General features: G+C 49.2%; 4 protein-coding genes across 6 annotated transcripts in view; 3 read left to right on the top strand and 1 right to left on the bottom strand.

Moving 5' to 3' along the window:
* ncor2 (nuclear receptor corepressor 2) overlaps window positions 1-4603 on the top strand; it is a 77240-nt gene extending 72637 nt beyond the window's left edge. The window contains 8 exon segments of the mRNA XM_084690875.1: window positions 1233-1372; window positions 1522-1709; window positions 1825-1950; window positions 2181-2314; window positions 3265-3318; window positions 3614-3808; window positions 3990-4166; window positions 4261-4603. Of these exon segments, the coding sequence (XP_084547001.1) occupies window positions 1233-1372; window positions 1522-1709; window positions 1825-1950; window positions 2181-2314; window positions 3265-3318; window positions 3614-3808; window positions 3990-4166; window positions 4261-4445 (1199 nt within the window). The 3' untranslated portion in view covers window positions 4446-4603.
* Window positions 4604-14362: 9759 nt separating this feature from the next.
* On the bottom strand, window positions 14363-20150 carry rflna (refilin A). The gene is made up of 4 exons (XM_084690872.1): window positions 19855-20150; window positions 19407-19767; window positions 15442-15551; window positions 14363-15295 (listed from the first exon to the last, which is right to left on the bottom strand). Exons 2-4 carry the CDS (start codon window positions 19620-19622, stop codon window positions 14962-14964), a joined length of 660 nt encoding a protein of 219 aa, XP_084546998.1. The 5' UTR covers window positions 19623-19767; window positions 19855-20150; the 3' UTR covers window positions 14363-14961.
* Window positions 20151-63483: 43333 nt separating this feature from the next.
* ccdc92 (coiled-coil domain containing 92) lies at window positions 63484-71457 on the top strand. Of its 3 annotated transcripts, XM_084690457.1 has the most exons (5): window positions 63484-63582; window positions 64276-64415; window positions 66765-66939; window positions 67387-67428; window positions 69739-71457. In XM_084690457.1, the coding sequence occupies exons 3-5, from the start codon at window positions 66804-66806 to the stop codon at window positions 70539-70541; spliced, it is 981 nt and encodes a 326-aa protein (XP_084546583.1). In that variant the 5' UTR covers window positions 63484-63582; window positions 64276-64415; window positions 66765-66803; the 3' UTR covers window positions 70542-71457. The 3 variants fall into 3 exon arrangements, with proteins under 3 accessions (XP_084546583.1, XP_084546584.1, XP_084546585.1); XM_084690458.1 differs by lacking the exon at window positions 64276-64415 and having other exon boundaries at window positions 63509-63582; XM_084690459.1 differs by lacking the exons at window positions 63484-63582; window positions 64276-64415 and adding an exon at window positions 64892-65724.
* Window positions 71458-73719: 2262 nt separating this feature from the next.
* dtx1 (deltex 1, E3 ubiquitin ligase) lies at window positions 73720-108757 on the top strand. Its single transcript, XM_084690460.1, has 10 exons — window positions 73720-74222; window positions 74911-75550; window positions 90262-91006; window positions 98324-98385; window positions 98668-98829; window positions 102315-102376; window positions 102828-102986; window positions 103366-103527; window positions 104330-104419; window positions 104730-108757. Exons 2-10 carry the CDS (start codon window positions 75292-75294, stop codon window positions 104952-104954), a joined length of 1926 nt encoding a protein of 641 aa, XP_084546586.1. The 5' UTR covers window positions 73720-74222; window positions 74911-75291; the 3' UTR covers window positions 104955-108757.
* Window positions 108758-109422: the final 665 nt, after the last annotated feature.

The raw sequence follows: 109422 nt of genomic DNA, 5'->3' as shown, positions 1-109422 counted from the left end.
TTGGGGGGGCGGGGGGGGGGGGGGGTCAGGGCCGGTGACAATCCAGGGGGAGGGGGGTGCTGCAGCTTCTGGGCCCCAAATTTCTGCATGTCGTTATCACGCCTCTCTGTCATTTATGCTGCTTCTTCCTGTGCCAAAAACACTCGACACACCCTACTCTCGCTCTCTTTCTCTCTCTGTCCCCTCCCTCTCTCTCTCTCTCTCTCTGTCCCCTCTCTCTCTCTCTCTCTCTCTCTCTCTCTCTCTCTCTCAACAAACCTTCTAAGAATATTTCCCATCATGAGGAATGTGATCCATGTCTTCCTGTGTTCTGCTTGAGAAGCAGCCTTGCCACATCAGTTCTGGCTGTGATGTGACTGGAGCAAAAGCCCAAACGCCTCTCGCATGCTCAACTTTCCAAAAGATTTGTTTTTGAAAAGCAAAAACCATCCCCCTTTTCACCTGAACGACCACACAGGAGGCTAACCCTCAGCAAACAAACCCAAAACTCTCAAATCTAGATCTGGAAGGGAGGGTAGACAGGGGGCGCTGACAGGCCGGCCGAGCAGGGAGCAAACACTGCCCTCTAGGGGAGGCCCTCTTCTGCCCGCCTTAAGAGTTTGGCCAAGAAGCGAGTCCACACACGCACGTACAGACGGGAATAGCTTCAGAAGGTTTCCTGAAATGACCCCTTACGCCACCAGAGTGCACTGCCAGGACACCATGTCTCCCGGTCGCAGTCTTACTGCTTTGAAACCCTGGATGCTGTCAGAGTGGTTCAGCAGACAGCACTATGTCTGAAACAACAGTGCAGGCCGACTTAGCGTCTGTCCACAAACGGACCTGGCGTTTCCCCGACAACGCCAGAGTTTGTCCTGAAGGTTTCTGATCCAGTCTGTAGCTGGCCTTTAGGAAGATAGCTTTCCAAAGTCTGAGGGGGATTTTTGTCGTTGTTGTCAGTGTCAGGGGAGAGCAGGCTTGACAGTGCAGGGAACCTGCCTCGGATCTCTCAGGAGCATGGCTGTTGCCTTGACACCCTGTGTGTTCACCCCCCATACTCGACAAGCCTCCATCTGCATCTTTACATGACCAACAGGAAGTGCTTGAATGGTTGTTGTGTCACTCTTGACTGCGTCCCCGTCGATTTAATGCGCCTTTTCTGTCCTGTCCCCCTGGTCCGGATGCTGCTCTCAATATCCCTGCGTGTGTGTGTCTGTGTGTGTGTGTGTGTGTGTCCGGATGTCTCCTCCCAGCCCAACCGAAGATGGTCTCCATGGAGCACGCTCTGTACCGCCCCCCCTCTGAGGAGAGACTGTCCCCAGGCCAGCAGCAGCCTCAGTCCCCCTGTGTCAAAAACTGCCAGAGGGTGGTCACCCTGGCCCAGCACATCAGCGTGAGTCCCCCTCACACACACACACACACAGTCATCACCGACCGCACAGCATGCAGTTCAACCCAGCCAGCCCGGCTTGTAACGACTGAAAGGGAGATGAAGGTCTGTGCTGCTACTGCTGTGCCCCCCCCCCCCCCCCCCCCCCACAGGAGGTGATCACCAAGGACTACAAGCAGAACCTACAGCAGGCGCCCATGCAGCAGACCTACCACAGCTCCCCAGTCCTGGACCTGACCCGGCCCCCCAGCGCCCCCCAGCCCCCATCCTCCTCCCAGGAGCCCGGCCAGGGGCCCCGCTATCCCCCGGACGGGGGCGGAGGCGAGCGATCCAGGGACAGGTAGGAGCGTGGAGTCGACCCCGTTGGTGGGGTGGAAGGTGGAGGGGGGGGGGGGGGGGGTAGCAATCGGGAGTGGGGCCTCAGCGTCTGACGCAGGGTGTGTTTGGGTCCCCAGGTCCCCCACCCAGCCCAAGATGTCCCCAGTCAGCATGTTGGCTGACGGCATCGAGCCGGTGTCCCCCGCTGGGGCGGAGCCAGAGACACAGGGCTCCTCCTACCCCACTGAGCAGGGGGAGCAGGGGTGAGCACCGCCCCCCACACAGACCCCCACACAGCCCCCCACACAGACCCCCACACAGACCCCCACACAGCCCCCCACACCGCCCCCCCACACAGCCCCCCCACACAGCCCCCCCACACCGCCCCCCACACAGCCCCCCACACCGCCCCCCACACAGACCCCTTTGTCTCGTTGATGGTGATGTCATTCTCTCTCCAACCCATCTCGTTCGTCCCTCTCTCTCCCTGCAGCATGGGCTCTCGCTCGCCCCCCAACACCTCCCAGCCCCCGGCCTTCTTCAGCAAGCTCACAGAGAACACCTCGGCCATCGTCAAGTCCAAGAAGCAGGAGATGATCAAGAAGATAGGAGGGGACAGTGACTTCAGTAAGTCTGACCTCAGCAGCAGACAGCACACCTCTCTCTCTCTCTCTCACTAGCTCTCTCTCTCACTAGCTCTCTCTCTATCACTAGCTCTCTCACTAGCTCTCTCATCTCTCTCTCTCTCACTAGCTCTCTCACTAGCTCTCTCTCTCCCTCTCTCTCCCTCTCTCTTCTCTGTCCCTCCCTCTCTCTCTCTCTCTCTCTCTCTCTCACTACCTCTCTCTCTCACTACCTCTCTCTCTCTCACTAGCGCTCTCTCTCACTAGCTCTCTCACTAGCTCTCTCTCTCTCACTAGCTCTCTCACTAGTTCTCTCTCTCTCACTAGCGCTCTCTCTCACTAGCTCTCTCACTAGCTCTCTCACTAGCTCTCTCACTAGCTCTCTCACTAGCTCTCTCTCTCTCACTAGCTCTCTCTCTCTCACTAGCTCTCTCACTAGCTCTCTCTCTCTCACTAGCTCTCTCTCTCTCACTAGCTCTCTCTCTCTCACTAGCTCTCTCTCACTAGCTCTCTCACTAGCTCTCTCTCTCTCACTAGCTCTCTCTCTCACTAGCTCTCTCTCACTAGCTCTCTCACTAGCGCTCTCTCTCTCACTAGCTCTCTCTCTCTCACTAGCTCTCTCACTAGCTCTCTCTCTCTCACTAGCTCTCTCACTAGCTCTCTCTCTCTCACTAGCTCTCTCTCTCACTAGCTCTCTCTCTATCACTAGCTCTCTCACTAGCTCTCTCACTAGCTCTCTCTCTCTATCACTAGCTCTCTCACTAAGTCTCTCTCTATCACTAGGTCTCTCTATCACTAGCTCTCTCTCTCACTTGCCCTCTCTCTATCACTAGCCCTCTCTCTATCACTAGCTCTCTTTCTCACTAGCTCTCTCTCACTCTCATCTATAAAACATATCTTGGGTCATTTACGCAGATAGAGCTCGTGTGAGGCAATCCCTTTTCTCGCTTTCAGACGCTGGCCAGCCAGGAACAGAGATCTTCAACATGCCTGCCTCCACCACTGCAGGTACGCAATCTCCCTCTGTGCTTCTCTCTCCTCCCTCCTGGCTGTTCTCCAGAGACTCCTAACCTACATAATGCCCACTTAGTTGATAGACTGAAGCCTGCGTCAGCACTAAATCTACCAGTGAGTCTTGTGCTGACTCTCTCTCCTGTCTTATCTCCTCCATGCCCTCCCTCCTTTTCTCTCCTCTTTGCTCTCTGTCATCCTCCCTCCTCCTTCCCCCCCTCCCCTTTTCCTCCCTCCACTCTCTATCTGTCATCCCCTCCACCTCCTCCTCCTCCCTCCCTCACTCCCCCAGGTCCAGTGAGTATCCGCAGCCACCCGCCCCCCGAGGCATCCAGTAACACCATCGGCCTGGAGGCCATCATCCGGAAGGCCCTGATGGGCAACTACGACGAGCAGGCCGAGGAGCGCCCCGCCCCCAATGCCATGCCGGCCGCCCCCATGCCCGCCGCGGACGGACGCCCCCCCGACGACTCGTATCCTCAACCAGGTGGGACAACCCGTCAAACAGGCGCATCCATCTCCAGAGCTTAACCCCTCCCCCCGGGCGTGACCCGGTGCTGGAGGAGAAAGTCGTTCCTTCTTGACCTGGTGTGTCTGTGATGAGGACGTCGGTGTTTCGGTGTGGGTGAGAGGGTACTCCAACTGTGTGTGTGTGTGTGTGTGGGCAGGTGGGGGGAAGCCCAAGGGCAGCGGGCGCTCTAACGGGCGTAAGGCCAAGTCCCCCGGTCCCGGCCTGTCCGGGGGGGAGAGACCCTCCTCTGTGTCCTCAGTCCACTCTGAGGGAGACTGCAACCGCCGCACGCCCCTCACCAACCGCGTGTGGGAAGACCGGCCCTCATCCACCGGTACCTAACACACACACACACACACACTTGCTCTCTCTCACACACACACACACTAATATTTGAAAGTGTGACTCTGTTGCTGTGTGTCTTCCAGGCTCCACACCGTTCCCCTGCAACCCCCTGACCATGCGCTTCCCCGGGGGCATGGTCTCCGCCTCCTCGCCCTCCTCGGGGCAGATGGGGGCCCAGGGGGCGGGGCCGGGACAGGGCCGCACCTGGGAGGAGGAGCCCAAGCCCCTGCTGTGCTCTCAGTACGAGACCCTGTCTGACAGCGAGTGAGAGAGACTGGAGCCACGGCAACAGCAGCCCCCACGCTGCTACACACACACACACACACACACACGTACATACTTGCACACGTCATTCCTCTCGACGGTTCTACCTTCATCATGCATGGAGTGTGACAAGATCTCTGCCCCCCCGCCCCCCCCACCCGCCCTGCCCCCCCCCCCTCTTTCCCTCCACGCATCTGCACACCTGAGGATCCAAGTACTGAGGTGCTGAAACACTGCTGCTCAGTGTGTGTGTGTGTGTGTGTGTGTGTGTGTGTGCACTCACTCCAGGACTACTCTAAAGGACAAATCACTTCCTTTTTTCTTTTTCGTTCTTCTCCTTCCTGTTTGCTGGCCTTATGAACACGGACCCATCACCCCCCACACACTTCTAGCTCTAGTTTCTTCCGCGGTTCGTGGAAGGGGCTCAGTACGGCCCCGCTGTGCGGCGATGCTGAAGGAGTGGGTGATACAGGGGCCCCCTGCCCCCCATGGGGCCCCCTGGGGACCCCAGGGCTGAGTCTGCATGCTGGGAGGAGGCTCTCCTCCCCCAGGCCGGCCCCCCTCTGCTGTACGGGTCGGCCTCCCGGGGCCTCTACCACTACGAGCCATCAAGCCATGAACAGGAGGACACCTTGTTTGGTCCTTGTTGTTTGTGGTCTCTCTCCCCCCGCTTCCCTCCCCCGCCCCCCTCCTCTTCTTTAAATCAAGTCAGTCCAGTCCCGTGTTTGAAAGTGACGAGAGACCTTTAGTACTTTTTGATGGTGAACTTTTTAGATGCTGTCAGCTGTCGTCTCTTATCTGCAATGATCTATCTGGGGGGGGGGGGGGTATGTACGGGGGAGGGGTCATATCATTGGTTTACAGGGTAAACATGCTGTCCATCGTTGATGTCATCCTTCATGAGAAATGTTATTGGAGGTCAGTTTGAAGGCGCATCCGCGAGACGCCCGTGATTGGTCGGATGAGATGTCACTCGAGACTAGCGACTCTCTCACTGTTTTTATATTAACCATGTCTACGTGTTTGTTGAGACTGTTTTTCTGGATGTTAAGCACTTAGTTGTTAATCTGTTCACAATGGCATTTGAAAGAATCTGTGTTTGGGGGGCGGGTGGAAACAGATTCTAGGAGAGGGAGGGTCCTACTGTGGAGGAGGGTCCTCTTTGTAACACCCTATACGTTGAGTTCAGGTCTCGCCACCCTCATCCTCCACCGCTCCCTCACTCACAGCAGTAGCTAAAGGCCAGCTGGCCGCTCGGAGCCGGGTGGACACCCAACCTTCTAGCTGCTCCGGGGGCCAGCCTCCGAGGCCAGCCTCCCCCGTCGGAATAAGAGTTCTAAGAGGCGACACGTTAAAAAAGCCATCTCTCTGTGAGCCATGGTGCCAGCCCACCAGAAGCCTGTCTGCCGGCTGTGGTGGTCAGCCTGACCTGGGATCTGTCTGCAGGAGGGGAGGGTCAGCCTGACCTGGGATCTGTCTGCAGGAGGGGAGGGTCAGCCTGACCTGGGATCTGTCTGCAGGAGGGGAGGGTCAGCCTGACCTGGGATCTGTCTGCAGGAGGGGAGGGTCAGCCTGACCTGGGATCTGTCTGCAGGAGGGGAGGGTCAGCCTGACCTGGGATCTGTCTGTAGGAGGGGAGGGTCTGGGCCTTTCACCTGGCCAGGCTCCTTCCTAAACCCAGACCCTATTTTGTACAGTTATGAGATATTTCTAGTGTTAAGTGCCATTTATTTTACATATACAGTACTGAAGTTACCAAGTGACGCACAAATGTTTTTGTTTTTTGTTTTCTGCTTTTTCTAATACTTTTGTTTTTCATGCCAGTGTTTATACGTGTCCATGCAGGGAAGTTTTGAAACCAACAAATGAAACGTCCTTTTGATTTCTACAATTTAAGCACTTCCTGTTTGTCTATTTTTTTTCTCCACAGTTCATTATTCCAATCTGTCACAGCCTTAGCCCTTTACTCTGTCACTTACTCACGGTTCCAAACTTGATTCAACACATTGGCAATATTTTGCAAGATACAAGTTGACACAGGCTGCTTAGTGTAATCCACAAATACTACTACATTGGGTTGTGGTTTTCTGTAGTACTGAATTCTCCACTAGTCTGAGCAGTCCCAATAATAACAGGGCACAGTTCGCCACCTTCCACGTGCTTCTGAGAGGGCGAGGTGAGAAACAGGTGACCTGTAACATCTCCCTATTCAGATGGTAACCTGTAACATCTCCCTATTCAGATGGTAACCTGTAACATCTCCCTATTCAGATGGTAACCTGTAACATCTCCCTATTCAGATGGTAACCTGTAACATCTCCCTATTCAGATGGTAACCTGTAACATCTCCCTATTCAGATGGTAACCTGTAACATCTACCTACTCAGATGACGTTGTGGTTGAAACTTGTTTGAAAGGCCAAGGTCTGCTCAGCAGTTTCCTGTCTGACGGTGACAGAGGTGGAGACTGCAGTGGACAGTCCTGTGTGCTGGCTGGGGGGACCTTGGAGACTTGTTACCCTTTCCCTCCCTCCTCCCTCCCTCCTCTCCCTCCTCTCTCTCCTCCCTCTCTCTTCTCCTCCCTCTTTCCTCTCCCTCCTCTCTCTCCTCCCTCTCTCTTCTCTCTTCTCCTCCCTCCCTCCTCTCTCTTCTCCTCCCTCCCTCCTCTCTCTTCTCCTCCCTCCCTCCTCTCTCTTCTCCTCCCTCCCTCCTCCCTCCCTCCTCTCTCTTCTCCTCCCTCCCTCCTCTCTCTTCTCCTCCCTCCCTCCTCTCTCCTCCCTCTCTCTTCTCCTCCCTCCCTCCTCTCTCTTCTCCTCCCTCCTCCCTCTCTCTTCTCCTCCCTCCCTCTTCTCCTCCCTCTCTCTTCTCCTCCCTCCCTCCTCTCTCCTCCCTCTCTCTTCTCCTCCCTCCCTCCTCTCTCTTCTCCTCCCTCCCTCCTCTCTCTTCTCCTCCCTCCCTCCTCTCTCTTCTCCTCCCTCCCTCTTCCCTCTTCTCCCCCCGTCTCCCCTCCTCTGAAACCCTATCGAGATGTTTCACCTCGTCACACAGCAGAGTGGTTTGTAAAGTGTACTGAACTGCGTTTTAATCCTAACATGCCGTTTTGTGTTTTCACATTTGCTCGTTTTGATCTAAGCCCCCTCGTGTTCCTCTCCTAGCCCGTCGTTAGAGTTTCATTTGTAATTGAAAACAAAACGGATTCATGGCTGATGGGTTTCCTGAGTTCTCCATGAGTGGACAGTGGGATATCACAGACAGTACATTGTTTAACCATATTGTGCATAAGGATTTTTCTTTTCTTTTTTATTATAACCCACTGTATAATAGCAAGGATTGTATATAGAACTCAAGAGATGTAAATATTTATGTGGCTTGCTTCAAGGTTGGTATTTACAGAAAAACTATTCACACTGTTCAAATTCTACATGCCCACCAGCAAGCTTTGTGGATAGCAGTGTAAAAATGAAAAACACAACAAAAAAACACTGCCTTAATGTTTAAATAAAAAGCTTATTGCCATTGACAATGCTGTCTGTGTTGTTAATATAAGGAATAGCTAGCTACACCTTCAAAGTGAAAATGGATCAATGGATAAATAAAAGTGAACAATTACATGCAAGACGCGATCAGAAAACATGGCAATGACTGTTGGTGTCCACAAGGGGACGCTAGATTCCAGTTCTTGTATTACTGTTCCTGTTCAAAACTGACTGGTTGTTTTAGATATGTTAGTGCTTTAAATGAATGAGCTTGAAGATAATTTAATATAGAGGTGTATCTGTAATATATCGTTCTATTAACATTTTGTGAACTATTACCTCGCAGACCTCTAGGTAGTCTCTCATTGGAGACTGAACCTGGCAAATCTAATTTTGCCACCTGCATAAGTAACGCATAACGAGCTGCATAATCTGACACAATGGCAGGAATCATAACTGGCTACATCCAGCTAGGCTAGCTTAATGTTAAGGTCTGAATGGAACCCATTTGCCCATATTAACAAACAAAACACTTGTAATACATGTTTTGTTTGTCTTAATGTAAGTAATCAACGCACTCTGATATCTGAAGGTTAAAAATGTTACCCTATTCACGTGAGAAAAAAATTAATAGGCGTATGAATAGGCTATATTTGGGATCTGAAGATCAAAGAGCCCGTGAAAGGCATAGGGAACTCGAAAGCTGCCCTTTTTCTGCATGACATGCAGGCTTAGAATTGCGAAACATTATTGGATCATTCCTATAATTGACATTTCTCTGGGCCAATTGGAATCTTAGCAGTTTTTCTCTTGGCCAACGGAACCTTAGCACTTGTGTCAGAATCTTTGAGCACACGGCGTCAACTGTACTAGTAGCTTAAGTAGCTACTATCTATCGTGCCGTGGTCTACTGGCAACATCATAGATTTAAGCGATCCAAGACTTGCATGTGCAGTAAGTAATGTCACATTCGTCGCTGTCTTCAATGCCACAGGCTAAACTTTGTCAAAAGAAACGTTTTTTATTTCCGGCACAATGCACATTCAGTGAAGTTTGGCTAGCAACATAAGCTAGGCTAGCTGGCTCGTAGCTTCTTCATGCAACATCTCCATGCAGGGCTCTAGACTGAGACCAAAGGGTCGGCTTTTTTAACTGACAATGATCGCTTCCAGCAAACTTCTTTTTCAGTTAGCAGATGGTACTGTTTGAATCGCGATTCCGTCAAAAAAATACTGATGGTGACAACATTGTTAGAATAGCTAGTTTCAAAGGGGGTTCGGCTTGTTTCATAATAAACTGACAATTAATAAACAGAAATTGTACCATCTCGAGTTCCTCTTTCATGTAATAAGCCACTGTGTTCAAGTGTTGAGCATTAAATCAGCTGCATGGTCTGTAGAGATCTTGGGAAGAAGCTGCAATAGCGTACAAAACAAAGTGTTTCATTCTGTAGAAATTGTGTAAATGTTTAATAGTTAGATGGTTCGAGGAGAATAAGTGGAGTTGGTGAAGCGTCCTGGTGAGTTGCAGTCATTCGTCATAGTTCTAGTACTAATCTAAGGCTGTTTTCCATAGATATCTATATTATATCTATGGATATCTATGCCTCCTCCACGTCTCCCCAAATTGCGCTAATATGCTAATGCATATTAAACAAAAACGTTTTAATGATATACATATCTTGAGTGCTTCATGTACCCATTTATCAACAGTGATTTTTAACCTGCAATATGGCCTTTAAGTCATGCTCAAAAATGAATGAAAAAATTGAATATTAACATCATTAAAAAATTTAGCCAGGGGGAGGCCCACCCCCCGTGACACTGACACCTTTTTTACTCTGAGGAGTTTGTAGGTCTGCTATCCACCCTCTATGACTGACCCAACTAAATGTCTAAACTCTTTCTCTCCCCTCCCCTGAGTACAACGGTACCAAGGAATGATTTGCTGGATCTGATGTTAGTTTCGTCCTGGCTAGACACACACAATTAAAATCTATGGATTTTTTTGTAAAAAGGCCCTGTTGTTGGCTTCCTGGACAGGATAACCATAAATAAAGTCAAAACTCAACTGATTCACTTCTTGGCTACCTGGGTTGCAGGGAGTTTGTTGGACAACTAGGAACTAGAATGAAGCTTCACCTGCCTCATACTTCGACCTGTGAAGCTTCATCTGATAGCTCCTCCCCCAGCCCCTCCCTCCTCCCCTGTATCCCCTCCTCCTTTCCCTGTAGCCCCTCCTCCTTTCCCTGTGGCCCCTCCCCTGGCTCCTCCCTCCTCACCAAAATTCAGCAAAATTTCGGCTGCCTCGCCGGCCGGCTACCACAGCACACAAAAATCAAATCCACGGAATATTTTGTAAAAAGGCCTTATTGTTGGCTTCCAGGACTGGATAACCTCTTGGATTATTGTTGGGAACGACCGGGGGGGGAGATTGTGCCCCCCCCCCTGCCTCGTGTAGCCGGGGCCGCTCCAGACAACCGTGGGTGACAACTCAACCCGACCATTGGGAGAGGATTCGAACCAGCGATGTGTGAACTGAAGTACCCAGCGACTTGTCTTTGTTCACGCCCTTTAACCGCCACACCACGGAAGTCCTTCGCAGAGAAGTACTTTCTCCGGGCGTTCTTGACATGCATTTCAATGCCAATCTATGCTTTAAAATTTGACGGCGGCAGCAGCAGGCACCTGGGTTCAAACCATGAACCTCATGTTTTAAGGCTGCGTCCCTCTCCTATCAGCCATTGGGACTGGTAGGATCACCACACTGTTCTCGGGTAATTGCCTCTGCAAATCTGATCGATTTAAAACACTGACAGGAGCCTGGAATCAAACCTTCAACCTCTTGATTCCAAGGCAGCCTCTCTCCTCACTGAGCCATTGGGACTGTTATATTGTTACTATTCTTGGGTACTTCATTGGAATGAAGACATGCACGTTGAGTAACTATATTAAAAATCACACATGGGTGGGGATCAAACTGATCATATTACAACTCAGAGCCAACAACTTTCCATTATTCGCAACAACTTAGCCCACCACACCAGGCCGTCCTGTTACTGAAGATTTTTTTCCGGGCGTTTTTCAAGTGCATCTTCCAATCTGTGGTTTAAAATTTGCCCACAGCATGCCTGGGAATCAAACCTTCAACCTCTTGGTTACAAAGCAGCCTCCCTCCTCTCTGAGCCATTGGGACTGGTAGGATATCCACACTGTTCTTGGGTACTTGACTCTGTGAATCTGTTCTGGATTTGAAAAGACTGACAGCCTGGATTCAAACCATCAACCTCATATTTGCACGACAGCGTCCCTCATCTATGAGCCATTGGGATTGGTAGGATATGCACACTGTTCTTGGGTAATTGGCTCTACGAATCTGTTTCTAGATTTTAAAACGTGATTGTTGTGGCAGCTTATTTCTGCTTTATTTGGAACAGATCAGTGAAGATAGACAAGGAAAGTGAGGCAAGGACATGCATGTCAATGGCTCAAGTGAGATTCAAACCCAAGACCCTGAAGTAAGGTCTTACTGAAAGCAAGCATTCTAATAATAATAAATCAACACAAAAACAATAAGGTTTCAGCACCTACGGGGCTAGAACCCCTAAATCGCCTGACAAAGTCATCTGGCATCTTGTAGGTGTGTGTTACAGTGTGTGTCTTTCACCTCTGGGGATTTCCCCCCAGAATAGCAGCATGAGAGCCAGGACCGCTCTGAGGAAATGCATGTGGTGGGCACCATTCCTGGGTACTTCATTGGAATGAAGATGTACACATTGACCATCTAGATTACGACAATATGTATTTCGGGAGTGGATACCAAATATATTTCACATTAGATGAGTTAACAGGAAGCACAAGTAGGCAGGGATTGAACCCAGTTAGTAGTCCTTCAGTTTACATGGTACACAAACACTTAACAACTGAGCTACCAGGGCCCAAAGAACATACAAACATTTGTGGACATGAAAATATCTCAAAGTCTGTTTATAAATTTAACAGGCAGTATCTGCTTCCTTTGGGGCTGATTCATAAGACAAACCCAAGCCAATTCAGTTATGCCTCACCTTAAATGGTACCAGACTTAACTCGGGAGCCACCAGGGCCCCAGGGAAATGATTTTCACACTACAAATTCTCCCAGGAGACAGCAGATATTTTTACCATGAGAACTTATGCCACAGACTAAACTACAGACTAAATGTAGACAGCTTATTGTAACCTTGATCTTTCATCTCATGCTCTATGCACTGAGATAAACTGGGAGCAGTTGCTGCTCACAATCGCCCACTCATTTGTGAAACACACCTGGCAACCGTTTGCATTGATTGGCAATAAAATCACATGACCCATGCCACCTATCCAGATAGATGAGATCCAATGCAACAAGCCCCAGGGTAGAAACAGTTAGAAGATCTAGCTCTAACGTTGAGTAAATGGGGAGCCAAGTACTCAGAACTGACAGCTCGTTTTAGATATGTCAGGGCTGTCTCGACTGGGTGGGCTTAATGCTGTGACCCATCCAGTTGGGAAAGGACATCTAAACAGTCTATGATCGCAGATCGCACACGGGGACCTTCCACTGTAAACAGTATTGGTCTCACTAAACACGTATGTGTTCTTTGTGAAGCGCTGCGGAAGCCTTCCGGAGCGCCCAGCTCGATGGCAGCCCCTGGCTGATGTCTTGATCCTGCCTGGTGTCATTGCTCGAGAGGGGGAGAGAGAGGGACGAGGTGGTGATGGATTTGAGCTACTGAGGAGAGCAGAAAGCTTCGAGGCACCGGCCCAATGCTTTAATATGCCCTCTGCCAACACTCAGAGAGCCTGGGTGCTGTTATTTTAGGAGCACACATATTAATAGGCTGCACCAAAGTCATCGGATACTAGTTACAGTAGATGCTAAATATTCAAGCATTGAAACCATCATGTATTTGTAATAATTGTATAATATACTTTGTGCTGTATTTTATACCTGTGGGCAGTCCTCAAATGCTGGAACATTCTGCCACATAAAATGTGGTCCTTTCCCCTCAGGCTCTCTGTCTAGGGGGGGTTCTTTTCCTGTGCTGTGGAAATCATATTTTGTGTTGATTGAGAAAAGTCTGTCTTGGAAGTATGGTATGTGTTGTATGCTGAGTCATTAGGATCAAACCCCTATGGAGCTCTGCTCAACTCCAGGGACCACAAACAAAGAACATTCAACTGTTTGGGTTTGATTATCTTTTTTTATTCAGTTAGGATACGCAATTGCCTTTTTAAATAATTTGTTCTCATCTAAAAACCAAGAAAGATGATTGACACGGGAAATATACAAAAATATAAAGAGAATTATGAAGTGCTTCAATGCCACATATACAACAGGAAAGTATATTACAGTAACATCAAAAATCAAGTGTTAGGAAACAAGAAAATTGTTTTTAAGTATCTACATGAAATGACCCATGATCAATTGGAGCCTCTGCTTATTTCATCGCAACATTACTATTCCTTCTGCACATAACTTGACCCTGCAACAATCTTTCCAGTAAACAGTCTCTTTGTCCAAGCCTTTACAGTATTATTGGTCGACTGTATTCTTGTAACAGTGACACTACTGTTCCATCGATACATGTTCTCTCATAAAAATCACTGTTAAGATCCACTCACTCATCGTCCCTCATCGCTTTCCCTTCTCTCTCTGTTCTCATCGCTGCAAAAAAAAAAAAAAAAAAAGCTTTTCCTTTTTAATGTGTTTAGCTCAGCATCTTTCATCAAAAAGTAGCTCAAAATACCAATTGATTGTTGTGAACACACAGCTCCATGAAATAAAAGTAGATACGTGATTTAAAAAAACTGAGGTAAGATCTGAATTCATAATACAAGTTTCAATATTTACCAGGTTCGAAAATAATTATCCAAATATAAGACAGACGAAGACATGAGCGATATCAGGCGTTGCCAAAAATCTCATCATAAAAACCTGACATTGCTGCAAATCAATTTAAACCACCCATTTCACCATCTAATATCATAGAAATTGTGCTGAAGAGGGAAAGGAGTTGAACTGTCAATGATCTTGTATATCAGACTCCCAGGCCTGTACCACAGAGAGACAAGCTGTTAGATACGGTACAGTACTGGTTCCTTGTTATGGCTTGGTGGTTCTATGACTCTGGGGGGGAAAAACTTTTTTTGTCAAAGTAGCAGAGTGGAAATAAAGCCTGTTAGAAAAACCAAATACAAACTTGTTGTATTCAGTGTTCCTCCTTAGATTTTGTTGCGTTGTGGAAACCATGGCGAAGAAGAGGATTCTCGATGAAAACCTCAGTAACCATGTGTATGCTGGAGGATCCGAGAGATGTGATGACATCTCCTGTGGTACAGCTTTGGTCCAACTTATTAAATGTTTCATAATCTTCCTCCCCACACCCTGCCCCTCCCCACACCCTGCCCCTCCCCATCACCCCCCCCAAACCTGACTCAATTTAGACACAAGTGCAATCAGGCCCTGATACTGGTTTGCTGTATGCAAGTTAGTTTCTGCAAGTGATGTGGGGCATTCACCTTTAGTGATCTCACGGCTGGACAGACATAAACAGTCAAAAGAAGTGTTTCAGATTGTCCAAAATGTTTCAGATTGGGGCCTTGGGTTCCAATCTCATCCTCCAGTAAGTTCTGAATAACCATCAGGAACGTATGCTAGGTTCTGCAGGGGTAGAGGGCCTAGACTCATGGCAGCTAGAGATAGATAAGACTAATGAACCATGAAGCACAGTTCAATCAACCCGACGAAGACCAGTTCCCTACTCAATGACAGTCAGTATATCTATATCTATACACCCAGTAAATAGGTCTATCCTTGCCTCTATCTCGGTCTCATCTGCCCATTTCGTCCCAACACAGTCCAACGATCTCGAGCTGAGAAACGCCAGCCATTTTCCTTTTCAGAGGGATTCCCAAGTGTCTCATAGTCCTAGTATCAAAGTTGTCCATCCTGGTCTGGGTCCATCCCCCAGCCTCCCCCCCCCCCCTCCCCCTCAGTCTCTGTCCCGGGTGGGCCTGGCCTCTCTACAGATCCTCCGTGTAGATGATACAAGGACTGGCATCTTCGCTGGACTCCAGCTGCACCGTGGACACGAACCAGCGACGGGACCCCGTGGCGTTGTAGTTGAGTGTGGTGCGGTACGTGTTCTTGGCGTGCTTGGGGTAGATGATGGTGGTGCTCTGGTAGTGCAGGGGCCTCTGACGAGGCTCCAGGTACACCTGCGACTTAAAGCTACGCCAGGTGCAGTTCTGCACCGCCACCACCGTCTCGCTGTAGGAGGTCACCGTGGGTACGGGAGCGCAGTACACCTGGTCCCGGTAGTGTTTGTCCGAGTCGTACTTCACCTGAGAGTTGCACCTGGGGAAGGGATAAGGAGGATAGAGGTCTCAGTCTACAACAATAGACGAAGCAGCACATGCTAGCCGGTAAACGTTTATTGTGTCATGCGTAGTAGCTCATCACTAGATGGCAGTGTGCGTGCTTGTCTTTGCTGAGACACTCACTTGATTTTCTGCTCAGGTTTGGGGTTGACTTCGATGCTCTCGCCGAAAAACACGGGGTACATGCGCGCCCTGGGGTCCGTCCCCGTGGAGTTCAGGAGGAGGTACGGCAGCTGAAGAGGGACACAAGAGGCTTGGGGTCAGTCAGAAGGCGGCACGCCATCGATGGAGAACACCGAACCAGGTTCATAGGTCTCGACCACAGCCAGGCACTTTGACATGAGAACACTGACCAGACCTTAGAAATGTGTTGTTTTCCAGGGACTGAGACTGAGGTCAAACCCACAGTCTGCAGGAGGAAACCACATCAACAGCAGAGTGAACCCAACAGACAACAGCAGATGGAGCCTGCAGGCAAAAAGGCGCTAGACGCTCCAAAAACAGGAAATTGTTCCCCCACAAGTGCAATCTCCATCAGTGCTCACCCACGGCTTCTCTGTCAGTAACACCTTAATACGACCAGTTACACCAGGAATACCACACAGAAACACCACTTCCTTTTTCATTTGGATAATTATACAGTAGGAGCGAGAAGATACAAAGTGTGAGCTGTAAATCTCTACCCTTTCAGTGGTATGCCTCAGTAAAAGTGTGTGTGAGAGAGAGAGAGAGAGAGAGAGAGAGAGAGAGAGAGAGAGAGAGAGAGAAAGCAGCCCTCTGCCTCGGCCTCTTGAACCTGGGCACTGTCACTGCTCCACCTGCTGAAGCCATCAGAACCCCTCGGGTCCCTCACCGTAAATCACCCCCACGGAGAGAGAGAGAGGGTGAGAGAGAGAGATAAAGAGAGAGAGAGAGAGAGAGACAGAGGGGGAGAGGTATAAAGAGAGAGTGAGAGAGAGAGAGAGACAGAGGGGGAGAGAGAGGGAGAAAGAGAGAGTGATAGAGACAGGGAGAGAGAATGGAGGGAGGGGTTCCTCTCAGTTCCACCAGCAGACTTAGAACGGCCTGCAGAAGTTCTGGTCGGTAAACATTTATCAAGAAAAGTTCCGGGTTCCTCCGGGCTCCTCAGAGTTTCAACGGGCTCAAAATACATGAAATGTGTTAAGATTAAAAGGGGGATTACAGTAGGCGTCGATTCCAGTGACTGCCCACTAACAGGCAGTGACGTTCAGCACAGCATGACCCTGTACAGAAGCACGGAGGAGCCAAACCGACGGCCTTCCCGCCCCTAGAATCAAATATATCACCAGCTACTGTGTGTTTGTAGGGGGTTCTAAGTGGGCTAAGTGGAGGCAGTTGGGGCTGCTTAACCTCTCAATACGTAGATCCCCCTGATCCAGCTCCATCATCTGCTGTCACCCGTTCTCCATCTCGCGTTTCACCCGGGGGAGCCCACCTGTCACATGCCTGGGGGTCGGCCGTGGAGGGAACACATGCTGGCCTGGCTTGGGGACAGGACGCGACAGGACAAGGGCACAACAGATCACAGAGTGCCACACAGCCCCTGCTCTCATCTTACCGTCCACCCCCCCACCCCCCCCCCCCCCCCCCCCCCCCAGTCAGACGACTCCCAGCTCGAGACAGCATGCTACCTTTATTGACGTTAATCCCTGTAAATGGAGTTCCGCAAAGTCAGTCGTTTTCCACTGCATTCTGGCATGTTGCAGCGTGATATTAAAAGAGTGTGATCTGTGTCTTGGGGGCGCTCTGGCAGGGTCTGCATCCTGGCTGTTTATCCAATGGGGAATGTGTTGGCAGCCACTGGAAGAGTAAGCACAGTTGCGGACGGTGCCCTAGCTCGGTGGGCCTCTCCACTCCCTGTTCCACGCAGTCGACCAGCAGCCAAGCGCAGGACTCTGACCACAGCCGTTCCACACAGAGACAGAAACACTCATGTTTGAAAGGATTGTCGGGAGACGTTTCATTGAAGAGCGTCTCTTCTGACGCATCAGTATCATGATCAATAACAGAGCTTCCTCCATTCTGCAGTACAGCTAATCTGGGGACAATAATAGCCTTGTGAGCTGCCTGGGCTGAACTTAGTTCTTCCAGAACCATCCGCAGGTCTGCAAGTCCCCTTCCTACAGTACTCGGGTACTGTCGGGAGATGGCACAGTAAAGAGGTCATGCAAAAAGCAGGACTCAAGATCAAGTTCATGTCCACTTCTTTCACTAGTTTTGTAAACGCGTGTTTGTGTGCGCGCATGCGCTTCACTGCTTTAACACTGTACTTTCTACAAACCATGCTGGACAAGGGGGTGTTTTGATTGCGTCCATGTTTAGATTTGAATACAGAGGTCACCACACTCTTATGCAACAGTTTGTAGCTGCTAACCCAATACCATGTGTCCTTCAAATAGAACTTTGGGATTGTTATTAGGTGGCAAACAAAACCTATCCCAGAACAGACTGGAGTAGGCGGGGGGGAAAAACAGGGATTTATTTGCAAGTGCTTGCATGTCTCCTGACTGTCAGACAAGCACACGCAAAACACTGTGCCAACAGTCAAACTTCACCCCCCCCCCCCCCCCCAAAAAAGTGCTTTGTAAGCCCTTTTTCTAATGGAGGGGCCTTGATTCTTTCCATACACCACTCCATGAAAGGTATTAGAGAACGGCACATAGTGCCCCCATATCAAAGCTTCTCCTGGGAGAGGAAACCACAGAGCTGGAGCGCCCCACCAGCTCCACCAGCCCCACCAGCCAGTGGATTAGAGCCCATATCAACCCTCGACTCTCCAACGGCACGCAACTCCCATCTGCCATGTGCTGGAGTGGCGGACGGCTTTTGTCTCCAGGTACACAAGCCGCCGTCAAACGCGCCCAGACCCGTCCTGGTAACACTAACAGGGGAGTCAACCCATTTACTGTGCGTTTTACTCGTGGTTTTAATGGCCGTACGTAGTCATATATTGAGTTACTACAGAGCAGAAAACAAGGACCAGAACATTCAGACAGTTTTCTATACTCTAAGCTGTTCTAAGACTGTGTCACTTGCTTGATCAGTTTTCTATACTCTATGCTGTTCTAAGACTGTGTCACTTGCTTGATCAGTTTTCTATACTCTATGCTGTTCTAAGACTGTGTCACTTGCTTGATCAGTTTTCTATACTCTATGCTGTTCTAAGACTGCGTCACTTGCTTGATCTCCTCAAAGAATCTTCCAGTCCTGTTACACACCATCGGCAGGGCTGTCTGGGGGTTTTCACCTTGACTAGCAGGTGTCATATGGTTTCCAAGGCAACGTGAGTGAGAAGAGGTTCAGTCCAATCATAGATCTCAGAGAGAGGACGTGATAGACATCAGGAATTTGGCAGACACGGGATAGGTACTAACTGCACCGACTACAGTCACACACAGCTAATACGATGGTATGTCTGCCTTCTTCCCTTTCCAATATCAATAATACCCACAAAAGGTCAACATGTTAACTGCCAGGAACTAGGATCTTGACTTGGTGGTCATCTCTGCTGCCGCCAGGTTGTGATACAATCTTTTTTCTTTATTTCTTGTCCTTTAAATATACTTCTAAGCACTGAAAACATTCCGTCAAGACTACAAGACTACATAAAAACTGAGATTTGTCGAAGGGACTGTCTCTTGCTGAGGTCACAGGTCAGTGTTAGAAGACCATGAAACATTAACATTGAGTGGTCTGTTGCCCACTGTCCCAGTGTTTCTGCACTCCGGGGTTAATCATTACAATGCACAGAAAGCTTTTATTTGAACTGTGTCAGCTTCAACCAACGACATTTTTACTTAAAGATTGGAAATCAGCCCTATGGGACGATGTAGTTGATGTATAGCTTTTAAGATGTCTAACAAGACACTGTCTCCATCATCATCTGTTTCCGTAATAGATTATCCAGAGATTTGTGTGTAATAACTACGATACTACTTAATATATTACCATGTTTGTTAGTTGTTAAACTGCGTTGTTTTACAACATTTTCTTTTATCTCAATTACTATCCGATTGTCTAACATTGATAGTGTTTGCATGCACGCACATTTTCCAACTGTTGCTTACCAGTTTGCCTTCCTTGCTCTCCTTTTTGTAGTATCCATGATTTTCAACAGGAGTCGTACAACTCCCCGAGCGGGATTCGAGCAGACCAGGAGACAGTGAATAGAAGGGCGGACTTGGACTTGGGGGTAATCCCGAATCCGGACTGTCAAGCAGTCCTTCCCGATTCTTTCCTTTCAAACTATCATCCATAGCTTGTAAATGTAGGTGCCCCACCATTTCTGGGAGAACTCCAAACAAAAAGGAGGCTTAGTCACTCGAGGCAGAGTCAAACAATATTCTTGAAGGACTTCAAAGCCAAATGCGCAAAAATCCTGACATCCGAAACGAATAACACTGGGTCAACGGTTCAAAGCAGATCTCACTGAAAGAAAAATAATCATAGTACAAGTTTAACAATCAAGGAATTCCATTATATAGAAACAAATTTGGCAGTTAACTATTCACAAACCTCAGACTTGGTATCCGTGGTTTATGGAATTGCACTTGCAGGGTCGTAGTCCCCAAATAAAACCGTTTAGATTAAGACGCACTCCCCACACGAATCTAGAAATAATGTTACGTAGTCCTGTCCTTCGTTCAGGTTAAGAAAATACCAAAATATCGTGGAAAGTCATCTAAAACAACACCGACTGTAAACGCAGCAGTCTATCTGGCAATAATCTGTCGTACAATGTTCCACACCAACTCAGTCTGAGCTCAAATGAACAGCCGGATCTCGGAGAGGTCGCTCTTTAATGATCCTGCCAGCTTTTTTGCACCTGGAGTCAGTCCAACCCTGATGATTTGGAAAAGTTCCAGATACAGCCGACAGGGGGAGCACGTCCTCTCCGTACACAGTTAAATGCAGTTTACTGTATGTCAAGGGCTGATAGAAACAGTAGCCACATGATCAGTTTAATCCCTTTTATCAATAACTCACCTTTTTCTCAACGAGTCCTTTTCAACCGATGAGGATAGATAGATGTGGCTAATTGACTTTCATGGCTCAAGATATGATGAGATTTCAATACAATTTCCTGTCATCTTTCTGAAAATATGACACATGATGGTAATAGGCTACAGTACATCTCGACGGCAATTATAGATTTGCAAAGTAGAGATATTTAGAGAGACTGTTTCTTTGACCGACTCCAACATAAGTTATAAACTAGCACCTCGTGAAGAAATTGGAAGTCAATGTGTGTTTGTCGAGCGTGTGGATGTGTCGGTGTCTCTCCGTGTTTATAAATGTCCTGCCCAGAGTATTTCAGGAATGGGTGGGGATGAGCGGTTACAGTGTGTGTCTACAACACCGGTTACTACAAGACTGGATTGTACGTGGACGACAGCAGAGTCAGAGGCTCCAACCGCCAGCAGAGTCTTCACACTGAAGCAGGATGAAGAATGGGAGCCTTGTTGAAGGTTTCCCCACCATAAAATCCTGTGCCCCCATAGGCATACGGTTACTCTTACCAACATCAACGCTGCCAAAAGCGAAATCGGAGCATAAATACACAATGCAGTGTGGCGGACGACTGCGTGTCTAGAAGCTGATTGTGCCTCTGATGGTTCTGCACGTCCATAAAGTGATTACTGCAGCACTGCCTGGAATCCATGCATGATGTTTGTGTGGTTACTCTAAAAGATAACTCTGTCTTTTGGCTTTGTTGTTTATTACGTACACTTGATTGGAGTCATGTTAGGCTGGGGAAGCATGTCGCTTTCACCTTGTACTCTGTTGTTTTGGGGCCTTGACAGGAAGTGGGGCTCTGTTTTCCCACATCACTCTGTCAGTATATACATGGTTAAAAAAAACTACAAAAGATTATAATAATCATCGGGTTTCCTCGAAAACAGTGCACAAGCTGTGTCTGACAGATTACCCATAATCCATGATCCGGCGTGCTGGTATGTGAGATACTGTGCAGACTTTTGTTGTGTTTGGAGTGGAGAATATCTTCGGTCGCTGCCTAGATTCTGGTCTCGTCTGAAACTCTCCTCCAACGAGCCCTCTGCGGTCTCCACAGGTAGCCCAGGTAGTGTCCGCAGGTCTGTCCACGGGTAGCAGTCTGCAGATGGAATCAGAGACCAGGCGAGACCCTCCTCTCTCCTGGGCCCCAGACGGGGGTGGGCGGGGAGAACACGCTCTTCCTGGGTGTGTCTGCGGGAGTTGCCAGAAGGAGCTCTGGAGTGAAGAGCAGGGGCTGGCGATCCAGGGTGTAACCTGAGACAGAGGGGGATAACCTGGGGGGGGGGGGGGGGGGGGGGGGGGGTCAGACATGGGGGTGGGGTGGGGGTAGACTCATCCATCCCCGAGTGTTCCATCACCCCCCTCCTCCTGTACTCTCAGGGCAATCACTCACATCCTGCTCCGCCCCCTCTCAGAGCCCCTGGCACACACACACACTACACACACACACACACACACACACACACAGTACACACACAGACACAAACTCCTGCTCCGTAGAGCTTTCACTGAGTTGGCCCACTCTTCCTGCTCTCCTGACTCCGTGCCAAGCCAGCTGTGCGGAGGTTGGGTGCACTGCAGGTGTGCCTGTACGATTGAGACGGAGAGAAGGAAAGCCAGGCTAGTTTCGGATCTGATTTGAAATCTTTATCAGCTGCTGTGCTTTTGCATATTTCTCGGTGTGCATGTGGATGCCCCAGGATGCTCAGGCAGCATGTGAGAGTGTGCTGTCTGGAAGAGTTCTCCATGTAAACAAACCACAGAGAGGCTGGTCTGGCAGCAAGGAGCTTGTTTTCAACCAGCAGACACGTCACTGTGGTTTCCAAACAGCACTCCTCTTCAGACCCCTCCCGGCACCCCAGCACCGGGCCCCCCTCCCCAGACCGCCAGCCCCCCCCCCTGCCCCGGGCCCCCCTGCCCAGCCCATGTAGCACCCAGGTGATCCTTCTACAGTTTGCTTTTCGCACAATGCAGATATAAACACGAGTTCATTGTACAAACAGTTTGACTGTCCGAGACACTGTGTGCGTCCACACTGAGGTAACAGATATAGTAGAGTTCATGTTATCGTGAACCCAGTTTAAGGTTTGAGGGGCAGCATTCAGGGGCTAATCTCTTCTTATCTCGGTGATGGACGATACTGGCAGCTTCTATATATATACCATCCAGACCACAACCAGTTTGCAGTGCACCTCACTTTGCTTTCCTGCATCTGGTTTTAATGTTTGGAGACCCCCTTTGCAGAGCATGAGGTTTAGGCAAGGGATGTTTTTTTTCCTGCATTCTCCGAATCATCAACCCCCCTTCTTTTTCTCTGCTGAGATAGTCCTGCCCAGACTATACCAAGATAGAACCTTCTAGGGTTATGCATGTGGATCCTTCTGGTTATTCAGGAACACTTAAGGAGTGTCCGTCGAAGCGCAGCACACATAACACAGTATCAAAGTAACTGATAATAGGACACAGCAATGCTCATAGAGACAAAACAACTTCTTTTTTTTTTTTTTTACTTTATTGTGCCTGAAACCTATTTCCTTTCAAGTCATGTTTGCAGAACAAAGCAAAGTGATGGCATGTTTTAGTGTTTAGTGCAGCCGGCCCAGTCCGGCTCTCTTCAGCAGGACTGAGCTCACTCCCGCCCCAGGGCCGCACAGCTGTTAGCCTCGCATGCTAGTAGCTCATCCACACCGATCTGTAATCAGTGATTCACCTGCTGGCCACTTCCTGTGTCATTCTCACTTCCTCCCCTGTCTGTTTAAACAGTCAATAGGTAAATAAAAGGACAGACCTGGTTTTACTGCCCCTACAATCACACACTGTACAATATCTACCCCGTCATGGATACAGATTGAGGGAAATGGGATTGTAAAACCCACAGCATGAATCAATACGCATGGCAGTTGATAGGTCAGAAGTAAACAAATAACACTTTGTGTCGATATCTACCAATCATTAACAGGTTCAGATAAGACACGTTCACACACGTCAGTGTGCGGTCCCACAAAGGCCTCGGGGTTGGAGGGTCAACAGATTTCATCCGCTGAAAAATGAGTAAGGACAGAGACACAAACTGTCTTTTGTGTCAGCGCGTCAATGGCTTTTGTCAACCATTCAGAAATGATGAGTCAGTGGTCAAAGGGGACCAGAGCAAACAGGAGCCCGGAGCGTCGGAAGATGGAGGAGGTGTGTGTCACCGAGGGGCCAGGAGACAAGAGGACAAGACCAGTTGCACTACTCCATCCATCACCAAAAACATATTCATTTCCACATCTATAAAAAGCACCCAGAGCTTTCAGCCGGCTCTCTGCTCTCGTGAACTGTAAACAAAGCTCAGCTGGGCTCGCTGAGAGTGGCCTGGCCTGTTTGCCTGCAGTGTTTGAACAGGTTGGTTGTCTGAATAAGACTGTGAGCTACCCTAGGGTGGGAAACCACGACTGTCTCTCGGCTTGCAGATGGAGGACGCATCATTCCAACAAACGGAACATATTACATTTATATCTCTGCAAAGATAATATTTACCAGACTTCCAATGGACAGGACTGATTTCTCACATGGTTCAAACACAGCAAACTGCTGTGATCTGACGTCCCATATTTCCATCAGGGATAGTGAGACGTATGGCTTACGAAAAGCTATAAAAACTCTGTTTCAATGTTGACGTTGCCTTGAATTACTGCTTGTTTATTGCTATCTCTGCCTCGCTTTGTGATATGTGAGGTTTTGGTAGCCAGGGAGGTTTGTGTTGCGTGGAGGGGGTAAGACGCTGTCTTTCTTCAGAGTGACAGCCACCAGTCGTTATGCTGCGTTCGGACGGCTCGGTTTCCCAGGGTGTTTTGTGTTTGCGTTTTCGCCTGCAGGGATAAAATGACCAGCGTGGACCACCCATGTCTGCTGTGGGCCCATGTTTTGGGAGGGAATCCCCCCCCAGATTCAGGGAGTGTGTGTGTGTGTGTCTTTGTGCATGTATCTGTGCAATCTGGCAAGCACATCTGTGGAAGTTCAGAGGATCTTCATTTTTGACTTAGAATGAGGGGAAATCAGGGGACACAATCAGTAACAGCATAGTAACTATAGCCCTCCTTCCCATGAAAGTCCATACAGCACAGCACGGTATAGTATACTTTCCTGAGACCAAAACAGCTCCGACCACAGCGGCCTCCTCAGCGAGCTGGCTGCGGAGCTGCGGGCCAGGCTGTGGGTGGTGGTGCCGTCGCTGCAGAGGGAAACACCCCTGATTTGGAGTGGAGTAACTGGAGCAGCATGGCCTGAGCTGAGGGAGCCCTCTGTCAGAACCCTTCCACACAGTCAGAACCGCTGGTGACTCCATAATCACTCTCAGTCCCCCCCTGTCAGAAACACTCAGCGTCACCTCTCTCTCTCTCTCTCTCTCTCTCTCTCTCTCTCTCTCTCTCTCTCTCTCTCTCTCTCTCTCTCTCTCTCTCTCTCTCTCTCTCTCTCTCTCTCTCTCTCTCTCTCTCTCTATCTCTCTCTCTCTCTCTCTCTCTCTCTCTCTCTCTCTCATGTCAACAGCCTCAGTATGGGGTTACCTTTCAAATGCAGTGTTGACCTTTGAACCTTCGGAGATGGACTGCTTGTCCACTGATTGATGCTTCCTTCCAGGTCTGTGCGGTGGGGAAGGCCTATTAGCAGGAAGGACTGTATGTTTATCTGCCTGCTCGTCATTCTGTCTATCTGTGGGTTGCTCTGTGTGTCGGCCCTGGTTCCTCGTGAGAATGTTTGTTTTTTGGCCTGTTTAAGCTGTGGTGGAAATAAGAGATGGTCTCAAGTCTTCCTTTTCAGTGGCATGTTTGACTGGAAGTGTCTAAGATAAAGCCTTGCCAAGTAACAACATGAAAGTAAAGCAAATTCCTCACATTTTTCCCTCCATCACATTTTGGCAGCAGCGAGCCAACAGGCACTGAGCTCCTAACACGGGACCTGAGCCCTCTGAGAGCCCCTCTCTGGAGCCTGTTCAGACCCAGCACTCCCCCAACAGGGAGAGAGATCCTAACACAGCCCTCTGAGAGCCCCTCTCTGGAGCCTGTTCAGACCCAGCACTCCCCCAACAGGGAGAGAGCCCTGCTGCTGCTGATCAGGCTGGCGGTGTGGTGTGTTGCGTATGGTGTGTGTGGTGTGTTGTGGTGTGTGTGGTGTGTGTAGTGTGGTGTGTAGTATTGTGGTGTGCTATGGTGTGTTCTGTTGTTATGTGCTATGGTGTGTTGTGTAGTGTGGTGTGTAGTGTTGAGGTGTGTTATGTAGTGTGGTGTGTAGTGTTGAGGTGTGTTATGGTGTGTTGTGTAGTGTTGTGTAGTGAGGAGGGCCCAGGGGCCTGTGGTTAGACGTGTGAGTCAGAGTCGGAGCTGTGTGTCTCGTGACGCTCTCGTCCCCTCGTCTGTGTATCAGGGCCTCGGGGCAGGATGTGATGCGTAAGAGGCCCATCTGTAGCCATCTCAGGGCTGTTGCTCAATACAGCTGGGGCTAAACAACCTGTGTTTAGATGTCCTTGTCCCAACCTGTACACACGTACACACACCACATGTCTGCTTATGCACACACACACACACACACAAAGTGTGGGAGTATTTACTGTGCCATGCAAATCTTGACACAACCTGCTAAACCTGGACATGAGCTCAAACACACACATACACACACACATACACACACACATACACACACACATACACACACACATACAACCAGCTACACATCTGGGAACAGTATGAGGAGGAATAGACAAAAGAACAGCATTTAAACACAGTATTCACATTTTTTTATTTTTTGGCAGATCATACCAGGGCATCCTATGGCAGCACCTTGACTGTTAGAAGGACCTGTTTCATGAATGAACTTCACCCAACCAGTTTCCATATGTGAGAGTAAAGTGTGGGAGCTTGGAGACATCGCCATAAACATTCAGCTGCTGCTAAAAGATTGCTTGCTTCATTTCAGTTGAAACTGCAGCACGGGCCCTTCCATGTTTTGATAGAGGGGTTGAGTCACAGTGTGAGTTTTGAACTCTCGCAGAGTTAACCATCTCTTCCCTCACTGCTCCTGGATTCGTGTTTGGCTGGAGACTGACTTTCCGTTTATCCACGCATGCGGAAAAACAGCGAAATGCTAACCAAATCTGTGACACAAGACAATGTTATGATTGCCGCAGCTTCTAAATACTTTGAGGAGCTGGACATGACATTATGGAGGAGAAGGAGCCATGGTTGTGGTGAGGTTTAGTAGTAGTAGTAGTTGATTTATTGAAAAAAAATCAAAAAGAATACAAAGAACACTTCGGCCTTGCAGTAAAAACTGAATTGCCCCGAAATTTACAATCTTCACCGTATACAATACAATATAAATAGTATGTTAAAAACACATTGAATATTATCGACATGGGGAGCATTCTACGATTAACAAAATAATATTTGACACAGTTAAAAAACAATATTATTGTCAATAATATTGACAGTTTTCCCTGGAGAGGGAGTGTGATCTGGTGTAATGTAGTTAGACAGAGGAGTTGCCACATTCCAGGACGTGTTTCTCTTTAAACAGGTCAGACTGTTTGAAGACTACCTGCTCCTCGTTGGGGCACTGACCTTCAAACAGGCCGATGGGACTTGACTCCAAACCACGGAGGGATCGTGTGTGGCTGCCGTGGCCTGGGGGGGGGGGGGGGGGGGTGTTGGGTTTTCAGTGAACAGGATATGAGGGGTTACTGTGAGCCGTGAGGTTCGTCTCAGCGGATGGTTTTGGCAGGGAGTCTGTTCAGCTGTGTGGGGCTGGAGTGAGGTCAGGGACTGACCACTGTCCCACCACTCCACGCTGACCCTGACTGACCCCCAGGCCTGCGCTGAAGGACTGCCAACAGCAACACAGACACTCTTCCTGTCTGGCTCTCTGTCTGTCTGCCTGAGTCTCTGTCTGTCTGACTCTTTGTCTGACTCTTTGTCTGACTCTCTGTCTGACTGTCTGTCTGACTGACTGACTGACTGTCTGTCTGTCTGTCTGTCTGTCTGTCTGTCTGTCTGTCTGTCTGTCTGTCTGTCTGTCTGTCTGCCTGAGTCTCTGTCTGTCTGTCTGTCTGCCTGCTTGCCTGAGTCTTTCTGTCTGTCTGTCTGACTCGCTGTCTGACTCGCTGTCTGACTCGCTGTCTGACTCGCTGTCTGACTCGCTGTCTGACTCTCTGTCTGTCTGTAAGGACCAAGCAGGAACACAGGCAGACCATTACAGGAAGTCAGCAATCAGAAGGCAGGAAGTCCTTTCATAGTTTCTCCCTCTCAGGTCCCGTCTTTGTACTGTGATGATATGTTCACACCACGGTGTGTGTTAGCCTCTAGGTAGCCATGGAGGAAATCCATAATAGGATTGGTACTGTACATATGCTAGCAATAAAGAACCCCGAATATTGTGGCAAGTGCACTCACCCTCCCCCGCTCCTCTGAACCGGGGCCCTATTTGATTTGGAGAGGAGACCAGCGTTTGAAACTTATGTTCTTATTATGCGTGTTCTGTGCCAGCCAATCCACTTCCTTGATCCATTTTCATGGGTCTTTATTATCCCTTACAAAGCCAAAATACCACCGAGAGAAATGGGAACGGAGAGGAGTTCAAACAAGCTCTCAAGTTTTATGTTCAACAGAATCACAAACGACTTTTTAAATGCCACTTTCACTGCACTGCTCTACTGTAAGGGTTTGGCTAATTAATTTAATATGACGGGTTTGGCCAGGGTCATTCATTTTTCTTTTTGACTGATTAAAAAAACGAGACATGTTTAATGGTCTTTTTGCTGCCGTGCCTTCGCAGTGGGAGTTTATGTTATTTGTCAATGAGTCTTGTGATGGATCTGAGTTCTTGTCTGCGTCATCACTGTATTAAACAGTATTTACTACTTTGTTGTTCTGCAGTAATAACAGTGAGTTATTACACTTCAGTTATGACTTACAGACCCTGGGCTTCGCTCACAGCCATCTCTGCCATGCGTGATGATTGAGAGGTAGTGGTTCTCACTGCAAGTTTAAGACGACAGATTTACACAGTTGGTAGATCCAGACACATGATTCAGACGTATTTTGCCCAGTCAGCGTTTTGCTGATAAAGGACTTGTTCCAGCCTGTTTCAACAGTTCAACTGGATCAATCAGTTAAACCTCTATTGAGTGTTTAGTTGAGTGCCCCACGGCCAAGTTTATAAAGTCAGATGGCTGAGCAGTGAGGGAGTCGGGCAAGTAATCAAAAAGTTACCGGATCGATTCCTCGCCGTGCCAATTGACGTTGTGTCCTTGGGCAAGCCACTTCACCCTACTTGCCTCGAGGGGAATGTCCCTGTACTTACTGTAAGTCACTCTGGATAAGAGCGTCTGCTAAATGACTAAATGTAAATGTAAAAGATGGTGTGCTGTTTTCACTTCGCAAGAGACCTTCCCACTGCTTCTGCGACTGCCTCTCTTTCTGGGTTTGCCTCAGTCCTTGCCTCAACCCCTGCCTCAGCACCTGCCTCAGCCTCCTCCAATACTTCAGCCTCTACTCGGCCTCGCCCCACTGTGTAATTTGGAGTTCATATGAACATTTTTGTGGACGGCGGCAAAGGGATGTGGTGTCTGCTCTCTTCAGAGGTGGTCCTCTATCTACAGCAGAGCCTCTGCATGTTTTAAACGTTTAAGACTTTAACATTAGAGTGTTACAGTGTGCGTCCTACTAATTAACAAAGGCATACCCAAGCTCAGCTGACATCCACGGCAGTAAACGCCTCACTGCAGAACCATCTTAGCTACGCGTAGTCTTCGGCGCTCCCTGTAGTAGTGTTACAATACGTACGTCGTCTTGTTGTCTGTTTGCGATAGAGGCGTGAAATCGCTTCATCCACTGTAGAAAGTCCATTTAGAATCTGTCAGCCAGGGTCAATACTGTGAGGTTGTTTCTCCCCTGTGTGTCTTTGGGAGTGACCGAGTTATGGTTCCTGAGAGATTCAATTGCTTCCATACTCCCCTAGACATGGAAGACCATGCTGGGTTTAATTGTTCCAAATTGTGAATTGGTGGGAAGTAAATGTTTCCCAGTCATCCCTCAACCTAAACGGAACGGTTAACAGTTTCTTTTTTTGTGGTTTCGAGAGATGGAGAGATGGTCGTTTTGGCTTTTTTTTTCCTCTCTTCTGTTTCTATTTCCAATGGCTTCCTCAGACAGATGCAGAAGTAACCGGAGGAGACATTTACATTACATTTTGTCATTTAGCAGACGCTCTTATCCAGAGCGACTTACAGTAAGTACAGGGACATTCCCCCCGAGGCAAGTAGGGTGAAGTGCCTTGCCCAAGGACACAACATCATTTGGCACAGCCGGGAATCAATCTGGCAACCTTCAGATTACTAGCCCGATTCCCTAACCGCTCAGCCACCTGACTCCACCTGAGACCCAGCGAGAGGAGGGGTATCTGAAGGACACATTCTTCTCTCTCCCATTTCTCAGCGCTGTCAGCCCATAAACCTGATGAAGACTTACTGCTGATGCTGCTGATGGACATATTTAAGAGTTATTGAAATCTCCTCCAGGGGATACGGTCGGTCGGGCTGATTGCTGGAAGACGCGTCCTGTGATTTACGTGGTGCCCGTCTGACAGAGTGTTAACGGAGCAGAGGTGTAAAGACATTTGCTCTTTACACGACACATTATGTCCCCTTCTGTTCCCCCTGCGGAGAACTTGTTTTTATCATGCTGCATCTCAGGACAGGAATAACGCGCGGGCTATTTTGGCGGGAGTGACAAACAAGTGACGGAGAAAGGACTGGACGGGTTGAAAGGACGTTCAGGCGAGACTGGAAGCTGGAAGCTTGCCTTGACACCGCTGACAGCAACGCCCTTTTCTGGGTCATTCAGACGGGCACAAAAGAGGATTTTAGTGAGCCGTTGGCCTGTCACTTAGTGTACCGCCACCATAAATTACACCTCTTGAGTTGTGGCGCACGTTGATGGAGGTGACAGGCTCATTGTATTTCATATAATAGTTGTCAACTCAGCTCCAACGAGTTGCACTGTTGTTCCTCTCCACCCACCCACACACACACACACACACACACACACACCGGTGTGTGCAAGACACGTTAGCACAGGCGGTTTGGGTGTGTGTTGGCAGGTCCCGTCATGCTAACGATTTAGATAGGTGCCAAGCCTACACCCATGAACTGGGTGGTTGAGCTGCACAGATAGGAGGCAGACAGTGACTCACACCTGCTCAGTCCAGCCCATCGCAGGTCCCTGGTACCACACCCCTGGTACCACACCCTGCTTACCCAGAGGCTGGGGCCGTGACACACGGAAAGCATAACATTTACATTTTACATTTAGCAGATGCGACACAGAGTAAGTTCAGGGACATTCTCCCAGAGGCAAGTAGGGTGAAGTGCCTTGACCAAAGACACAACGTCATTTCGCGCGGCCGGGAATCGAACCGGCAACCTTCTGACCCCTCCACCTGACCCAACTTAACCATGTCTGTCCCCGTCCAAAGTGTATTTCGTCACCGAGATGAACGCACAATCTCCCGTCATAGTCCTAACGTGTTTTATGGATCCACAGGAAGAACAGCCTGGATTTTCATCGATTTCCTTCATTGTTTTCTTAAATCATGCATTACACCGAGAACTGGAAGGCATTAGAGTAAACATTTCCTGGACATGTGTGAGAGGGCATTGATAGCATGTGGCACCATTTAATGCAGACTCATAAAACAACACGGAGGAAGTGTTCAAACCCCTGAGAGGTGGGCGTGGCCCCGTGGGGAGCCCAGTCACCCTACTTGCTCTCAAACACGTGAGACGCAACACAACTTTTTACTTTCTTAGTGTACTTCAGTGTCGTTCTTACACACACACACAGACAGAAATACACAACACACACAGACATACATACAAAACTGACACACACACACAGACACATACATAACACACACACAGACATACACAACACACACACACACACACACACAGGTGTACACACACTCAGGCACCACTGAAGAAACACACTGGACCCGTAGAAGCAATAAGTCGCGCCTGTTCCCTCAACTGTGATGATAAACACAGAAATACATGAACTGTACAGTCACACACACGCTGTAACCCAAACACACGCACACACACCTGCAGGAGCCTTATTAGAGTAAAAGGAGAGTGCTGTACAATGTTAGGGGAGCGTGCTAGGCCCGGTGAGGGTTGAACACGCTTTACTTGTGACACCCAATAGTTCTGAGACCCTGAGTGTGACTCCCACCACTGGTAAACAGTCATAAAGAACCCTGGATTCAGTTGCACAAACACAAATAGCTGCCTATTCATAGCGGTAACGAGAGCTGCCAGGGTGCCCAGGGACACCAACAGGCCCTCAAATACACTGTCGCCACTCACAGAGTTATGACATGGCCGTGGACATAAACCATGGTTGCTGTTAGACGTTGGAAGCTCTGAGTGTGTGTGTATGCTTCTCTCTCTCTCTCTCTCTCTCTCTCTCTCTCTCTCTCTCTCTCTCTCTCTCTCTCCATCCCTCTCTCTCACTCCCTCTCCCTTTCCCCCCCTCTCTCTTCCCTCTCTCTCTCTGTGTCTCTCTCTTACACACCTTGTTCTATACCACTGCAGGCCCACCGTACAGTAGAATCCCACTTTCCTCCCTCCCTCCTCTCTCTCTCCTCCTATCAGCTTTCCTCCACTTGCCCCTCCTCGCTTCAAAGCATCCAATCACTCATGACGATAAAAACCTCGATTGGAATGTGGATTTGGATATCTGTTTTCACGGTACGGATTCTAGCCATGTCAGAGGTAAGACAGACCTGCTGGTGATTGGATTAGGGAAGTGGAAGGCCTCTCCACAACCAGTTTTAGTTAGACAAGACATTAAGTTACCATTACCCCCCACAAACCACAATGAAGGAAAGTGTACATTAGCGGTGTGTACCGATTGATTGGGCTGTTTGTTTTTTTTCATTGGGCTTGAGTGAAATTCCAATCTTCAGCTTTTTCAAATTCCTTACAGATGGCCCAGTCTCTTTGAAGGTCCACTGTAATTAACCTCTGGGAGAGAATAACAAACGGGTCTGTGAGGGCACGTGGGTCGGGCAGGGCCGTTTGATGTGGTCTCTGAGTTCGCTCGACCACAAGGTGAACTCCTGCTGACATATCCTCAACTGATGGAGGCCACGCCCCCCTGGGCTCTGCCCAGGCCTGTCTCACCTCCGGTCAGGCCCGCCCAGGCCTGTCTCACCTCCAGTCAGGCCCGCCCAGGCCACGCACCGAGGCATCATGGGACCCGGCATCAGGTTAGTCACTTCTCTGTCTGTGAGCGACAGCAGGTGTGTTGACATAGATTGTGGAAAAAAAGGGCCATACAAATGATACATGATTTTGGCAGTTTGAACGACGTGCAAAATCTGACTCATGTTTCTGATTGATAGATTTCTTACCCCTTTTCTTTTCACACCTGTTTAATGAGGATATGTTTGCTTGGTGCTGTACTGGAATGTCAACAAAACAACTCAGGGAAGCAAGCCAGTTGGCCAGCAGGTATATGAGGTGGCACAATAAGGAGGCTCAGGTGGTTGAAGTGGAGAGCTGGTGCTGATAATGAGTCCCTCAGGAGAGAGACGCTCTGTGTCTCTGTAGGAGTCTCTTTCTCCCTCGATGTCTCTGCTTCTGTCTGTCTCTCTCAAAATGATGATTACTTCTGACCATATTGTCCCATCCCTTCACATTGTTTGATAATGACCGAACAGAGACATTCAGTTCAAGGCTCCACACAGGAGAAACCACTAAAACCCCTCTCTACATTCGACGGGCTCTACCCTGGGCTCTGAGAAAGCTTAGCGCCGTGTAAGAGTTGGCCCTCTGCTTGCTGCCAGTGTCCTCCTCCTTGGCACTGGCCCTCAGAATCCTCACCCACAGTCCTCTGGGTTTTCCTTCAGCAACATCTCCATAGGCATTTTTACAGAGCTGAAAAACAATGATAGCTTTGTGGGGATTTTCCATTCTTTCTCCCTCCATTAAAGACGTGGCATTTCTGACAGACGGATTCTTCCACCGGTCTAACAATAGACGTCAACATGAGAGGTGACATCAAGGGCACTGGGGGTTCGGAATCGATGCAAAACAACACTTCGGAACACTTAGAACTCTCCTGACGTCTTGCCGCTTCGTGTGGAGAATAACAAAAGTTAATATGTTGTTTTGTTTTTCTTTTTTAGCACCAGTACGGGCTGATCTAAGCTATTTCATCCTGTTGGACGTTATGCTACGGCAGGGGAGAAGGGAATGTTTGGACTGACCCTGGAGAGTGTGTGTGTTGGTGGGAGAGCTGGTTGGGAGTTATGCAGTATGCTGTGGACAGATCGGTCCGATCTTCTCTGTATAGCTGGCATTCTGGCTCAATGGGCCATTTCAACACCTCCACCCTCTACTCACGCCAGACTTCAGACAGACCTCCCTCTCTCCCTCTCTCCCTCTCTCCCTCTCTCCCTCTCTCCCTCTCTCCCTCCCTCCCTCCCTCCCTCCCTCCCTCCCTCCCTCCCTCCCTCCCTCCCTCCCTCCCTCCCTCCCTCCCTCCCTCCCTCCCTCCTTCTCTCGCTCTTTTCTTTCTATTTTTCCAGCTATGGCTCCTCTCACCAGACTAACAAATGTGTGTTTTCATGTCTTTATTCTTTGAGCGTGTTTTTGAAAGAATAGCTGGTGTCCGTTTGGCCCTACATGGTGATAAAGACAGCTAAGGAAAGCAGTGCTTATGCTGTCAAGAGTATGCTGTCAAGGACAACACCAGCAGGATGCTTGTCTGAGTTTACCATGGCTACTATGGTACCTGCTTTGAGCGTGGGAGAGGTCCTGTCTTCCTGTTTAGAACTGGTCGAATATGAATCCAAGCTGTATGGACATGTGCTCTGACTTATGAGGTTGACAACCCGAGAGAAGGGGGGGGGGGACACCGAGATAGACGGAAACAGAGGAACAGAAGTCAACCGGAGTGAGATACAGAAAAAGAGAGAGGGAGAGACAGAGAGGAGAGTGAGAGACAGAGAGGAGAGTGAGAGACAGAGAGGAGAGTAAGAGACAGAGAGGAGAGTGAGAGACAGAGAGGAGAGTGAGAGACAGAGAGGAGAGTAAGAGACAGAGAGGAGAGTGAGAGACAGAGAGGAGAGTGAGAGACAGAGAGGAGAGTGAAAGCGAGAGAAAGAGAGACAGAGAGACAGAGACAGAGAGAGGTAGTGCCCTTTCACTTGCTCTCTGCTCTTTTTATAGGTCTCCCTCTGGGTTGACCATGGCTGGCTTCGACACTGACGCCGGGCCCTAGACACTCAGTTACCACAGGGAATTCAATGTGTGCGAGCTTACATCAGCGAGCATTGGCGGTGAATACACGACTGACTGACTACCGAACACCGAACGTGTGACAGCGCATCACCTTTAACTGCATCTGAGCCACAAGAACGGCAAGTGGAACACACACACCATATAAAGAAACTAACAAGTCATACCTTGTCATTTCTCAACTTGATTATTATTTGTTGACTTGTTTACGTGTATTCACAAGCGTGTCTCCAGGGAGTGTATTTTGACAGTATGGGTGGGTGGGGGGCGTGACCTGTAAGCATACGGCCTGTATTGTGTTGCAGCATGCCAGCCATACGAGCGCTGAGAGTGTTCCTGGCTGTCCTGGGTGGTACGTTGCTATAGGGGTCGAGAAACAATATGTCAACTTCCAGGATGTCAGGTGTGTGTGGAGGGTGGAGGGAGTGTGGACACTACAGGCCGTGTGTCGGCAGTGTGTGTCGTACTCGGGGGGGATGCAGAGCGGGTGGTCTGAGCGAGGCTCAGGTTCAGGATGCACAGTCAGCATCAGGTCATCTCCCTCGACCACCCCCCCCCCCTTCCCAGCTCGACCCCCCCCCCCCCCTTCCCAGCTCAACCCCCCCCATGTCCTCACCCCCAACACTCCTACCACACGGGATCACAAAAGTAAACAATTTACTCTTACTTTCCCCATCAGCGTTTTGTATTTATTTATCTCTCAGTAACTCTCTCTTGCTCGCTCACTCTCTCTCTCTTTCTGCTTGGCTCCTAGCTAAACTCTGTGTTCCTCACTTCCTCCCCGGGGCCTGAAGGTCAGCAGGTTTAACAGGTCACAGAGGTGCCTGCTGTGTGACCTTACGACCCCAGGCCCTTCTAAACCACAGCGAAAATGTCCTTTGATCATGTGTCCCTTACTGTGCCCTGGAGCAAGGGTCCATGAGGGGCCTCCAGCCTGCGTTCAGCTAGGGGGGCTGGTCCCCCCCGCCCTAAGACGTGTGAGCGTTGCCTTCTGCCCTGACCCCATGTCCCACCCGGGTCTTGTGACTGTGGGGCACGGGGATGGGGCGGGGCTGAGGGGACGCGTCACGCCTGGAAGGTGACTCCTGGTGCCAGGGTTAGGTTTCACATCCGACACACCGAGTAGAAGAGCAGGGGCCACGCAGCACTGCGTGAGCAAGGGGAGAGAGAGAGAGAGAGAGAGTGTGAGAGAGAGAGAGAGAGAGAGAGAGAGAGAGAGAGAGAGAGAGAGAGAGAGAGAGAGAGAGAGAGAGAGAGAGAGAGAGAGAGAGAGAGAGAGAGAGAGAGAGAGAGAGAGAGAAAGAAAGAAAGAAAGAAAGATTGAAAGAAAGAAAGAAAGAAAGGAGAAAGAGACCGAGAGCCAGCAAGACAAACAAAGCTAAACAGATGGACAGAAACAGGGAGAAGGAAAAAGAGAGAGAAAGAAATAAAGGAATCCAAGGCCATAAACACCCGCACCAGCCCCTCTGCAAGGCCTGCCAGGGCCTCGTCCTGCGGGTCCCAGTGTATAGCTGTGTCCCAGGGAGGCTAAGACCCCCTCTACTACTGACAGCCCACAAGCCCAGCTCTGATGCCAGGCCTCCACTCTGAATTCATGAGGCTCTCAGACGTTAAATCTTCAGCTTTCACTGGAGCGCAGAGCTTATAATTACATACTGGCTCCCAATGAGGATTCTTTGTCACACAGGACTCAGACCACAAGACCCTGTTTTTTATCATCAAGAGCCAGACTTAACGATTTGCACTCTGTTGTGAAATTAACGCCTTTATCAAGAGTCAAGGACTGTAGTCACTCTATGCACTGCGGCTAATTACAGTATCTAGCACTCTAGGATCATCCCTGTTCATTATTATTATCACACCGAATCAGCTCATCTTATGCTAGTATTTGGATGTTTCAGTTGTTTCAGCAGTCAGACACAAGATTGGTAGAACCAGACAGGGTCATTCACATGAAAAGTGAGTTTGAGAACCAAAGGGAGACTATGCGACTTAACAGGAATAGTTGGAACACACACACACATGCTGACACGCATACACACACACACACAAAGTGCAGGGAGAGGAAGGAATGAGAGGAATGAGTTCTTCAGCCGTGTGTTCCATCATCATTCCAGGGAGTGTCTTAGGAGGATCTCTGGGACAACCCTGCTCCCCTCTCTCTCCCCGAGGGCTCCACTCGCTCGCCCGGCGGCCAGCCCTGCCCCGGGTGTGTCCGCCGTCTAGACGGTACCCCGTAGTGGATCAGAACACGTGCCACTTATAGCTGTGAGAGGCCCATGGCGTGATACTGCATTGTCAGTCACGGATTGGGTGACAAAGCTGTGTCTCTGTCTCATACTGTATATGGGGACATTCTCCGCCTCCCCCACCCCTCCCTTGGTCAGTCGCTGCCCCTCTCTCTGCCTCTCTGCCTCTCTCTGCCTCTCTCTACCTCTCTCTACCTCTCTCTGCATTTCTCTGCCTCTCTCTGCATCTCTCTGCCTCTCTCTGCCTCTCTCTGTCTCTTTCTGCCTCTCTCTGCCTTTCTTTACCTCTCTCTGCCTCTCTCTGCCTCTCTCTGCCTCTCTCTGCCTCTCTCTGCCTCTCTCTCTCTCACCGTCTGGTCCTCCCCAGTAGTTGCCAGCTCATGCGAGCTAAACTTAACTCCCAGCCCAGTATGAATGTTGGACATTTGTTACCACACCCTTCCTTGTCAGTGCCACCGCCTGCTTCTCAAACACACTCTGCTGTGGCAGCCAACCAACACAGCCAAGCAGCCTGCTAACACAGAACACCAGAGGAGGGAGAGGGAGGGAGGGAGGGAGATAGGAAACAGGAGAGAGAGAGAGAGAGAGAGAGAGAGAGAGAGAGAGAGAGAGAGAGAGAGTGGGGGGAGGGGGGAGGAAGACAGAAAGAAAGAGAGAGAGAGAGAGAGAGAGAGAGAGAGAGAGAGAGAGAGAGAGAGAGTGAGGGGAGGGGGGAGAGAGAGAGAGAGAGAGAGAGAGAGAGAGAGAGAGAGCGAGGGAGGGGGAGAGAGAGGGAGGGCATACAGTAACATAAGCAAGGAACGCCTCAATCAAATATACAGTACATAAACACAATGTTAATATAAGGGGGTTGTTATAAATTATCTAAAAATATCTTATGCTGAAAAGAGCTTAGGTTCTCTGGCACCAGCTAAGAATATGAACGTTATGGAAGGTTACCAACATACAGTAGTGGGCTCTGCTCCAGAGAGGGTGGGAGAAAGTATTTCTGCAGCAACCCCAAAAAATTAGAAATAAAGAAAACAGTTGTTGATGGCATTTCAACTCGAGGAGGAAAGTCAAAGACGTGTGTGTGTGTGTGCTACTTGTGCATGTGGGAGTGAGACAGAGTTTCTGTTTACATATCCCAGAGTTCTTATCACCAGTCTGGGCTGGGCTGAGAGAGGAAGCTTATCTTACCTTGACCTTGTGTGTGTGTGGGAAGAACCCGTTTAGAAAAAGCCATCTCCTACTATCACAGAAACACCCCCCCATCTCAAAACAAACTACCTTTCAGAGAGAGCTGGCACTGTTGCAAATTGTATTATTTATGTTTTCAGGAAGCACTCGAAAAATAGTTAAGTATTGCTGTCCTACTGTAAACACCTTTGTCAGTGACTCCTTGTCTTGATTTCATAAATCATTGAATTTTTAAAGGTATCATGGTTCCTTATCTGCTTGTTTATCCCTCTATAGCCATCTTGTCTTCTCTCAGGGACTATATCTGCCACTGTTTCTTTACTCACCACCCACCGGACAAACACGACCTGACGATAGACTTCAACACTCAAGTGGGTGTTTTATCAGATGCTGGGCTGTTTAGACACAGTTTCCTTGAAAGAGTTGGTGTGTTGCATCAGATTCCAATCAAGTCAAAGGCATGTTGACTTTATCCTGATCTTAAACTTGAGGCCCAGCCCAAGCTTTACAGAAACGTTTACAAAAAAAAATTGCCAGCCACCCAAGACACCATTCTTAAAAGTCAGCCTCGCTAACTTTCCCACAGCGCTGTGTGGACAGGACAGACACCAGAGGAAATAAAAGAACGCTGTCATTAAACAAAATAAGCTGAAACATGTTGGTGCGAAAGGAGCAGGGCCAGGGACGACTGAGCTGGTGTTCAAACCTGGCTTGCTTTCTGACTGATGTGGTTGGGCTGGGAGTGCATTAACTCTGCGAGGCTAACCCCTGGCTAATGGGATACCATTAACATCTCTTTGTCTTGGAGTTGGTAAGAGAAATGGTTCAGGCTGTCAGTCAGCCAGCAGGGCGGCTCCCACAGTGACGCCCTGCTCTGACTTCCAAAGGGCCGGCTGAACTGGGGCTGGGGATTATTATCCCAACTCTCTCACGATCGTGGGGACTATCCTGTGGCTGGAACGCAGCTGTCTCCTTCTAAAACAGCAACCGGCATGAAGACTAATTCTCGTGTTTTGATGTGGGGCAGGACCCAATGAGCGAGTTCACTCCGCCCTGCCGCTGCAGGTCCGAGTGTTGCAGGCCGAGGGATCCTGTGTTTGATGACATGGAGAAGCCCGACAGAGGGGTTGAGCTGCGTCTTGGAAGTACGAAAAAACCTCCGTCCTCATGTTCCTCTGTCAACACCAGCCTCCCCGTTCGGAGCGTGAGAGCGGATGTCCGTCCACCGGTCAACCTGTGGTCACCGCAGAGCACCGCGGCCTCCCTCCTCCAGAGAAGGAGCTCGGGAACCCGAGGGCCTCCGATGTGTTATTCTGCTGCGGCCGAGCACAGAACGATCTAGAACACGGAGGGCGACTGAGGAACACGGCAGCTGTGCAAACACGGGTTCCGGTGCGTCTTCAGCAGCTGGGGAGTGAGGGTGTCTGAGGGTGAGGAGGTGAGGATGAGGGTGTCTGAGGGTGGGGGGAGAGGGTGTCTCAGGGTGAGGATGAGGGTGTCTGAGGGTGGGGGGAGAGGGTGTCTCAGGGTGAGGATGAGGGTGTCTGAGGGTGGGGGGAGAGGGTGTCTCAGGGTGAGGATGAGGGTGTCTGAGGGTGGGGGGAGAGGGTGTCTCAGGGTGAGGATGAGGGTGTCTGAGGGTGGGGGGAGAGGGTGTCTCAGGGTGAGGATGAGGGTGTCTGAGGGTGAGGATGAGGGTGTCTGAGGGTGGGGGGAGAGGGTGTCTGAGGGTGGGGGGAGAGGGTGTCTCAGGGTGAGGATGAGGGTGTCTGAGGGTGAGGAGGTGAGGATGAGGGTAAGGATGAGGCTGTCTGGTGGGGGTTGGGGGGGGGGGGTCCGAGGGTGGGCGGGGCCGGGAGAGTGCAGGGTGTCCAGAGAGTGAGAGAGAGGCAGTGTGGGGGACAAGGTTGGGAGGCTGACCAGACCGTCTGTTATTTCAGATCTAATCTAGTGATGCATCCCTCTTGGCTGGCGATGCCTCGACACAGTCTGCAGTCAGAGACGGCACTCGGCCTCCCCCAGTTCATCACGGCTGCCTGGCCCTGGGGGCTGGCTCAGAGACTGGGTGCTGGCTCAGAGACTGGGGCAGGGAGGAGAGGAGTGCAGGTGGGAGTCTGCAGGAGGGATGGCAGTGATCTGACATCGTTTGCTGAGCCTGGGATGGTTGCCTGCCATCTTTTCCTTCCTCTTGTGTTGATTGCCAGAACAACTGTGATCACCGCAGTGCACATTTTTCCTATAATCATTTCCATGCATTTCAGAGCCGCGGAGAACAATCCCTGCAGTAAGTGGCACATGCTGCTCAACGCTGAAGTAAATAAATACACAGGACCTATTTCTTCAGTTTAGTCCTGCTTTTCCAATCAGCAAACAAATACAGCAATTTACAAAATCTAAACATTATGGATGCCTAAATGATTTTTGAAAAGAGAAAATGATTTCCTAGTGTGGTCTGAGCAGACTTTGTGCAGCCTAAGCAGTAGGCTGGATTTGAAACATGTGACAGTAATGTGGAGCATCGCTGCTTTAATATCCCACAACCCTCCACCTCCAGCTCCTCGTTCACTTGAAACTTCATTCACCTACTTCCCCCCCCTCATCACCCAACACTCTCATCACCCAACACTCTCATCACCCAACACTCTCATCACCCAACACTCTCATCACCCAACACTCTCATCACCCAACACTCTCTCTCTCTCTCTCTCTCTCTCTCTCTCTCTCTCTCTCTCTCTCTCTCTCTCTCTCTCTCTCTCTCTCTCTCTCTCTCTCTCTCTCTCTCTCTCTCTCTCTCTCTCTCTCTCTGTCTCCCTCTCTTTTCTCTCTCTCTTTTCTCTCTCTTGTTCTCTGTCCCTGTCTCTCTCTTTTTCTGTCGCTCCATCCCTCTCTCTTTTTCTTTCAGTCTTTCTCTCTGTGCCCCCCCGCTCCCCCTCGTCTAACCCATTGCTCTCCATTACTCCACTTGATCCACACAGTCGTTAATGCCTTCATTGCCTTGGCCATTAATTAGCTTTCCTCTTATGGGTAACAGATGACTACTAATAAATTAGGGGGGCATGTTGTGTATTCCTCCAACGCTGCCCTTCCAGTGCCAAGGCAGGAACATGAAAGCATTCCTCTGCCACTGGCCCCAATTCACAGAGACATCTGCGGGTGGCAGGACAGCTGGATTACACACACACACACACACACACACACACACACACACACACACATAAACACACACACAAGCAAACACACACACAAGCAAACACACACTTATCCCCACACACAGGAACACATTCTGTGCACACACACACACACACATAAACACACACACAAGCAAACACACACTTATCCCCACACACAGGAACACATTCTGTGCACACACACACACACACACACACACACAAGCAAACACACACACAAGCAAACACACACTTATCCCCACACACAGGAACACATTCTGTGCACACACACACACACACATAAACACACACACAAGCAAACACACACTTATCCCCACACACAGGAACACATTCTGTGCACACACACACACACACACACACACACATAAACACACACACAAGCAAACACACACATGTTCTAATACTGGTATCTTTTCTTCCTGCAGTTTATCATCTGCTACACATATCTGTATTCAGGCCTGTGCTCCACAGCCAGTTCAGCCAATACATATCCATCTCTGTCAGACAGAGAACACTGCCTACCTTACCCAGGCTTGCTTTTGACTCAAGCTCTTCCAGACGTTCTGCGGTTTCATCATTAGTTCTATGGGAGTTTTTTTCCCTGACTCTACGTCTAAGTCTATGAAATGACAGAGATTTCCCCCTAGTTGACAGTGCCAGCTCTAGCCCCTATAAACCCAAACCCTTCTGGTCTCTGCCACTTAGCCTACATGTATAGGGCCTGTCATGCATGGCCAAACCTCCCCGAGAGCAGAGCAGCAGGAAAACAACTCCAAGTCTAATCCTCTTTAATCAAGTCTCCACCAATGTCACGGCGTGTGTTGACTCACTCTCTCGGAGTTTCATTAAACTTGAGCAGTGCAACGTTTTTTTTAAGTTTTTTTTCCTCTGTCTCTCTCTTTCTCTCTCTCTCTATATCTCTATCTATCTCTCTTTCCTTTCTCTCTCCATCCATCTCTCTGTTTCTCTCTGTCTGTCTCTCTCCATCCCTCTCGCTACCTCTCTCTCTCTGTCCCTCTCTAACCATCTCTCTTCCATCTCTCCATCTATCCCTCTCTCCCTCTCCCTCTCTCTCTCTCAGCGAATTCAGAGGCCCAAGCGTGAAACTTTGTGTAGCGTCTGGGCTGGCCCCCGGCCCGACCTGCCCTGAAGGATTTATGTGTGTAGGTGTTCACTTCTGCTCTGAAAACCAGAAGCAAACTAACGCAAACCAACACCCGAAGAAACCTCAGACCTCTTTGCAACATCCTCTCAGCAACGTCCGTGTACTGAAACACACCTCAAAAATGTCACGTGATCAATTATCCTTCTCTGTCCTATATTTTCCTTAAACCAACGTGACAAATCTATTACAGAAACAACCAAGTCATTACTCCATTTATTTTATTAGTAATCCCCTTCGTTTTTGGCGGGTGAAATTGCCTTATTAATGCCCCTTTTCTGGTAGTTCGCAGCGTAACTAATCTCTGTGGCGTTTTGGCTCTGCTGCTTCTCTTTGCCAGGAGCAAAATGGAGGCCATTCATTCCCCGCTCTTCAGAGCAGAGAGGGAGTCCCAGAGCAGCCTCCAAAACTCTCAGCGCCTGCCGAATGTTACAGCACCGACCGTGAGGCTTTTTCGTACTCCTAATGACACAAATGATTTTCTGGCTTTCACTCAATATGGTTATTCTTTATAACCAAGCCACCTTGGTTTCCTGCTTTAACATTTAATGATACTGTGAACCATGGGAATCAGTTTTCACTGTGGAGCCCCCTTTGAGAGTGGGCACCATGAGTTGAGCAGCTTAGTCTCCCTTTTTGATTGGTTTCCTGTCGCATATGGATATGTCTCACAGTGCTCTACTGTATACAGTACGGTATATACCTGAGTACAGTACATTAAAAAAATGTTTTGCATCAGAAAACTCACTCACACACATTTTCCTTAAAACCACAGAGCGCTGAGGTGTAGCCTGTGTGCTTGTCAGAGGGGCATGTGACTGTGTGTTCCTCAGTGCTGACAGCGGAAACGTTCATCTCCCCAGTTGCCGTCATGAAAGCTTCCTCGGTGTCTGTGCAGAGGAACACAGGCTGCTTTCAGCTGCTCTTTCCCTCTCTCATACCTGTTTCTCTGTCTCTTGCCCTCTTCTCTCCCGTTCTCTCTCCCTCTCGTTTGTCTCTCTCCCTGTCTTTCCTTCTCCTCTCTCCGTATATATTTTATCTCTCCATTTCTGTATGCCTCTTTCTCCCTCTTTCTCTCTTTCAGTCTTTTTTGTCTGTCTCTCTCTGCAGTGGAGCAGAAGGGCAGTGGGATTTTACAGAGGAGGAACACACAGTTTCGGTCGTTAAACTCCCCTTTAACTGCCCCGAAGTAGCCAAACGAGAAGAGCGCCATACGACGGCCTTTACCTTGGCAGTGTGCACAGACAATTACACACACACATGCCAGTGAGGACTTGAACATTCACAGATGCCCATGCTCTGCAATAACGACCTTACACAGGACACAAGTACAATAGGCGTACGGGATTCTCTTCCCCGAAAGGTTGAAGCGTCGGAGGAGTTAGAGAGCGGATCGGCCTGCGGAGGTGCCCAGGGCACAACTGGAGGACTTGGCGTGTGGCTGCCCCCCTCCTCTGACCCCCACACACCCCTGCTGTTAGATCTCCCCCCTGGCCACACACACACGCACACACGGCACAAGACAAATATACAGCAGAGTCTGGGCCTGTTTTTCCTTCCTCTCTCCCCCCTGTGCCTCCACCAGCCTTGATGCCCTTGACTTTTCCGCTTGATGTCTCAGATGCTAATTTGCAGAGGTTAGCATAATAAACATGCCGCCGATGGGCTGGAGACCCGGAGGAGGCCGCACTTCCTGTCCGCCCCGGACGTCCCCTGAGGGATCCGCGGACGCAGAGCAGGGCCGGGAGACAGCGAGGCCGCGGGAACGTGACGCATGGCTCACCTGCCAAGGTCTCTGTCTGGGGGTCTCCGCCTGACTGATCACCCCCGCTGGCTCTGCTCTGCCTCCTCCATCGCAACGACGACTCGACCGTGAATTCATCTCAAACAAAGGCGAGGCTTTCAATCTCCTGAGGGGTCTTTGTGTACATTTAGACGAGCCGACGGTTTTCCTCCCCGATGCATTCAAGAAAAGGCTTTGACTCCACTGGAACGTGCGGTCGACAGATTTGTTTTGTTTTTTGTTGAAAAAATATTTTGGCGGCTCAAGCAGGGCAATTATAGTTTGAGCTGTAGTCGATGTCTAGGTGAGCGCATCCATAATATGGAAGGGCTGTAGTGTTCTGTACCTCAAAACACACCCGGAATGGGACTTGTTAAACTGTTCTGGGGACTATTTCACATGGTGCACATGCTGACATCTGCGTTTCCTCCCGATGTTGTGAAAGAGGTCGATCCCTGTCTGTTGTTGTTTTGCCAGATGGAAGGAAGAGGATGTTGTCGATGATGAAGGGGAGCACCAGTGTTTGTGCTGACTAAGCACAATGAGGTTTGCAAGGATGTGTGTGCGGCGGTGCGGTAAACCAGCCTCCCGTCTGTGTGTTGTCCTGGCAACGCTGTGTTGGCCCTCCCGGACGTTTTGGAGGAACGCCTCACGGCCGTCGGGAACACAGAGGATCATTAGGATTCCTGATACCCCGGGAGAGGAGAGGGAGGAAAGCACACATCTGAAAAGAGCAAGATCAGCATGTGTAGGCCTCAGCTCCGACTCACATCAGGATGTGTAGGCCTCAGCTCCGACTCACATCAGGATGTGTAGGCCTCAGCTCCGACTCACATCAGGATGTGTAGGCCTCAGCTCCGACTCACATCAGGATGTGTAGGCCTCAGCTCCGACTCACATCAGGATGTGTAGGCCTCAGCTCCGACTCACATCAGGATGTGTAGGCCTCAGCTCCGACTCACATCAGGATGTGTAGGCCTCAGCTCCGACTCACATCAGGATGTGTAGGCCTCAGCTCCGACTCACATCAGGATGTGTAGGCCTCAGCTCCGACTCACATCAGGATGTGTAGGCCTCAGCTCCGACTCACATCAGGATGTGTAGGCCTCAGCTCCGACTCACATCAGGATGTGTAGGCCTCAGCTCCGACTCACATCAGGATGTGTAGGCCTCAGCCCTGACTCACATCAGGATGTGTAGGCCTCAGCCCAACTCACATCAGCCTTGCTGCGGCTTCACTACGCCTCTCCAGGTTTTGAAAGCCGATTTCTTTCTTCTTCTTTTTTTTTTTTTTTTTTTTTTTTTTTTTACAACAACCAGATCGAAGCCTGCCAAAAGTTTTGAGTTTCTCCAGTGTGTGTTGAGGGGAGGGGAGCAGAAAGGCAGCCAGTTCTGCCCCAATTCCAGAGAAAGGGGGTCAGCAGTGTTAGGGAGGGGGGCGCTGTGGGGCGGGGGCGAAGGCCCTGGGGGAGGGAGGCTCCAGCTGTTGGGCTTCATCTGGGGCAATTAGCTGTAATCAGCTCTCTCAGCTCTTTGGGTGTTCCGAGACACCACTTTCACACGCTGGCATCTCCCCGGACATCCCCCCTCACCATACACACACACACACATGCACACACACGCACGCACACACACATACAGAAATGCACAGCTATATTACATCTTGAGGAAATACTGAGAAAACCTTTTTTGGTGTCAGGACCTTGTACAGTATGTCACTGACTGTGGTATTTAGAGGTGTCTCCCAACATAGCACTGTGTGTGTGCTCCCCCCCCCCCCTCTCTCTCTCTCTCTGTATGTCTCTCTCTCTCTCTCTGTCTCTCTCTCTCTGTCTCTGTCTCTCTCTCTCTCTCTAGCTCTTCTGTGGTCTTCTCCTAGAGGGTTGCCATGTGTTGCACACATGTTCCTGCAGCCTTGTGAATCGCCCTTTGTAAAGAGCGGCATCTTTCACGCCGGTTACTGTATTTCCCCTAGTTACAAACCCCCCCCTGACCCTGTCCCCTTGTAGCTCTGATTGAAATCACCCTCAAGGAGACAGGAGACAATGTGCTGTAGGTACTCAAGTGGGACGCTCACACACACACACACACACACACACACAGAGGCTCACACACAAACATACACACAGTTCCCTCCTCTTCAGAACTACTGTGACTGAGCCCCTGGACTCGGAGGGATTACCAGACCACGGGCCTGGCCCCTGCATCTGTCCCCAGTGAGAGGTAGGGGCTGGCTGGGGCGCGGGCACCTCGTGGGCAGGAAGGGAGCCCTGCTGCTGAGACAGGCAGCTGCAGCCTTGTAAATCTGGGGATCACAGCAGCCTATTTCCCCCGGGGATCCAGAAAACCACAAGCCATGATTGTTCTAGAAACTAATATGTCTGCTCATTGAGGATTAGTTTTGAACTTGTCCAGTGTTCGAGAAGTTTTGGGCCTGGTTTCTGTACTAGCTAATTTTGGTAGCTAAAATGTAGCTTGCCCGCCAAGGATGCATACACGCACGTACGCATACACAAACTTACCACACACACACACACACACACACACTCATACACAAACTTACGGCTGCGTGGAGAGCAGAACGTCCCCTGGGTCTGTTGACAACCTGACAAGATTAATGAGCAGGTTTTGGTATCAGGAGCATTCCATGTGTGTGTGTGTGTGGGTGAGTGTGCGTGTGTGTTTGTGTGTGGGTGAGTGTGCGTGTGTGTGCGTGCATGCCCGAGTATGATAGGCTACGAAAGGGGCAAAAACGGCTTCTGTACGACTAATCTTCCATAATCCAACCAAGAACAATTACAACTAATCTCAGAAACTCGTAATCCCACCAGCACCTGCTGCCACTCCCTCAGCAACACCAGTTGTTCACGCATTCCCAGAAACACAATTGCCGTGAGGTGTCTTTGGGGTCCAATATGTGCAGTATCTGCAATCCTTCCATGTCTTTATTGGTTACAGTTATGCGTACAGTATATAAGAGCCAGGCCAACAGACAGAGGTCGTAAACGCTGAGTCTCCTGTCCTCTCACTGCCAGGGAAAGAGTCCGGTCCAGGGACAGCATCTTGCCTGCGACACACTATAAGAATATCTAGCTCCAGAATCAAGAACAAGGTTCATGTTTTTTTTATTTTTATGACCAAAACATCAAAGGAGATCCACGATAAAGACAAGATGTTATTATTTATACTTACATGTTTATACCCAATCTTAGAAACCCATTATAATTTGAATTGTAATCAAAGTACTGCCATCTATTGACATTTCACGGAACATTCTAGCGGTGTGGCCAGAGAGAACACAGCTCTCTCTGGTGTTTTCTTCTTGCTTGTGTGGGTATGAGCCCTGCTCCACGGTTAACCTGTCTTATTAGCAGCAGCTTGTAGTGTTACTAGGACCTAAAAATAGTGGTTCCTGTGCCCAGGGTTGTTGAAAGCCGAGTCCGCCTCCTGATCCAGCCAGGCTGTGCACCGTGCCGGCTTGCACAGTGTGGGGTCATGGGTGAAATAATGGCTAACACATGTGGAGGCATGAGGTTTTACAGTGAAGGAGAGCCAAGATGTTTCATCTCCCAAGTGCTAATTACCCTATCCGAACTCTGCTTTTCTCACTGCCGCGCTTTGATCTACTGTATGTCAGTTCACAAGACAAGCATTGTAATGCATTTGTCAGACCCTTATTTCTGTGGAAGGGCTTATTAAGGACTCTTTCTATGTCCTTCTCTCTTTCTTTTTTCTCCCTGCACTCACATGTATTTGTGTGGGTGTGTGTGTGTGTGTTTGTGTGTGTGTTTGTGTGTGTGCAGTATGTTAGGCATCTATTGAATGACTCAGATGCCAGGGGAATAGAGAACTTCTGTCTGTGCCAACTGCACATATTTCTGAAGTCAGAATATGTCAAACTCCTTAGATGTCCTCACCAACATCACGGAGCAGTAGAGAAACTCTGGCCTTTTTATTGAAGTACTTACAGTAAGTCTCTCAGTGGGAGTGATATTCATCCCATATTAATATTCCATTCATAAACTTGAAGGGTTTCTACAGTGTATCCATCATGAGTGCTTTGAGCAGAAACAGGGTGACCTCTGTCCTCCTCCAATGAGCTGGAACAACAGAATAACATCCTTGTCTGAAAATAAAGTGCTTCGCTTTCTGTCTACCTGTCCTCGTGAAGAGAGTCCTGTGCTGGGATTCAGGGCAGACTGAGGAATCCATTGTGTGTGCTGTAGCCCTCCTCTTCCCCCTGCCCACCGCTCCCCATCCCCTGCCCACTTCCTCCCTCCTTTGAAGCTGGCCGTCCTCCTCTCCCGCAGCCAGACAGGATACCCCACATCCTGTCGGAGACAGGAAGGAGCCCCGCTCTAAGCCCCCATCACAACGCGTGCTTCTGCCTCGGCACCAGCCTCAGGTCTCCTCCACCACTTTACCCTCCAGCTCTCCAGCCCTGCATCCCTCTGTCCCTCTCTGCTACCACAGACACTCCGTGCTGCTGCGTCTTCAGCACACATTACACCCCCCGCCACAAACCGCAGACTACAGGGCCCCTTATCGCTCCCCAGCAAATCCAAACAACTTCATCTGATTGTGTCAGCCAAGCTGTGGCTCCTCCCAGCCGCCGAGAGATCTCCACATCTCCAGCCTCCTCAGATGGGCTCCTCCGGTCCAGGGAGATCTCACTTCACACAGCTGACACCAATTTGACTGAGCAGGCTCTTGGATCGCGCCTCTCTCATGCTCCAGCAAACTCTGAACGCCAGACCTTCATCTGATGCAGGGCCAGTCGAGGGGTTTTGGTCGCCGCGCTGATAACCACATGCAGATCAGGAATTCGGTTTGCAGTCTTTGCAGCTTTCGCTCTGGTGTGTGCTGGTGCCGTATGAAGGGGCAGGGAAGAGGAGAGGTCTGTGGAAGGGGGTCAGCGGTGATGCAGCACCTTGCTTCAGATCGACACCAGATGGTTTGTGTTGAGTTGTGTGTGAAGGGACGGCAGTTCTTTAAAAAACACAACATCTCCAGAGAAGCTTGCTCTCAACTGCACACTGTGTTTACCAGCGAGGACAGGGAGGGAGGGGCCAGTCTAGTCTGTCTCACGTCCATATTTTCTTGTTTTCTTCCATTAGTCTTTAGCATTTGGCTCCCCACCACAGTGTCACAGTCACTTTGAAAAGTTGTCGTCAACTCCCAGATTCGTATGTCTTCCCATCATGCTCCAGTTTGAGGTCAGGGGGAGGCAAGCTCCAGACTAGTCACCAAACCTCCCTAAGGTCACAGACTCACTTGTTTTGGAAAGAGCTGTCAGGATGCAGTTTTCCGCACGCACATATGCTCGACCATTCACCAAGAGGCGGTCTGGATTTTGAACATCACTGGAAGGCCAGAGTGCTGGTTCCCTGTTCCAACAGCAGCAGCAGCAGCAGTGCTATAATCAGGCTGGCTCCGCTGAGCTGCTCTCAGGTGTGGGAAGGCGTCAGTGCCAAGCAGCCATCAAACACACAGCACTGTAATTTAGAGCCCGGAGACGCAGAGCAGAGGTCTGGCAGTTCCTGTGCAGGGAGCTAGCATGGAGACAGGTTCACTCATGCAGGACCCGCTAGTAGCCAGCTCCTGGACTGCGGAGGGCTTCCCGGACTTTGGGTCGGTAAGACCCACCGGCTAGCCAATACTCATCCGCTCTCCCACTGGGCCAGTTCTGTAAAAGCAACAAGGCATCGATGACGTTTGGCCTTCTGTGTACGTTCCAGCGCTGTGTGCAGTATGTGGGCACTGGCAAGCTAGTACAAGGGCCTCTGGGGCAGCCAGGAGTGACTCTGTCTGACTGGCTTTGTAGCCTAAGGTTCATAAAATCTGCTCCACGGGCCCTAAAACAGGCCCTCCTCAGCCCAGACCCTGCACCACCCGCCCTCTCTGAGATTGGCAGCTGGTGCCTTTCCGTGACTAGTTCAATCTCACACAGAGCAACCGAACAGAATAATCCATCTGAAAAGTTCTGGTAAAAAAAAAAATACCCACCTCCGGGAAGGAGTAGTGGGATGTGGCTGGATTTCCAATGTGTAGGGCTGTAGTGTAGGGTGCCGTTTGCAGTGCATGCATAGCTAGTGGTCTGTTTGCAGCTGTAGGTAGGTGTGATGTGGGGCTGGGGCCTGGGACAGAGGCTGTGTGCTGTTGTGTGGAGGCATTGAGAAAGCAGTGGGAGGAGACATCTAGTGGCCTGCTTGAACACGGTGTGATCCTGACACTGCTCTGCTATATCCCTGACTTTGGTGTCAAGTATAACATATGTAGGGAGATTTTTTAGTCTCTAAATGATTTCCTTTCCCTTCTCTCCACCTCTCTCCCTCTCCCCCTTCTCCCCTTCTCTCCCCGTCTCTCCACCTCTCTCCCTCTCCCCCTTCTCTCTCCTTCTCTCTGCAGGTCTGGTTAAGAGAGAAGTGTCCAAGCGGGACAGGGTGTTTACCGTACCCTCCAGGCAGGGGGTCTGCGTGCAGTTTACCGACACTGACAGGCTGCCATGACGACCAGCTGTGGACCCATACCCAACCCCCACCCCGACGCGCCAACTGTTTCTGGGCTTGTTGCTGTGTTGACATCCCAGAATGTGAACGATAATGTTATTGTTTCGACCTTATGATGTGTGTCAATGTCGTAGGCCAGTGAGTGTTGGACGCGGGTGCCCCAGTCCTGCGGAGTGCGGGGGAGGCAGGCCCTGGTCTGTGCGAGGCAGCGCCTCGAAAAATGACATAAGTATGTGGAGACGTGGAGACCTGCTGACACGCAGGCTTTTAATATGTTTAAATTGGCACATGAATGACATTTAGGTAAGCCTATGGTTCGGAATTAATTTACATTTCTGACAGGTTATGCGCCCCCCCCCCCCGTCTCCCCCGTCTCCCTCCATTCATACCTTAAAACTCTCTCCACAACTGTTGCCATGCCGATTGTTTCTGCCACCTATGACTTGGGCCGTGTTTGGCCATCTTATAAGCGGTTCCATGCTTGGTTAGAGGTGGTGCTAGGTCAGGGCAGAGCCCGGGCATGACGTGTGACAGCGGCAGCGACAGCAGCGGCACATGCCAGCCGTTCCCTACAGGACTCTCGTAGACAATGTGCTCGACGGGAGGAATTTATTGCGCACTCCCGTGCATGCTTTTCCCGTAGATCACATGGGCGCTGTGTGTGTGTGTGTGTATGTCTAGGTACGTGTGCAGCACGGGTGCACGCACATTAGGGGAAACACACACTCCATGTGCGGGGGGGGGGGGGGGGGGGGTTGTCGTGGTGAATTGAGACGTCTCTCCAGACCCGTTTGTCTAAACCCCCAAAACGTTCAGCTGGAGATAATTGATTTTCAGTTACACCGAGGGTCCGACGTGAGTCCAGCAGGGCCTGGTCTGGCCTGTGACAGAGGACTGGTTGTTACCGTGGCCCACGGCCTCTCCGCAGAGGGCAGAGGTTCAGCAGGGCTGAGGGCGCTGGTGCCAAACCCCTGGAAAGAGGGCCAGTGCTCAGTCACACAGTGGCTGTAACACATGCATCACACGCGCACCTGTACAAACACACACACACACACAGACACACACACACTCACACACAGGGAGGGAGCAAAGTAGAGCTGGCATGCCGTCACCCTTCAAACCTGGACAGCAATTCAAACAGCGGGCCACTTTTCACCCACCTAAAAAACACGCTCTCTCTATGGTCAGGCTTTTGTTCCTGCTCCATAGAAGGATCTGTCTCCAGTGTACGCATCACAACAGAGGTGGACTGACCAGACAGGTGGTTACTGCTGCCTCAAGAGGAGACAGCTTTATCATGTTTACATCAAGATCCGTAAAATACCTTGATAGGTTTGGATCAGTCGACCAATTCAGGCACTGAATTTACTGGTGACCACTGGCAGTTACTGGTGACCATACTAGACATCCAGTTCTCTAGTCTAGGATGCAGACATAAACTTATGCTCTGGGCTATGTGTTGTAAATATGTGTCTGTTGTAGCTTGTCTGAAATTGTTGGCTGTTGTAACAAGCAGTTGTTTTAGAGAATTCATATTAACTGTGAACTGAACGATTCTTGGATGGTGCGATATCCGTTCAGCACTGAGTGTAATAAACGAGACGGCACAAAACACAGTTGTGAATAAGATAATCTTCGTTGACTTGGCTTGTTGTTTATGTAATGACAAATGTCGTGTTGTGATAGAGATGTTGGGGTCGGACGGGGGCTACAGATGGATATATTTTGCCGGGCATGGTGACAGGAACAATAACAAACGCTGGTGGCCACCGGTTAGTTGCTTGACAGGCTGACCAGGCCTGGACAGCATCAGACACATGGAGAGGTCTCCCTCTAAGCAGGGGTTCAGATCATCTCACGTCCCTTCCTCAGCTCCTGGGGGGTATGGGCACCACTCGCAGGGTGACTGGCCCCAATCATTCAAACTCGCTATTTACATTACCGTTATAGAGGTCAATGCATTTAACTTCTATTATAGGATAGCATGCTGTAACAAAAATCGCACGGTCCTACAGTCCTGTGTAAAGTGGCGAACAAGTGTATTATTGTGTGCCAGCAGCTTGATTGACGTTGGTTTGTTGAGGATTTAACAACTTTACCTCAGTGTGTAATTTTTTTTACAAGTTTACTCACATTGTCTGAACATGTCTGACAAACAGAACGAAGGATGGAATGCCAGAAGGGGCGGGGGGGGGGGGGGGGGGGGGGGGGTGTGTCCCCGTGTGTTGGGATTCCTGCCTCCATGCCCTCCGACCACAGCCTGTCATGTATGACCTCAAGTAAACAACATCTATGAAGTTTTACTCGTTTCATGTATGAATAAATTGCTGCAGCCTTGTAAAGTTTAACAGCTGCTTCGTTGCTCATTTGCGCTTTCCTCCTCGGCTGAAGTTTACAGTGGAAAATGTCCCTGACAGCTTGCCCTGTTATGAATCTGCTTGTTCTCATTAAACTTTTTTATTTTATTTTATTTTTTCGGTGGGATTTTTCCCAATGCTGTGGAGTACAGGGCCGTTCTCAACATTTTCTTCTCATCACGGGAAGCTTGTAAAGAGAAATCCTAGTAAAGTGGTTCATTAAAGCGTTTCACGACCAGGGCTTGATTAAGGAGCTTTCATTGCAAAAATAGGGATGATTATCCTACACCAACACTGCATCACTTTACAGCTTAGATGCTTTTGGTTTTGTCATTACATGTCTGCCAGGACAAGCATGATTTAAAATGATCAATATTATTGAATATTCACAAACTATATTCGAGATTTTGTTGTAGGATCCGGTATAAGCTCAAATGTAGAGTAACGCAATATTTCTACTACAACATTTCGAGAGCCCCATTTTCCTTTCAATGCCTATTTTTGGTGGTTGGAGTTGTTAAGTCAAAAGCGTGAGTTTTAAAGGTCTGACAGTTCTATAATGTTACCTGTAATACTCTGAGTAAGCAGAAGCAGGCCTGACTGAGGAGGGGTTCACCTGTCTAAACAGCTGCTGAACAAACAGGCTGCTGTTAGTTCTAGCTCCGTTCTGGCTGCAGGTCTCTCCTGATTCCAGAGCTCCTCTGGCTGGCGTTGGAACCACAGTGAAAGGTAAACATCCCATTCTGAAGATCGTTGGCTGCAATTTAGAGAGATCCCAGAGCCCACAATTGGGCACACAATCCTTGATCTGTTCACCGGCAGCAACGAGAAATCTGTCACATGGATTTTTATTTAAATAACTTCAATAAATATGTATATTTGTGTACCAACTACGCACACAATGACATCACCCTTCAAACAGAGCCACAGGATAGCACACCTTGACACTTACAGGCAAAATATGAGCAAAAGTGTATTTGTATCCTCTTGAATGTCTGTAGCTACAGTCGAGTTAGCGGATTTTTTATTTTATTTCTTTCTTCCGTGTCAAAGGTGTTGAAACCTGGCGTGCATTAAGGTGAAATACGGCTGTCCTCGTTGGCGGCCTTGCCCCCTCATTTTCAAACGGGTTAATAAGCTAGTTTACCTGCTATGATCATCAGCTGTGAGTCTCCAGCAGTGCAACAGATGTGCCCTCCCCACCTACAGCCCTGCAGAGAAGACCGGCAAAGTGTGGGAACGGACAGGGCCTCGGAAGAAGAAGTTATATTTACTGTACATGGTTGAAAGAAATGACCCTTTTTTTTTGAACCCATGTGATTCTCCTCTCCCCCATTGTTGTTTGTCCCCGGCAACGCAAGTCGCAACGGCGAGTTCTATCCGCGTTCCATTCTGTCAAGCGTGGCGCGGTGACTAACTGGTGAGATTTGCTGAGCGTGTGCAGTGGAGCAGCTCTGTTAGCCATTAAGCCCCTTTCTTGAAAGGGCTCTAATGTCCCTACTGTGCCTCAGCCCAAGGGGCACATTTCACACAGTCACACAGTGTTACTGTTCACTGCGGCCTGGCCCGTCCTTGGCAGTCACAACACACACACACACACACACACACACACAGACAGTGCCAGGACTGGGCCCAAGGAGAGCCAGATGTGCCAAGCATGGCTGTATTCACTATGCCTCACTGTCCGTTTAAACAAACACAGGCCCGAGCGAACGACTGTTCTGGACCGGTTCTGGTCTCTCTACCTTATCATTAGTTACCATGGACACTTCACTTTATCACTGGACCCGGAGACCTCCGGGGAAGTCTCTGGGTGTCACAGCGACGCCGAGGTGTGTTAAACGCTCGTTGGGCGGCTACAGTTGAACTCTACTGGGGGACCAGGGTGACAACAGCAGGAATGATCACCTTAGCAGACAGCAGGATTGAGGTTACACAGTCAACAACACCGAGTCAGGGTCAGACTTTACTGAGAGGCTTCCTGTCTCTGCAGCCAGAGCCGAGTGATGTGCCAGAGCCCTGTGTGGCACGGACCCTGTCCTGCGGTTTCATAGTTTACACCTTGGCGGTGGCCAGGCTGTGGGCTCTTTGTTTATTGATGTATAAATCCTGAGGAAGATCTATGGTCTGCAGCAGAGCAGCTCTGTCGGAGCCCACCTGCAGGGCTGCAGCCTGGCCCCACCACCCTGATCCACCAGCCTGGTCCACCAGCCTGGCCCACCACCCTGGTCCACCAGCCTGGCCCACCACCCTGGTCCACCAGCCTGACCCACCAGCCTGGCCCACCAGCCTGACCCACCACCCTGACCCACCAGCCTGGCCCACCAGCCTGACCCACCACCCTGACCCACCAGCCTGGCCCCACCAGCCTGGCCCCACCAGCCTGGCCCACCAGCCTGGCCTACCACCCTGACCCACCAGCCTGGCCCACCAGCCTGACCCACCAGCCTGACCCACCACCCTGACCCACCAGCCTGGCCCCACCAGCCTGGCCCACCACCCTGGTCCACCAGCCTGACCCACCAGCCTGGCCCACCAGCCTGACCCACCAGCCTGGTCCACCACCCTGACCCACCAGCCTGGCCCCACCAGCCTGGCCCACCACCCTGGTCCACCAGCCTGACCCACCAGCCTGGCCCACCAGCCTGACCCACCAGCCTGGCCCACCAGCCTGACCCACCAGCCTGACCCACCAGCCTGGTCCACCAGCCTGGCCCCACCACCCTGACCCACCAGCCTGGCCCCACCAGCCTGGTCCACCAGCCTGACCCACCAGCCTGGCCCAAACTGACTGATAGAGAGCCTACTGTGAAAGGGATACTTAATCAGGGAACTATCATTGCGACAGTACAGTCGTCCTCTCCGCGAGGCTTGCGTGATTACTGATTAGTACAGTAGGTTTCGGTATTCATAGCTCTCTGGTGAATCTTCATCGAGCAGGTTGTTGTCAGTGATCTGAGGAGAGGAGGAAGGGCTCAGAAGTATTTGCTGAGCACAGCCCCCTTCACAGTCCTTCTCAGTATCAGGTGAAAGAATAACAGCAGTGCTATACTCATTGGATGTGGCTGCTCCACTACTTAAACAACATTAGAACATTCTTCAGTGGCATTAGAAAATATTGAGAGAGGGTGGGAGCGAAAGGTAAACCGAAGAGCTAAACACATGGACCTGGGAGGCCTAACGGGTCTGGTGGACAACCTGCCAACTGGAGCCGCGGCTTGCTGGAACGCACGACGCATTGCCCTCTGTGTCATCTGCACTCTGCTGGTACAGTAGCTGTCTCTCTCTTGCTGTCTCCTCTCTCTCTCTCTCTCTCTCTCTCTCTCTCTCTCTCTCTCTCTCTCTCTCTCTCTCTCTCTCTCTCTCTCTCTCTCTCTCTCTCTCTCTCTCTCTCTCTCTCTCTCTCTCTCTCTCTCTCTCTCTCTCTCTCTCTCTCTCTCTCTCTCTCTCTCTCTCTCTCTCTCTCTCTCTCTCTCTCTCTCTCTCTCTCTCTCTCTCTCTCTCTCTCTCTCTCTCTCTCTCCCTTCTCTCTCCCCTTCTCTCTCTCTCTCTCTCTCTCTCTCTTCTCTCTCTTCTCTCTCTTCTCTCTCTGTCTCTCTCTCCCCTCTCCATCTCTCTTCTCTTTCCGTCTCGCTCTCCTTTCTGTCCTTCTCTCTCTCTCCCTCCCTCCCTTCCTCGAGCTCTCCCTGTTCTTGCTAAATAAGCTTTCTGTGCTGCTGGAACTGAAACACTAATGGCAGCGTGTTGTGGTTCCTGCCCTGCTCACTTACCATGGATGTCTCATAAGCTGTCCCTCCGCCCTGCTCTCTCAGTGGCCAGGCAGACAGGACGGCCCTTACACCACCAAAGCACACAGGGAATTGGTCTATTAATCATAAGGTTGCCGGTTCGATTCCCGGTCATGCAAAAATGACGTAGTGTCCTTGGGCAAGGGCACTTCACCCTACTTGCCTCGGGGGGAATGTCCCTGTACTTACTGTAAGTCTCTCTGGGTCTGCTCAATGACTAAATGTAAATGTAGCACATAGGCACCAACCACTATGCTTGGCTTGCCTTCCATTCTGTCAGACTGTCAAGTTCATTTAGAGATCAGCGCCTTTGTAAATGATCTACAGAAGTGATGGCTCTGCACGGGCCTGTGTGGTGGCCCGCCCCAAAGCTGATTCTTTCCCGCTGCACGCCGTCAAAGGTGCAAGTCAGAACGTTGTAACTGTCACCTGATGCTGCAGTTATAGGGTTGTTAAAGCGAGGGGTTTGTTTTCTCTGCCAAAGACTTGATTCAGCAAAAGATCTTTGCCGCAGGGGTGAAATGCAGCCAGAGCTGGTGATTTATGCCACTGTTTGTGCTTCTTGCTGGATTATCCAAGGGCACCAAACAGGGTTATAAAATCTTTATGTCAATGGTAGCACGTGACATAAACAAAACTATTTCTTATCACAAAGGCTTTAATTGTTTCCCCGACCAAAATCCTTTTGAGTAATAGAAAAGCTCCTTGGGAAAGTTTAGACTTTATTTTTGGTTTGTGTATACTGGACATGCCATGTGTTCTGTCAAACCAGCAGCTCCACACTCATTTCAATTGCAGATCGTTAACGGGGGCCTTTTTGATGAATGTAAAGTGTAAGTGTTTCTGGCAAGGTGTTGTTCGGGGTAATGAGAGTGAATGGCAGATAAAGCCTCTTTTCATGGAGCGTTCGGAGTTGGCTGTGCGGCCCGGCCCAGCCGCAAGGCACAAGCCTCCTCTGACTGAAAGAAAATACAACATGGGAAGAATTTCCTGAATTGAAACTCGATCTGATTTGCCTATAAACAGCGTATAGAGTAATACTCAAACAGAGTAACACTGAGACTGTCCATGAAGACATATTTGACAGAAATGATCTGTTGTTAATTAATGTGGTTTTCCTTTTCGGTGTTGTTCCTTTGGTGACCCGTCAATCAGACACAGCCAAAGCTAATACCGCTGTTACACTGCCTGGTTGAAAAAAAAAAAAGTTTTATCAACTAAAATATAACAATGTTGTCCTCTCAGACAATTGGTTCAAGATTCCTTCCCCGTGGCAAGTCAAATGAAGTCCACGTAAAGAGTTGTGTCAGGCGCGGGGTCATCTGTCGCAGTTCTGCAGAGGAGCGGAGACTGAGGCGGTGGCTGCCAAGGACGACAGGGGGCGTCACCGAAGATGGGGTAGAAAAAGGTGGCTGTAATCCATGGCTTTCCTGTACCGGCTGGTTTCACACAGAGGCCCAGCTGGGTGTTGGGTTCCCCTCGTGGCAGCTGGGCTCCGGGGGGGAGGAAGGGGATTGGGGGGTATGGGGTGGGAGGGGAGTGGCTGTGGTCCCCTCTTGTCCCCTTTGAAAGAGGATCGTGGAGCCGGGTCCCTCCGCAAGGCCCCTTGGACCCAAGAGCTGAGAGAGCTCTCCCACCCTGGTCGCTGCTGGTCGCCAAGCCTGCAGAGAGCAGCTGTGCAGCCCTGGGCTGGGGGGGGGGCAGGGGCAGGGGGGGGGGCCTTGAAGCCTTCAACAGGAGACGGAGGATGAGGAGGTGTTCCCATTAGACTCTGGAATGTGTGGAACTTCAAATTGGATTTGCCAAGGGATCTAGAATCAGCCTACTGTGACGGAAGTACAGGGGAATAACCTGGGCTGGTGGATAGAAAGGTATTAGTCTGGGAGGGTGGCATAGTGACAGAGAGGGGGAGTGTGTAGCTTCAAACACTGCTCACGCTGGGAGAGTCGGTAGACTCTGTTTTCCCCTCACCCTGCAGAGCAAAACGTAAGTTCAGGAAAAGCTTTGACAGTGCGTCGACTTGGCCTTTTCGTCAATCTCGCTGATCTACAGTTTTCTCAATCGGGAGAAGGTTTCAGAGGTTCAAATGGTTTCCTTGTATTTTGCCTGGCCACACAGACGGTGGAAAATAGCTCTGAAGCTCGTTGTGCTTGGCTGGACAGCCCTGTTTTATTTGGAGGCCTCTGTTAAAGGATGAGTAGCCCTGCTCTTCTGGAGCCGGCCCAAGGCCTTTGGAGATCACACAGGCCCTAAAATCCATATGTGAGATGTATAAACAGCAGCTCGTGTTTATTTACGGCTTATGATCCCTTAGCATGTAGCTCATGCTCGCTAGTTCCACACCGGAAAGAGAGAGGAGCACAGGCTCAACATTCCTGCACTGGGTACTGGTGTGCAGCGCTGTGCGAGAACGAGTTCTGCGTCTGCAATCTCATGTTGTGTTCTCTGACGGCCCGTTTCACATCTTTAAACCTAAACATCTGAAGAAAAAAAAAAGTGGTTTAAAACAAAGTTTTGTATTTTGACTTGAATCTATACGTGAAGTATGTACATGCATGTCTGCACAGTCAAAAATAATCTGTAGGGTTCATGTGATCTCAGTCCCCCGTTTACAATCCTGACGTTAGGTTCTACCAATACCCATAAATAAACGTGACGTACCGGGGCCGTGCCGGGGCCTTTACCGGGGCCTGCGGCCCAGCCTCAGAGCCCGGAGTGGGCCCCTGGCCTCTCCTCACCCTGGGCTGGGCCAGTGGGAGTGTTTAATGACGTGTGCTCTAAGGGCTTCCATCACTCTGAGGGTTCAATTGGGCCTGCGAGGACCAGCAAGCAAATATGTCAGATTCCTGTAGTCTCAGAGCAGCGCTAAAGACAGGGAGGTCTGCAGCCCAGTCACAACAGGGGGCCTGCCAGACACGGTCCTGCTCTGGCCCGGCCCGGCCCGCGGCAGTGTGGACGGCCTCAACCTAGTAACGCTGGAAAGTACTGAACATCCACTCTGCATTTCAACACCTTCCATTCATAGTTCACTGCTGCAGCACACCAAAATATAAATGTCTTCTTTACAAAAAAAAATGCACATACTTGTAAAGTACAATATAAAAGTATAAACAAAGCCAATAAATTCACCACCTTCAACTTTCAATGTAATTCAAAACCCATTTAGTTGCAGTTACAGAACCATTCTATCCCGAGGGCGACTGCTAAGTTTGAATAGACTGCTCCTTCCTCCGGTGTGGAACAGCCATTGGGGTGGTGCACAGAGGAAAACTAACAGCTAAAATACTAAGAGTCAGCAGAATCTTCTTTACTGTTATGACTAGACACCGGGATCAAATATTTCTATTGGAAACAGTGAAGAAAAACAGCATTTGGGGCTGCTTCTTGGGTGGAAAAACAAAGAATCTCTGAGCTCTATCTGCGAGCTGTGATTATGGTGTCGAGGCAGAGGTGGTTGGGGTGGTTGTAATGAGAGCCTGGAGGGTTTGGGCTGTACTCTGCTCTAAAGCCAAGAAAGGCAGGTCTGTTTCTGCTGCACCACTGGGGAACATCCAGTGGCACATCGTGCCCATGGCAACAGGCATGTGGAAGGTCATCTTAAGATCTTATTACCAAATTAGGTGGAGCGCCTTCAGGGGTGAGATCATTGTGATTTCCTTCCTAGATTTGAATGTTTTCCTAAAGGTTTATTGCTTGTTAATCTTTAGCTACTGCCAACTATGTTTATTTGTGGAGGAGACAATGCTATTCTCAGACACAGCTCTCAGTTCCCTTCCCCTCTCTGCTTTGATATTTCTTTGGAATCCTAATGTTTTTCTATCTTCTGTCATTTCACTTGGGCACCATATCTTATCACAGCGTCTCCTTTGCGTGTTGAAGGATTCATTATACAGTAACCATGCGGTGCATTTTCCCCATCCAGGCTGTTTGTGTGGTCACCTAGAGTTACAACCACTTCTGAGCCTGGTGGTAGTGCTCCATTAACCACTGGTAATTAAAGTGTCGCTTTGAATTGCATAGGCTCCATTACTTTCCCTGGACTGTGAAAATGAGTTGTTCTGAAAGTATGCTCTCTGCTAGTCCACCCTCATTACAAAAATATAAGTCACACAGTAGAGCAAGAGTCCATAGTAAACCTTTACACAGACCCTCTGTGACAGACTGACAGTTGTTTCTGTTGCAAATCCTGTGTACTAGAGTCAAAGGTAAGCTATTTTCAGAGTAGTTTCAGAGTTTGTGTGAGCAGAGATCAACCAAATGTGACTGTAAATAGCATTCCGTAATGAAATTAATTAATTGAAATAAATCAATTCATTCAGTTACTGTAAATGAACTGCCAGACTTGGTTTCTTTGATCTGATCAAATAAATGACACATTGAATTCAGTATTGGAGTGATTATGTCTGCCTGCACACGTAAAAACTCTTGGAAAATGTAATTCAGTTTACAGAGTTTCAGGGCATTTAGCCTTGCCAACCTCAATATAATAACTGTAAAACTATTACAACCTGAAAAGTGTTGGTATTGGCAGTTGGTCAGAGTGGAGGCAATAAAAACTTTGCCGCATTGAATTCTGGTCTGCAAGAGCCATGTGATTGGGTTTCAGTGGCATTTCATGGCATTTGACACATGGTGTTCTTAGTATCTTCTCACCCAAGAGTTGCTGAGCTTAGTGCCCAATGCTCCCGATTCAGGTCAGTTTAACCATTTCCCTTGCTGGCTGTCCAAAGTGTCCTTGATTGACTGTCTGCCATTTCAAACGCTAATTAGTTTGTTCTAATTGCTTTGCCGGCAGTATGGCCTTGGCCCCCTGTGGTCATTTGGGCCCAAGTCCAACTGCCTTCCAACCGTCTGTTAGGCATCACTTGGAACATTTCTGAACACAAATGTCAAATTAAGTGCCGTTTGAAAGAATGTATTTCCTAGAGTTCCTAATAAAAAAGAATTTCAATCTACAAGCCTAGAGGGCAGTAAATCACCCGCACATTTATGGGGCCTGCCAGCTTGTTAAAAGAAATCACAGACAGTCAACGGCTCAGGTATGGAGGTAAGCTTGTGACTGGGGGGGGGGGGGTAACACCAATAGACACCATTCTTCAACTTCGACATAATAGTCCATAAGTACAGAATTAAGGGGGCTAGAAAAATGTGTGTGCCAAGAGGAAAAGTAAGAGACAAAATTCCACACATTGTGTTTATGGTTATGCGACCTGTACACCAGAATGACTGTGACAGAAAGAATGAATGATAGAAATACGGTTGTTTTTTTACTTCCATAGGAATACAATGTTATAGAAAATCCAGAATCTCCAGAAGACTGCTAGGTTTCTACAGTTTGGTGTGTGAGTCTATCCAAGTGACACACAACATGACACTTTCCCCACCTCACATGATTTAATGCTTCAATAGGAGTTTATGATGGCAGCACTTCCTGTTTAATTTGGTTACCCTCCCTTCATTTAGTCCTTTTACTACCTGTCATGATAACGGATGATGAACACTAACAGCCTATAAGTATAACTAACTACTAGAAGGGTACTGTAAGTCTTGAGAATTGAGGAATATACTGTACCTGTATTTCTATTTCAGATTTTATTTTTATTTTTTTAAGGCTTTGGAAAGGAGGCCGGGGGAGGATATGTTACCACTACAGTACTGGTTGGTCTATAAGGTTCTGGGCTCTGTGCCAGAATCAGTAAAACTAAAGATATGAGAAGAATTTAATCCTTGTCAAAAAAATACCAAAGCCAAAGAGAGAGATTAAAGGCTCCTTCCGTAAAATAACATTTCAGGAAGGAGACAATAATCCCATTTATTCCGTGATAATTTTTTCTTCTTTTTTTTTTATTACATTTGAGACACTTGCTTAGGTTGGTTGTGAAATAGATGTTTTTGTTATTGGTTCATATCATTTTACGCGGTAGCAGTGCTGCTGTTCATCTTGCCAGAGATAATTTAAGGTAGTTAAGTTAGACCGTGGTGGAGAGCAAAGGATGACATTCTGGCCCAGATAAAAAGTCCGCTGTTTTCACAATATACCTCAACAGAGAAAAGTAAAAAGCAACACGACTGTAATGCTACGAAATCTGCAGAGAGAAACACATAAGAAAACACACAAAAGTACTCAATATGCGGGCTGGATTTACCAGTTTGAGTTTACTGTATGCCTACTAAACAAGCATGAAAATGTCTACCCAGAACAAAAATAAAGAATTCCTTTGTGAGTCAAGAAATATATTAAAGGACTAGGATTGACAAAAAAAGGAACGACCAGTATAACGTCAAAACCATAAATGATAGACCTAAGCCAAGATAGTAAAACAAATTGAGATTTTCCAGTGTGTCTCCTGTCTCAGAAGCTTACTGAATACAAATGAACAGGATTCGAACAACACGTGTGCATTTAGATATTACAGTTCATATTTCCTTAATGCACTTAATAATCTTTCATCTTTTAAAGGGTATGCTCTCTGAGAGAAGCCTAAAAAAGTGGAGCGTGGGCCGTTACTGATGTTTGCAAGTTCTTCTTCCGACCACGAGATGGCTCAAGTGCATCGGATCTGAAAACAGGTAAGGCTCAGGAATCTGTTGCTATAGAGATGACGCTCGGAGTTAACTTTCTAACTGGACATGGCGACATCGTTGGTGAACAACCAATTTAAATAACAATCAAGGTAGACTAACTAGATTTTTTTTATGGAGGAGCTAAGAAGCTGCTGTACAGTAGTCGATGTAGCTAATAGAGCTACATTGTTCGAGGGATTTACGTGAATTACGATTAAAAATTATCAGTCTGGTTCTTAAAAGAAGATTGAAAGACTGATAGCTCTAGAGCTAGCTATAAGTATCACTGTACGGTGTAAAATAAGTAACTAAGCATGTCCAAAAGTGCAAAAATGTAAAATATACTAATTATTACTTTAAAAGAAAGTCACTGTACCTTGTATCAATGAGAATTAATCGTATTCTGGTGGGTGAGAGGAATCAGAATCAGAAATATTTTAGATTCCTTTATCGTCTGTGCTGGTGTGGGAGGCAGGTGTGATCATATTCTCTGGGATTATCACTGTATAAAAATGGTGTCACTGGATCCTACTACTACATTTAGTGAGGCTGAGAAAAACTAGCCCTCTTCTCCGCCCCTCAAAAAAAGGACATAGGAAACTATTTACATGTTATTTATTTATCAATGCTTTTAAACTATTTATCTAAGAATTAATTATTAATTTAATTGGGACTACTTTTGTCCTGTAAATGGGTCTGGTAAATCTAGTGATTTTTTTTTCTGACTTCCCATGATGCATCGCTGTATTTTGTTGTAGCTCAGGGAGATGAGAGAAATCTGACACAGCTTTCTCTGTCTCTAGCTGCCGACCGACAGAGACGATCACTTGACATCATCAACACAATGCAGAACATGGCATAACCGGCTTAGCCAGAAAGGCTAGCTTCTGCTGAAACAATTCTACTTATAGAGGGCATCCAACTATTTTGTCACGTTTAGCCGGTAGGTACCATTACAGTACTGGTTGTCTGTTTACGTTAGGGTAGCTAGCTGATTTTATTGCCAGCCAGTATCGTTTGCCCCGTAATTACACCTGCTGCTGGATGCTATAGTATTATCAAGTTCATTGGCTTAATTAGCTTCATTGGCAAGTAAGATTAACACTTTTGCTAGCTCTAACACAAATAGTTCTGTGGTATAACGTTAATGACGTGCTAAATTAGCAAATGGGGCATGTTGTGTGTTCAGCGACACAATCAGAATGAATGTACCCTACAAGCCACCTTATCTTATCCATGCATTTATCACTGATGGATGTGTGGTCTTTGGTTAGTTATTAGTATGCTAATGACCTTAGCTGTTTGTTGTCAAATGTGGTCATCATTAAAGTCCTTCAGATGCAGTGTATGAAAGTCGTATCGGGTGCTGTCCGCAATGCAGGTGCTGAAAAAGAAAGTGCTTGGGAAATGTGGAATTAGCTGGCTAGATAGCTTGGCTGTATAAACGTTAGCCCCAGTTAGCTAACGTTTGCTAAATATTTTATACTAAATTTCATTTTCTGTAACTGCCTGCTAGTTTTTTGTTGTTTTTTTAATCAACAAATAAAGTGCTTCACGTTATTCAAAGGAAGGCAGTCCACAAACCAAAGTCCATAGAGAATGAAGAGAGAGTGAAAAGGAATGAGCTCCATATCACATGTCGTGTATGTACAATACGTTATAGAGGATGGGAACCAGTTGTGTTTAGTGCTGCAGTTAATTGATTATTTATGTCTGTGTATTCAGTGTGGGGAAATGATGGTTAGTGTGTTGGAGAAAAGGAAAGCATTCAGAGATACTAGTTGGTGGCACATTGTTGTCATGGTTTCATTGTTGTTATTTGATTTGTATCGATTAGAAGGAGGACAGTTGACTGTGACTGTAACAGGGATGTCATTTAATGTGATGTCATTTGTAAAGGTTTGTGATCGCTTTTCCTGTAGCTAGTATGGTTTTCATACGGTGACCTCAGCCATGGTCATAGGAATGTATTCAGTTTTTAAATGGAGGATCAAGACCCCAATGATCAAACTGAAGCTATCAGCATCCGGTCTGTTCCAGGAAAAGGGGGTGTGATGCACGAGAGTGTGCTTGCGATGCGTACAGAAAGCACTCGGGATTACGCATCTATTATAGATTAACTCTGTGGCGCGTATGACATCATCGTTTGTGTGTATGACTCAACTGTACTGGAGGTCATATATGACTGATACACAGAAGGATTTTCACCTGAGTCTGACTAGCAAGCAGCATGTGCTGGGATTCCATATGAGGTGATAGTGAATGTTTTATTCATGTTGGTGAGCAGATGATGTAAGAGGAAGAAGCTGAAAGATGTTTTATTGAAGCTCTCTAATGTATGCAAGTGGAAAGCTTTTTCTGTGTTTCGGCACTCAGGGAGGGTGAATCAAAGTGGCCCCCCCCCCCCCCCCCCCACCCCCCTCTGAGCCCAGTGGTGTTGTCGGGGAGAGGTTGGAGACAATGGGGCTGCTGTGACTGAAGGATGGCCCTCTCTCTCTCTCTCTCTCTCTCTCTCTCTCTCTCTCTCTCTCTGGAAGCAAGGGCGTCCAAGGAGGGAGAGGGAGGGGGGGGGTGACTGCCTTATGCCGCACCCTGTGTCCCTGTGACGTCTTCCGTGTTCTGAGGATTTGTGAAAACGTGGGCTACTTCTCTCTCAACGTCCACGTGTTATCTGGGCTATATTCTTTTTTTGGGGAGAGCTGCCTAGAAATTACTTTTTTGAATACCTGTTGATAAAGACTTCTTTCAAATACAAAAGATTGTGGGAAATGAAAATGGCTTAACATCAGGTAGGACACTGTAGCTCTGTTTTTGGGGAGTATATATGCAGAGACAAACAGCAAGCTTTTGTTTAGGTTCAGTGCTAGTAAAGCGATAAGATACTGTATGTGTCCAGAGATATGGATGCCCAGACTGCCCACTCTTATTATAAAATCAATAGGTCAACATCAGCATTTTTTGCCTATTAGAGTAAACAAACAAAGCAAGGGAAGTTGTATCTTAAAAGCTCCATTATAGCTTTCAGATTTATCCTTTTTCTACGCTAACTTGTTTTCACTGTTGTAGCTACTCTTTCCTTCCTAGATTCTTCGACTGTATGACAAATAGTCAATGCTGTTAATGGATTTGATGGTGTTGCCAGTAGAGCTTGTTCAGAGTATCATCCAAAAGGGATTAGAATTGGTTGGCCAGTGAGACCGTTCAGCCAGAGCCCATCCCAAATATCTGAGTAGGGGAAGCAATCCAGTACGGGACCACAGAGATAATGTTGTCTTTCTGCCGCCTGTGTCAGGTGTCAAGGGCTGCTGCCGTGTCTAAGTAGTGTCGACTAATGGCTTCTGCCAACGTTACAATGGAGAATCAACTGCACAGCGCCCAGAAAAACCTGCTGTTCCTGCAGCAGGACCACAGCAACACTCTGAAGGGCCTCCACTCCGAGATCAAACGGCTCCAGCAGCACTGCACAGGTAAACAGCCCCCCGACCCTCAACATGCCCACACCACATTCCTCCAGAGAAGCTCTGGACATGCATCTGCTTCCTTAGCAGCTGCATCCACAGTCCGAGCAGTAGACCAAAGTCACGCTGGAAAGCTGATTATTATTATACATGGTTCACTATGCTTTAGCCCCGACTGTCCCATAACCCTGTCTGACCTGCTGGTGCTAAGCTGGCCCTGGAACTCTCACTAATCCTGGGGTCGGTGAGACGCTAGCCTCCATCTGGATGAGCTATCTGCTGCTGTTGTTGTTGTTGTTGTGCTTCTGATCAAATGCTGCTTGCTGCCCCGTCCGTGTGTCCTGATCCGGCCTGCTCCTTGATGGGGCCGCCCACCCTCCCAGGCCCGTCACACCCTGATCTCATGGTGTCATGTGACCTCTCATGGTGTCATGTGAAACTCTGCTCTGTTCACAGACCTGACATATGAGCTGACATTGAGGAGCTCTGATCCATCAGGTGAGACCTACCCCTGCCTCCGCCACACACACACACACACACACACACACACACACACACACACACACACACACACACACACACCAACACACGCCACACACACACCCAGCGCACCTATCAGGTTCACCTGTTGTGTCCAGAGTGGCAGTCCCTGGCGTTGCTTGGATTAGGGGCCTCTCTGGGCCTTCATTGCAGTGTGAGCTTTAGTGAGAGTGGGCACTGAATGCTAAGTTAATGGTCATTCTTTCGATTCTCCTTTTGTATGGCTAGTCTAAGATATACCAGTGTCTGCATTCCAGCCAATGTACTTACTACACCCAGCCAACAGTGTTTGCTCACCTTTTGTTTCTGATTTATAATACTGTAGCCCTCCTCACCATCCACAAACCCTCTTTTGTATATGTGTTCAAATGGTTCGTTTGGAATAGGATCGGCATTTGCTCAAAAATATAACACACATTTGTCTGACATGCTTTGAATCAGTTGTAGCATGCTTTCTCCTCAGCGGTTAGAAATAGTAAAAGTGCCACAAGGACCAGGCCCTTCAAAAGCAGCCAGGCTATAAATAAGGCAGCAGCAGAACATAGCTCCCCTCTCTCTGTGGAGCCCAGGCCCAGGGAGACAGCAGAAAACACCGGCTGTATCCTGGTAACACTCTCCCACCCAGGAAGCGCTGCAGGACCCCTGCCGTTTCAGGGGCCCCTCCCCCCACCCCTGACTGCTCCCCGCCAGGCTCGCCACCCCTCCCCCCCGTTCCCCAGAACATGCCAGAGTCACAACAGAGGCCTGATTCAGAGCCGAAGCAGAAACCATCCGTGGTCAACCAGCGGGACGGTCGATGGTCACTCGGCAGAACGGTCCGCGGTCACGTCGTGGAACCATCCGCAGAACCCTGTACACTGTGCCCTGACTGTAAAGCAGAATCACACAAGGGTCCAGTTGTATTCCACGTCACATTCCATGTAATTATAGAATGGGAGACATGACAAGGATTATATTTGACATCCCCTACCTATAGGATATAAGATCTATATTCTACCAACACATTCAATATCCTAACCCAAGGAAGCCAAATAGAATGGCTTGACAAGCAGTTGCTGATCTCTGACCTCAGGGTGAACATAAGTCATCTTAGCTTAATCTTTGATTTTCTGTCTCTAAGCCTGCTGAAACTCTGAAGGGGTCACCAGCATCCCAAATGTCCCAGTGTGGCCGTACGACCATCCCTTCACTGACAGTGGAGTGTGTCAGACCCTATTCTGACTAGTGCTGTGGAAACGGGTGACAGATCGTATTAGGTTTGTGTGAGACAACACGCAGATTGCAGTGCAGGAAATTAGATTAGGTCTGCCAGTGCTAATGCACGGTCGGCAACCTACTTAGTGCAGCAGGGCTGCTCCAGCTGGGGCCCCAGTACAGAGACAACAACCCCCTTTTACTGGGATAGATGCACCAGTAACACCCCCCCCCCCCCCCACGCACACACACACAGACACATACACACACACACACACACACAGACTGCAGCTCAGTAAGGGATTCTGTCTATCAGAGATAATGGAACCAGGAAAGCTTCCTATGCCTGGGATAGCCAGGGCTCAGTCCTGCTGTATAAAGACTGCATGGTAGTTGTCGTTTCCCCCCCCCCCCGGCATGCAGGGGTGGGGTGGCTGAGATTTAATTCAATTTCTCTATATGATCAATGGCAATGTGATCCAGGCTTATAATGTAGCATTACCTGGATGAGACAGATAGGCCTGCATCTTAGCTCAGTGAGCGAGCTGGGATGGGTGCAAGAGGGTGGGGTGATTTTGGGGAGGGGTGGGGGGAGCAGTATTAGTACAAACTAAAGGTAGTAGGGAAGATGAAGGTCAGAAAAGAGCCGTGCCCTTGCTATCGACCAGAGCTGCAATATGAGACAGGAGCTCTCTGCTCCACTGCAAATAGGTCTCCGCAGCCCAGACTCTCCCCCACCCCACCGACTGATCTCAGCTGACTGGCTCAATCCATGATTAGTGCTGGCACTCAACAGACTATTGAGAAATAAATGTGTGCGCGTGTTCGCTTAATTGCCTTTGTCTTTGATGCCTTTGTGTACCTGTGTTTGTGTGAAACCTACTGTACCTAGTATCAGAATCAGAAAGGGATTTAATCGCCATGAAAGTTTGCACAGACAAGGCATTTACTTTGGCAGGAAGGTGCATACATTCAACATATAGGAATACATCTTCAATAAGTGGTGTCAGTTTAAACCAGTTGAACTCTACTAAACCTTAGTATGTGTGACCTTGTGTGTTACTGTGTGTGCAGACACGAGCGAAGCTCGATGCAGAGAACTGCACCAGAAGTGTGAGGAGCTGGAGGCTCAGCTGAAGCTGAAGGAGGAGGAGAACTCGGAGCTGCTGAGGGACCTGGAGCAGAAGAACGCCATGATCTCCGTCCTGGAGAACACCATCAAGGAGCGGGAGAAGAAGTACCTGGAGGAGCTGCGGATGAAGAGCCAAAAGCTGGCCGTGCTGTCGGGCGAGCTGGAGCAGAGAGCCAGCACCATCGCGTATCTCACCTCTCAGCTCCACGCCACCAAGAAGAAGCTGCTGGCGGGGAGCTCCTCGGAGGGCAGCCCCAACGTGAGCCCTGTGAGCTCCTACAAGCCCACCCCTCCCCCCGCCAAGGACCGCCAGCCGGAGACCCCCCGTCGCCGCATGAAGAAGAGCCTGTCGCAGCCGCTGCACTCGGAGCTGACGGAGCTGTACCGCCTGGGGGCCGACGGGCGGCGCGTGGCCCTCCGCGACGCCGTGGACGCCATGCCCGACCCCACCCCCTTCCTGCAGGCCGCCAGAGACACGCCGGAGCCGCACGTGCCGCGGGAGCGCCCCGCCGTCATCCCGCCCATCGCCTCCGAGCGCTCCTCCGCGGGTGCCGCCTCGTCCAGCCCCCGCCACAGCCCGGCCCGGGACCGCCAGCATCGGGCCCATGTGGGCGTGGCCCACCGCATCCCTCACAACACCCCTCCCCTGGCCCCGCCCCAGGCGGAGCTGGAGACGCTGGCTGTGGACCAGGTCAACGGGGGCAAGGTGTTGAGGAAGCGCTCCGGGACGGACAGAACAGTTTAACCACTCACATCCCGGAGGGCGGAAGACGAGCTTCACCTACTGTGTAACCGGCTGCTTTTTATGCAACACCGCAACAAAGAAAGTAAAATGGAAAATGGACAAAAAAAAAGAGAAATCCACTTTGTTTGAGTGCTTTTTTTCATATGTAGAAATGGGGCTACTATGAGCATGCCAAACGTTTTGTTTTAAACCCTCATGTGACTTACATATCCTGTCTTTTCTCTCTCTCTCTCCTCACTCTGTCTAACATGGTGCACTACTTCCTCTGCCAAACATCTGCTTTATTGCCTGCTAATCTGGTGATTCATATACATCAAGTCATGGTTACTACTGGAAATTACCTTCATATTTCATCTGGTCAGCAATACTGCCCAGTCATATCAACAAGTAATATAATCCAATCTTCTTGTAATGTAAATACATGAATAACACACTAGGAAAGAATATTAATGTGCTATTGTAATTGTAACTGGTGGTACTTTGCCGGTTATTTATGCATTGGGCTTTGGGGGCAAGTTTCAAGGAGAAAGGAGCTCTAATTGTTGCTGCCTGGCAACTGATTTGCAGTTATCAAGTGGTTCAAATGCAGTAAGAGAAAGGTGTGTGTGTGTGTGTGTGTGTTTGAGTGAGTGAGAAAGTGTGATTGTGTGAGATTGCATGAAGTTTGTGAGACCGAAAGCTTTATGAGGTTACAATGCTGTGACATGGGCATTTACAAAAACATCACGGTCACAATCACTTATGATATGATCCGTTCTTAATTGTATATTTCAAATGGTAAAGGATTTTAATTTATTGTTTGTTTTGATATAGAAATTTTACGTCAAATTAGTTGCATTATAACCACATTGTTATGCTTTTCACCTCACATACTGGTCCTTAAAGACTATGTTACAATAAAGCAAGCAATTTCTTACTCCTGTATAATGTGTTGAGAAACTCAACTCTTCAATGTTTGAATGTTGGAAATTGAATTAGTACAGGTAAGTACGGTGCTCTGGTTGCATGCCTGTCCCCTGATAGCACGCAGGTGTCTCAATGGAACAATCAGAGGCGGAGCTAGACCCCAACAAAGGGCGGAGCAATCTCAAGGGGCCCTTCTGATAAAATAATATCTAAAATTCAGAACTGCAAACTGCAGACAGCCATGGAGACAATTCAGTGCATCTTTTCTGAAAATAAAGTATCTACTTTATATTGTCAAGACAGCTAACCTGCAAGTTAGCTATCCAGCATGCCATTCATTCACCCGTTGAAACAAGCTGATTCAATCAACTGTGGCAGCGTTGTTACTCAGCACTGTTCATCTGTCCGAAAATTAGCTTATGCTAAGTGAAAGCAATGCCCCCAAATGTTCTACAATACTTCAATGCCTCTTCAAATATAGACACAGTGGTCTGCAACACTACAAGGCTAATTCAAAAACAAAATAGACACGGCGGTCTACACAACACTACAAGGCCTATAAAAGTAGAGAGTGGTCTACACTATAAAATCAAACAGGTTAATCAAACATTCTCATCTGATTTCTTCATAACCAAAATGTAGTTAATAAAGAGGACTGCTTATGGATGCTTCACTCACCAATTATTTTCCCTGTTCAGCATGGGGTAGTTGAGTGTCGTCCATTTGTTTATTTCACCATCCTCCATAGAACAAAATAAATTGAACAAACTTTGTACACGTCACAGTCGCTTTTCAAAACTTCATCCTCTGTTTCATCCAATTTGTCAGCCAATGTTTTGTATTTGAAGTTCGCTTGTAAAGCCACTAGGTGTCCATCTTGGACAACAGAACCGGATTTTCTCAAGTGCCTACTGCCGCCGATAATAGACAGATGTGAAGACCACAAGTAGGCCTGTAGCCTATTCCTTTGGTTCGTTTTGTTATTAAAACTTGTAAAACAATTGACTACCATGTGCCCTGAATGTTCGCATTTAGCAATTCTGTTTTCACAATACTGCTCAGGACGGTTTTTTTTTAAGTAGTTTGAGGCTGTTGATTAATGGATGCGTGCTGCCCTCTTCTGGTAGCATTTCCAACATCATGACATCATAAGCTATCGCGTGCCCTCTCGCAATTAAGGGGTTCGCGGGGCTCTAAAGCATATATAGGCTATGATAGACTCACAGTAAGACAGCCTATAATGCTATCTGTTAGCACAAGTTGTGGTCAACGTCTGTCTTTATTAAATGATCCAACTTGGACATAGTATCCAATAGAGTGAGCATGTTTGTGATCTTCAAATATGTGTGTTTTACATTGGCAGTCCCGTTACTACCAATATGTTTACTGTTCCTAAAATGTGGTAAATGTGCATAATTTTACCATGAACAGGTGTTGTGCCCACAGATGCACCCCCACCTTGAAAAGTACCCCCTCACATTTCGTGGTAAGGCCCAACACAGTCTTGCCCTGAAATGCACCCCTCTCTGTTCTGTAGCCTATATCCCAGCATCAATTGATTCTTACTGTACACTGAGGGGACTAGTATGAATAACCAGAGTACGTTTCAGGCAGGTAACACGTTCCTAGTCAGAGTTAGCAGGGGATGAAGTACATTTACATCAAATGAAAAACAAGGCCTGTCCTGAAATGCAAGAACAATAAATCTAATAACAATAATATGGGTTCACCTTCACTATATGATTTGAATGACGAGTTTTAAGGATTTTGTGTTAAGAACACCAGAAGAACACAAATAACCAACGTTATTCTCTTTTATTCTCTTAACACAAAATTACAATGCGAGACAGCTGTTTATTTGCGATATCGAGACGAAATATTTCACTTTTTGATTCGAGTGTGTGTGCGCGCTGCCGCGAGGAGGTGCTTTTCAGGGTGGGGGTGCATCTGGGGGCACAACACCGGCATATAAACCTACTCCCTTAAAAAGCACTCTGACAGCTTAAGACGCCATGGGCACCTTGGACCCATATGGCCGTATACATGTATTTAATTAACTTTGCTTCACAGTGCAGCATTAGTTCTAATCAAGTGGCTGATTTGAACATTGCCACAGTAGGCTATCGTCCATCTTCTGTGGTCTATTTGGAATGGGTCCCCGACCCGGTTTAAGGTAGTCTACTCTACTCACTATTCTCATTTTCTGTCGCGACGTTCTAGTTGCCTGCGTCTGTAGCCAAGGGAACGGTTAAGATTTTCACGTTCAGCGAGACAGGTGTCCATGAACCTTTGTGCGTAATTTTGGAACAGTTTTGCGGTTACATCTGTTATTTATAATATGAGCGCATGAAAGTAAGACATATTCTAAAGGGGAAATAATAAAACCTAGCCTACCTCAAGGTGGCCCTGCAGTTCACACGTTCGGGAAATTGTAATTAGGGCATGCAATTGACTGTTTATACATAGCAGTTCGGATAAACCGAGGCACGGAAGTAGCCATAACAACCTTTTTCTTGGACTAAGAGCGGAGGATTGTCTTGATTGTTCAGGATACCATCTCCATATCATTTATTCTTCATGCAAGGAGCTGTAGAGTCGAAGAAGATTTCTGTCACGAAGATTTGCAGATATAAGATATCATTTCATCTGTTTCTCCCACTGCAGTGAGTGAACATTTGGACGAACGCTTGCATTATTTGTGCCTTGTTTTTATTGCACGGCAAGTTCGGGGACATGCTACCTTTACCTGACAGCTCTTGACATCGCAACCCACAGGTCTGTATGACGAACAACACCAAGGAATCAATGCAAGCTTGGCTGGTCTAGAACAATAACCTCCGTGTCCATATCGCGCCGCAGATCGTAAAATCTATCTGGAAATACATTTTATATGCTGTTTGCACCATTTTATGGGTTCGTATATGCGAATAAATTATAGGCTAGCATAAAAAGTATTTAACAGGAAAAAATGGATATCGCAGAATGTATCTGTTTTGATGTGTAACGTACTGTATAGTAGCCTATATGCGTCTTCATCCTTTAGAATCATGGTCAACGCAATTAACGCATTTGTTGGATAACCATATGATAACAAATGTGTTATTTTTGTTGTTCGATGAACTAAAACCCTAGATTATGGTCAAGAATAACCCGTCATGAGTTTTTAACGGGGGGTTTTTTAAGCCTAGGCTATCTTAGATCTGAAGATGTCGTAGTAAATGTTCATATTTTGTGCAGATAATTCTTCAGAAAGGTTTTTGGCCTTGGCCGTTGAAACTATTTGCTGGTCTCATCTCTTAACACTTGGACCTTTACGCACATATACAATAGACTGGTTTCTTAGACGTATCCATTAGATTAAAGCATTGTTTTTATTGATGGCTCCTCTCACTTGTGTTTAATGGTCGTAATGTATTTTTTTTTCAATTTCAAACTCAAATGACTGTACTTTTGTCTTACTCAGAGTATCTCGTATTTGGTGAGCATTCTACAGAAGTCGGAGCCTGGCTCCCACAGAAGCTTTCCACTGCAAAGCTCATCATCTGCCACTTCAAACACCACAAGCCACAAGAGGAACGATCCTGCCTTTGGCATTTCAGAAGACGCTGATCAAAGACAGAGAAACCGTGCTCCAGGAAGGACGTGGGGGAGGACCAAGTCGGACGACCCAGATGACTCCCGTCTCCCCAAAGTCCACATGACCGACGAGTACATAAGCGACTGCTGACACGTCGTTTCTTCTCTCTCGACGATGTTTCGGCCACTTTGTTGACCTTTTGCGTCGTCGTGGTCCTCTGGCACAGCACTTGCGACCGCTAAGACCAGCAGGCACCACTGAGGGCAGATGGCTCGTCCAGGTTCTGGGGTGCTGGTGTCGGTCAACGGGCTGGGGTACCCCCCTCAGAACCTGGCCAGAGTGGTGGTCTGGGAGTGGCTGAATGAACATGGACGCTGGAGGCCATACAGCGCCGCCGTGTGCCATCACATTGAGAACGTGCTTAAGGGGGACGCCAGGGGGACGGTGGTCCTGGGACAGGTGGACGCCCAACTCGCCCCGTACGTCATCGACCTGCAGTCCATGCACCAGTTCAGACAGGACACAGGTAAGAAGGCCTGCATGTCAACAGTGGTTTTAGAGGGAACTGGAAAAGTAGGTATAGCCTACTGTCGTACTTTTTTTTTTTTTTGTTAGAGGGGAGTGAGAGGTGAGTATACTATGACAAAAGAAGAGGATAGATTCCCTTCACCTCTGTGCACTCTGAACTGAAATGTACAAAATGTGCAACTTTACAGTGTGTGGCTTATTTTCAATTATACATTTTGATGGATCTGTTAGGGAATGGCAATTCATTCAGGTTGAATTGTGCTTGTATCTTACCTGTTCTTTGCCAGCTGCTGTGCAAGACTGAGGTAGCTGTACTGGGATGAAGTGAGGTTGGGAACCCTGACGAGCCACAGGTTGAAGTGGGCGTCACTCCCCTAACAAAAGACAAAGCACTCAAGGGAATATCAGTGGTTGCGGATGAAAAATATGTGTTAGTGCCATCTAAATCATTCAGTAGTCTTTAACGCCGCAGCTGTGATGTCATGACCTTGCCAAAGGTCGCAGGCACTGAAGCAGCTGTGCATTTATCAAGTCAGCACGCCCTGTACTCATCAATTCATACTGTACTCGCCCCAGGTTTATTCAATTACATGAATAAAATAGTACTGTAACGATCGTTGCGATTGGAAGCGCAATTTTTGTTTTCTTATTGTACCTCTCCACGACACTGCCATAAGCAGCTTCGTGGAGAGGACTCAATCAATCTTTCATGTGGAGTGAAATGGCAGCAGAATGACATTCCCTGGCCCAGTTGATAGAGACGATGCAAAGCACTGGATGTGTGGATGCCTGGTTGATATTCTGTGTGTTAAAGATGAAAGGTCACAATCAATAAGACATACAGCTTTTGTTTTCCCAGTTGGTCTTTCAGCTTGAGAAAATCCATCACGGTCATCTGCTTGCTTGTTTAGAGTTGCGTTGCACTGCTGAGAGAGGCATGTTTCGGAGAAGAAGGACATATTGTCGTGTCACCAGCTAATCCAGACTCTTTTCCATGACTTTAAACTCCTCTTATCTACTACCCCTGTCACAGTCACAAAAGATGTGAGTTGCTGGAGTTTCATTTATTCCAAATATAATTGCGTCATATTCAACTATCTTCCATCTTGGCAGGGATCAGCTGCAGTATTTTCATGTTATTGTTTTAATTTTCCAAGCTGCATATTTATTGACATTTCTGCCAGATGTCCCTGACCTACCCTAAGGGTTGTGTCCAGCCACATCAGATAGACCAGTCACCAGTGGTGTCCTGCTAATGCTGATGCTGCTGGGAATCTCACGACTCAAGCGGATCACCATGTTTGGAGAGAGACAGCTTATCTTACTGAGCTGTTTTTGCCAGCATGTGTGTTTGCTTTAATCAAATCAACTCTCATTCACTATTAGACGCGCATTCCCCTGGCCGAAAGTAATTGTTTTGAACTGAATTGATGGGCTTTTGGCAATTCGCTCTGTATAGCCAGCTCTTTACGGCGACAATATTCTAGCTGGTGTGAATGTGTCTGAAGCAGTTTGTCCCTGTAACCATCACTCCGTGTGACGCTTACAGAGGAGCCCAGGGTGATTTGTGCCGTCCCTGTCGCCTCTCCCTGACAGAGGAGGACAGGGAACTGCACATGTGTCTGGCTCTGCCGGCTGTGACATGAGCCAGCCAGCAGTTTGTCAGCCATTACCATGGCACCGCAGCGCGGCCCCAACGTTTATGGCTCCTCCTTGTGCCGTTCTCTGTGTTTCCTTCCCCCTCAGTTGGGATAAAACTGTCACGGCGAGGGGCTGAAGAACGGCCCCCGGACACCCACTGTCCCTGCCTCCTCTTCCTCCTCTTCCTCCTCCTACTTCACTGCCAGCCCTGTCCCCAAACACAGATAGGCCCTCAGCAACCCCACTACTATCAACCCGTTTCTGTCCTGCAACGAGGCCTAATCACAGGCATTGGGCGATGTCGTGTTGAAATACAAGGGACATCGATGCATGTGCGATTTGCACGGAAGGCATCCGCTCTGTTTGCCGTTCCTTACAATACACCCGTGTACAGCGGATGTTTGACTTCTGTAGGACAGTCAGACGGGGGGGAAAACCGCAATCAATCGACTTGGTGCTTGGCCACCGTCCGCCCCCCCCGCCCCCCCCCCCCCCCCCCCTTGGGGGAAACCCGACAGAACTACACACCAGCGGTCTCCTCGTCTGAAGCATGTGTATTGGCCGGACTCCAGGAGAAGCGGAGCTGTCGGAGTGTGATTGGTGGAGAGCTCTGCCTCTGGGGTTTGTTTTCGTCCTCTGCCTGCCGTCTCTCTGGGCCCAGTCCTAGTCTTCAGTGGCTTAGGCGGGGCACCCAGGGGTGGGATCCCGAGCCAAACAGAGCGGGCCCGCGCTGCCTAATGAGGCAGCAGCTCTATTTTAACATCCCTCTTCCCTGTAATCAGGGGATGGTGACGGCAGGACACACCACAGCCCGACTCGCGGGGCCTCTCAGATACCCCCAGATATGCGCTTGTTCACCACACATGGGTCACACAGATCTCGTCACAGCTGGTGTTGGGGGAGGCCAGATGCAGTTCAAATATGTGGTAAGGTGTTCAAAAAAGGGATTGAATTCATTGCTGTGTGTGGGTGTGTGTGTGGGTGTGTGTGGAGACTTACAGGGATGGCTAGTGTAGAAGGATATCTAGTGAAAGGCTGGGGATAGGTTGGATCCCGGCCAGAGTGGATCGATCCATTTCTCTCCCCAGAGGGGTGTTTGAACCTCTAAACACTGCTGCGGACTGATCCCCTTTCACTCCACCCACTCCCACAGCTTAAAACTACGGTTTATCGGTCATATCTATCCAATCTCAACACGCTGTGATAGGTGAGTCTGATGGCTCTCACTCTGTGATAGGCCAGTGTGATGGCTCTCACCCTGTGATAGGCCAGTCTCAGGGCTCTCACCCTGTGATAGGCCAGTCTCAGGGCTCTCACCCTATCCTTTGTTACCTTAACCCTGGATTTTCCACTGGTTTCTTCCCATGCCTGATCATGGAGATTCAGCACAGAGAATCAAAATAGCAATAAAACTGTAACATTTAAAACATGATACCAACAATATGTGGAAAACCAATCCTGGGGAAAAATTACAATTGTACGTCAATCCATCAAGCAGTTAATGACTGATGTTGATATGTTTTGCAACCACAATCTTTAATGGTGTTATTCTTTGCTGTTATGAAAACAGTGATGGCTCTCTCTCTCTCTTTATTCTGTGAGATTAACAGTCCCCTGTGGATTGTTCCATAGCCTGATAGAGATTATCTGTGTGGTCACACACAGCACTATCAGTGGGCCCTTGGCTACAGTTGCTATGGCCTGCCTCGAGTGTTGTTTTTCCTTCTCTGTTTGTTTTGGTTCTGCAGGCGTGAGAACCCCCTCTCCTCTGACCCGCTTTCCCTACGGTCACATGGCCCTCGTTGACTAATTAAGGGCCAAAGCGTTGCCGGTGGTTGGAAAAGCCTGAAAAAGAGACACGTAGTTGTGTCAGTGAAGGCAGCGTCTGTGGTGTGTGTTAACTGGAGATGCTGACGGTAGCTTGTTGAGCGTGTGTGGGGTGTGCAGGTGTCGGAGGAAGGTTGTGAGGGGGTTTCATCGCTAGCGCGTGTCTAAAGTATGTGGCTAGGGGGATATTTTTTTGCACTGTGTGGGAGGAAGAGCAGAGAAAGGATTCCCGCCATGTACGTGTTACAGGTCTGCTACACGGATGAGCTGGCCCCTGAGGTGTGAGATCTTGACTTGAATGTGGACGCTTTCAAATCCAAAAAAGAAGAGCAAAGCTATTTATATGGGTGAAAACAGAGGTCTGTATTTTACAGTGCGACCTGTGTATCCCTAGTACGAGTTGTCATAGTAACCTTTCCAAACAGCACGTCGTACGCTGAAAAAAAGAAAAAGCCCAAAAACGGATGCTTTTCAAACGCTTGTTCGTTCATTGTTGCTGTTCTCAAAGCACATTTAGCTCCTGGATCTAAAAAAGCTGCTCTTTTAGGTACGTGTTGGATTGATAGTGAATTCCACCCCATATGTGTAAGTAGACAGAGTATGTCCTTCACAACACAGGTAGGACGTTGAATTACACAATGGGGTTGTATTGAGCTGCAGCAAGGTAGCTAATTCTAGATTAGATAAGGCTGCATGAAGATCAAAGATCCACAGAGAATAAGACTAAAGCGACTGCCATCATTTAACTGTCATCACTCTTACCTCTGATGTCATTCTGTAGTTCAAAGCTAACCGCGTCGACAGCTTTAAGTTTGCTTTTTTTAGTGATTGAAACCCCTGGTTATTTCAGCTGGAGAGGAAGAGATGAGGCCGGCAGAGGAAGGAGGGACGAAAGACGGAAAGAAAATGAGAGGTTGAGTGTTTACCTGATGTATAGTGACAGTGAGATGGAGGGAAGGCATAAACACCGAAGCACAGCGAGGGAATTGAGCTGTGCACAGAGCAGGTGTAATTCTCCTGGCTTGCCCCCACCCCTCCCTCCCTCTCTCTCTCTCTCTCTCTCTCTCTCTCTCTCTCTCTCTCTCTCTCTCTCTCTCTCTCTCTCTCTCTCTCTCTCTCTCTCTCTCTCTTTCTCTCTCTGTCTTTCTCTCTCTCTCTCTCTCTTTCTCTCTCGCTCTTGCTCTTTCACTTTCTCTCTCTCTCTCTCTCTTTAAATTCCAACATGCCACAGACCTAGAAATTGCAGAATGAGTTATTTTGCAATGTCAGGATAGCATTGTTATTATTCCATTTGGACTGAAAAATATATGCATGTAAATGCACAAGCCTGCTTATCCCGGTAAGCCTGTTCCATCTTCAATAATGTGTGGACGGTTGCAGGTATGGGATCAGGTTCTGTGAAGTCTGTCTCCTTCTGCAGAGAGGGCTACCATTGCTCTTTGTCCAGTCTCTGATCTCCTCCAGTCCCCAAGAGAACTGTCCATGTTTGTAGTTCCCTCCACCAGGAAACCGACCCTGTCCATATTTGTAGTTCTCTGGGATGGATGGGGCCTTGGTGCCCACTGTGTGTGAGCCTGGACCTCTATGGAGCCAGTGTCTGAGAGCTGGACACATGTTCAGCGTGTGGTGGGCAGGGAGGGCCGGGCCTCATGCATCATCAGGCACTAACGGCTTCTCTCTGTCGCCTTCCAACCTCTAATCCCGCGAGTCACCACTCTCAACTTCTACAGAGGTTATCTTTCTGTCTCATTGAGCCGATGGCTCTCAGAGGTAGTCTCCAGTGCTCTCTGATCAGAGTCAGTATGGGAGGTCATAGTCATCCTCCCCTGTCCTCTGTGACAACGCTAGCAATCCCACTCCCTACATCTCAAACTCTCAATCCAGGTCGAGGACTTTTCGGAAAATGATTACAATTATCTTAAAACATTTTTTATAATAAATGGTTCTTCTATATATTAACTTTATGCCTACCATTATGTCATGAGATAGGTCATAATTCTTCATAAGTAATGATGATGTTGAAGACAGGCAGACTGGGGTAAGATGGTGGCAGTCGTCTCCGTCTGTAGGTTTCGTTCTCCAAGCTTGATTTAGTTTTCGCATCATTTGTCTATTAAACGGGTTAAAACTGCTCTAAGCTCAGGTTTCCAATGAATTATTCTAGAAAGTATCCTCACTCCTTACCCTTTTCCCATTCGTCACCTGAAGAACCATTAGTTCTATCACAGTGACCACCAAGGTTTAAATTACTAATTGAACTGGTAGCAGTAAAGGGTTGTACTAATTTCTGTGTCTAAGAGATTTATGATGAAAGAGCAACCCATGGTTTTTAACGTACTCAGATCATAAAACCTTGCCTGCGGATATGCATGTGTGACTGACATGTATATGGGGGTGTGTAAGAGGACCAGACCACCGCAATATGGCAACAGCACGCAGTCTCCCGTTCACCAGATTTATGGGGCCAGATATGTTCGTTGTCAAAACGTCATTGACGTTTGTTTGAACGGTGCGGTCATGAAACATGATTGATGAAAAGGACAATCAATTAAGAACGCTAACAGATGTCCAATGAATCCAGCTGTGAGCCGAGAACTGCTGACGCAGCACTGTCTCAGCCGAAAGAGCCGACTGAAGCTTTTGATAAAGAACGATTTCTTACTTAGGTCGTCATAGCACGAGGGAAAAGGCGAGGGACGTCTATCTGTCTTTTCTGACGGGGTGTGTTTTTATCGGAAGAATCTGTAACGCGCACGAGAGAGCATTTGTTTTGTCTGAGAGAAGAATCTTGATCGAAGCTCTCGCTGTGCTTTAGCCGCGAGCTTCCGCACGGCTCACTTTGCAAGGCAAGGAAGAGCTGCCTTGATCTCTCGCAGTGCAAATCACAGGACTTTTGTTTTGGTCGGGGTCTTTTCTCACATACAAGGCGCTCTTTAATCACACTTCACTGTGCTTCACAAGGGTGAAAGCAGCCGTCTCTCTCTCTCTCTCTCTCTCTCTCTCTCTCTCTCTCTCTCTCTCTCTCTCTCTCTCTCTCTCTCTCTCTCTCTCTCTCTCTCTCTCTCTCTCTCTCTCTCTCTCTCTCTCTCTCTCTCTCTCTCTCTCTCTCTCTCGGGGTTCTGAAACTCACACGCACCCACATTGACGTATTTGTGCAAGTGAGAAAACGTCCACAGTTCATTAGCCTTTTATTTAACTTGGTCTAGTTTTATAGTCTAAGTACATTATTGATTTGCTATTATGTTTTTGCATCTTAAGGTTGCAGTGTCCCTTAATTAACAGTGTTTTTGTGGGTGTTTTGTTGTTTTGTTTTGGGTGCAGACTGCGTGGTCCCAGGGCTGCTTGTGTGTGAATCCTCAATCCAAGCAGTCAAATGCTGTCCTGGAGACTAATGAAAATGAAAGGGGGAATTACTGCGACAACCCCCGAGATCCACCTCACCTCTGGCTGATAACCCTGGGGTTCACTCCCACACACACCCACACACACACACCCACACACACACAGCCACACACACACAGCCACACACACACACCCACACACACACACCCACACACACACATTCACAGACGACAATCACTTATTTTGATTGTTTGCAGCACGGCCACTCTGCGGAATATCAATGTGAATCTCCGGCGTTCTATACCCCCCCCCCCCACACACACACACACCCTTTGCCCCCCCCCCCCCCCCTCCCCTGCTCTCCTTCTTCCTCAGTGTCACCTGTAAGTGCTTCTAAATCGCAGTTCTGGTCTAACTCCAAGTCCTGTGACTGGCACAGAGGCATCCTGCTGCAGCCTGTGAGGTGAATAATATTCGCCAGGTGCTCTTGGCAGTGCCCCCCCCCCCCCCCCCCCCCCAACGCTGAATGAGACTCGGTGCGCAGTGCATACCTTCACCCTCCAGACGTCTCATTAATAATGACAGCCCACGCTCCCCCCCCCCCCCCCCCGGGCTCTCTTCCGACCGGCTCAAGGTGAATTTTCATTGAGTTGGAAAACGTCCGTATTCATTTATCCCGATCTGTGTCCCTCGCCCGCCGGGCTTCCAGTCAGTCCGACATCTGTCTGCGTGAGAAGGTGTCGGAGGAGACGAGGGACAAAGTGATTTTTCCTGTGCAACATGCTTTGTGCTTTGACGTTTTGGGCTGCAGATGGTTTCCCGGTGAATACGAAAGCCTGAGCAGACGATGTATCAGTAACATCATGTTCTCTCTCCCGCCCCGGTCTTGTTACGTCTGTTCCCATCTCATCTGAAAAAGTGAACGATGAGGTCGCTCTGATCACAGTGGAAACTGTGGACTACAAAACGCAATATTGAACAGTTGGTCTTTCACACATTGAATTATTTCCGTTTTTCTTCCACAGTGGTTGAGCATGCCTGTTCTTGAACAGTAGAAACACTGCACAATAGAATGCTTCTGGCCGTGACCCATTATACAGCAATGAGTATGAGTCTATCTCTGAGTTCCACCAATCTCAGTAGTCTCTCATGGTACCAGGAATTCATATTTCATCAGCTTTCCAGTCATCCTATCCCCTTTACTCTTTACCACCCTGGTACAGCTCTGACGCAAACTGGTCCTTTTCGATTTGTCAAATGGGTTTACCAAAGGGCTGTGACCCAATCTCTGGGCAAAGCTGTTAGACTTTTTGAGCCCTTGATGAAGCCCTCTAGACTTGTGGTCGGGGCTGAAGTTTCGACAGAGCCTTTGTAAACTCCTACGGAAACGTTGAAACGGGGTCACGACCCTGATTTAGAGCCTGAAAGTGACATTTCGTCTTAACAAGCGCACGCTGGTTCTCAGCAGGCTACTCCTAGTGTCCCTTGCCAAAGAGGCTGTCCTTCCCTCTGTGGCCGGACGTTACTGATCAGATACGGTGGATCTCGAGGGTTTCGACGGTGCTCCACTTGATGTGTCCTGCCTCCATGTGACTGTCAGTGTTTCCACTAACCCAGGTAACTGTCAGTGTTTCCGGTAACCCAGGTAACTGTCAGTGTTTCCGGTAACCCAGGTAACTGTCAGTGTTTCCGGTAACCCAGGTAACTGTCAGTGTTTCCGGTAACCCAGGTAACTGTCAGTGTTTCCGGTAACCCAGGTAACTGTCAGTGTTTCCGGTAACCCAGGTAACTGTCAGTGTTTCCAGTAACCCAGCTCGTCTGCCGGTGACGCGACTATCCCTCAAGTCTCCGATGGCTTTCTGCTGATGTGGCGTAACGTTTTAAACAGGAGCGCACCGCTTTTCTTCACAGGCTGGTGTCTGACATGAAAGATAGGTCTTGTCACACATATAAATACTGCTCTAGGCATGCGGGGGGGTGGGCGGAGGGGGGTGGGGGCGGAGGGGGGTGGGGGGCGGAGGGGGGCGGAGGGGGGCGGAGGGGGGTGGGGGGCGGCCGAGCGCCTGTCACTCTCTCCGGCAGCGAGTGAAGGCAGGAGAGATGTCGCCTGCTCACGTGCAAGGTCACCTGTCAGACAGGAGCCACAGTGATGTGCGTGCTTCCAGATGGCACCAGCAGACACCTGCTGCCCCCCCCCACCACCACCACCTCTGTACCAGAGAGAGAGAGCCTGCTAACAAGGGGCCTGGCTTCTTCCCTGTCCCCCACCTCGGTGACAGCTCTGGCCGGTCACATTCGGAGGACACAGTGGCACCTTGCAAAAAAGTATCGATAAAATCGAACCAAGCTTGTTTCAAGTTGACATAACTTACCTTGCGACTTTATTTAAGTAAACGACTGGCAGCCAAATGAAGCATAAGCATCATTTTAAGCATAAGCATGCTCATGAGTAATATTTTTGCACTGTAATGTGATAGGGCGTCTTTGCAGTGTCCGTGTATGTGAGGGAGGGAGGAGGGAGGCAGGAGGGAGGCAGGAGGGAGGCAGGAGGGAGGCCGTCTGCCCCGCCCTGCTGTCGCCTGCCAATGAGCCTCCTCATAGACTTCCTCCTGGTGTGAAGTGGAAGTGAGGGAGAGGGGATGACACACACACACAGGCGAGCGCCGAGGCATTTGAGGCCATCGGGCAGCTCGTTCCTGGGTCTGGCATGAGCTCTCGACGGAACAGGAACCTCACGCGCTCGGAAATCTGTTTTCGTCTGCTTTTGTTCCGTACCGCCGTCTCTGCAAACGTCTGTGCAATGGCGACTGGCTCGGCACCCAGGGGTGGTGGAGTTGTGTGTGTTTGTGTGTGTGGAGGGGGGGGTCGGGGGGGGGGGGGGTCACAGTCATCCTCTCTCCCCAGGTTGGTAGCAGGACTGAGTCAGTACAGCGGGGGATGATTTGCTGCAGTATTCACTTTGTAAGTTCGCTTGGCTGCGAGTGAGACATCCTCCCTTTATTCTGCTCTGGCAAAGCTCCTCTCCTCATCAGAAACCCCCCCCCCCCCCCACCACCACCAGCAGCTCCTGCAGCTCTGTCCCAACCACCTGTACCCTCTCCTCCTTTCTTCCTCCTGCACGCTGCCTTGAGAAAGAAGCTGTCCAAACAGGATTTCTAGGCTGCTCGTCAATGCTCCTGCCTAAACTTCCTGTGTTATATAAAGCACTGCGCCGTAGGAGGGCTTTGCTGAAGGGATGTGAGGATTGAACCCAACTGGAGAGGGAGAGGAATGTTTGTTTCCTGAGGATGTCAGGGGTCGATTTTGACGAGACTGGTGTGTCATCGTGATCAAGGTCTCGGATCTCAGTTTCGGATTCAAGCCTCCTACTGTACTGTAGAACTGACCTCATGACGCAGAACTTACGTACACAAGCATCTTTGGTATTAGTCATGAAAGTTTCCATCTCGAGTGCTGATGCACAGACATCGATTTTTGTTTTACTTCACTACGCATTCAGCAGATCTTTCTGACAATGTTTTCCTCCCATGATTCTGTTGTTTCGGTATTTCCATCTCCGCCCTTCTCGTCTTTTAGCATGCTGTTATAGGAGTGCTGGGTTCATTGTATGTGAAGGCCCCCTTTTTATGAGATGAAACAAAAAGCTCCTTTCAAGCTGTGCCGCCGCCGCGGGCTTTATGGAAAACTTCAAACACACTTCAATTACTTTGTTGCCCCATACTGTAGCATTCAATTGAATATTTATTGTGAAGCTTACAACAGCATTGCATATGCTACAGATGCCATATTCACAAAGAGAATACTGTACCTGCGGTACAGGATAGGATCTTACAAATACATCGTTTCAAACTGATATTCAGGCTCTCGACATGAAAACGGAACCCTATTCTAAAACGTGTCTCGGGGCCTGCATGCCTCTATGGATTTATCTATGACCTATGATCTATATAATGTTGCACAGTGCATCCAGCATACCGTACAGACATCATTAGCAGGGCCTGAACTGACAAGGTTTCTGTCATAAACTACATTAACAAGTAATACCTTGTTGCACAATCTGAAATGTCCTTATGCTGGTCATTTGAAATGAATATAGAGTATACACAGTACACCCATGGATGTCTTAAACAAGATGCCTTGTAAATCCTGAACGACCATTACCGCTTTGTTTACAGTTATCCAATTAACGATGCGAGCCGACTCATATTTCACTCGTTGCTTTGTCTTTGGTGAGAGCTGTTATATTTCCCCCTGGCCAGCTTGTTCCCAGAGTCAGACTAGACCTACATTACCGAGCTTTGAAACAGCAGTCAGGCTAGGCTTATGGACCTGTGACTGCCCCATTCTCACTCTGTATTTAAAACTAAATCACGGCGCTATGTTTTAATAAGCGCTGTGTTGCCCTCCGGGGAAATCGGAGACGCTTGTCAATTACCAAGATACACAACGAGGATCCCATCCGGCGGCTGTCCTTGGCCTGCCAGCACCAGGCACAGCTGCCTGGGAGACCGTCTGGAGCACCCAGGGTCCTGCGGCCAGCACCAGGCACAGCTGCCTGGGAGACCGTCTGGAGCACCCAGGGTCCTGCGGCCAGCCGGACCCCTTCTGTGTCAGGAGAGGCGGGGAGCGGGAGGGAGTGAGGTCTGAGATCAGGCTGCAGACCAGTAAGTGACAGATGGGAAAATTTGAAAAATGTGTTAGTCATACGGCGTTGGGGCAAAGCCAGTGGGGGTGGAGTGTGTGTGTGTGTGTGTGGGGGGGGGGGGGGGGGGGGGGGGTAATGGAAGACTGGCGTCAGCAGCAGACATGAGAGAGTGGAGGAAAAGACAGCAGAAGTCTGCCCTGTTGGCACAGTGGTAGTGGGAACACACACACACACGCATGCATGCACACACACACACACACACACACACACTTACCCACCATAACACACACACACACACACACACACTGGGGGCTTCCATGACAACGCATCCTACCTCTGCGTTACTGTGACAACGAAGCCTGGAGCTCATGAGTTTTTCAGGGTTTTTCCTCCCAGACAGTTTTATGTGTGCCGTATTGGAGTTCTGTCAACAGGAGACCAGATCATTCTGTTAGGGGTTCTGAAGAACATTCGATCGTGGCAACTCACACTCCGGAGGAGAGCATGCATCAATACCGTAACACAAACACAGGAGGAGTTACCAGCATCCACGTAAAGTGAAAGGAGTTTATTTTACTGTGAGCATCACCATCACCATACAGAGATAGCTCCTCCACTGTCTGTGTCAATGCTGTTGGTTCTGACTAACGTCAGCTAGATATGCACTCAAGAGTTTATGCTTCTGTGATGATTTATCCGAACAGTAGGTTATGCAACGGCCGTTTTTTGTTGGGATCAGCAAACCCATACGCCTGCGAGATGAGTAGTACCAGAATAGCAGTAGACAGGCTAAGCTGCACTAGGACATAAGTTGGGAGGGCCTTCAGGCTGGACGCCGTAGCCCCTCCTCCTTTAGAGAAGTGAATCCAGAGACGACAACCAAAAGACACGCTCACCCTGAACTCACCTCGACATGTGTGACACGGGGTCGAGGCTCTCGCGGTGAGCACCCGACATGGTGATACATCACACACGCCACCAGTTACCTGAGGGGACTGCAGCCGCGCTGGGCAAGGACAGCTGGAGGATGTCATGTGGGGCGGGACGGGGGGGGCGCTTCCACAGGACGGGAGATGGAGAAAGTGAGACCATATCCAGAGGAACATACGGTCAGACAGGAAGTGAACACTTTCCCTCGGTTTTCCTGTTAGGAAGGGCAGGGGAGGTCACAAGGAGAGTACCAGGAACTCAGAACCCGCTTCCTGGTACTTCATACACACGGTTGTTCAGTATTAGGGGCTGCGAGGAGGGAGGTTCCTCACAAGGTGATCGAAAGACACTTCCTGATTCGGAGCCTTTTGTGATTGGTGAACCCGTCGATGACCTGCTATGTCGCCTTGACCCCCACATCGAACTCTCCATGAACTAATACCGGACAGGATGTGACTTAGCTGGGAATGTGGGTGTTGCAAGGGACCAGCCCCCTTCTTGAAAGGCCATATCCTCTGGTTCTCATCTAACAACGATCTGGGATGCGGGAAGGGGGAAAACACCTTGTAAACGCACGCGTGCCAAAGTAACAAAAATCTTTTATCAGATTCACTTATGTGCCTAACTGCTTATAGTATATATTTAAGTAGAGTTTGTTCTGTGCCACCAGTGCCGAAGAACAATTAACCGAGCTATTAGCCTCCTAGAGAGAGATACTGTTTATCTTTCTTTATCTTTCTTTTTTACCGTTGTCGGAAACCACAGTGGATTCCAAGATCACGAAACATCAAGATTAAATATTTATAGGACTAGTGTTACCTGACAGTTTAACCCGACTGCCGTCGACTGAGCTAGCGCTTTCAAAGCGAGTGTCAATGTGTAGCATGCTAAAGTGTCCCTCAGGAGGAAACACACAAAAAAAAAAATGTTTCTGTGTGGAGCTCCCAGTTACCGAGTCCCCCTTCCCCTGCATGTCCCAGCTGCGGCGCAGAGACAAGCCGTACAGAAAGGACAGGCAGGACTGACAGCGTGAAGAAGAGACGTAGGAAGTAACGATGGCGAGGTGTGCAAAAGATGAAGCCGTGAGTGCAGCTAGGCAGGAGAGAGGGCGAGTGAGCTCGCCTGGGACAGAGAGAGCCAGAGAGGAAGTGGAAACAGGAAGAGAAAGCCTGAGGTGATCTGTGAGGGGACGACTGACAGAGGAGGTGAGTGAGAAAGGCAGACGGTTTTCTGGGCAATAAGGCAGGTTCTGTCGCTGTGTGTGCGTGTGTGTGTGTGTGCGTTCTTAGCAGCCAGCTCCAAATGAAATTAGCCGCCAAGCCAAGTCCTTTAGCACAGTTTGCAGCAGGAAGTCAAGGTCAGAGCCGCTGGTTCTGCTGATGAGATCTCTCTGCTGGAGGCCAAGGGGAGTGTGAAGCGAGGCCGCATGACTCGGGGCTGCCCCTGCCCCCCCCCCCCCACCCCCCGCCCCCCCTTCATCCCTCACCACACTCACGTCCTTCCATTATCACCCTGGTGCTCCCCGGCTAGGGAATGTGCATTTAGCCGTTAAATTAAATGTGAGCGACAGAGGGAGGGGAGGTCCCCCACAAGAGAGAGCCTGGCTACACTTAATGGCCATCAGACAGGCTGGCTGGCTGACTGGTTGTTATCTGGCTGGGTGGCTGGCTAGTCAGGCAGCTGAATGGCTGACTGCATGGTAAACTGGCTGGCTGGCTGGCTGGCTGGGGTGAGGTGAAGTGCAGGACAGAGATGGATAGGCTGAGGTGTCCTGATTTCCCATGCGACCACTGTAATGGTGTTATAATGGAGGCAGGAGCAGAGTGCCCATCAGCCAGAGGAACCAACCCTCCATCTACCTCCCCCTCTCCTTCTCCCTCCCTCCCTCCCTCCCTCCCTCCCTCCCTCCCTCCCTCCCTCCCTCCCTCCCTCCCTCCCTCCCTCCCTCCCTCCCTCCCTCCCTCCCTCCCTCCCTCCCTCCCTCCCTCCCTCCCTCCCTCCCTCCCTCCCTCCCTCCCTCCCTCCCTCCCTCCCTCCCTCCCTCCCTCCCTCCGACCGACCGACCGACCGACCGACCGACCGACGGGAAAACTACAGAATCCTTATCTGCCTTCTGTAACCAGTGTTAGTTCTGTACTGTCCTAGTGGCTTCAGATATGAAGTTTTGAGGACAATGACTCATCCTGTCTTGAGATAATGAAGTTGTGACGGTTACTCAATCTCATTAACTTGATATGACTTGACGGAATTAAATAAAAGCTTGGGAGTTTTGATGAACCATCTGTGACCGATGTTGATTTCCTTGCCCTCTGATCTGTCCTCAGGCACCATGCGCCCGGTCCACAGGAACTTCTACGAGCCGTCGTCGGCGCCGGGGAAGGGCGTGGTGTGGGAGTGGGAGAACGACGGCGGCTCCTGGACGGCGTACGACATGGAGATCTGCGTGACGATCCAGAACGCGTACGAGAAGCAGCACCCCTGGCTGGACCTCAGCTCGCTGGGCTTCTGCTACCTCGTCGACTTCAACTGCATGGCTCAGACCAACCGGCAGAGCCAGCGCAAACGCCGCCTGCGCCGCCGCATGGACCTGGCCTACCCCCTCATCATGGGCTCCATCCCCAAGTCCCAGTCGTGGCCTGTCGGCGCCAGCTCCGGCCAGCCCTGCTCCTGCCAGCAGTGCATCCTGGTCAACAGCACGCGGGCCGCCTCCAATGCCATCCTGGCGTCCCAGCGCCGCAAGCTGTACGGGGGGGCGCCGGGGGCCACGGCGGGGGCGGCCGGGACGCTCGCCGTGGTGCGGCAGAGCAACACCTTTGCCGGGACCTCCCTCTGGGCGCCGTCGTCGGGGGCGGGGAGCAACAACAACAACATCAGCGTGGGGGGAGGTCACGCCAAGCCCGAGCAGGTGCCTTCGCCCTTGTCCAGCGCCAACTTCCCCTGCTCCCCCGCGCTACCCTCCCTTCCGCACGCCCACGCCCACGCCCACACCATCAACGGACAGAACAACCTGAACAGACCGGGCACTCAGCGCATTTCCATGGGCTCAGCCAGGGGAGCTATCCCGCCTGGGTAATTATGCCGTTTAGCTTAATGATGCCGTTTCATTTGATTTCAGGACCCAGTAGGTATAAAGAAAATACAACGAACAACACGTGCGTCATGTGTTGCAGCTTTGTAGCGTTTGTATTTTAGTGGTTGCGGCGTAAAAAAGGGAACCAGATTGAGGCAACAAAGAAAGACTATTGGGAGCAGGGTATTGTCTGGGATCCAACCTTGCCTCACTGTGCATCAGCTTGCATATTGCATATGTGTCTGCTGCATTGTGTTCCATCACAGATCTCTCTCGTCTCTCTCTCTGTTTTTTCTTTCTTCTCTCAGTCTTTGACTCTCTCCATTCTCTTCTCTCTTCAGCACATTCTCTCCCTTTATAGTCTCCCCTCTCTCTCTCTCTCTCTCTCTCTCTCTCTCTCTCTCTCTCTCTCTCTCTCTCTCTCTCTCTCTCTCTCTCTCTCTCTCTCTCTCTCTCTCTCTCTCTCTCTCTCTCTCTCTCTCTCTCTCTATCTCTCTCTCTCTCTCTCTCTCTCTCTCTCGCTCTCTCTCTCTCGCTCTCTCTCTCTCTCTCTCTCTCTCTCTCTCTCTCTCTCTCTCTCTCTCTCTCTCTCTCTCTCTCTCTCTCTCTGTCTCTGTTCGGTGTGTCTGCTGATTTACAGCTCCTCTTGTTAACAGGGTGATCAATGACTCTGCAGAGGGAGGCCGGTCGTTCCTGGCTGCCCTGCTGCTCCGGAAGGCTCTCTGCCTGCCCTGCGACGAGGAGCTCTGCTCCATATCTGAGTCTCATACCTCGGCTGGCCTGGATAAGAAGCTTACGTTCAGGCTCCGGATAGTGGGCTTCCCTGCACGGGGCTTTTACTGTACTTTCACCAAATTCATTAGCGGTGGGTTAGCAATCCCCGGCTGTGGGAGCGATGTGATGGGTCGTTCTATACCTACACTGAGCTGCGGTTCGCTTGCGGATTGACGGGTGGGAGTCGTTTCAGGGATATTGCCTGCGAGAGAATTACTCGTGGGTGCGTGAGTGTGCGCGCGCCCGCTTGTGTGTGTGTGTGTGTGTTTATGTGTAAAGCCGTGCTCTCGTGTAGCTGTGGCAACCCATTTGCAGTGGAGGCAGAGACTCACTGGGGAGAGATGAATAATGGATCGTGGAAAAATGGGAGCTTCGGCATAGCGGTCCGAGGAAAAGTAGTGTCTAGAGCAGTAACCGACACCTCGGTCCCTATCCTGCTTTTCTTTACTAAAATAAACCCACTGGTGATCTGATTTGATTCCATTTCCCCTCTCTCTCTGCTCATGGGGAGAGACACAGTTATGTTTGAATAATACTGTGGAGCGCAGAGGCACGCGCCTATCCTGGCCTACTTCTGTTGGACTGTAAGGGAATGCAGGGCACCTCGTAGCATCGGACTGTTCCAATCACCGGATAGATGGCAGCCAGATATTGCTCTGGGTATACCTGATTGTGTGAAATAGCCCGGTGTGTGGGTGTGATTGTGTGTTTGTGTTTGTGTGTGTGTGTGTGTGTGTGTGTGAAAGACAGCGAGAAACAGAGAGGATGCCCATGACAGAGAAAGTGAGAAGAGGTAGACCCGAGAGAAAAGGTGGGGATTTATACGTGACGAAACCCTGCGGTACGAGGGTTGGAGCGCCCCCGTCTCACCGGGTTTGGCGGGCGGGGAGGCACATGAGAGAAACAGAGAAAGAGAGATAAAGACTGAGAGAACAGAGGAGAGGGGTTGAAGCACAGAGCGGTTCCCAGGCGAGTGGTTGTGTACACAGGATGTGTGGTTAACTTAAGCAGGACACGCAAGCCAATGAACACAGTTCCACAGACCAAACACGTGTACACTCTCACACGACACATTCCCACGAGCACATTGCAGACAGATAACAACAGAACCCACGCAGAATGACAAACATTTCCAGCGAGTCTGCTTGTCGCACCTACAACCCGATAGTGTTGGTTACATCGACAATAAACACCTTGCGAACAATATTTATCTTCGAAGCTTTGAAACGAGCACATCTCAGTAAAAAAAAATTTGGGGGTAAGTACATATACGGTCAACAACGTGACCTGGGTTACCTTGTTTTTCACAGAATGGGTAGATAAGACCTGCTGGGGCTCAACCTCCCCCACACACCCCTTGTTACCTCCTGCCCCAACGTGGTTATTACAGGATGTGGTCCCTGGTGGAGTTCTGGATTCACATGAGCAGCCCTCTGGTAGTGAGGTTTGTGACTAACGCTTCGGCGTCCGGGCATTACAACATAGCACCATCTGCTGGTGGGAGTTTACAAAACATCCTGCTGTCGTTTTGCTTTCGCCACACACTGTAGGGGGCATAATCAACAAATCATTCTTGATTTACTACTGCTTTTTTAAATCAAGTTAAAATGTAGTTTTTTTTTATGTATTCATTAATAGTACTATTTGCAAACCACATCGCATGTGCATGAAGCACTGTTTTGCTGTTTCAATCCCAGTGATGGGCATTGGGTTCCCTGTGAGTGTTTAGTGTTGAAAGCTGTGGCTGCAGTTGGTCTGAGCTGCCAGTTAGATGTTCAAGGACAAAGAGGCAGCTGTCAAGTGGGTTCAAGGACAAAGAGGCAGCTGTCAAGTGGGTTCAAGGACAAAGAGGCAGCTGTCAAGTGGGTTCAAGGACAAAGAGGCAGCTGTCAAGTGGGTTCAAGGACAAAGAGGCAGCTGTCAAGTGGGTTCAAGGACAAAGAGGCAGCTGTCAAGTGGGTTCAAGGACAAAGAGGCAGCTGTCAAGTGGGTTCAAGGACAAAGAGGCAGCTGTCAAGTGGGTTCAAGGACAAAGAGGCAGCTGTCAAGTGGGTTCAAGGACAAAGAGGCAGCTGTCAAGTGGGTTCAAGGACAAAGAGGCAGCTGTCAAGTGGGTTCAAGGACAAAGAGGCAGCTGTCAAGTGGGGGTTTGGTCATTTTTCACTTCAGACCAAACCACTTCCTCCTTCTCTACTTCCTCCACACACTTCCTTGTTCGAGAACAGAGACTCTGACAGAATCCCAACGTAGACAGGAAACGCTTGTTATTTGCCCTGCGCATAACCAACGGAAGATGGAAATCCGAGGAGGAAGAGGATGAGGGGTAAGAAAGATCCTTTCTACGGTACTTATGAGGAGGATGAAGAGGATGTGGGTGCTGGGCTGTGCCTGAGGCCCCCGACCCCCGGCCCTCTGCACAGACACTGTTTACATGCGCGCGTCTCCTTGTGTTAACTTTCCTATTGTCCTGGGGGTCTTAAATATCCAAAAGCATATTCCAATCTAAGAAAATAATATGAAACATTGATCGTACCACGTGGCTTCCGATGTAGCTTCCTAAAATGACCCCAAGAATGGACATTTGGGGAATACAAAAGGCATATTGTCTTAAACTGATAGAGGCTGTCGCTCTGAGATCCATCCCTATCAAGGTCAAAGGTGAGATTATACTGAGATCTGCTCTTTGTCTTTATTTATTTGAATATATGTTAATTTCGATGTGGAAAAGAGCAATAACTCATAGATTTTGAAATCAGTCTTGAAATCGACTTGGTTGAAAAAAAAAAAAACATATTTACTGGTCTCGAGGTCATTGTTACCCAAAGGTAATAGCTGTCAGTATTTCTTAAAACAACAAGGGTTGACATTATTAAAGTTGCAAGCCTGTTCTTGTACCCGAGGGCTATCTTGTGAGAGAAAGGGAAGTAGGGATTATGAGTCTGGTATGGACTACAGCTTCAGTTCGCTCTGCCTTCCATTAAATAGAATTAAAGATAGAAAACTGAATAAATCATGAAGACCCGTGCGGACCCAACTGACAAAAATTAGAAATGCCTGGTGTCATTATTGCTTATTTTAAGGCATGTTTTTTTTGCCAGTTTAGCAAAGTGCTTTACCCCAGTTACACACCCCCTAGCTCAGCCTGGGGCAGGGCCGAGCTCTGGGTCTCTCCCCCCGCAGAAATTAAGCACTTTTTCAGTTTTCTGTATTTTGCTCCACTTTTTCTTAATTTCTCTCTCTCTCTCTCTCTCTCTCTCTCTCTCTCTCTCTCTCTCTCTCTCTCTCTCTCTCTCTCTCTCTCTCTCTCTCCTCTCTCCCTCCCTCCCTCCCTCCCTCCCTCCCTCGTTCACTCTCTCGTTCTCTCTCTCTCTCTCTCTCTCTCTCTCTCTCTCTCTCTCTCTCTCTCTCTCTCTCTCTCTCTCTCTCTCTGCCTCTCTCTCTCTCTCTGCCTCTCTCTCTCTCTCTCTCTCTCTTTAGATCTCCTCCTGTCTTTATGGTGCATGATAAACAGATGAGAGGATATTAAACCTCCGTCAGCACTTCTCTAACTGGGGCCTAATTTGGTTTCTGTATCTGGAGAGAATCACGTTGCTCTCAGCCTGATTAAGTCTTTCTCCAGTCAGGCCTGAGAAGCAGTCAGGGTGAGAGAGAGAGAGAGAGAGAGAGAGAGAGAGAGAGAGAGAGAGAGAGAGATTGAGAAAAAGTGGAGCAAAATACAGAAAACTAAAAAAGTGCTTAATTTCTGCGGGGGGAGAGACCCAGAGCTCGGCCCTGCCCCAGGCTGAGCTAGGGGGTGTGTAAAGCACTTTGCTAAACTGGCAAAAAAAAACATGCGTTAAGATAAGGTTTGACAGAGCGACAGAGATGATGAGGTCATCTGGGTACATACTGGCTCATTGAATTAACTTGAACCACCTCCGTTCCACTATTGCACCTCTCACACACGGCATTGTAAGCGGCGCGGTTACACCCTACGATACGTTCTTACTGAAACCTATTTCAAGAGCACCCCCAACACGTACAGTACGGAACACGACTTGGAGATAATGTATCGGATAGAGAAACATCTGCTTGGAGACGTTACTCGGTGATAGTCTTAATAAGCCAGTCTGCAGCCATAGGCCGTGTGTGTGTGTGTGTGTGTGATGTGGGTCAGAGGATGTGAGCAGCGTCCCGATGCATGTGCCCCAGCCGACAGCACAGCTGCAGGAAGGCCCGGGTCAGCCCTCAGAGACCGCCACGTCTCTGAACCAGGTCAACAATAAAGAGCTTAGCAGAGCACCGGGAATAAGCAGCACCACAAGCCTCCTGCCTGCGGTACTGTGGAGATCCACGTGTGTTGACGGGTTCTCTGTTTTGGAGGGGGGAGGGGGGAGGGGGGAGGGGGGAGGGGGGAGGGGGGGTTGTGATGTGGCAATAAATGGGGCCCTTTTATGGTCGCCTGATTCTCGTAGGCACCAGGAACTTATATGGTGCGATACACTCTGGAGGCTTCTTGCAGAATGGGAATGACAAAGTAAGCAGCTCATGAATAGCAATGAGGGGTGAATTTCCGAGCAAATCTCTGAGATGTTACACGTTGGCAGTCACGGTGGCCACGGTTGGATTTATGGCGTGGCGTGCGTAAACTGTATGTGTGTTGTTTTTCCTGATGGGAACTGCTAGTTGAAACCCGCACAGCCGCCATAAAAAGGCCTGAATTATACATGTTTCAATAGGGAGGCGCTAATCTCACTAGCGGCATGTAGACCTTGATTTGATTTGAGATAAAAGCATGTTTGAATAAAAGGAGAAAATCCTCCAAGTGGAAGACACTTCATTAGTTTTTCTTTGATCGAACGCTTGCTTGTCTGCCTGAGCTGGTGAGCCGAGCTGATACGTTTCCGTTTAGTCAATTATCCTCTTTTAAGATCGGGGCTTCACTCCGCAGTGACAAAGCATCTCCCTGTCCCCTCGTGACCTGTATCGACCGGACGAGGGCCCAGCGTGCCCCCCCCCCGCTTGCCTCTCCCTGGGCACAGTGAAGCGCTCTCTCCCTCCTGTCTCCCCTCTCCCCCACACCGACCGCGTAGCGCCACTTCCCGTGAGAGGGGAGATAAGGGGCGGATCAGACCGGCAGCGCTCGCGTCGCCATGGTGCGCGTGCGGAGCGCCGCTGGCACGGCAACAAAGGGCTCGGCCGTTATCAAAGCAGCCTCTGGTGGGGGGGATTTGTGAGGGAGCTGAGAAGCTACTGGTCTGAGGCACTGCACGGTCACTGAGAACAAGGGGCATGGCGCTGATTAAAGTGGAGCACACACACACACTCACTCACACACACACACACTCTCTCACATACACACACACACACACACACTCACAGACACACACACTCTCATATACACACACACTCACATACACACTCTCACACACACACACACTCTCTCACATACACACACACACACACACACACTCACAGACACACACACTCTCATATACACACACACTCACATACACACACACACACACACACACTCACAGACACACACACTCTCATATACACACACACTCACATACACACTCTCACACACACACACACTCTCTCACATACACACACACACACACACACTCACAGACACACACACTCTCATATACACACACATTCACATACACACTCTCACACACACACACACACTCACATACACACTCTCACACACACACACACACACTCTCTCACATACACACACACACACACACTCTCACAGACACGCACACACTCACATACACACACACTCACATACACACACACCGAGTCGCGTTTCAGACCACGAATGTATTGGCTGCCTATGCAATGTTATTTCACACTGTTATCCAAGTCTTCGATCAACTCTGCTAATCCATCGCACGGCTGAGCGCCACGGCCCACACTCACGTTGGAACCGTCAATTCTGTGTGTCTATCTGTCTGTTTGTCTGTCCGCACGTGGGTATTGCTGCTGCATCTGCAGAAGTGTAGCCTGCAGTCTCCCATCCCTAACCCTGGCTCCCCTGACTGCTGACCTTCCTCTTCAGCCCTGCAGGTCATAAGGGGAAGGGAGGGAGGGAGGGAGGGGGGGGGGTCTGAGGTTCATTCTTTGAAAAGAAACCAACACACACTCACCATAATGACCTGTGTGAAGGGCGCAGCTCTCTCTCTCACTCTGCTCTCCTGTTGTTGTCGAGGTCTTTGAGTGTAAACACGTCAAGTCTCTTCGTCCTCTGTGTGGAGTGTGTTCATGCCTGCTCTCAAAGTGTCATTCTAAATCGAGCCCAGCTGAAGCGGTTTGTTCACGAGTCGAGCTGTCTCATCTCATCCTCGCTTGTCGGTGTGTGCGCGCGTGCGTGCGCGCGCGCGTCAGAGTCACGTGACCTGGCTCTTGGCTGTCTTTTGTCTTTTGATGACATCCTGCTGTGTATTGTTCTTCTGCTTGCTGTCAGACGTGGGAGGATGTTGTTGCTGTATCATTTGATTCGATGGGAATCGTGCTGGTATGACACTGAAGTCTTCATCTCGTCTTCTCCTCAGGGTTCCTGCTCTCCCTGTTAAGAACCTGACGGGCTCTGGACCTGTTCACCCTGCACTAGCTGGTCAGTATGGCCGCTGGACATTACCATCCCTCTTCACAGCACTGGACACATCAAACCCATTGCAACTGATCATTGCAGAGACTAAACTAGTAGAATATCAGTTAATATCAACTGTCCAAGACTAACAGTCTCCTTATCAATATCAATTATTTTTCATCCTCAATTCCTGTTTTCCTTCCTTGTGTGTGTGTTGGTGTGTGTGTTTGTGTGTGTGTTGGTGTGTGTGTGTGTGTGTTGGTGTGTGTGTGTTGGTGTGTGTGTGTGTGTTGGTGTGTGTTCCAGGCATGACCGGTATCCTGATGTGTGCAGCAGGGCTGCCCGTGTGCCTGACCCGGGCTCCTAAACCCATCCTGCACCCCCCGCCCATCACCAAGAGCGACATGAAGCCTGTACCAGGGGTGAACGGCATCTGCCGCAAGACCAAGAAGAAACACCTGCGGAGAGGTAGGAAGGGCTGGAGGGAGGGAGGGAGGGAGGGAGGGAGGGAGGGAGGGAGGGAGGGAGGGAGGGAGGGAGGGAGGGTGGTTTAGACGGAGGGAGGAGAGGAAAGGAGGATGGTTTAGACGGAGGGAGGAGAGGAAAGGAGGATGGTTTAGACGGAGGGAGGAGAAGGGGAGAAACATCTCGATGTAGGGTGGAGAGGAATGGAGAAGGCATGTCTCTGTAAAATGTGACAGGGTTCAGTCTACATATTCAGTCGAGTCAACGTATGCACGGGCTCAACTTTGAGATGAAGCCAGGCGATGCGAAACCACCGTGCCCAGGAGAGAACAGCCAGCCCAAGCCCAGCTGATGCCGGGGCGTATGACTGGAGCTGTGAGGCAGGAGCAGAAATAGCTGCTGGTCAATGGATACCATGGAAACCATAGTGGGCCTAGGGGGAGTTTAGGCTGTCATAGATGGGAAAGGGAGGGAGGGAAGGGAAGCTTTCTCCAGGCTGGTCCAGCCAGTCACCCTGCCTCCCCCCTCCCCCCTCTGCCTTTCTGCATGGAGACCCAGACCCGGACCCAGACAGTAGAGCTGGGACAGGAGAGATTGATAGATGGATTGCTGCCAAATGTGTTTTCAATGACACAGCAGCCTGTAAAAAAGGGAGAAGAGAGGGAGAGGAGACGGAGAGAAAGTGAGGATGGGGTGATGGAAGGAGGAGAGACCGGGGGTAATTCTTTTCCTTCCTGCTCCTCCTAAACAGTCCAGAGGAGCCTTTGATCCAGCTAATGAAGCCATCAAAGGGCAACTGCGGAAAATGAATAATTCAGTCCAACTCTCCACTTGTCTCTCCGGCCTCTCTCGCCAAACCATCCTCTCTTCCTCCCTGTCTCTCTCTCACTTATTTTCTTTCTCTCTTCACTGTCTCGTTATCTTTCTCTCCCCCCCCCCCCTCTCTCTGTCTCTCTCTATCTATCCCTCTCTCTCTCTCTGTCTCTCTCTATCTATCCCTCTCTCTCTGTCTCTCTCTATCTATCCCTCTCTCTCTGTCTCTCTCTATCTATCCCTCTCTCTCTGTCTCTCTCTATCTATCCCTCTCTCTCTGTCTCTCTCTATCTATCCCTCTCTCTCTATCTATCCCTCTCTCTCTGTCTCTCTCTATCTATCCCTCTCTCTCTGTCTCTCTCTATCTATCCCTCTCTCTCTGTCTCTCTCTATCTATCCCTCTCTCTCTGTCTCTCTCTATCTATCCCTCTCTCTCTGTCTCTCTCTATCTATCCCTCTCTCTCTATCTATCCCTCTCTCTCTGTCTCTCTCTATCTATCCCTCTCTCTCTGTCTCTCTCTATCTATCCCTCTCTCTCTGTCTCTCTCTATCTATCCCTCTCTCTCTGTCTCTCTCTATCTATCCCTCTCTCTCTGTCTTTCTCTATCTATCCCTCTCTCTCTGTCTCTCTCTATCTATCCCTCTCTCTCTGTCTCTCTCTATCTATCCCTCTCTCTCTGTCTCTCTCTATCTATCCCTCTCTCTCTGTCTCTCTCTATCTATCCCTCTCTCTCTGTCTCTCTCTATCTATCCCTCTCTCTCTGTCTCTCTCTATCTATCCCTCTCTCTCTCTCTCTCTCTCTATCTATCCCTCTCTCTCTGTCTCTCTCTATCTATCCCCCTCTCTCTGTCTCTCTCTATCTATCCCTCTCTCTCTGTCTCTCTCTATCTATCCCTCTCTCTCTGTCTCTCTCTATCTATCCCTCTCTCTCTGTCTCTCTCTATCTATCCCTCTCTCTCTGTCTCTCTCTATCTATCCCTCTCTCTCTGTCTCTCTCTATCTATCCCTCTCTCTCTGTCTCTCTCTATCTATCCCTCTCTCTCTGTCTCTCTCTATCTATCCCTCTCTCTCTGTCTCTATCTATCCCTCTCTCTCTGTCTCTATCTATCCCTCTCTCTCTGTCTCTCTCTATCTATCCCTCTCTCTCTGTCTCTATCTATCCCTCTCTCTCTGTCTCTATCTATCCCTCTCTCTCTGTCTCTCTCTATCTATCCCTCTCTCTCTGTCTCTCTCTATCTATCCCTCTCTCTCTGTCTCTCTCTATCTATCCCTCTCTCTCTGTCTCTCTCTATCTATCCCTCTCTCTCTGTCTCTCTCTATCTATCCCTCTCTCTCTGTCTCTCTCTATCTATCCCTCTCTCTCTGTCTCTCTCTATCTATCCCTCTCTCTCTGTCTCTCTCTATCTATCCCTCTCTCTCTGTCTCTCTCTATCTATCCCTCTCTCTCTGTCTCTCTCTATCTATCCCTCTCTCTCTGTCTCTCTCTATCTATCCCTCTCTCTCTATCTTTCCCTCTCTCTCTGTCTCTCTCTATCTATCCCTCTCTCTCTGTCTCTCTCTATCTATCCCTCTCTCTCTATCTATCCCTCTCTCTCTGTCTCTCTCTATCTATCCCTCTCTCTCTGTCTCTCTCTATCTATCCCTCTCTCTCTGTCTCTCTCTATCTATCCCTCTCTCTCTGTCTCTCTCTATCTATCCCTCTCTCTCTGTCTCTCTCTATCTATCCCTCTCTCTCTATCTATCCCTCTCTCTCTGTCTCTCTCTATCTATCCCTCTCTCTCTGTCTCTCTCTATCTATCCCTCTCTCTCTGTCTCTCTCTATCTATCCCTCTCTCTCTGTCTCTCTCTATCTATCCCTCTCTCTCTGTCTCTCTCTATCTATCCCTCTCTCTCTGTCTCTCTCTATCTATCCCTCTCTCTCTGTCTCTCTCTATCTATCCCTCTCTCTCTCTCCCTTGCGCTTCCTCAAATGAACAAACAACAGGCGCCGGGGGTGGTGGGGTTGGGCTGGGGGGTGGGGTTGGGCTGGGGGGTGGGGTTGGGCTGGGGGGTGGGGTTGGGCTGGGGGGTGGGGTTGGGCTGGGGGGTGGGGGCTGTGTGTGAGGGTATTAGGGCTGTAAGCTGCGGGCGCTCTCGGCCTCTCTGGCCCACTGCTCCTACAGTGGGATTAGCACCGTGTGCAGGGCTGGATCACGTCTGTGCGTCCGTCTGAAGGTGACCCTGCTCCTCAGCGTCGGGCGTTGCACTCACACACGCCCTCTTGGGGACTGGTCTCATCAGTCTCAAGGAGCGCTGCAGTCACAGTGAACTCCAGAGCCAGAGTTGTGATTATCTCTGCTAAGGTGCACCGCAATGGGATACATTTGCAGATGGGCGATATTCTACTGGAGTGTTGCCCTTTTCTCCCTATTTTTGTATATTGCGTAAGAACCGCATGCATACATTAACCGTTTCCCGGTATCCTCATGAATATTACTGGTGTGTGTGTGTGTGAGTGTGTGTGTGTGAGTGTGAGTGTGAGTGTGAGTGTGTGTGTGAGTGTGTGTGTGTGTGTGTGAGTGTGTGAGTGTGTGTGTGTGTGTGTGAGTGTGTGAGTGTGAGTGTGAGTGTGTGTGTGTGCCCGTGTGTTTCGTTTGATCCCCCCTCTCTTCAACGTTGTGTTTTTGATCCCAAGGAAAAAACCCTGAGGAGGTGGTGCGGAGATACACGGAGAAGATAAAAGTAGTCCCAGATGAGGTACGAAGAAAGGGTGCACTGTCACACACACACACACACACACACAGTCTGTGTGTGGTGGGAACCAGAATAATATAACAAGGAATCATGTACTGGTATGTATGCTTCCCCCTCCCCCTCTCCCCCTCTCCCCCCCCCCCTCCCCCCTCCCCCCTCCCCCCCTCCCCCCCCCTCCCCACACCTCCCCCCCTCTCCCCTCTCCCCCTCTCCCCCCCCCCCCTCCCCACACCTCCCCACACCTCCCTCTCCTCCCCCCTCTCCCCTCCCCCTCTCCCTCTCCCCCTCCCTCCCCCCCATCCCCCCCTCCCCCCCTCCCCACACCTCCCCACACCTCCCACCCTCCCCCCTCCCCCCTCCCCCCTCTCCCCTCCCTCTCCCCCCTCCCTCCCCCCCATCCCCCCCTCCCCCCCTCCCCACACCTCCCTCTCCTCCCCCCTCCCCCCTCCCCCAGGACTGTACCATCTGCATGGAGAGGCTGGTGATGTCATCGGGCTATGAGGGGGTCCTGCAGCACAAAGGCATCAAGCCAGAGCTGGTGGGCAAGCTTGGCAAGTGTGGCCACCTGTACCATCTGCTCTGCCTGGTGGCCATGTACAACAATGGCAATAAGGTGAGAACGGATGTGCGTGCCGGAGCTTGTTACAGAGCCGTCATAGAATAGCAGCTTGTTAGATTGGAACTATACATTCTATTCATCCGGAATATCTGATGGGATTGGGACTGGATTATGTGAGATTAGTTAGCAGAATGAATTCATTGCTAGGAGGGGTCCTATTTTTGTTTTAGTTCATCATTCGTCATGAAAAGGATTTTGTCACGAGTCAATTTAAGATTAGTGAAGTGACTTTTGTTATACAGATATTAACTATAAATAGTCTTAAAGTGCGCACATGGACCCAGAACATGAGCCACCTACCCGATTAGAAACCGATAAAAAAAACTCCAGAGGGCTCTTCTAAACGGATGTTCCTCCGTGTGCGTCCTCCCAGGACGGCAGCCTGCAGTGCCCCACGTGTAAGGCCATCTACGGGGAGAAGACGGGCACCCAGCCCCCCGGCAAGATGGAGTACCACGTCATCCCCCACTGCCTGCCCGGCTACCCAGAGGCCAAGACTATCCGCATCGTCTACGACATTCCTGCTGGCATCCAGGTACGCCCCGCTTCACAGCCCCCATGAGCGCTGCTTCCCCGGCCCGCTAGCTCTGACCCCCCCCCCCCCCCTCACCGGGCCGTGGCGCCGGGTCAGACACGTCCACCTGCCACGCACTGGCTGGAGAGAGTTGTTGATGATGAGGGCTTTGTGTTGCAGAGGCCCCTGGAGGGCTCTAAAACAGCGCTGCACACTCAGAACCAGAGAACGTTTGAGCTCCTTACAGGGGAAGGGGGTGGGTGTCAGAGGAGAGGAAAGGGGGGAGGGCTGGGAAGGCAGGCAGGCAGGAGGCGGGGGCAGGAGACAGGAGAGGGCTGCATATTTCATCTTGACTGCAGAGCTGAGCTTTAATAGAGTCAATAAACTGACCTTTACACCAGAGGAACAGAGCAGGTCTCCCTGGGGAGAAAAGCTGGCTCTGTCTGCCCACTCCATGCTGCAGCACAGCATGTCATAGAGCAGTCAGTGGGTCCTAGCTCTCTCTCTCTCTCTCTCTCTCTCTCCCTCCCTCTTTCCCTTGTTCTTTCTGTAAACATTAATTCTCTCGGTTTCAAAAAGTGAATATAGCTAACTGATATGGCTACGGACACATTCAGGTTCTGTTTCTCGTTTTGATTAAATAGATGAAGGAATGCTGAGCGGTGAAGCACTTAACCCCCAACTAAATACGAGACAGAGAGCATGTCACAGTCCAGAACAATCAGACTGGTCCGTAGGGAGCTGTTGAAGTTTGAGTGCTCCCCTACCAACCATGGAACAGAAAGATAAGCGTTGTGACTGTTTCTTGGTTTATGTGCCTCAGACCACAGAGCACCCCAGCCCAGGGATGAAGTTCAGTGCCCGAGGTTTTCCACGCCACTGCTACCTTCCCGACAACGACAAAGGCCGGAAGGTAAGATCGATGTGGGACACTTTGACTAGGATACACTACTCTGATTAGACAAGAATATATTAATCCAGAACATATTTTGTGAGGAATTCTCACTGAACTGAACTGACTAACCCCTCCCCCCTCCCTCCTCCCCCCTCCCCCCTCCCTCTCACTCTCCCCTCCTCCCTCCCCCTTCCCCCCCCTCTCACTCTCCCTTCCTCCCTTCCCTCCCCCCTCCCTCTCACTCTCCCCTCCTCCCTCCCCTTCCCCTTCCCCTCCTCCCTTTCCCCTCCTCCCTCTCCCCTCCTCCCTCCCCCCTCCCCACCCCCAGGTCCTGAAGCTCCTGATCAGGGCGTGGGACCGCCGCCTCATCTTCACCATCGGCACATCCAGCACCACGGGGGAACAGGACACGGTGGTGTGGAACGAGATCCACCACAAGACCGAGTTTGGCTCCAACCTGACAGGCCACGGCTACCCCGACCCCAAGTACCTGGACAACGTGCTGACGGAGCTCTCCGCCCAGGGCGTGGGAGAGGACAACCTGAAGGACTGAGGGGTGGCGTGGGGAGAGTCGCCCCCGAGGAGCATCCTTACCCATAACCCCCTTCTCCCTCCCAGCGAGGGGCTGGCCGTCTGCATGAAGGGTCGTCATCCAACAGGGAACGGTCTCTAACTCCCAAACACCCAAACCAAACAGATGTGTTGGCATACGACCAAAAGACAAAGAGCCCGTGACACGGTTGTGATCATTGTCATGGTTCAGTAATACTGTTTTTGCATATACCCAAATATGGTAACACTCGGTCAGCTGTTGTCTCTTCGTCCATGCCTTCAGGATGTTTATTATTGCCAAATTTTCAATATGATAGGATAAAGGAAATTGTTACAAAAAAATTGATTTATTCGAAATGTGTTGAGATGGAATTTGATGAGGAGCGTAGGACAATGAAGGAGATGTATTTGCTTTTTGAAATGTATTTGACAGTCCCATGTTTTGGAGTGACATGTTGACCTAAATGTTGGATTTGAATGTTGACTGTGTATCTGCCATTTTTAAGACAGTTGGTTTGGGCTCCTGCAACCTTATCCAAGTTTAGTTTATGGAATGTTTATCTAAAAGATTAGAAAATTGTGTTGTCTTTTGTGGTTGGTCATTGTTTAGAAAACTTCAGGAAATTGTCAATATGCAGAATGTATTTACATTTTAAATAGTTGGCTTTTGCCAAGTTTAGATTCTCAAATTCACACCAATCCAAACCAGGTCTTTGTTGTGGTTGTTCAAGGATTCGGTTGTGTTTTTCTTTTTTTAAAGGAGAGGCCTTTTGGCTCTTTGATTTAATACATTCTACATGCTGTGCTTCTAAGGCGACCCTGAGGAGCAAACGGGCACCTCCGATTGGCTCTCCCCAAAGCAAGCAGACAGCTGGCTTTCCGCCAGGCTGTCAAACCAAAGCTTCGACTGCATGATCCTGACCGAGAGATACAGATGAGATATGGTGGCTCGCCGTGAACGTTTATTTTCATGCGGCACCTTGAAGAGTATCGTTCAAAGAGGGGCGTGAAATAGGTTAAGCAAGCGTCTTACCGGCCAGTCAGATGCTTGTTAAAAACTTGGGGAGAGTGTTAACGCTGAGGCAAGCAGACAGAACTCGTAACACTGCAAGGTGAAACACATTTGTTTTGTTGACACACTGATGATGTTGACCTCTTTGAATAAAGCCTGCCTTATTAGCCTCCCTGTGGAGGAGTCTGGGACGCTGGCATGATCCATCACACTCCCTACACGTGTGTATGTGTGTGTGTGCCCCCGCTGGAGCGTTAATAAGCTCTGCCTTAGTCCTTGAGCGGAGAAGCCAAACATGTTTCTCAGTTGAGCATCCACGTCCTCCTTTGAGAGCGAGTGTCTCCTAAGAGATCCATCATGGACAGACTTGCCCTCGGGTACACTCCTCTGATCTAGGAGCCCTGGGCAGGCCGCAAGGTGTGATTGTGAGGTACGAGCCCTCGCCTGTGCCCCCTACGTCCCTCCTCAGCCAAGCAGCAGCTTGCTGGCCTGAGAGAGCTGGGTTTGTTGTTGACAAAGTACAGGATGCTGACGATGTTGCTCTGGGAACAGTGGCTCCTTTCTGCTCTCTCCTCCGACAGGATCCAATCAGACCAGAGGCTCGTTAGTTTACCCGTTTTCGATGGTCCTGATTGGACGGTATATCTTACGACGTTGCTTGTCCCGTGTCATGTACAGTTTGTGATGCAGCTTAATTCTCTTCTCTGGATATTGTACATTTTCGTGGGCGAAGGTGTTGCTGGTAATCCTGAAGGGGTTGGCGTGGAAGTTTGTTGAACAGCTGCCCACTTCCATGGGATCGATCTTTCGGACGCTTTTGAAAACTTTGGACTGAATCCTGGTCTTCCGTAGCACTTTGAGGCAGCAGTTTTCTTTAATCAATCCTTTCATTTTAGGAAGATGTCTAACTGTATTGGCTACAATATCTGCTGTTTTTTATGTTGATGTTTATAAACTGTCTTGTATCGCTTTAAAATATACTATATACACATTTGCAGATGTGAGAAACCTTTAAATTTAAGCTCATTTTGAGTCATATGGTGTAAGTTTAATTTATTTTTATACTCTTCTATATAAGGAAAATATAAACACACTCTACTTGCCCACATATCTATAAACACAGGCACATGATAAACATGAAATACATCAAATCTGGCAAAGAAAACATTTGCCAGGATGTCAGGGACTGTTGAAATATGTATGACATGTTATGAAGGTCTTATATTACCAGTAGTCTTATTGTTGCAGATGTTGTTACCTTGATGTAGAACTTGTGTAGTTGACCCCCCTGAGAGGGATTCCAGTAAGTACAGTGAGTGTCTCTTTTTCATTGGCTGGGGGGGGCATTTAACAGCATGATGTTGGCCAAACCCCAGGTAGAGATCCTGCGAACCTGAAGGGGGAAACCGCCAGTCGTTTCTGTCCTATTCTAAACTTGTGAGAGTCAAACAAAGGTCATTCAGCCTGCTCCATTTGAATGTTTACTTTCTATTTTCGAGCTTTTTGTCGTCACTCTCTTGAATGGGAATTTAGGAAAGAAACGCTTCCAGTCTTTATCAGGGATATTTTCTCCATTTTAAATGAGGCATATTGAATTGAGTTGTACAGATACAGCTTGCTTGATCAATCTTTTTTCCTCCCCATTTGTCTTACGTATTCGAAATGTTGTGTGTCAGTGATAGGAATAGAATACTACAGGATGCAAACCATCTTGGCTTTTCAGGTGTGTACTTTCAGGAGAGTTTCAGAAGGACACAAGGTGTTTTGTTGGAGAAAACTAAAAGAGGACTGGAGTTTATGCAATTATATATCAGAGTAAACTAATAGATACTTGTGTGTAGCAAGAAAGGTCCGTTGGGGATGTGAGTGTTGGTGTGTAGTTTTGTGCGAGGTGTCTACCTCACAGTTATGACCAGGGGGGAACACAAATCCATCATCTTTATCTACAGAAGGCATATATTTGGGGTGTCTATTCTGTTTGGGTTCGACCAAACATTCACATAACATTGAAATATTATGTTAATCAAGAATACAATACTTTCCATATTTTACACACTGTATTTTTTTAAGCAGAGGGACATGAAGATTGACTTGTTAAGTTGCAAGGTGTCTTTTCCCGTACAAAACAAACTTAACAGTAAGGTGTGTAAGCTACATCACATATTAAACTAATTTGTCTACTGTGCTCCAACATTTTTTGTGTGCATGTTTAGTTTGAGGATGCGTTTGTGTCTCAATGGGACCATTTGTCTACTTTGCAGAAATGACTGCTTGAGAGATTTAGACTTTCATTCACTAATGACACAATAACATCTTCAATGAAGTGCATATTTAGCAAGATGTGTAACCGTGCTGTAAACAAGACTGCTGACAATACAAATGGCAAAACGTGGTGTGTGGCTATGTCATTGAGTCAATAGGAATGACATCCAGGCGTTTCCTGGTTTCACCGTCACTGTGGACGTGTTTCCTCTCCTGATGGAGAAAAGTTGGATTTGAGGGATGAGAGTGAGACAGCGCTTGGCTGCTTTTCCATCTCCTCAAGTTTCGTTCTTTGAATACGTGCTATCTTTTACATTTTAACTGCCATTCTTTCCACTGGCTAACGTGTCAAGTCACGTGGCCATTTTAAACTTCCATTTTCTCTTCATAAGCATACATATTGCTCTTTTAAAAAATGTTTCACAAAGAGAAATGGAGGCAAACAGATTACAAACTAAAGGAAATGATATGGAGAGATGTTGTTAAAACTATAAAGGGCTTCTTAATCTATCAGTCTTTATTGAATTGTGATGACCTTGTTGCATGTTTGTGTGTTTCCTGTGAACAATAAATGTGCCCTTAACTGGGTGTCTGTTTGACCTTGTATCTCTTCCTCCTCTCCTTTCTTACTTTGCCCACAATGCCCTTCTTCAAGCTCCTCCCGCCCTCCCTATCCTGCACCATCCCTGCACCCCGAGTCTCATTACGTGGATATAAACGAGCTTTGCAGGAGCTCCGGAGAGCGGCCGAAACCGTTTTCACCGGCAGTAAATTTGCTTTATGGTCATTTTCTGTCTGTGGCTGCTGAATGTTTGGTGCCGTGTGAGGAGAGATGGGGGGGGTAAGGTCTGCTCGCAGGCACCGCGCTGCATACTAACACGAGGCCTCCAGCCTTCCTTTCCAGGCCCAGAGAGATCGAGGGCCTGTCGTGAGGCGTCCGTCACGGGGGTGCCTCATCACATTGAACGGCTCGGCTCTGCCACCCTGTCCCCCCCCCCCCCCCCCCCCCCCCCCCCCCCCCCCCCCCCCCGCTCCCCTCTCCGAGCTAAGCATTCCTCTCCTCATCGCCCACCTCCGTCGCTAATGACTGCGTTAATGAGGGAGTCTCCGCCGCCCCCGAGGCAGGTGCGTCTCATTAGCATTTTAATAAGGTTAGGAAGGAAAACTGCTGCGAAACGCATTTGACTCGTTTTCT

The sequence above is a fragment of the Hypomesus nipponensis genome, chromosome 24 (assembly GCF_054491055.1).
Source record: "Hypomesus nipponensis isolate SF chromosome 24, ASM5449105v1, whole genome shotgun sequence".
NCBI lineage: Eukaryota > Metazoa > Chordata > Actinopteri > Osmeriformes > Osmeridae > Hypomesus > Hypomesus nipponensis.
This window is presented reverse-complemented; position numbering and strand designations above follow the sequence as displayed.

Bases quoted from the DNA above. Each gene is read 5' to 3' on its own strand.
- rflna (XM_084690872.1), bottom strand. From the start codon at position 19,622: ATGGTGGGGCACCTACATTTACAAGCTATGGATGATAGTTTGAAAGGA. The intron at 15,552-19,406 runs GTAAGCAACAGT...GTCCCTCTTCAG, and splicing joins AGAGCAAGGAAGGCAAACTG to CTGCCGTACCTCCTCCTGAA. The intron at 15,296-15,441 runs GTGAGTGTCTCA...TCCCTTCCCCAG, and splicing joins AAACCTGAGCAGAAAATCAA to GTGCAACTCTCAGGTGAAGT.
- ccdc92 (XM_084690457.1), top strand. From the start codon at position 66,804: ATGGCTTCTGCCAACGTTACAATGGAGAATCAACTGCACAGCGCCCAG. The intron at 66,940-67,386 runs GTAAACAGCCCC...CTCTGTTCACAG, and splicing joins GCTCCAGCAGCACTGCACAG to ACCTGACATATGAGCTGACA. The intron at 67,429-69,738 runs GTGAGACCTACC...CTGTGTGTGCAG, and splicing joins GAGGAGCTCTGATCCATCAG to ACACGAGCGAAGCTCGATGC.
- dtx1 (XM_084690460.1), top strand. From the start codon at position 75,292: ATGGCTCGTCCAGGTTCTGGGGTGCTGGTGTCGGTCAACGGGCTGGGG. The intron at 75,551-90,261 runs GTAAGAAGGCCT...ATCTGTCCTCAG, and splicing joins CCAGTTCAGACAGGACACAG to GCACCATGCGCCCGGTCCAC. The intron at 102,987-103,365 runs GTGAGAACGGAT...GCGTCCTCCCAG, and splicing joins TGTACAACAATGGCAATAAG to GACGGCAGCCTGCAGTGCCC.